At 37.1% G+C, this 139,314-nt stretch overlaps 10 protein-coding genes across 18 annotated transcripts; 4 read left to right on the top strand and 6 right to left on the bottom strand.

The window, feature by feature from the left end:
- Nucleotides 1-4,884: 4,884 nt before the first annotated feature.
- On the bottom strand, nucleotides 4,885-17,147 carry LOC140765092 (sirohydrochlorin ferrochelatase, chloroplastic). 3 transcript variants are annotated; one of them, XM_073104008.1, is made up of 6 exons: nucleotides 16,658-17,146; nucleotides 16,262-16,485; nucleotides 16,121-16,182; nucleotides 13,618-13,728; nucleotides 13,435-13,527; nucleotides 4,885-4,989 (listed from the first exon to the last, which is right to left on the bottom strand). In XM_073104008.1, the coding sequence occupies exons 1-6, from the start codon at nucleotides 16,693-16,695 to the stop codon at nucleotides 4,969-4,971; spliced, it is 549 nt and encodes a 182-aa protein (XP_072960109.1). In that variant the 5' UTR covers nucleotides 16,696-17,146; the 3' UTR covers nucleotides 4,885-4,968. The 3 variants fall into 3 exon arrangements, with proteins under 3 accessions (XP_072960109.1, XP_072960107.1, XP_072960108.1); XM_073104006.1 differs by lacking the exon at nucleotides 4,885-4,989 and adding an exon at nucleotides 11,092-11,689 and having other exon boundaries at nucleotides 16,658-17,145; XM_073104007.1 differs by lacking the exon at nucleotides 4,885-4,989 and adding an exon at nucleotides 11,696-12,510 and having other exon boundaries at nucleotides 16,658-17,147.
- On the top strand, nucleotides 9,364-10,898 carry LOC140765091 (protein ELC-like). Its single transcript, XM_073104005.1, has 2 exons — nucleotides 9,364-10,065; nucleotides 10,249-10,898. Exons 1-2 carry the CDS (start codon nucleotides 9,496-9,498, stop codon nucleotides 10,621-10,623), a joined length of 945 nt encoding a protein of 314 aa, XP_072960106.1. The 5' UTR covers nucleotides 9,364-9,495; the 3' UTR covers nucleotides 10,624-10,898.
- A 5,508-nt stretch (nucleotides 17,148-22,655) lies between the features above and the next one.
- LOC140765848 (ADP-ribosylation factor 3-like) lies at nucleotides 22,656-35,381 on the bottom strand. The gene is made up of 8 exons (XM_073105128.1): nucleotides 34,990-35,381; nucleotides 34,875-34,913; nucleotides 34,729-34,791; nucleotides 33,400-33,418; nucleotides 32,195-32,306; nucleotides 30,671-30,718; nucleotides 27,775-27,905; nucleotides 22,656-22,982 (listed from the first exon to the last, which is right to left on the bottom strand). Exons 1-8 carry the CDS (start codon nucleotides 35,090-35,092, stop codon nucleotides 22,949-22,951), a joined length of 549 nt encoding a protein of 182 aa, XP_072961229.1. The 5' UTR covers nucleotides 35,093-35,381; the 3' UTR covers nucleotides 22,656-22,948.
- An 8,899-nt stretch (nucleotides 35,382-44,280) lies between these two features.
- LOC140765737 (uncharacterized) lies at nucleotides 44,281-64,413 on the top strand. 4 transcript variants are annotated; one of them, XR_012105222.1, is made up of 8 exons: nucleotides 44,281-45,028; nucleotides 45,118-45,187; nucleotides 45,271-45,376; nucleotides 51,465-51,531; nucleotides 55,874-55,949; nucleotides 58,592-58,887; nucleotides 59,213-59,320; nucleotides 59,406-59,533. XR_012105222.1 is itself a non-coding variant. In XM_073104958.1 (8 exons), exons 1-7 carry the CDS (start codon nucleotides 44,801-44,803, stop codon nucleotides 59,487-59,489), a joined length of 927 nt encoding a protein of 308 aa, XP_072961059.1. In that variant the 5' UTR covers nucleotides 44,281-44,800; the 3' UTR covers nucleotides 59,490-59,533; nucleotides 64,206-64,413. The 4 variants fall into 4 exon arrangements, 3 of the variants coding, with proteins under 3 accessions (XP_072961059.1, XP_072961057.1, XP_072961060.1); XM_073104958.1 differs by lacking the exon at nucleotides 59,213-59,320 and adding an exon at nucleotides 64,206-64,413; XM_073104956.1 differs by lacking the exon at nucleotides 59,213-59,320 and adding an exon at nucleotides 64,189-64,413.
- A 10,603-nt stretch (nucleotides 64,414-75,016) lies between these two features.
- LOC140764554 (exportin-2) lies at nucleotides 75,017-78,087 on the bottom strand. Its single transcript, XM_073103164.1, has one exon. It carries the CDS (start codon nucleotides 77,928-77,930, stop codon nucleotides 75,018-75,020), a length of 2,913 nt encoding a protein of 970 aa, XP_072959265.1. The 5' UTR covers nucleotides 77,931-78,087; the 3' UTR covers nucleotide 75,017.
- A 5,572-nt stretch (nucleotides 78,088-83,659) lies between these two features.
- LOC140765028 (mitogen-activated protein kinase kinase kinase 20-like) lies at nucleotides 83,660-84,646 on the top strand. Its single transcript, XM_073103944.1, has one exon. The coding sequence runs from the start codon at nucleotides 83,660-83,662 to the stop codon at nucleotides 84,644-84,646; it is 987 nt and encodes a 328-aa protein (XP_072960045.1).
- Nucleotides 84,647-87,461: 2,815 nt separating this feature from the next.
- LOC140764567 (protein IQ-DOMAIN 21) lies at nucleotides 87,462-90,839 on the top strand. The gene is made up of 4 exons (XM_073103186.1): nucleotides 87,462-87,701; nucleotides 87,792-88,094; nucleotides 89,308-89,808; nucleotides 90,003-90,839. Exons 1-4 carry the CDS (start codon nucleotides 87,621-87,623, stop codon nucleotides 90,549-90,551), a joined length of 1,434 nt encoding a protein of 477 aa, XP_072959287.1. The 5' UTR covers nucleotides 87,462-87,620; the 3' UTR covers nucleotides 90,552-90,839.
- Nucleotides 90,840-93,316: 2,477 nt separating this feature from the next.
- LOC140765262 (glutamine--tRNA ligase) lies at nucleotides 93,317-104,451 on the bottom strand. Of its 2 annotated transcripts, XM_073104245.1 has the most exons (24): nucleotides 104,272-104,451; nucleotides 103,870-104,192; nucleotides 103,487-103,534; nucleotides 103,319-103,390; nucleotides 103,023-103,122; nucleotides 102,651-102,746; nucleotides 101,068-101,129; nucleotides 100,879-100,980; nucleotides 100,705-100,797; nucleotides 100,010-100,162; nucleotides 99,868-99,923; nucleotides 99,651-99,741; nucleotides 99,481-99,567; nucleotides 99,075-99,272; nucleotides 98,895-98,993; nucleotides 97,098-97,229; nucleotides 96,875-97,011; nucleotides 96,098-96,197; nucleotides 95,911-96,003; nucleotides 94,365-94,465; nucleotides 94,135-94,240; nucleotides 93,969-94,058; nucleotides 93,717-93,846; nucleotides 93,317-93,569 (listed from the first exon to the last, which is right to left on the bottom strand). In XM_073104245.1, the coding sequence occupies exons 2-24, from the start codon at nucleotides 103,999-104,001 to the stop codon at nucleotides 93,472-93,474; spliced, it is 2,376 nt and encodes a 791-aa protein (XP_072960346.1). In that variant the 5' UTR covers nucleotides 104,002-104,192; nucleotides 104,272-104,451; the 3' UTR covers nucleotides 93,317-93,471. The 2 variants fall into 2 exon arrangements, with proteins under 2 accessions (XP_072960346.1, XP_072960345.1); XM_073104244.1 differs by having other exon boundaries at nucleotides 103,870-104,451.
- A 6,206-nt stretch (nucleotides 104,452-110,657) lies between these two features.
- Nucleotides 110,658-121,406, bottom strand: LOC140766009 (uncharacterized). 3 transcript variants are annotated; one of them, XM_073105382.1, is made up of 10 exons: nucleotides 121,218-121,406; nucleotides 120,974-121,117; nucleotides 118,985-119,258; nucleotides 118,098-118,248; nucleotides 116,634-116,856; nucleotides 114,543-114,634; nucleotides 114,262-114,397; nucleotides 112,991-113,322; nucleotides 111,381-111,665; nucleotides 110,658-111,293 (listed from the first exon to the last, which is right to left on the bottom strand). In XM_073105382.1, exons 1-9 carry the CDS (start codon nucleotides 121,265-121,267, stop codon nucleotides 111,415-111,417), a joined length of 1,653 nt encoding a protein of 550 aa, XP_072961483.1. In that variant the 5' UTR covers nucleotides 121,268-121,406; the 3' UTR covers nucleotides 110,658-111,293; nucleotides 111,381-111,414. The 3 variants fall into 3 exon arrangements, with proteins under 3 accessions (XP_072961483.1, XP_072961484.1, XP_072961485.1); XM_073105383.1 differs by having other exon boundaries at nucleotides 118,985-119,255; nucleotides 121,218-121,405; XM_073105384.1 differs by lacking the exon at nucleotides 118,098-118,248 and having other exon boundaries at nucleotides 119,020-119,258.
- Nucleotides 121,407-133,780: 12,374 nt separating this feature from the next.
- On the bottom strand, nucleotides 133,781-136,245 carry LOC140765732 (bidirectional sugar transporter SWEET4-like). Its single transcript, XM_073104952.1, has 5 exons — nucleotides 136,128-136,245; nucleotides 135,837-135,873; nucleotides 135,364-135,742; nucleotides 135,024-135,143; nucleotides 133,781-134,224 (listed from the first exon to the last, which is right to left on the bottom strand). Exons 1-5 carry the CDS (start codon nucleotides 136,168-136,170, stop codon nucleotides 134,036-134,038), a joined length of 768 nt encoding a protein of 255 aa, XP_072961053.1. The 5' UTR covers nucleotides 136,171-136,245; the 3' UTR covers nucleotides 133,781-134,035.
- Between the last annotated feature and the right edge of the window lie 3,069 nt (nucleotides 136,246-139,314).

The raw sequence follows: 139,314 nt of genomic DNA, 5'->3' as shown, positions 1-139,314 counted from the left end.
AATATTATCTTTGTCCATGCTAAATCTCTATTAAATCAAGACAAATTTGCACAAACTATAGGCTTATGATACATATCTCTTACGTAGACAGAATCTCAATCATTAGAATTCATATGTTCACATAGTCTCAAATACTAGTTTTCATTATGTTTACACAGAAACATAAAGAATCATATTTCAACATACTCTCAAAGAGTCTTAGTCATGAATTATCAGTATATGCTCATAGAGTTATCCATCACATCGCAAACACATTCTCACCAATTATCTCATGCATTGAGGAGTGACATACATATAGTGGTAATATTGCACGTACATACCTACCGACACTGCCTATGATTGATTTTCTATAACTGTTAGATTAGGACCTAGTTGTGAACCCTTATCTCTATCTCTAATATCATCATCGCACACGGCAGAATAAATCAAAGCACGCATCTCATTAATGGACATCTTGACCTTGTGTCATGGGGTACTGTTAGAGACATATTCTTACCTCATAATCATATTTCTACTATCATCATAATTTAGTTTCTAACAAGATAGTGTAATCACCTAAACGTCACTTAGGCTAACAACTTCAAACGTATGACGCCAATAGTTTAAGTAATACACGATATATTCTATTCTTAACCCCAGACTGAGTGTGTGGAGAGCACTGCCTAGACAGGATTCGGTTAACAAATAATAGATGTAAATGGTGCAGTATTTGTTAACATGTAAGTTATGTCATAGTCGTCATGATTCTACATTTATCATTGATCGATATATAAGAGTGTTTCATACAAGGGATATATAGTAATTAATACTAACAAGAGATGAGATGCATGCACTAGAAGTATCATATTATAACATCATGAAAAATTATACTATCAAACAATTGCATTGTCCATAAACTCATATAGAATCTATTCGCTTGAAGGTATGCAAAATATTATAGCTCTTCTAAATTAGCCGGGCTCCTCCTGAATCCCGAGATCCTCCTTACACAGTATCATGCCTAATAATTCATGCAAGTAAAGCAATATGTAAGAATGACAAATTAATTAAACTAGTTGCCTTATTACATAATTTAGGTTTGGCTCTCTAAGTCCAAATAGATTGACTCGATCTCTACATTAAGTCTACCATGCTTACAAAATGAGTTATCAGGGATAGAATCTAAATCCCGCCCAGTCATATGAGTCAAAGACTTTCTAAAATTAAGTTCCGTATTGTCCTTAAATTTACACCATTTACATAATAGGAAATAATTCTTTGAAAGATGGTTGGGATAATTAATAAGACAAAGAATAAAGAATAAAGTTTATCGAGCCAAAACATAACCCACAGGCCTAGGCTGGGCTTTAGGCCTAGTTTAGCCCACTGTTAGTTGCCCAAGGGAGTGTTAGAACGTGCTCGAGCCCAATCTAGCAAAAGTGAGGGGGAGGGGGTTTGTGGGTTGTGGTCTAAACCCTCACCCTTCCTCATCATCTCCTTCAAAGGGAAGGAAATAGAGGAGGGAGGTTGTAGGGGCTGTTGCTGGCGACCACTATTGTCGACGATCAAGCCTCGAGGTCGGCAACTGACAATCATCACCCGAGAGTGTGTGGTTGGTCGAAAAGAGAGAGGAAGGGGAAAAGAATGGTTCGAGCTCGGCGGTGAAGGAAGGAAAGAAATCTCTCACAACCCCATATTAGGGGTGGCAATCGGGTAGGGTTAAGTAGGTTCGGGTCGGATTGAATTCGGGTCGGGTTAACTTTACCTAGACACAAACATGACCCAATTAATAAACGGGTTGCATTTGATAAACACGAACATGACACGCTAACATGACTCGCCTAACCCGTATACTTAAACAGGTTGTATAAACCCGACACGTTAACACAACCCGTCTAACCCATTTAATATAAATCCTATATAAAATTTAATATTTACTAATTTATCATGTTACTAATCTAACATAATAATATCACATCTTTAACATTACTTAAAGAATAATTAAGAAAAATAACTCATCATAGAATAGAAAGTGAAGTAACTTAACCTAATTTGCAGTATATACATTGTATGCCCAATAATTCTATTTCAAATTTTAGTCTGTAATAAGCAATAGAATCCATCAATTCTAATAAAAGAAAAGGAATAATGGATCAATTGTTCGCCTGCTCCTGCAAAGCTTGACAACAATGTTGTTTAGCCGCACGACGCACATGACGCGGCCTACGCCAGCGATTGACTCCTCCGAGAGATGCGATAGATGGCTTCCGGCTCGACGAACTCGCACCACTAGATCCGGACGAGGCCGAACTGCTACTTATCGACGAACACCAAGGTGTCGCCGTCCACCAGATCCATTAGCTCCGGATGTGTCGCCTCCATGGCGGAGTGGGTATCGTTGAGGATTGCCGACTTGTAGTCGAACCCGAGAGGTGGGGGTCGGATCAATGCCTTGGGGTTGCACCGCCAACAAGGAGCAAGTCGCCATGGGGATGGTGAGGAGAGCTAGGAAGGGAGGTGATCTTGGCCTCTTGGGTAAGGGGCGACGGCGTGAGGAGTGAGGGGTAAGTGGCGACGACGCAGTGTGATCGAGATTCGAGCATGGGTAAGGGGCGACAGCGTAGTGGTCTTGGCCTCTTTAGGGAGATGAGGAGGGAGGAGGGAAGGGGCGACACAAAGTGTGATTGGGCTGCGGACATGGGTAAGGGAAGGGAGTAAAGGAAGGAGCGACAATGCCGCTTTTGAGTTAGCCGATTAGGGACCTTAGGGTTAGAAAAACTTAGAAGTTAGAATATATATATATATATATATATATATATATATATATATATAGTGTGTGTGTGTGTGTGTGTGGTGGGTGGGTTGACCCATTCCAATCCGTTTACTTAAACGGGTTAAACGGGTCAAGTGGGTTAGAGGAATAAACCCAAACACGACCTGATTAATAATTGGGTTAGGCGGGTTGATCCATTTATTACCCGAATCCGATTAGACTAAACCCAAACTCGATTAACAACCGGGTTATCCTGTCAGGTTATCAAGTCGAGTCAATTTTTGCCACCCCTACCCAAAATGAAGAGTGCTAGAAAACCATACAACTACCTTCAAAAGAAAAGTGATAGGCATTCCCAAGTACAACTACCCATTGGAGAAGATGAAGTGGAGAAGGTAGGATTTCTACTACTGTAACGCCCCCGCCCGGCACGGGCACGTGCACGCACACACGCCCACACGGCACGCGCGGCGCACGCGACAGGTCGGGCGGGGCCCGTCACGCACGGATACACTCCTGTGCACATACGTTCATGACATCATCAAATAACACCTGCTAACATATCCATGATCACATAATCCATCACCAAATAAATCATACTCTTAACCAAATAAACCTGTTAACATATGAATATCAAAGTCCACAATAATATACACTAGACCGCTACATAATCTAGCAGGACCCATACAGGCCACAACAAACCATCAAGATACAACTAAAATAACTAATACAAGGGTACACTATGATTCGACATGTATTATACAAATCATTGTCTAATACAAAAGAGTACAAATATCAAATATTGGTACAACTCGATTTCTATATAAACTATCATCTATACTATCTCGTATCTATAGCTCACCTCATCATCGCTCTAAAATATCTTCTCAAGTCGCTATCACGTACCACATATCTGAGGGGGTTAGAAAAGAAATAAAGAGAGTCATGAGCAAAAGGCTCAGTGAATAGACCTTACCCCGAATCAGTGATGCCAACCAGAGAGTAAATCATGTACTGGATAATATAAATCAGAAAGAGTATCATATCATGAATGAATATATGAATGTATCCTCAATAATATATAAATGAAAAGTAGATAACACATCATAACTGATAAAAGTATATAATCCTCGACCATGAGTAAACAAATCTCCATGTCATCTATCATCATAACTCTCTCTCAAATATGACACATGATGTATACCGATCATGACTATGCTATGATATCAAATGCAACCATATATGATGCATATTGACCACTCGATAATCAGGTAACCGAATGATAATGAAATCATATGCATTTCTCAACATCACGATCATCACTGACATCTCGGTATAATATCATCATACTAGACCACTGTGCACAGTCAACACCCGGTACCCGGTCTCAACATCATGCCCGAAGGCTCAGAGCATACTCTGCCATCTGCAAGGAGTATCTCAAATATAACCATACCCTGCTATCCGCTAGGGTATCAACATCCATCCAGACCGGGCACCCTTCTAGCTGATAGAAATCTCGTGAGGATAACTCGCCACATATGCCCTGGCGAACGGCATGTGTCCGAATGTCTGCTGCGCACACAGACTAACGACCTCGGACGTAAGGCCAACAGGATCGCGACCATGTCGAGCGATCAATCATCCACCAAGCGCGTCCTAACCCTCGCGCCCACTCGGGTATCCTCACGCTTTCTATCAACTATCCTATCAATCACATTTCATGCTTTCCTTTTTAAATGACAAATCATATGCATATATCCAGTACAATAACAAGTCAATGCATAACCGGAATTTAGGTGGAATAGGAATCAAGAGCAAAATGATGTAATGCAAACTCCAACCATGTATCTAACACATGCATACTCATGCTAATCTATCACATCCATACTCATGATAGAAATCATCCCGACATAAAACCATAACAGCATAATCATCTCCAATCATCTCTATATATCACCAATGTACTCATATCTCAGATCAGTCTAATCAAGTGCATGATAAAATATGCTCGACTGAAATCATCTCTATATAAAGTCATATAATCATGCTGGAGGCCAAAACATGCATGTACATAATATACCATATATCCTAATTTGAGAAAGGGATCTAGGGGATAAGACTACTCACCGTCTGATCAGAAGATACAAACCACGCATCTCTCACGTCCGTCAGGTAACCGAGTGACACTCATCGCTAGCAAGGTCCACGGGGTCTCAAATAAGAGGGTTCGGGATCTGAAAATGTTTAAGTAACATAAAGTTAGTTGTTTATCCCATTATAATCCGTTCGAGTAAAATATGATGATTTATTAGATTTTAGAATTTCTACTTGTTTTTATGATTGGCTAGATTTTAATTATAAATAAAATATAGATAAAAATCTAATTATAATTAAATTATATCTTGATTAATTAGGGACTATGTAGTCATTATCTTATTTGCTACAAAATAATAATGTATAATAAATTAATAGAGTTACTTAAAAATGTATATCATAAGAATATTAGAATATAAATCTAATAATTATAATTTACAAATTTATCTATTAATCTAATATAGATATAAGTAAGTAAATAAATAAATATAAGTATTACCTATATTTATACCTAATTAATCATTAATTATAAAAATTATCATTAATAAAAATACATTGAAGGATATATAATATTATTAAAATAGTTAATGTCTAAATAATCTATTTGCATTAATTAAGAAGCAAAATACTTAAATAAATAACATAAATAAACTAATTAATTAATAAATTAATTACAACTGCCATCAGTGCTGGGCTCGGCCCAGCACTGTCTGCTACAGTGCTGGGCCGAGCCCAACACTGTGCAGAAAGAAAGAGAAGGAGCTGAGGAAGAAGGAGAAAAAGAAAGAAAGAAAGAAGGAAAGAAAGAAGAAGAAGAAGAAGAGGAAGAAGAAGAAGAAGAAGAAGAACAGAAGAGAAAGAGAAGAAAGGAGGTGAGGGAGGTGTGGACCCAGGCCGGCGGGGAGGGCACCGGCAGCTGGTGGCCAGCCAGCTGCCGGCCTCTCGCCGGCGGCTCGGCTGCGACGGGCCCGAGCCCAAGGTAAGAAAAAGAGAAAGAGAGAGAGATAGAGAGAGAGAGAGAAGAAGAGAGAAGAAGAGAGAGGAGGAGAAAGAGCTCACCGGCGCTCGTGGAGGTGGCGGCGGTGGCGATAGTCCGGCCTCGGCGAGAGAGAGAGAGAGAGAGAGGTTTAGAGAGAGACCAACCGGGAGAGAGAGAGAGAGATTTAAAGAGAGAGAGGGAAGGCGGTGAGGGGGGGGGGGCGGTTTGCGGCGGCGCCGGGGCCCGCCGCGGCCAGCTGGTCGCAGCCCATTGGCTGCGGCAGCGGCAGCGGGCACGTGGCGCCCCCACCACGCAAGCTGCATGCGCAGCTTGCATGGGCACGAGGCCGGCCACAGTGTGGCCGGTCGCGTCGTGCCCAGAAATTGTTTTTTTTTTTTTTTAGATTGGGTTGTTACAACTACTATTCCTTAGTAAAATGAAAATGAATTAAATAACATTAAAGATTGTTAGGAGTTAACCTAAGAGGTTTTTTGAGGGCTTGGATTAATCTAGTTCAGCTTCGGTGCTGGGGCTTTGTCAGTTCTGGTGTTGGTGGCACTAGAGAAGAAAGAGGGAGGGAGTGAAGGTGGAGTGGAGAGGGAGAGTGAACGGCTAATAAGAAATAATGATAGGGGAAACAGGGTTAGCTAGGGTAATGCATGTGCTCAGCATGTGCGGGATTTTTTTTTTTATCTAAGTGTTACACAAACACTCATGCACAATAAAAGAAAGAGGAGATAGAGCAAAGTTCTCAAAATAAGTCTCAACTTAGCCAACCACAGCTACACTACAGATAAAATAACATGAGTCTTGAAAGATTGAGCACCCGACGAGCGTAGAAAGGAATATATGCACATAATGATAGAGTCCATCGATTATACCAAAATCACCTAAAGGAATATATGCACATAATGATAGATTCGTAGTATGCAGCTTTGAGATATGCCACTTCAACACACTTAAGTGCAAAAGCAACGGTAACCATTTCTTTTTTATCTCACTTGAAACTAAAAGTTCTCATAGTAGAAAGTATCCCTCACACTTTCAATATATATAAAAATATATGGACATAACATATACATCTATCTTTACACCCCCAAAGTCAACTACTAATTTATATACACAAATAAACTCCGATGTAAAACAACCTAGGAGTCGGACCTAATGTGTATGAATCAAATGCACACACAAATAAATATGCAATAAAACTCTGATATGTAAAGAGAATAATATAATAGTATATGAAATATAAATTATAAGATGTATAGATAGAAGGAAAACAAAATTTAGCAATAAGAAAATAGATAGCAGTAGAGTAACAAACAGTATAACAAAGAAGTTAGAATAGTTATCCTAGTGTAAGCATTATCCGTTTCTGATTAATTTCTGAAGAAAATAGATAGCAGTAGAGTAACAAACAATATAACAAAAAAGTCAGAATAGTTATCCTAGTATAAGCATTATCCGTTTCTGATTAATTCCTTAAGATCTGTTTCAAAATCCACACATCTAACGCTTGTTATGTTCTAAGTATCTTGAGATTTATACCCAGTAGTATGATCTATATATCCGACTTGATGGTGCTATAGTGTTGAACATCAAAAAATAATGAAAAGTGAGAAGAATAGAAAAAAAAGAAAAAGAAAAAGAAAAGATAACCCAGATTCACTTGAGAGGGTTTGAAAATATTTAATTACCTCTGAAAAAAATCTATTGCAGTTAGAATGATAAAAAAAACTACCAAAATACGAAATACAAAGACATAATTAGACATTTTAATGTGAAAAAACCCCTTATCAACCAAGGTATAAAAATCATGGATCTTTTCTATAAAAATCAAATCAAGCACTACAAAATACTTACAAATCGATTGTTATTTCTTATAATCTTTTTGAGAGTGCTTTCTTTGACTCCATCTCAATGCACTACTTCCCATACTTAGTACTCAATCTTAGTGACATTTAAGGGTTATAGGCTTGCCGTTATAATCTTTGAGACAATATCTAATGAAATCTTTAAATATAGTAGAACTCCAACAAGATAAAACATAATCTCTCCAACTCCTCTTTTGAATAATCTCCAATGAGATTTTTTTGACCTCTAAGAGTGGTGCCTATTTTCTTAATACTTCCTCTTTTGTAGCCCCCAAAAAATAGGCTTCTCAAACTCTAATTTACAATAAAATAAAAAAGATTTCCAACATATTCGAACAAGTTCAAACAAGCCCACATTAAAAGTTACTTCGAGTAATTTGTGAAGCTCATGGGTAAATTTTGTTCAAACAACTTCAAATAACATCGAACAAACTATTCAACTTTATCTTCTAGAGCTCTTAGGTAAGTCTTACTCAAACAATTTTGAATAAACTTTAGACAATCGAAGTTTATTCGAACAACTTTAAAAAAATGACTCAACTTCTTCTCTTAAATACCTTTTGGAGCTCTTGGGCAAATTTCTTCAAACAAGCTTCGAATGAATTTCGAACAAGCTTCAAATGAACTTCAATTTTTGCCGCATCAATTATATTTATCTTTTAAAATTCATAGAATATTATGTCATAGTTGATACAGTAAAAATCTGATAAAATACACATGACTAATTTTGTTTAGTCACTAATTTGTTAATTACAAAACCTAATAGGTTTCACTCCTTATTTTCCCACACATTTTCTTTTGGATGGGCTTCGCCACGTAGGTCCCATTAACTCGCGTAAATAGCCAAAATTTTTATTGTCTCTTATTTATTTCAAAATTAATAATAATATTCTGTTACAATTAGGATTTTATTTCCTTAAAAAAAGAATTGAAATTCTATCGTGACTAGTTTACACTGTACACTTGAGTTATACGTTTTATTATAAATAATTCAAAATTAAACCTAATACGACTCTAATAGACTCAAACTAAACCTAAATCAAGCCTAAAGTAAAACAACTCGACCCAACAATGAAATGAAACTTAAAAATCAAATTCTGATCCGAGAAGGATTGAATGGATCAACATAAACTTAATAGTTACATCCCAGTCATTATAGGGTCTGTAGACATGAATAACCCTAAGCTCTACTATATTCTTATTTAATTATTTATCCATTTTTTTAAACTACATAGATATGTATATATAGATACGAAAAGGGTTGGAATTGAGGTTCAGATGTCGCCATCAAACCAATGTCAATTACTTGAAAGTTTTGTTGTCTAAATTATTCATTAAAAAAAAGAAAAAAAATTTTATATGCCATATGTTCATCCTTAAATATGCTAAAACGACTAATATACCCTTTTTCACGGTATGAAATTAGTACCGAAAAATTAGTATCGGATAAGTTTTATCGGTAAAACTAGCTGTTACGGCCGTCAGATCATACTTACAATTTATTCTCAGGCATTAAAGTATTATTTAACTTTTATTTAACTGTTATGCACCAAATTGACTCTGTCTTAAAAGCTAATGTTACTCCAGCAACACTGAAACCATGTGTGTCATAAATAAGCTACGAAGTATCTCGCATAAAATTTAATCTCCCGTTGACTTTGAAGAAACTAAACAATAGGCCGAAAGACTACGCTTTAAAACCAGTAGAAATCCTCTCCCCCTCCTCCTCCAAGAAACCTCCAAAAAAGAGAAGAAAAACTATATTCCAGAGTGAGAATAAGACGTATTGACCAATGGTGCCGTCGCCGGCCATGTCGGCGCTGGCGAACGATCTCGTGACCGGCAACCGCTTAAATCGCCCGTCTCCTCTCCCGTACGAAGAGGCCGCCCTTTGGGCGATCCACCGACACCTCCTCGCCCTCTCCGACGCCTTCCCCTCCTTCTCCGCCACCGCCTCCCTCTTCACCCACAACGACGGCAGCTCCGCCGTCCTCCTCCGCGTCGAGGGCTTCGTTCCGACCCCAAACGACCATTCCCGCCGCCTTCCTAAAATATCCATATGGCTCATCGAAGCCTACCCTTACCTCCCTCCCATCGTCTTCCTCTCGCCCCCCGGCTCGCTCCTCGCTTCCCGCCATCCCTACGTCGACCGTTCCGGCGTAGTCTCCGTTCCGTACCTTCGTTCTTGGCTCTTCCCCAACTCCAACCTCGTCGAGCTCGTGAGATCTCTCCCCGTTCTCTTCACTCTTCACCCTCCCTCCCACACCACTCCGAAGGATGATATCATCACCGAGATCGTCGCCGCCGTGCAACGACACCTCCGCCAAGGCGAGACGAACACCGAGAGCCTACTAACCTTACAGGTAGGATGAAAGTATATATCATGAATATAGTAAAATAGTAGCTACTTTAATATATGAATCTGAAATATTATTTTCACATATATAGAAAGAGACTATTTATGTCGTAAATTTGGATCCATATTTGTATTCAAAATAAAAATGGACACAAATATAGATTTTGTCAACGATTTCAACTACATGCAGGCGTTATTGAAGCAAAGAGAAGAGATTATAAATCTTGGAATGAGAGAGCTAGAGAAGGAGATGATGGAGTTGGAGCAAAAGCTACAGATGGTAAGGATGGATACCGACGTGGTTGAAACCTGGTTGTCCAGATCACAGAGAAGGTCGAGAGATGCGACGGCGCCGGACATCGGGGATGTGTTCGACGCCGGCGACACGATATCGAGGCAGGTGATGGAGAGCACGGCGGCGGACTTGGCGGTGGAGGACACGATCTACGCGTTGGATCGGTCGGTGAGGGAGGGGTGTGTGTCGTTGGGTGAGTACTTGAGGAGAGTGAGAGTTTTGTCTAGGGAGCAGTTCTTCTATCGAGTTACGTTGCAGAGATTACGGTGAAGATGTTCTCCCTCATTTGCTTAATTAGTAGTGGTGCCCCTTCTAGCTCTGGTTGTCAGATGTATAGTTGCCAATTATTCGAGAGTTAAAAAGTAACAATGCCAGATTAATACTATCGTTTTCTAGAAATGATATCAAGCTCTCTAAATTCAACATTTTATCAAGAAACATCAGACATTCTAGCGCACGTTGTGTAAGTATTCTTCAGTTTGAATCCAACACCTGTTTAACTGAGACACTGTTGATTTCCTACTTCAAGAACACAATTTTCTTCCACATGAGATTAATCTTCTGACAGAAGTTCTTAATTGTGTCAACTAAGTTTGGTGCATGCTTGATGATTTGATGAGCAGTTCGATTCAAAGGCACAACGCGTGACTGACTAAAGAAAGCAATTTCATGTCCTATACTCTTCATATTAATAGGATGACGTGAAAAAAAATTAACTGGTAAGCATATCATGGGCCTAGATAGTGGTAGAGGCCATTCACATTTGGCCAGTGCATCATGAGAAAACTATTTCAGTTCAAAATTGATGATTTATACAAAGAAAATAGCATGGCAAGGTTAAAAATCTCATTCATTTCCTCCAAACATGGGAGACCTCAATCACTTTCCAGCTAACCTCTTGGTTGGGAATCACATCAACCAAATTGTCCCTTCTCAAATCACTTGACTGATGACAGCAAGACGAATTAAGGTTTAACCTTGTAATGGATGCAACTGATATGGCACATTGCACACTATGCTGATATGGTACATTGCCCACTATCTCCTTGCATATCATTTGTTCCGTAATGTACCTGGATCATAATTTGACCCTCCAGTTACTTCAGCTTTTATCTTCTTCCAATTACTTTGCCCACTATCTCCTTGCATATCATTTGTCATGTAATGTACCTGGATCATAATTTGACCCTTCAGTTACTTCAGCTTTTATCTTCTTCCAATTACTTTCTGGTGATCAGTATAGGCGACATTTTCCCGTTCCAGCACATACACTACATTCATTAGCATCACCAGCTACATGGCTCAAACAATGTTTTATGCGATCATTCATCACATCCTGCATAACATCTTAAGTTTAAAACGAAGATCATGAAAACTCACTTGCTGAGGGAATGTTAATAAGTTCTTTTTCATGTTTCATGAGTTTATAGAAGGTCAACTGCCTAAGTACTTCCTTTGTTTCCAATATGGCATATCACATTACAGAATGGAATGATTTGGATATCACAAAGATAATCTGGGCTTAATCAGATGAAGTCAGTGACAATTCTCCCATCATTGAATGTGTCTTAAGCTAAAATGAGAAAAGCCAAGCTTTCAATTTCAGGAGTTATATGAATGGTTTGCTTATCAGATTGGCAGGAATCCTTCGTAAATCCAGCTGATTATGCGACCAAATAATGTATGATAGAACTCTTGTGCCACTGGAATTTCTTCTCTAAAAGTATAAAAGTTTTAGGCCTTTAGCTAATCCACAAGTAAAAATTCTTCCTATATGGTACCTACAAATGGTTCATTTAGAGGATTGGCAGGATCATGTGGTCTATAGGACATCTACCTGATTATGCCACCAACCATATATAATAAATCAAAATTTGGATATGGTTGATTTCTAAAATGGATCCTCATAATAATGGTTCCAAGGCCTTTTCTCTAGAAAAGAAGGGTTTCAAGCCTTCAATGTTGTGCCCCTATGTAACACCTTACATCTCCATGAATTCCACAAAGGTGACTACTGGGAAAACGTGGAATCCCTTCGATTATGCTGACGTCATAACCAACACTCCACTCTTTCCCTGTCATCACATTCTAGCTCTTAAGGTGTTATGTGGTGCACATAGGCAACAACCTGGAGTCATAGGGTAGCACCATTTTGGCCTGAGTGCAAGTAAAGAAATCAGTTCAGGGGAGGAAAAATTAGCTTAGCTACTTTTAATAACGAAAGAACTTTAGGAAAAATGGAGGACTACTGAGTCAGTAGACATGACAACTAGGAATGGAAAGAAATAATTTCTTTGTAGAAAACTAAATAGACATGAGCAAATTTTAGACAAAATGAAGAAATACTAGAGGCCAAGAACTGTTATGTCAGTGGCACGGGGCATGCGAATTACCAACCTTCGCTCAGCACGATACATATTGCTGGCATGTGTCATGCTGACTCAATGTGTCTCTGGCACACTGAATAGTTTTAATATGCCCAAAATATGATCTTTAAACTTTTTTAGACCTTAGGTTTTTAGTCCTAAACTAAACTCCTTCAATACTATATATTACTGTAACAAATGTAATTAGATTTTAATCTCATAATTTTCCCTAATTTTTCACGGACCTTCTAAGTTAGGGCAAATAACTTGGGAATAACTAAAATTTTCCTTTGATTTCTAAAATTTGAAGATAATTTATATAGATCAAGCACTAAAATACGACCAAGTAGTAAAAAGGATAAAAGAGACTCCCAATTAGATCTAGACATGCTCAATTTCTAATAGCACACACCAACATAGGTGGCTATTAGAAAGGATCAAGATACTCTCCTAAATCGGTGCCGATAATCCACTGGCACAATATGTTTCAACCTATGTCGACCAACATGGCAATCCATGCTAGCCCATGCTAGATACTATTATGGCGCATCAGAGAAAAAAAAGAGACAAACATCTCCTAACTCCAAACTACATGAATATTAAGTATTAGTGCAATTTCTGTAGTCACTGCTAGTAGATGGAAATACAAATTGGTGTGAGTTATGATCAATTATCTACTCCTAAGTCCTAACATATGTTGAAAATAGTTTCATACCACCATAAGCTCATGCAAGCCAAGAGGTGCTGTAATGATGTAGGATATGCCTGGATGCTCCCTGGATGCCTCAGCTACCAAAGCAGGGATGTCCTGAGAAACATACACCAAAGAATAAGTCTTCAGAGAAATTGTTCACTTATAAATGAAAATTGAGTCTTAAAAGGTTCGTCTTTGATGCACCTGCTGCCAATGTCGTCCAGGAAAGAGAAAAAATGGACTAACAATTACGCGGTTCGCTCCTTTTTGTACACATTGCCTGAATGCATCCCTAATTGATGGTGCAGCCAGTTCCTAGTTTTTGGTGGATATATAAGCACTCAGCAAATTCAAAGAAGAGATCTGAAACCAACTTAAATTAAATGATGAAGTATCTTGAAATGAGAGACCAGAAAGCTCATTTTCAGTAGGATGAATACATTGGACGTACAAGGACATCATAAAAAGCATGCTAGTTCCCTAATTCAATAGCAAAGAAATGTTCAACGAGAAAGAGAAAAGGCTATGAATACCTATACTGGGGTCTGCAGCAAAGATTAAGGCAGAAGATTAGCAACATAAGTAAGTTAGTTATAACACAATAACATTCCCTCAGTAAGCTTTCTACTTGAAGACAACTTAATATGTAAGGCAGTAGAAACAGTGGTTCCTGACAATTTACCAGTTGCTTCAGAGTTGTATTAGAAGGACAGCAGAAACTGGAGAAAAAGGAAAGCAGCAGAGGTAATTTACTTATTTTACAGAAACCAACTAATTCCCATCTGACAAATAATCACTTTAAAAAGATAATGACTTGTAGTACCCATACTGTGCATGCTTAAACTGGTCAGTTAATGTATAATATGTCAATTGTCTATATATACCAACAGAGGGGACTATCTTGAAACATCATCCTCTGTATTAACAGAGTACTTACCTATGACCCATATCAGCCCATTATAAAAATTTTGTGATAGCACTTGGTTAGCATGTAACTGTGTCACACTGCAGATTACGGTGAACTCGTATAGTTGCTTACTTAAATGGAGTTGTGATAAGTAAACCTTTGCACATATTGCGGCTTACCCAGTCCAAACAATGATTAACTTAAAAATGATATTTATAAGAGAATGCACACTGAAGTAGTCAACTTACCAAATTTTTTACCCATAATTTTTAAATCAGGAATTTTGAATCCAAGTTATTTGTTCGTCTTACACTCTATAAACATAGGTACATATCCTCCTCCAACAATTTAAGTGTGCCAGCACAAGGAGTATAGGTGGCTAATATATACAGTCCATTGTGCCCGGCATGATTTGGAACAAGCCACAACAGCATGATCTGGCCTGCTCTTATCATGCCAAAATGTGTTGGTCAAGGATACCAATATCAAGCATCACAAGGCATGTCACTTAATCTTATTGTGCTGATAGGAAATCAACATTGACAGAGCCTTGTAACAATGCATCCGCATACCTGCCAGCCCATGCTGGACTTGTTGCCCCTGTATTGAATATTCGACCTTGCATACACATACATGCCGTGCGTGCTGGACTTGCTACTCCAGAAATACATGCTTCGAATCATATGTATTCTCTCCTTGCCGACAAGTTGCGGGCACGGTGCATAAGACCAACAACTAGGTTCAAGCTTAGTACATAAAGACCGATGAGGCATGACATTACACAAGGACATTGGATAATTTCAGGTACCGTGAGAAACGAGTTCATGCATACTGTGCCTACATGCTGTAACCACACCATAAGCTAATAGATCTCAAACGGTGACAAAAAAAGGTCAACATAGAAAAGATATTCTCCAACACATATACATACTTTTTTTTAATTTTGAGGGCATTGAATCAAAATGAAAATTTAAGCCCCATAAATTTGCCACAGCTTGTGCCTAATGTTATTAGAGGTATCAACTGCAACCCATTGGTCAGCTTGAGTTTGAGCAATAAGAATCTGGCGTGATCATAGCGTAGCCCAAACAGGCCACATGAGAAGTTATAAAACCATGTTATTTTATCCTAGGGAACAAGCAGAGTGTAAGTGAGACTGTGATGTTGAGCCATAAATCTAGTTTCAAGGTGCAACAAATATTTCATGCTTGAATAGGTTAGGAGGAAATCAAGCTGAAGTTCCAATATACTCAAGCTTAAACATACTTTTTTCCTTGGCCATGTCACATGGGTCAATTTCTCAGTTCTGTGATAACTGATAAATACTTGACATCTCCAATTCTTTGTGACTTGAAGAAGTGCATCCAAGAGCGAGATGGTAGTTGTCATATACAGATGTGTGTGACAATAGAGAAAAACAGAACAGGGTAACTTCTACTATAATGAAAATAAAAAATTTCAGAAAAGAATATTCCAGTTGGTGGTTTTCTGTGTTTAGAGAAGAGATAAAAGAATCAAGATTATGCATGAACTGCAAGAAAGCAAAGAAAAATAACATATGAGTTGGATCACTCAACACCACACATGAACTGACAATCATAAGAGAGGAGGAAGCGTATGGGCTTAGAAATAAATTCGAGTTAGGAAGATGCATCACTTGCGGCACCCAATCAGACATGATATATGAGTAAATAGTAAAAGCTAAACTAATACCCAGCAGGGCAGTAAAGCTTTTCATGTCAGTAAAAACACTCATATTAGGGAAGTAACAATAAAAGTACTGAACAGTTAGTTAGTTACCATATGAGCAGGCTCAACTATCCGGTAACCAGTTCTGGATTTGAACATAGCAACATACTCATCTGCAATCATAAAGCAAAATAAGCCCATTAGCTTAATATTCATGAAATAAGCATAAAAATCCCAGAACACTTGGCTTACTCAGCATAAGATTGGATTCTTGACGACGAGATCCATGGTCCACAATGATCACACCATCTTTTTCGCCCACGGTATGTTCTGCCCTTTTGGACGATTCATGCCCAATACTTGAAGAAGAAGACTTCATAGAAAGATTTCCACTCACTGTCGTGATCCTTTGCAACCTGACAAACTTGGGGAAGGCAAAGTTGCGATGGTTCCTCACATAAACCCTACTTGAAGTGCTTTTATTAAAGAACAGAAAAAATCAAATAAAATCAGAATCAAGAAGTAAAGTAAAAATTCATTCTTAAAGAAATTAACACTGAAAACACAACTAGATCCTGCAGCTAGCGCTAGCCCAAGAATTGGAATGGGAAGCGATCACCTTATACTAAATTATGAGAAAGGATTTACCCTGTAGAAGCGTGTGAAGGAATTGTGGCGCAACGCATAGCTCTGCGATTGATTTTGAGAAGAGGATGGGGTTCGGTTTGAGGGGTTAAAATGATCGCGAATGGAACCAGGGTGGACCCGAATCGCGAATGGATGAGAAGATATGAGAGGTAGGCCGTAGGCGAGCCGAGCCTGGACTGAGCACGGCTCACTTACGCTTGTACCGAGCTTGAGCCCAGTCAATTCGTAAACAAGACGAGAAGAGAGGAGGAGAGGAAAAGAGGAAGGAGAGGAGAGAGAGTGGGAGGTGCGGCCCTAACCTAACCGAGAGCGAGAGAGAAGAGAGGGAGGGAAATAAAGGAGGAGTTACCGGGGAGAGGGAAGAGAGAGAGAGAGGAGAAGAAGGTGACGGTGGTTGGGGGCGCCGGGAGGAGGCCGGCGGTGTGATGGGTTTGGAATTTGGCGTGAGAGAGAAGGGAGAGGATGGGAGAGTCTTTGACCGAAATGGATATTTTCTAAACTTTATTTAACATTCTATCTCATCATATTTTCTAAACTTTATTTCACATTCATCTAATCACATTAGCAGTCAAAAACAATAAATAAATAAAATTAAAAGCCATTCTTCTTGTAAACGAAAAGTTTATATCTTAGATTAACACACTCATTGTAACACCCTAAAATTTAAAAAAAAAAGGGACCCGTGCACGCGCTCGGCGCGTGCTTGCATTCCAATCGCCCTGCCACCCCCCGTCCGGCCCGTCTTCCTCCCCTTCTTCTTCTTCTCTTGCGATGCACGCCACTTAGCCCTCCCCTATTTCTTCTCCACCCTGCTATCTCTCTCCCTCTCCTCTTTCAGAGCCGACAAAGCCAATCACACGACCCCCCCTCGGTAAGCCTCTAACTCACCGTTAATTTCAGTAATTAACCCCTCCCCTTCACTGTCGTCAGAGTCCTCAGCGGCCAACGACTCCGCGTCTAGTCGTCGGTCCGAGAGCTCTAGTGGAAGGGGGGCTCTCTAGTCGAGCTTTGGACCCTTAGTGTTGGGAGGAGGGATCTCCATGGCCACCGGCCATGGAGTGCGTCTCAAGCTACTCCCCCCTAGGCGAAGAGGACAGGCGACGACTCCACCGCGGCTCGGGTTATGCCCGTCAATCCAAGTGGGCTGCGATCAAACAACAGCCTACTAAACCAAAGATTTGGGTGGGCTGGAGATTGCAACCCACCAATCAAATATTTGTGGGTTGTGGTTGGACCCCAGCCCACCAAGGCCTCTCTTATCCTATTGGGTTGGACTTGAGCTAACCCAACACCCAGCCTAGGCCCATTTGGGGTCATTTGGACAGGCTCATTTCTCTATCCCACCTAATTAATTAGCCTAACCATGGAACTCACCCTAGGGACCCTTGACTCATATATATGCCTAAACCTAAATTTTCTAATAAGGTATTAATTCTATTAATTTGCTAACCTTACGTATTGCTTTACTTACATGAATTAATAATATCGAAACTGCGTGGGAGAACTAGAGTACTCTGGAGACCCAAGCGAGTAGAGTTTATACAAGTTTAGAATAATGAAGTTGCAGCTAGTATATCTTCCATGACACTATAGGAATGTTAGTATTAATACATGTATCTAGTGTACCATGATATATCTTGAAAAGCGCAGTTATTGATAATTTACTCATCATGATATTATGAGAATATTAATGTTAACACATGTATTAGTCTAACGATGATCTACATGTATCCTGTATGAAAAACCATTGCATAAATATCTGTTGTGAATATAGAATGTAATGACCATGATGACTATGACATAACTTATACACCCACAAACACTGCACCACTTCCACCTATCATTAGTAGTCAGGTTCTGACCAGGCAGTGCCCCTACTCGCTCAGCCCAGGGTTAATGGTAAAGTGTATTATATATGACTATATTATTAGCGATCTACACCTAAGGTTAAAAGCCTGTGTGGCATTCAGATAATTATACCACATAGTCAGAACTAGATTATGATGATAGTAAGAACATGATTGTGAGGCGGAGATATATCTCTAGCGCTACCCGACAACGCAAGGTTAGGACGTCCCTTGATGAGTTGAGGGCTCTTGACTCTCCCGTTGAGGGTGGTGGCGATGATTTAGATATAGTGAGATATGAGCCCACGACCGGGGTCCTTAGTCTGATAGTTACAAACAATCGGTCACACGCAGTGTCTCCATGTATGTTTGGGTGACATTACTACTAGATGTGTATATATCTCTATATACTATATATATCTTCTCAATGTATAAGATGATGAATGATTATCTAAGCATAACATGTAAATATTATGATTGAGATTTATATGAATAAAAGATTGTATCAAGCTTTATACCTATGTGGACTTATCCTGATATGATTAGGAGTTGGCATGTTCTAGGATAGTGACGTGTAGTCTTTATTGATTGCATTGATTTAGTAACTTATGGTAAGTCATTTAAATAAGCATATTTTATTACTAGCAACTGCACTTGTAATTTTATTGTTATAGATTGTATGGATTCTACTCACTGGACTGTGTGGATACGGGTAGCGAGAAGTAGCTGCCTTTATTTCAGTTATGACTATTTCTATTAATTGTATTGAACCCCTGGCAAGCTAATTTCATCATTTCTCTAGAAGAAAAAATAGTTGTAAGCAATCAAATAAATAGTTGATAAGTTTTATCTATTTCAAACTTAAAAGGCTGAAAGAATAAGCATTTTGTGTGTTTGCCAAGTCTTTCTCCCTTCAAATTCTCCCTTCAAATTCATTAATAGGAAAATAGACTCTTAATTTTTTAAGCAATTAAATAAATTGCTGATAAGTTCAATGTCTTCTTCTTTTATATTTCGTTATTTCCTTTACATTCAATGAGGATATACTCAAACCATATAAAGATTTGTTAAAAGTCTTGAAATGCTTACAGAAAATGTAATACCAGTCTGAATGTCAATTACTCAGTATCTTTGAAATTGAAAAGGAAGACAAATGAAGATAAGCAAGAACAGAGGAAGGTAGAGAGTAACTTCTCAGATTGGTGACTTCCACTAGTAGTAATTCTTCAGCAATGAACATATGGTGACAAATACACACAACTTGGAGAGGAATTCTTAGTTTAATTACCTCTATCATGATATAAGATTATGACAACAAGTCCACTGTGAAGTAGTTTGTGAAAGCAAAGCTCATCATTTGCTCTTAATTAGTCAAGCAAACACCCTCTTCAGCATCCATCTTTATATTGGAACTAATTAATAATTTAATATCACCAAGCCTGAATAGTAGAGCTAATGGAGCACAATATTCAGGTGAGGAGAAAAGAGCAAACATTCCAGAAGCTAATAGAGAAGAATATATCATCAGTTTATCAATAAAATCAGAGACTTTTTCAGCCATAGAAATAAGAAGAAATGATAAGATTGATCAATGACCAAGATCACCAGCCTAGCAATTGCTATAAGCTCTCCTGCACAGCTATTTCAGAAGCAAACAAGAAAAGATATTGTTTTGAACATTAGATGGACAAAATCAATATTAGTGGGGTAAAGGAGATAGAAATATTTGTGCAAACAACAAGTGTTTAAGGAGGAGGATAGGACCAGCATGGCATGTTGGCATATGATTAATACAATCTCCCCTTAGGCTAAGGTTCGATCTCTTCCAATTTCTGATCTGGACTAGATCTGGCATGGAACTTTGAAAATAGATATCGAAATATGTCGCCGTCGGATCGACGTAAAATTTTGATATGTTGCGTCCAGAAAAGATCTTTCCAACAAATCTAGTTTTAGACGAATCGGATATGGGGATCTCAAGATATCGTCCGATTAGTGAATAAAAATCAGGGTAGTCTGTTTTGGATCCATTGATGGAGGCATGTGATCCTAGGTGATGGTGTTTGAAGGTGAACCGGCGTTAATGGGGTGACACCAGTGAAAAGTGGTGGTGGAAAGGTTATGGTTGATGGAAGAGTTAGGGCAAGTGTTGGATAAATCGGAAGGAGGGGGAGAAGAGGGCCACCCCTAAGGGACTAAGGTGATTGGCCGGTCAAGGGAGGTTAGAAGCGGCGTCGCCGTTGAGAGAACGGGAACAAAGAAGACGAAGGAGGCAAGGCAAAACTCAATTCTCAATAATCAATAATAATCTCTGGTTGTCATCCACATCCTTTAGAGGCTAACCAACAACTCAAAATTAACCCTAAACAATACAATTTTCGCCGACTGCGTTCAAACGCGCCCGATCGCGTTCGAACGCACCGAGTTCGCTAATCTCTGGATTTGCGAACGCAATGCAAATGTTCAAACGCGCGATCGAACGCGCTTGTTTTTCATTTCTCTGGATTTGCGAACGCGATGTAAGTGTTCACAGTGCGTTCGAACGCACAATGTACACTCTTCACCCACGTTCACAATCCCGTTCGAACTCACTCCACCCCCGTTCGAACGCGACTTACAGAAAACTTATTTTCATGGAAATTAAACATTAAAACATGAAACAAAAATACTCCTAAAGTGACTCTATGCTTGAGACGACATCGGTGAAGTCCGTATCAATGATAGAAAGTTAGAATCAAGATTTAGCACTAGCTACCTGCAGAATGGCATATAAACAATTGAACTCAACCAAATCACATATAAACACCAAACAACATACATCAAAATATGTCCAAACTAAAACCACTAAAAGAACATTAAAACATGTACTCACTAAATATGTATTTACATCATATCATCACAAGTTTATGGGTCATTTTCACAAAAAAGCAAGTTATATATCTAACAGCCCAGTACATAAAATCGGATGTATACCGATTTTTTTCTTTCTTTCTATGCAATCTAGGATCATGAGAATTAGATGCCTCCTGTACAAATTTTGAACTAGACGGCTCTAGATGGAGATCCCATACCGACGCTATTTCACTACATATATGTTATAGAATATTAGCAAGTATATTATAGCATTATAATATTTAATATAGATCTAACATTCAAAATGTGGCACAAAACATTATTATAAACAGTATATTAATAAATCCATCATAAAAAAATATTTGGGCAAAAAAGTGTGAGAAGGGCAAATTGATCTTTGTTTCAAAAATGGGATGACTCAAGGACACAATATTATATGATAAGTTGAACTTTTCTCTTTGAAAGATTAAACCTCCAACATCTCCAGTCTGATCTCAATTTTGAGACAGGCTGACCATGTGGCTGTTCAACAACAACAACGAGATCTCATTTCTTATTTAAAGGGATGTTCCACTTGGCGTTTCACTTCTGCTGGTAACTTCACTGTCAAATCTTGTTACAACCTGATCGCCTACAAGGGACAGAGATAGCTAGAGACCTCTCTCATTTGGAAGATTACTGTTCCAACAAAGATTTAAGTAGTTTCTACAAATCGTCTACTGAGAGACAGACTACACACAAGAGTGAACCTGATCAACAAAAGGTTTCAGGGCCCAACAACCTGCACCCTTTGTGGAGATGGGTTGGAAACTGTGAACTACTTCATTCACTGCCCTTCATCAAATCTATCATCTGTTCGATCTTCCCTAAACTTGGGATCCTTTCTCGGGCTCTTGGCTAAGCTCATGGAGGGATTTTTTGGAGTAGCTGGATAGCTTCCGAAATCCCCTTTCTAATATAATGTAATCATGCTTATTACATCATATTAGAAACTCATGGCTAAGCTCATGGGTTCCTACCCTTTTTTCCCTCCAAAAATATTAGCAATGAAGGCTTACTACCACTCATATTGGGTCTACTATTCCTGGCACTATATAAAAGCCAAAATAAAAGTGCACTTGGGTGCTTTTTATTCGTTCCAAATTTTACAATCCTAGTTTATTAAACATCTTAATGGCAACTCAAATTGAAATCCGATCAAATTCTGCCTGTCACTTATAGTGAAAAAAAGAGAAACAAAATGAGGTAAAGCATAGGGAATCAATAAAAATGATTACACAAAGGAGACCAAACAGAGATGGTGTAAAAGTAAATCCTCATATCAAGTTGTATAGTAATTTTGCTCATCCTGTCTTGCAAAATGTCCCTGACATGAATTGAGCCTAAACAAATGCGGCATTCTGATATGTTAACCATGACTTTACAGGACTCGAGAACTTCATGTCCGAAAATTACGGGAATCATATTTTACCATCAACTCATGAAAAGATTAAAAAAAAATGGTCCATTTGTATCTTTACCAAAACTATCGTAGATTAAACCTCATCTCTTAATCTGACTGATGCAATTCTGCCTGCTCTCGCTTCACAAATTAGCCTCCTCCAGATTTGAGTGTGTTACTGAGCCTGCATCAGAGAGATCAACTTCTTACATCATTGAGAATTTTCATCTTATTTTACTGTGATACTTGGGTTAATAAAGCATAGGTCTAAAGAGATTCGTGTAGAGCATGATATCATGGGTAAGTTCAACAGCTTAGCTCTCAAATGAAATCCCATGCCATATCTGCCTTGTAGTAAATTTATTGGATAACGTGGAAAAATCACTATGGAATATTGTGCTTCTACAACTTATAGCTCAAGAAATATGATTAAAAATTCATTACCACAAATTGTAAGAACAGGAAATTTAACTAAAAAACAGTTCTGTTGCTGCACCCACTCACTCTGACGTTTTCTACATTTATGAAGCAATGACACAATGCAATAATGATGCTATTTAAAAATATTGCTCTAGTTTACTCAGCAGAAATTTCAGAATAGTTTCTGGGTTCACTTGTGAGAAAGAGAGATACTCTCAAACGTAATATGCTTCAGGACAAACCATATGAGTATTCCTTGTCATAATGTATAGTTTCTACAAGGGAAGCTAATATATCACCTTATGATGTGGCGTAGGGACGAGGAAATATGTCAATACGAAAAAAGATAAGGAGGTATCAATGAGGAAAAAGATAAGGAGGTATCAATGTGGAAAAAGATAAAGAGGTTCCTAAATCCACCCCCCAATAGGACTTCTATTAATCTCTTTATCTGCCTCCAAGTGCATTTTCATATTAGCATAGCTAGGTAGATAGAAAATAACCAATCAGGCAATGGAGGAAAGAAAATCAAACCCACATAAATTTTTGGGGGATAAAGAAATCGTAAAATCCACCACAAAAGAGAGAAGAAGAGAGTAGAAGAAGAGAGATAGGGAAAAGAGATAAATGTAGAATCCTCAACAAAAATATTATTTCTCAAATTTCCATCTTTTTTCTTCTTCTTTTTTCGGAATTTCCATCACCTCTATATATAGAGATAAAGAGATTATATCAAATCACAAATTGATCTTATTCAGATCTTTTCTAATACAATATAATAATATATAACTAAACTACGACTCTTTAACTCGAACTAATAATCAATCTCCTAGCTTTTTAGGAGTTTTAACCAAACTAAACACTTTTAATTTTTTAGATAAAAATACATCCAAAAATAAATAAATAAATAAATAACTAATTCCCATCACCTTATCCTTGAACCATGACAAGAGGAATTTACTAGGGTTGAAGGTAAGTCTTATCCCTTCTATCCAAGAGGTTATGAGTTCAAGTCATTGAAGAAATTTTTTCAAAACTAAGATAAGGTTGCACACATATCCTTCTCAAAAACCCTGCAGGTGGGATCCTCGTGCACTAGGACACCCATCCTTGAACTATGTCAAGGAAATCACTCAGGACCTAGCAATTCAAAGGCGACATGTTCCTCGATCCTACAGATAGTTCCGTGCGACAAACGACGATGGGAGGGGAGGACATCCATCTAAGACGTGTCTCATAGAAGTCGGCCTACCTGGGGGCGAGATTATAACCCCTCCCCTTCTAGCCCTAAAGAGGGCAGGTCAACTCGGAAATCTTAGGCCTCCATGGTGTTCGGATTGTCAAGGGTGGGACACATTTTCAGAAAAATCCCGGAGGAAATCTTAAGAGAAGCTTAAAGATCAAACTAAAGATTGTGCTATGCTTGATCCAAAGGTGTTTGACAAATGCAAAGCCAAATGAAAGCTCTTTCTCTCTCTCTTCAAAAGGTTCCTTGGAAAGGCCGTGGTCCTGGACAAGCAGAAAGCCATTCTAGCCAAGTTATGAAATGATACCTATGAGTTCTCCGTCTCTGACATGGACGAGAGATTTTATATCTTTCGGATTGAGAAGAAAAAGGACCTTTTGTGTGTGCTTACAAATGTGCCATGGACAATAAATAGAAGTGTGATCAACCTCATTAAAAAGCAAAATAACTTTAGACTGTCGTTAGACTACGGCCTTTATTTGGAATCAACTACCCAACCCCCCCAAGGAATATTGGGAACTTGAACTGCTTGTCCCAATAGCAGCCTACTTCGGAAAGCCATTAAGGGTTGATGAGACAACTCTGGACCACTCCAGAAGTTGTTTTGCTAGTGTGAATCGAAGTAGATTTGAGGAAGCCCCTTAAATAGGTAATTCAAGTGAGGGTAGAACCAAGGTTCTATGTATCAGTTCTGGAAGCAGGATTGGCTGCTTGAGAAAATGATACATATGGTCATATTAGCTTGTATCGTCCGTCTACTTCCAACAATTCGAATCAGAATCGGCTGAATCAGTTGAATCAACAAATCCCTTATTGAAATCAACCGATACTTCAATCCATGAGTAAGACCTCAATCCAAGAAACTACACCAAAAGGTGCAATATGAGTCCCTTGCCTTTTACTACATCTACGACCACCAAGGCCACAAGGTAGATACTTGTACCCTAAATGAGAGGAAGCATTCTACGCAAGCAGTGAGAAGGAAGGTACTCGTAATTATAAGATGTCTAATGGAACCAAACCATTAAAATAGAGACCCTGGTTTCGATCTTTAGGCCATGGACCACGGTCCAATGCCACGGAAGGCAAGCTAGAAGAGATTCAATTTGCGGATAGCGCACAGTTGAGGACATAGCAACAACAACAAGATGATGGGAAGATCCAAATTTGCCAATGCTTCTCGTAATCGGGGTGGGCCAAACCCGGTTTGAACCAAACTCGATCTAGGTTTGATGAAAGCTCCTCCAAACAGAAGGAGAGGAGCCCCTAATGCTAATGTGGTCAAGTCTAGAGGTGGACCCAAAGGGCTTCTGACAAACCTAGTTAGGGCACCAATGGATCAGGGCAAGGAAAATGTCGCCTCCACGTGATAATGTTGCCGGTGGGCATGTGAAGGAGGGAAATAAAAGTAAAACTAAAAATCTTGTGGGTCGTAAGGGGAAGGCCGTTCACCTCCCAAAAAATCGCCCATTTTATCCTCTAAAGATTTGAAAGTCAGAGGGGTGGTTTTGAAGGACAACATGGAGAAGGCCACAGGAGAATGTAGCCATAAAGAAGGCATCACCATGCCTAAAGAGGTGAAAACTTCTAATAGGGCTACGCCCAAGGTTGACATGATTAGGGATAAGCCTCATCATGGACTGGGATGTGAAGAGACTGAAACGACTTGCCTCAACAGGGTCTCAGTTCAACTTGGTTATGACTCATCAAAACCCACACGCTCATCTTTTGTCAAAACGACGAAGCCTAAAAAAATTCCCCTTCGGCCCTCTACCCTAAATGGGTCTTTGAGGATGGCTTGGCTAGGGTGTCCTCAATCCATATGTCCAAAAAGGAACCCATACCCTCTCTTTTCCATGTGGTGGCCATGGAGAGTGTGTGCAAGGTCCCTCTGATAGAAGCCTGGGACATGAGGATGGAACCACAGCTATCGATAGTACGACCTTGCGAATCTATGATTACAATGAAGCAAGTGCTAAGAAGTTATAGATAACTACGGACGACACCGATAGTGACAAGTACGGGTGAAGAAGGATTAGATTAACTCCGATCCAACTCACTATCTGATACGTTCCTGGCCAGATTCGAAAAAGAAATTCCTACCCAACCTGGATATGGATTCAAATATAGGTAAGATATTTGGGCAAAAAAACTAGGATAAGAATTCATATACTTGTAGATCTTTTACACAAACCTGAATACGAATACAGAAACAGGTCGAATATAATTTTTTGGATATGGATATGGATATGAATATCTGATATCTATTTACTGCATATATTTTTAATAATTTTCTGTTTTTAGTTTGCTTATTTAGATGGTAAATACTTACGTTGTCATATATGATGTGTTCTATATTGTTTATAGATATTAATTTTGCTAATTTTATATGTATTTGGCAAGCAAGAGATTTTTTTTTTTAAAACTTAGACAATTCTTTTTAACTAGCATGCACATTTGAATTTGATTCCATTTCCCACATATTTTGCCTACAAAATTGCCCAACCAATAGGGCTACAAATTTCTCTAGATTTTATGGTAGGAGTTCTTGGTCAGTTTGAGGGAGCCTGTTCAACCTAAACTGCATAATCTCCTTGCTGGTGATTCTTCTAGTATTTTCAAGCCTAGGAATGTAAAAGATGATTTCACTTTTTAATTCAAATAAACAAAATAGGAGATTGCTCACTGTATGACTTAAGCCTATTTTCAGACTCTGTCATTTGAATTGTGTTTAAGAGTTTCCTTAAACCAGGTAAATGTTCCACTAATCTAGTTTTGTAAAGTTTATACTAAAGCCATATTAGTGTCATCCCTAAACCTGGCACCAAGTTAAACCAGTTTCACAGTAAAGTCACATTACAATTTTGTATTTAATAAGATATCACTTCAATCAACTATCATTCTCTTCTCTCTCTTTCCTCACAAGCCTTTTAATAAAATTATTTAGGTGTACTTTATCCACCCACTAAACGGTATTTTGTTTAACTGACACAAAATATCTCCTAAACTCACTTTTTGTTCTAGTTTAAGGATCACTTTTATACATCAAATCAAAAGTACTGATGCTACCACTGACCCGGATCACAACAAAAAAATCAATTTCCCTAAATCCATTTAAGGTACTACATTCAAAGTTAAGAAATGAGAGTAGACTAACCAGGTTTTGAAGCTAACCTATATTCAATACCACCTTAATATTTTCATAGAAGTTGCAAAGTGGAGCCAAAAATAAACCATATTGCTGTTCTAAGAATCTCTGACATTTCCCTTAATTTAACTAGGTACAAACTGAAATTACTTGAACACGTACCAATCCAAGCCTTCAAAAAGCCCCTCTCCTTTTATAGCTGAAGTTTTAAAAATGGCCCACTGACGATTTTTGATCTTGTGAAGTTCTAACGATTCTGTTATGGCAGCATCATCAATCGCACCTGGAAGGTCCTGCACAACAAAGCACAACCACAGTCCAAGATAAAAGTTTAGCTCAAAGTGGTTGATACAGGTCATTGGTACATAAGATAAGAAAGGGTACTTGATAAAGAACTTCAAAATAAGAGAATCACATTACATAGTAACAAATTATGATTGAAGAGATTATCAAAGGCCTGCAATGGCAAAGATAGCTGGAAATGCAAGCAACAGAAGAAAAATGTACCGTTGACCAAATTAACAACTGAAGTTTGCAGAAAAGTGAATGCACTGAAATCAACATGTAGAGAAAGACTGTGTTTCAAGTATCCATGTACAGGTCGCACTTTGGAGGATGTTAGTGTTCTAAGGGAAATGGAATAACCAGTATGCATTCAACCAAAGTTGGAGAATACAAAGTGGCTTTTATGCAGAGCATGAAAGCAGTCTGCAGTTAGATGTTATTCACAATAATGATGGCCCTCTCTTCAAAGTATGCTTAGCTCTTCCCCACTTCAATGGGTACTTCTCATCTTCCTTTCAGATTAACAAGTGACCTTAGCTAGTAATGCATTCGCCCCTCTGCTCTAACAAAAAATCAACTGTACAAAATCCTTAAGCTAGCAAAATTTGGATTTACATATTTCCAAGGAGTAAACTGGATTTAGGACCTGCAACATATCAAGCTTACAGATGTCATTAAAAAGAATTCTGTCAAAGTATTATGATGAGTAGTGACAAAAAAGGATGGCGTAAAAGCAAGCGCATGTACTTTCTATATAAGGATTTTTCCTTTGTGAACTCTGCTTATAAATTTATTGGAATTTATGTCTTGTCTTTCCAATATTTTAAATTCCATCCTTACATTTTTTTTTTCAAAGAAAGAAAAAACACTGAATTCTACTCAGTTTTTTTTTTTCTGGATATTTAATGATAAATCTAAGGGTAGCTTAGGGTTTTTTTCAGAGCTTTAATGGAAGATGCAGAGATCAAATTAATAATAGTGAAAAGACGGTATGAATCAAATTAAACACATATGCAGGTTGAAGTGCAAAATGAGAAATGCCTTCTAACTTAAATGACAAATATAGACTAGTTTCATTGCTCTCCACTGCCAAACACAAGACTTGTTTATATGAATATTGTTAGCATTTCATTTAATTTAACCTGTTTTAATCAATTGGTGTATTGGTAATAAATTAACCTGTTTTAATCAATTGGTGTACTGGTAATAAATTTAACTTGTTTTAATCAATTGTTGTATTGGTAATATTAGTACTATATATATATCTTGTCACTTTTGCTCAATGATGGCTATGCCGGCAGCGTATCGACACATGGCAACTAGTGTGCCGCACGGCACCCCTCATAGTAGCTTCGCCGCTCTCGTCAGATTCGCAACTTAAGTTTTTATTTAACTCGATCCGATACGATCCATCTCACCATTTCTTCCTCCTCGGTCTAGGGCCCCCAACACGAGCGACACACGTGAATAAGCACAAGGTCGGCGGCGGCGGTGGCGAACCCATTCTCTCTTACTTTTTCTTTCCCTCTCTTGCGACACGTGCCATCCCATGTCACTGGTAGTTAGCACAATCAGTGCTTGTGGCATGGCCATCTTTGCTTTTGCTAACAATGATGAAGATGCTCCTTATATATTTTAACAACAAAAGCAAAGTAAACTATTAAGTATGCATGTAGTCAATCATACAGTAGCATCTCATATAAAATTACTAGACATGATCAATATAAAATTTCCATCAGCAAAGAGCGACCAACTGAGCAGGGTTGTATCATTTAAAATTTCTTCCTCTAGGTTACCAGCATCAGCGATAATTTCTTGATAAAAATTATGTCCTTATCTCAGCACTACTGCTGCTTTGCAATCTCCTATCAAAGATTAATTAGAGTAAAGTTGCCACTGTTATATATGTTACAACATCACCCTCCTTGCAGCACCGATCACAATTGTTCCAATTCCCTATCACAAATTTAAGATTCTTCAAAAAAATTAAGTAGAAACTAGAAATGACATCATTGTATTAAGCAATTAATTATGATGCACAAGTCCTTAGATGCTCCTTCCTTTCTAGACCTTCATAGGATGTGTGCCATTCTCTCATTGCCCGTTCATTCCTAAGTGAGTACTAACTATAAGCATAATTTTTCTCCTAAGTTTTGCCTAAATTATTTGGTTTTCCCACTAGAGTCATATATACTGATGATAATCAGATAAGCACGTATTTGCTTCTTAAAACTTGCTTGAATCCCATCATAAAATAGTGTGTTTCAATTTTACTTGTATTTCCAGCAGAAAAGCAGTTTGCATACCCAACTTCATATTCAACTAATCCCAACAAAAGCATACAACAAATAGCAATGAGATTCTTTATCTAATCACTTAAGATACGCTTAGTCACAGGAGTTGATATACCTACTACAGTTATATATCTCATATTTCCCTTCCACTAAGCTATTTGGGTATCCACCCTAATTTCTTGCATCTAAAGCAAGTCAAGGCCTTCCTCTAGCTTGAGTACGCTAGCCACCTTACTATTTCAACAGCTAAATCATCCAACAAAAGTTTAAACTGGTACATTAACACAACCAATAATTTCTGCTATGAACTAATGACTGCAACTCTTTTTGCCGAACTTTGGTGAACATGAACCAGCTTATTATGCTATCAATAATAATATGTCTTTCAACAATATGTTTACCTGAAATATCAAAATGTTTGTGAGTTTGGCAGTAAGAAAAGTTTAAAATGAGAGAAATATTAAGAGTTATCATTTTACCTGCTTATTTGCGTACACAAGGACAACTGCACCTTTTAACTCATCCTCCTGTCAGGTGAAAGGTGCACAAGCAAATTAATTTCAGCACTAAACATTTGGAAGACAAAAAAAAAAAAAAAAAAAAAAACAGGTGATAATAATCGAACAATTAATTCTTCTCAAAAAGATGGCTGAACCAATAACACATATAATGGTCTGAAAATCACTTCACTGGCCCGTCCAAACAACCAACCACACAATTACAGACTTACATGATCCAAAATCTTGAGTGCTAAACTATTAAAAAAAATGGCAAATAAGAGAGACTTGTAAGACAAAAATAATGAGTTGAAATTATTGAAGTTTTCAATATCAGAAAAGGGGGAAAGGAAAGATCAAGAAAATATACAGCAGGCCTTCTACTTGTAGCAAAAATGAAAGGTACTTGGAAATTGAACAACTTTTCTATTACATATTACTTGACACTAATAGAAAGGTTCTTCAAATTTCACAAATTGAATAATTGGATCATGTCGAACAGTTACCTGAAATTTGAGGGAGAGTGATGTTAGACAAAACAAATAGAGAAAGAGAGAGAATATTGGACCAAAAATGAGAGATAATAGAGGGAAGAAGCCTTCGAGTCACTCCAAATCCTCTGAGCTCACTCTGGAGTCCGGGAGAGAAAAGGGCCTCAAGCAAACTGATAAGGGTGGAGCATCACTAGTTGATAGCTCCTGTATGCTAGTAGCTACATTATTCTCCCTTCTTAAGGACACCCTTACATCAATGGAGGAGGAGATAAATATATGGAAGAAAAAAAAATTATAAGGAAGAAAGTAAATTTTCACAATGATGTCTTCATTTTTCTGCTTCTGCATGGATCTTCATGTCGAAGTACTTTATCAAGCTCCCTTGATCTGTTCCACAATCTTTCGGCATTTCCTTCCATATCCTCATTCTTTTTCTCTTTCCATCTTATAGAGTATCATCTAAGATATATTCAGCTACTGAATTACACACTCGATCAGTTCTTATTTTCTTCTTTTGACAGATCTTGATTGGAAACTTCCTTTCGTTGCCTTTGAGCATATCATGTTTTCAGCTCAGGAACGTAATCCCAGATACAGGGTTTACTTCTTGCTACATATACATATCCAGAATTACGTATATGCCTGTATGGTATTGGTGAGGTGGAGGAAATCAATGATTTTAAATTTCCTAGATTGGCAAGTGTTACCATATGGAATGTTCTCAAATGATCTGCTAAAATTTATCAAATAACAGTTCGATTTTATCTTGTTTGACTCCACATTCTAATTCCCCATTCTAGACAGAGTCAGTATTTATGTTGTTGGTCATAAGGTACAACATAATAATGCAACATACTGCCAACAATTTTGCCTGGCAAGCACTAGCAATCAAGTGGTATCTCCAATTCTCCACTAATACTAAAAAGAACCTTACGTGACGGAGCTAAGTAGCTAACAAATTATAAGCAGTTAAGCACTATTATGCTGTTATTATACTTTATTGCCTATGTACCTCTAAAAGAGCATGAAACTCCTCCTTTGCAGTAACCAACCTATCAGTGTCACTTGAATCAACAACATAGATAATGGCTTGGGTGTTAGGAAAGTAGCATCTCCAATATGGCCTGCGCAAGTACATTAACAAGAACGATGTTCATGGGATTAAGAATCAGCAATAGTACCAACAAAACCCAACTTATGAATGCTATGATGTACAAAAAGACGACAGGAAAGAAACAAAATATTAAGCCATAAGAGTTTACGATAAAACATTAATAAAGCTTCAGCTTTATAAAGCAAGTTATGTGCTTGTATATCAGATCAAACAAGATTACATCTGGAAAATAATACTAGGTTACATATCATAATGCATGGGTTACGACCCAATGATTCAGCACATTTCTTACTTTCTTCTTGGACTATCAATATATTAATCAAGGATTGTTGTGCCAATAGGAACATGAGTACCATGGATAAATGTGCCCGGTTATTACCAGCGTTAGCACGGGTTCCTTTGGAATTTATTCCATACTAAAATCCTCCAGATAAAAGTTTCCAACAATACTCGGTGAAAATATGCAACTGGCCAATGGTTGTCACAAAATATTACAGTCCAAACAGGCTTCCATACCACACTATTAGGAGCACACAGGGATGATGCATAGGTGAAACTTTGAAAGCAATATTACAATCTAAAATTCTAAATTACCTTCATATCTCAGAATATGCCAACTTTGCACAAGTGATTTCAAAGTGCTAATCTTTACACGGCATGAGGAAGAAGGATGTTTGTGCCAATAAATCCTCAGGAACTTCAAAGTTCTTTCTTTCTTGTACAAAGTAAAAATGATTGAGCAACATTGCTAGAAGAATAATATCAATCACAAAATGCTCATGCCATTTTTTAGCAAGAAGTGTGTTATGGTTAGAGCTAAAGATGGCATATGTCCCCCTACTTTGAGATACATGAGTTCAGGCTTGGAGGATATCTTTTGGCTGTATCAGTGAATATATTATATATGTCATGCTAATCATGTTTTTCAGCTTTTACATAAGAAAGGAGAAAATATCATCCAATTTGCAAGCAAAGGAGATCATCTAGTAGGAAATTTACTTGCAACACAAAGCAACATTCGTTTATCTCTTTTTCTGCTAAGGGTGAAGAGAATGGCAACAAGCATGATGCATTTTACCACTATATTGGTATAAAGGAGGTACCTGATACTTGTTTGCCCACCTGTTTCACAAAATAAAAAGTTCATTAAACATATAAGTATAAAAACTAGAGTAGTGCTTTAGAAAAGCTTAAGAAACAAAATAATTAGCAGAAAATAGTACATTGATTATTATTATTATTAATTTAGTTCATCTCTAACAAATGCACTCCAAATGAGTCTTTTGACAATGGAGAAGGGGACAGCACATCGGCACACCTCCTCATATTGGTAAGGTCTTACAATCCTATTCTCATTGAACAAATGTAGGACTAATTAAAAAAAAAAATTAAGCTTCCCCATCATGTGAAATCTTTAAAAAAAATGAAGGGAGAAAATAGATGGAGATTTTGTTTCCTCTTTTGCCATATCATTAGTCAATCTTAGGTTTGAGTATCTTAGTATTTATATTAGAAAATCCAGTATCCAGCCTATCTTTCTTCATAAGAAGTCATACTCGTAATTTGCAAAATCCTCTACCTTCTTCAGTATCCAACTGTCACAAACTACAAATCAATCAACTGAGACAACTCTACAGATTTTATGTGAAGCCAGTTGGAAGAAAAGTGAAAAGGAAAATATCTAGAGGTACTGCACTTGATCTCTGTTCTGTTTAGAGTATGTTTCATTGATAGGAAGTGGAAGAAAAAAAATGCTTTTCAGTGAAAGTTTCTAGAGAAGTCGCATTCTAGAAAAAATTATGACTTCCTAGTGTTTGGCAATGTTTGGTGGGAAATAATTATGGATTATGTTCACATACAATATCCAGGAAGTGCCACTCTTTTTAGGAGAGAGTCAATTGAGCCAAAAACAGGAAAGTTTGATGGTTTTGAGGAGGTGCAGAAATTAACTTTTCCAATCCAATTTCTCAATCCAAACAATAAGAAGTAGAACAGTTTAAGAAAGTTGTCACTTTCCTCTGTTGCTTCCTATCAACCAAACACACCATTAGAGATGGCACATAATTGCCTCTTAAGGGACGACACTTCTGAAATCACTAATCAAGAAGCCACATATTATTTATTAACAGCTCAAAAAGTTCAATGTCCTTGACAAGCAACCATAAGAAGAACGAGAAATTTTTATATCATCACTTGTTTCTTAGAATTGCGCCAACTTCTTCATTAGATAACACATAAAATAGTTGCTAACAGCCAGCAGTCCTACAACAATAAAGCTAGAAGTACGAATGTATAGCTTAGCAAGCAATTGCTCAGGAGATTTAAGTCATCTACCCAAATAAAGCTACTCATTTGAAAACCAAACTCACTTCTCCAACAAAATAATGCGACAAAGAAGGTAACTTATATGTAGAAAAAGCATATCAACATACCCAGATCCCAAACTTGGAACTTTATATTGTTGTACTGCACTGTTTCCACATTAAACCCGATCGCTGGAAGTAACCAACAAGATGTAAGAAGCAGCAATCGACAGAAAATAATACAAAATGATTGAGAAAATGGATAAGATACCCACTTGGGATTGTGGACACCACTTCCCCCATCTGAAGCCGATCTGAACACACGAAACAAGATTAACACCGACAGATCCAAAACGACCAAAAGGCAAAAGCATAGGGTAAAGGAGATACACAGGATTGTAGTTTTCCCAGCATTGTCGAGGCCGAGAACAAGGATTCGGGCCTCGCGATTCCCGAAGAGCGACGAGAGCATCCGTGTGAACAGGATGCCCATGGTTCCGCTGCACCAAGATCAGATCCAACCGCTCAAATTATCCTCGAACAAGCCCAGATCCGAGGCCGGTAAAGCCTAATATTGTAGATTGTTAAGGGATTGTTCGAGATCTAAGAGAGAGATATAGATATTCCACTTCTTGCTGGTGGAGAGTTTCTGATGGAAGAAACAATAGGAGACAAGTAATTCCAGTTCGTAATTTATTCAAACGCTTTGCCTACAAAAGAAATATATACGAAGATTTTGCATTGCTTTCCGACCCCCTTCTTTATCTTTCCCTTCCTATAATCCTATCTAAACCGCCTGAGTACCTATTTAACCCAAGTTTAAAGTGAGGGTTTTACCTTAAAAACCCGAGATTTAGTGTCCACTTCCTCCAGTTTTATATTTCAATTACAAATTCTTTCTATTTCACTGGCTTTTAACCAATTCACTACTTATCTTTTACATTTAATATAACACAGTGAGATAATATATTATATTCTCAATTCATACACAAAATATAGATTATTTTAAATTAAAACTTTTCCATATTAGATGAAACTATATTTTGAGTTTTTCCTCCTTGTTCCCTATCTCCTCCTTATCATTTAAAAAAAAATTGCAGGGCAATTTTTGAAGTCTTTATTCTATCTCCCTACACGATAGCATTCGGATCTTTCCGATATAAACTCTAATCAATATTATTTTATATGCATTGAAAAGTTTATTTAATTATCTATAACTTCATCTCTTATGATTATTTTTCAAATTCAACGGGTTCAGAGGTTTAAAATTTATATTTGCTATTTTAAATAATAAAATTATCATTTATTCACTCTTTTTATCGTATCTTTTTCATATTAACTACCAAATTTCGTAAAGTTGGTAATTATTCACTTACTCCTCAAAATCATGAGGTCACAAGGTCTACTTTAAATCCAAACAATTATTATAAAAAAAATTATTTAATAGTTTGGTGGCTCACGTCAATTGATGGCTCAGTAGTATGATGACTTGGATAAGCAACACGGTGGCTTAGAATGATACCTCAATATTGGATAAAATTTAATGAGGTATAAGTATCTCTATATCTATATAAGCTTGACTCTTTATCTAGCTTATATATTTTTAATTAATAAAAAAAAATAAAAGAACATCTCTATTAGTTTTCGCATAATTTTCATGAAAGACATATTTTTGTAAGTTAAATGAATTTTATGTTTTCCTTGTAATTCAATCTATTTGCTTTTCTCATAATTTTGCCCATCTGCTACTAAAGTGATATTATACGAATAAAGAGAAATGTTACTATTTTATCTTCTTCTGTTTCATGTTCTATCTTGCTTCATTTTCTTCCATATCTTTCTCCTTCTAGATTATTTATTATTTCCATCATTTCTTCTTCATCTTATTATGTCATCTTTTATTATAATTATAAGAATGAAATAATCATCTAATTATAATATGGGGATTCTTTTTTAGCTTAATAGTGGTATTTTGTTAGACAATAAAATATAACTTTTCCATTACGAGCACAATCAAAATATATATATAAACAATGTACTTATTAGATTTAAAATCCAAGTTCTTCCGACTAATACAAATCTCTTAAATTGGCTATGAAATTAATTTGAAGAATTTATTTCATTCTGATGACCATGATATATTTCGATATTATCTATAATAGTGATATTTTGATAATGTATAATCTCTTACTATTATTCTACTAAGTTATATAATGGGATGAAGAAAAAGAAATGTGTACTAAAATAAGCCATTTAGTTTATTGAAAAATGCTCAAATCGATCGCCATGGAATGGTAGTGCGTCGATCGCCCCACTATCATAGAAGGCGCCCATTACTTGTTGATAAACTATCAGGGCAATCTTTGTGGGCTCAACAATTTGTTTGGCGGACCAAATGTCTTACTATAGCATTGGGGTGAGTTAACCCACCTTAGCATCTCCACTGAGAAGTAGAGAGTAGAGAGACCACCTGCTTATCGTCGTCGTTCACTTGAAAAGTAGAAAGTGGTGAGACTTATAATAGTGGAGAGGCATCTCCATTTATTCTTTTTATCATTCTTTCTCTTCAATCTATTCCTCATTTTCTCTCTTTCTTTTAGTTGTAAACTTATTTTTAATTCTTTTTTCTCTAGGTTGAGAACTCATTTCTCATTTTCTCTTTTTACGTCGGAAACGTTATATACTTTTTAAAAAAAATATTATTATTTCACAAGCATTAGAATAGGTGCATATTCTCTCACTAGTTATCATGCTCCATATATACACATAGACAATATATATAGTTAATTTGTGATTTTTTTATGATTGTAAATTACTATTAAAACTTTTATATATACTATATTAATATATATTGTATAGCATATATAATTATTTTTTTAATGTTTATATGTTAAAGGTAGATCGCTTTTCACTTAAGCACTAGATAGTAAGGCGACCACTCGCTATTTGTGACCATTTCTCAATGCACTTAAGCTATTAAATTAAATATATGGACATTAGTTAAATTATAATATATTACATATATTAACTATGTAATACGTTCCAATTGACATATAAATATTAGTTCAATTATAATATATTAAGTAATTATATTACGTATATTAACTGCATCATATGTTGTAATTGCACATATGAACATTAGTTTCATGACAATGTATTATATTAAATTACATATTACATTTATTAACAACATAATATTTTCAAATTAGATACGGTCATTAGTTCAATTATAACATATTATATAATTACTTACGTATTACATATATTAACTGCATAATATATTTTAATTAAACTTATGTTATTTTGCTCATATCATATTATTGTAATACATTAACTTATTTTGTAGTTTTTTCATTAATTTTATGTGATCCTAAATATATAGTTAGATAGTTTCTTGTGTCAAATATCGTTTAAAGAAATTATAAAAATTAAAAAAAAATCTAAACTTAAGGGCAACAATACTGTGTAGGCACATGGATATCTCACTTAAGATAACTACAAGTTCACTTGTCAATATTGAAGATAAAATTTCTATCGAATGAGTTGATCTAGAATTCAAAAATAGATGACCAAATAATATTGACAAATTGAGTTTTATCATATGAAATGTGAAAAGAGTAATGTAGTTTTTAACAAGTATTTTTTTTATTATAGTATTAAGTTATCTTTAGTCTTGTCATATTTATCAAATATTATATAAACATAGTCTTATACTCCTGAATAACAATATTTATGAAAACATTCTTAATCCGCTATGTGCCCTTCACATGAGGTCGTGAGGCCTGCATGTAGACTGGAAAAGCTAGAATCATACACGTCATCACTATATAAAATTAAAATAACTGACACAATATAAAATTCTACAAACTACAACAAATTTATTGATAATATAAAAGTAGATAAAGTTCTTGAATACCAGAGTAATATTGAAATTAAGTTACAAAAATAAAAAAATATGCCCTTATGATGCTATTACAAAATAAGTAATGAAAGATCTATGGTATCCCATTAAGTAAACTACTACAGAAGTCTTAGTCAAGGTTACAATCAATTTTCATTATATATCAAAATATGGATGGCGTTAATACTAAAAAAAATAGTATTATCTTTAGAATAATAATATGTAAAAAATTTATAACATAATAAAGCGTATGCATTTACACCCTATATAATAAGTACATAAATAGCAAATAAAATATTATGTCAAACAATCTCAAATTCATTTTTATATTATAACTGTATTTATGCTAAAAATCAACCCAACAAATAGCATATGAATGATATATTTGTCTTCAATATCTTTATGTACAATATAAGATGAGTATCAAGCTGTATTAACTAGCAATATTCAATTTTTATGCATGCTAATTTTTATTATATTTATAAGTCCATCTAACTTACTTGAAACTACGATTATCATTTGACGCTCGTACTACGCCTGACACTCGCCACCAAACTTGTTTGACATAAACGTCCATAAAAGGAGAGTAAATTATAGTAATGGAATTATCTACTAGCCAGTTAATAAATAGTTTTGATCATTGTCCATTTCTATAGACTAAGGACTTTAGTCGTCAGCTCATAGCTTACTATCATCATCGCCACCATAGGATCATCCACATAATGAAAATCACAAGCCATCGCTTAAGGATATTCTCATCCTATATCATCAGGTACTACTAAGTCTACACATCTGACCCTTAAATCTACAACTTAAATACTTGAAAGGATTTGACCCTCGTCAATTGATAATATAATCGTCTGTTTATGATCGGTAAATGACATATGTGATTGTTTGTGATCTATGTATTGAGACCTTAAAAATGGTTTATTATATATAATATTATAATGTAATTCTCTCATCATTTATTTGGCAAAGTAGGTGTCATATATTATCGAGACAATTTTTGTGAACTAAAATATTATTAGCTTATCATTCACTAAACAATGTTATCTTTTAATGGAAAAAAATAGTCATCATCGCTCATATGGCATATCAATATCCTATCTTTATTATTCATGATAATATCGAATTAGGATGAATAAATTCTTTCTCTAAAAAATTTAAACATGTATTTGAACTATAAGGATAAATTTTGTTTCTAGTATTCTACAAATGAACTACACAAATATTTTACACATTTGATAATTTTCTTTTGTTGATGGGTCCGTTTCTCGAGTCTATTGTATTGTAAGTTTGGAAATGAATTGATGAACTTTTTGTGCTTCCAATAATTCCTTTTTTCGCTAGGTTCTTTCTTTGAAACTAGGTTGAAATAAATTGAATCACACCTATTTTGTATAGTTTGTATCTGGTTCATAACTTTGTATTTATGATATTCGAATGTTGTTAGCTTTTGTTAGTATTGAAAAAATGGTGGGTGATAGGAGCAATAAAAGTCAAGATAGTGCACATATATTAGATTTGTATCTGGTTCTTAACTTTATCTTTTTGAGACTCGAATATTATTAGCTTTTGTTAGTATCAAAAAAAATGATGGGTAATAGGAGCAATGAGAGTCAAGATAGTACACATATATTAGCTGCTTGCTAATATTGTAAGCATAATATCAACGGTGCATTAGTAAATATAATAACAACAACATCATTATAAAAAGTTATATATTATCATTGCAAAATATACTATCATAAGATACACAATCATCATGACTAATAAAAATAATATAAAATATCATGGATGCAAGATCTACTAAGACCTATATATGACCAATTAGATATTTTATTATATATAATCCATCATACACACAAACATTAATTAATAATAATAAAAGATAGTCTACTTGCTTGAAATTGCTAGTTACCCCCGATGAATATGGTGCTCCCCGCTAACCATGGCCAACCCGAGGTCATCACAATTTGATCGAAGATCTGCACAAATGTCTATTATTGATATTATGATGAGGCTATACAAAATTAGATTAAAGTAAAATTGAGAAAGATAATCTAGCCATCGGGCCTCCTAAATAGGTTTACAATTGATCCATAACTCAGCCAACTCAACCTGGGCAAAATTTGCCAATAGTAAGCTCAGTCTAGTCCTACTATAAAGCGGGCTCGACCTAGCCCAGTTGGCTTATGGTAGAAATGGACCCAACGACCAAAGCCAATCAGTCTAGGCTAGTACAACCCTAGTATTCTCTAAAAGGACCAAAGATATGTCAAAGAAGGAAGATGAACTCAGCCTTGGGTTCTCTGGTCTACTCAATCAAATTGTGACGACCTCGGGTTGACCATGGTTAGCCATCGGGCCTCCTAAATAGGTTTACAATTGATCCATAACTAAGCCAACTCAACCTGGGCAAAATTTGCCAATAGTAAGCTCGGTCTAGTCCTACTATAAAGCGGGCTCGACCTAGCCCAGTTGGCTTATGGTAGAAATGGACCCAACGACCAAAGCCAATCAGTCTAGGCTAGTACAACCCTAGTATTATCTAAAAGGACCAAAGATATGTCAAAGAAGGAAGATGAACTCAGCCTTGGGTTCTCTGGTCTACTCAATTAAATTGGTTTTTGGCATGTTAGAGCTTCAAGGTGTATTTAGATAGTAGTGAAAAATGAGTTAGGGTAGTCAAGTTCGGGTCGGATTGGATCAGGGTAATGTAAACACGTCATGTTAATAAATGAGTTATACTTTCTAAATATGAATATGACCTACTTATTATACTAGTTACAAAAACAGGTTGGTGACACAAATTATTTATATTTATATACATTATGTGATTATAAATGAGGTATTATTGTGTTATAAACAAACTTTTTTCTTATTATAAATGTGTTAACCAAATGATAGACTGATTATTTGAGTTATAATTTGGTTGTTATAATCTGATTATCATGTCATAAGTGAATTATTGTGTCATAATAATATTAGAGGGTCAATCATAAATGTGTTAAATGAGTTGAGGTAATAAATATGAGTATGACTCAATTATTAATCAGTTAAACACAAACATATTTAAAAGTTGGGTTAACTTTTGTCACTCCTATGAGTGTGAATCTAGAATTGATACTCAAATAGAGGATGGGTCAGGTTCTTAGTAAATGTTAACAATAAAAGGAAAAAAAAATTAGACTAAACGAGTTGGAGCGTGTTTGTCAAGTGCAACTAAAGCTTTGGGCTAATTTAAGCTTTTAAGAGTGGTGCATATCTAAAGATTAATATAGAAGTGGGTGGACTAGGGTTTATATAGGGTTTGAATTGAGGAAAGAACCCAAACTCACGAAAAGTCCTAAATTGTGTTAACACTAGTAGGCTGGATTAGACCTAATAGGGTTTAGAGTGTATCCTTCGGGTGTGAGAACACCTCCATCATGACTTGAATATTGTGGCAAAGTCTGCCAATGTGAATTGGCTGAAGCTTTAACGCGTCTTAGCCCAAACAGGGTACACGTGTAGACCTAGGAATGGGCCCACTAGAGTGGGTGATGACTCTATAAGTGTTGGACTAGGGTTTGACTCAAATCTAAGCTTAGGCAAGCCCCAAAAGTAAGGAGAGTTTTGGTTAGGCTTTTGAGTGCACTCAAGCTGGGTCAATTTGGGTGATGTCCTCCCGTGAGCGCACTCAAGTTGGGCCAATTTGATATTTTTATCATCTAAAAACTTAGATTTTTACAAATCTAGCATATGTAGGTTTGGCACAACTTTTTAAAACTTCATTATAGTAATAAAAAATAAATTTTAATCAATATTTAAGCATTTTATAAAGCAAAAATAAATTTAGAAAATACCTATACCAAAAAAACACATATGTTAATAATTAAGTTAGTAAAATTATTACTATATGGATATTTGCATGTATTTATCACACTTCCCAATCATGATAGCTTGATCAGCTTACCAAGTTAAGCGATGAGTTGAGTTGTTTAAAGTAGTAAGGACCTTAGTAAGAGTTAGACCAAAGCTCGACTTGGGCTAAATTTGGGCAATACCTAGATGTGAGAAGACTCCGAATTTGTTGATAAGCACGCTCGAGCTGTGACTCAACAACTAGTGCTTAGCTGTGTTCCGAACTATAAGGTACATGTACTAATAGGGCAAGTGGTTGATTAGGATGTAAATGATGACCCAATAGGCTGGTACGTACGCTTAAGTTGAGTTTCATTTGTTGAACTAGGGGAACATCTAATATTTTCAAGATCTTGTTTGAAATGAGGAATAACCAACCAAAATTGGGATGACTCTAAAAAGTGTCAGGCTAAAGTTTAGCCCCATGTATGAGCTTAGACAATGTCCGAATATAAGAAACAACCTAGTTGGTTGGTAAGTGTACACATAGTCTTGATTTAACCAGTTGGACTTGTGTCTAAGACTTGTAAGAGCTCGTATGAGGTAAGAAATTTTTTGACCTGAATGAGAAAGGCCCTAGGAAGGATCGGACAAAGTCTTTGTCAAGACATGGGCTTAGGCAAAGTTCAAATGAGAAGAACAACTCGACTTGGTTGGCGCAGGTCTAAAGTGGTCTCGACTTGTGTTTGACAGAGTGGCTGACCAAGATACATTAGGTGCTCTTGGGCGATAGTTAGCACGAGGTTGAAAATCAAAGTTGGAGGTTAACAATAGGGTCATTGGTGAAGGTGATACTTCTCTGGGTGGGATGGCCATGTCTTCAAGCCTATATGATTGTGGAGGATGTTAGATAAGGTTATGCATTTGTATAGCTGCAATAGTCGTATTTAAAATTTTTCGCAAACTAAGGAGATATGAGGTCATTTTAGAAACCTTGAATAATTAAAAAATATCTAAATTCTAGAAAAGTGTAGATGAGTAAATAAAGTAGATAAGTAAAACGGGAAGATTTAGATAATAACATACTGATAGTACTTTTGGTTGGAGAAAAATAATAGAACTTTTAAATAGTTAACTCCTAAGTAACTTGCTACTTTTTTCCATCATATTAACAATATATTTTTATATCCTGATAAGAATTGGAGGTGTGGAGAATCAGAAAAAGACTAGGATTTATATTTATGGTCGAAAGGAATTTCTCATTACTCTGGATTGAATATAGTTTTTTGTTAAATTAGGAAATATTTTCTTACTTTTTATAGTCTTGTCATATATTATTTACTTTTAATTCTATGTGGGTAGTGATCATGAGATGATACTATCCTCACTTTTTTTAGTAAATATGTATAAGTGTGCAAGTGATTAGTTATGTCCTTTTTAATATATTGGTATTTGTGTCCATAAACGTAGTTAGCATTTTGAATTTATTTTATAATAGAATTGAGTCATTTATATGGGCTTTCTTTAAGAAAAAATATATGTCATAGATATTACTGTGAAGCCAGAAGATGCTATCAAATTATTGAGTGATTCGTTCGATTCTTGACATTTAAAATGTTACACATACAAATTTATGTAAAGTATAGATTGGAATAGCGGGGTAAATTTTAACCCGACAGGAATCCGAAGTATTTAAATAAGTTTGAGTAAAGTTAATTGAGTTTATGTTATATATGAGTCAACTCATTTAATCTGTTTATTATACGGACTAAGTTGCTGCTTAACTCGTACGACTCAGGCTAACTCATTTATTATACGTGTCGAGTCGAGTTGAGTCGAGTGGACAAGGTTAGATCTGACCCGTCGAACAACCCGTTAAGTGTGGGTATAAATATAAAATCTAAATCGCAGACCGTAATTCCTAATACTCGCTGCTCTTCATATCCCTAAATCCCGCGGCCACCTAAACCCTTCGCTCACCCTCTTCGTCGTCTCACCGGTAGCTCTCCTTGGATACCACCGTTTCCCTCCCCGTTCCTTCCCTTCCGCCTCCCACCACGGTCTCTCCTCTTCGTCCGCGACCGCTTTACTCACCTCCAAATCGGTTTGAGGTCGATCTATCTCATCGTCGCCGCCACCTTCGCCTCCTCGACTCCTCCCGCCGTCGTGGTTTCCGTCCTCCCCATCGCCTCCTAAGCTTAGGGTCGCACCTTCTTCGACGAGAGTCGCTGCTGTGCTTGCTTGAGAGTCGTCCCCCGCTGTTCACCGTCGTGCCGCCGCAGCAGTAGATAGCTGCCTCGCAACATTTCTGCATTGGTTGGTAAAGGAGTTAAACGTGTAGATTGAAAACGGATTACGAGATTGGTAAAATTTACAAGGGCCCAAGTGTCGCGCGTACCGTCCTCTGAAAAGAGAAGACGCTGCTAATAGAGTCGTAGAGGCGAAGCAGCAAAAATGGCGGCAAGCGAGAGCAGCAGCGGTAAGGGGGAAAGTGTAGGGTTAGCCGGAGACATGGAGGTCGAAGCTTACCGCCGCCTCTTCCCTCTACCCTTCTACACGCGCCATATCCTCGAATCCGTCCGCCCCGACGCCCGCCCCCTCAACTGCGCGCGCGACACCACCCTCACCCTCGGCCCCGTCTCTTCCGCTGACGGTTCCGCTTTGGTCAAGATCGGCGAAACCGTGAGTCATCTCTTCCTCTCATCTCTATATTTTCTTCTTCTTTTCGTTGTGCGCATCAATTGCTTGACGGAATGCTCATGTAATCGCAGATCATGCTGGCCTCAATCAAACTTGAGGTCATGACCCCACCAGTGGAATCGCCGGATGAAGGATCCGTCGGTTTGTTCTTGGTTTTTTATCTCTCTTCTTTTGTTGATTGTTTCTTGCTACTTGGGTGGAAACTTGTTTTGACACTGTTGCAGCTGTTGAGTTCCACATGCCGCCAATTTGTTCGCCGGCCGTCAGGCCAGGGAGGCCAGCTGAGGTGGCGCCTGTTATTTCTAAACAGTTGTCGGATGTTATCATGAGGTGTGCTATCTTCTTTTCTTCTATGCTTAAATTGCTGCATGGTTTGGACTGCCAGACATCTATGGGTGAGAGGATTTTGATTTGATATATATATGTTTTGAATGTCTCTATTATCGAGCCGAGTGAACCAATGGCCAATAGATAACTGCAGCAAAGTGATTAGTCTGTTTTCTGGGAGCTTTGAGGGAAAATTATCCTTTTTGGCTAAATTATAGGCCACATGCATTTACTCAGACAATTGTTTGCGAAGATTTTCTGAAACCAGACCACTATCGTTCTACTTGCTGGAACATATTTCTAAAATCTACTTTATGCTACAAAAAAGAGGCTTGGATATTCTATCATTAAATTAACTCCCTTCCCCATTGTTGGTTATTTAATATGCTGCCGGCACTTCATGTATTAGCGGCATTGAATAAAGTGCAAGTATAGGTTTCTGGCTTGCCAAGTATAAGACTAGAATGTGGAGTCAATTCTAGAGAGTGTGATTGTAAGAATGTAGTGGACATTAGAGGTCTCGTTGCAATGGAGGTGGAGGCAAGGAACTGACCAAATAATTGCACTAGTCATAACTTCTGATCACTGTACTTGCTACAACGTAGGAAACACAAATACTTCTATATTCTTGCCGTATCCATATGACCATATCAGATATGATACTTGTCGGATACTTCCTTAAAGTAACCTAATTCTAAAAAATAAAATTAATATTGTAGATGCTTCTTGGATATTTCTTAGATACTTCTTAGATACTTCTTATATACTTTTTAAATTTCTATCAATAGAAGGTGACTACACCTTTCATTTCTTATTGGATTTAAAAGGCTTTTTTTGTTAAAAGAGTAAGCTTGCTTGTTCATTTTATGATCTATAATAGGAAATCATGTTACAATGGTAGTTTCTTTTGATTTATAGATTGAATTGCTTGTTTATCTTACATCTTAGTTAATAATGTATTACGTAATACTAATTCTTTATTACAATAAATTGAAGATCTCTTTATATAAACTATCACACACAAAAATAATAGAAAATTCCTCAATTAAGAAAATGAAAGTACAAAAGTTCATATATATATATATCCTAGGCATATTGTATCCTTATTTTTTTAATAATTGTTATTTCAGCACACCGTATTGTATCATATTCCATATCCTTATCCATGCTTCATAGACGACAACCCTTTATTGTCTAACAAGTACTGCATAGGACAACATATGAGAACTTTTATAAATATAATATATTGAAGCTAACAATTGCTAAGAAAATATAAAAATAATTGTTGTTGTGAGATAGAGCATTACTGAACCAAGATTCTAAAAATCGGTATCAGGATCGGGATCGACCATCTAGAAAAACGAAACATATCGGCCGTATCGACTACTCGTATCGGATCAGACTATTTTTTAATCATATAAATTCTAAATATTTTCTAAAAATATGGGAAATTTTCTTAAAAATTTAAGAAAATGATAAGAAAATAATATTTATTTAAATATGAAGTCTAAAAATAAAAAATTACATTAACTTATTTAAAATTTTGATAAATACCTAGTTGGCTTCCCTTTATCTTTTTTTTCCTCCCTTTCTCTATTACTGCCAAGGCAAACTTTTTTTTTTCTGATTTTCTTTCTTTTTTTCTCTATACCTTCTCTTTCTCTTATTGCAACAAGGCAAATTTTATTTTTTAATTTCTTCTCTCTCCCTTCTCTTTCTCTCTTTTTCTCTCAATCTCTCCCTCCCTCTCTCTTACTGTTGCAAGGTAATATTTTTTTTTCATTTCTTCTCTCTTCTTTCTCTTTCCCTCTCAATCTCTTTCTCTTTTCTCTGACTCCTGACATTCTCTCTTGTCTCTATCTCACTCTCTGTAATTGCAGTAACAAAGATTAAAGGAGAGAGACAGATAAAGAAAGATATTGAAAAAAAGAAAGAGAGGAAGAAGAGAAAGAGAGACGCTAGAGGGAGAGAGTAGAGAGAAATGAGAGAGATGGGGCCTCGGTGAAAAAAGAAATGAAAAAAAATTAAAGAGAGGAGAGATGGAGTGAGAGAAGAGATAGGGAGAGCTCGTATTGGGAGATAGCGCATATATAGTGGTTGATGTTAGGGGTGTCAAAATAAACGAGCGGCTCATGCTCGGTTTAGTTGAAGCTTGGGCTCGGCTTGGTTTAGCTTGAGCTAAGTCGAGCTTGAGCCTTCTTTTAAGGCTCGGTTTGAATTTTGAGCCGAGCCTGAGCTGGAACTAGCTCGCTCAGGCTCGGATCGATAGGGTTAGCTTAAATATAATATTATTATATATACATTAATATATATTATATATAAATATATTTATAACCATTAGATCTTTGTTGCAATGGCTACTGTTATCCTATCTTTGTTTAACCCAAACTCTAAATCTGATAAAAAACTCCCAACAAACCCAACTCCCAATCTCCTCATTTCCTCCTCCATTGATTGGCTCATCCGGCCTCTTCCGGTGGCCTCCTCCTCCATTGGTGTCGGCCTCATCTTCCTCCTCCATCGGCGTCGGCCTCATCTTCCTCCTCCGTTGCCTCTTTGTCCTCGTCCTCGTCTTCTTTCACCTCCTCATCCTCCATCGACAAGCTGCCGCCGCCTTCTGCTCTTCGTCAGCCTCCTCCTCCGGCCTCGGCAAGCCGTCGCCTTCTCCTCCATCTGTCTCTTCCTAGGGGTGGCAATCGGGTCGGGTTAAGCGGGTTCGGGTCGGGTCAACATCTCCCTAACACGAACACGACCCGATTATTAAACGGGTTGTATTTAGTAAACACGAACACGACCCGTTTATTAAACGGGTAACACGACGACAACCCGTGTAACCCGTTTATTAAATGGGTCGGGTTAAAACAGCACAACCCGTGTAACCCGTTTAAAAAATGGGTCGTATTAACACGACCCGAATAATACAATAATATTTAATTATTTACTATTTAACCCCATATAAAAATTAATATTTACTAATTTACACTATATAAATAATACATTATACAATAATATCTTTTCAACTCAAAATTTATACAACATAAAAATAATAATTATAAGTATTAAGCCATTAACCCTGCATTCAAACAGAATTTATTATACAATTGACTGGGCTAACACAAATAGAATCTTTTATACAATAAACTCTCAGTTATACAAGCCATTAACCCACAAATCCTAACACAAATCCTTAATTACAACTATAAGTCGGTAACAAATCCAACTCCTCAATGATAGAGATCGGAGACTGACGGCGATGGCGTGGTAGATCGATCGACCGACAGCGACGACGATGGGGCGGACAGGCAGGCGTGCAAGAAGGATGGCGATCCGTCGGAGATCTAAGGAGAGAAGGGTGGCGGTGGAGGCGAGGCCTCGAGAGGGAGGATCAGAGAAGATCGAGCCTTAGGATTTCCGTCGGAAGTCTGAGGAGAGGCAAGGCTGCAAGAGAGTGGGAGGCCCGTCGGAGATGAGGAGAGAAGGCTGCGGTGGCGACGAGAGCTTGCCATTGGCGGCGGTGGAGGTGAGAGGGAGGAGGGGAAGAGATGATGAGATTTCGAAGAAGAAGGGATCTAATGGAAGAAGACCATTAAGCTAATCTAATGGAAGCAAGAGCTTACCGTTGTCTCCACTCTCCACCACCGCCGCGGCCATCATTGCCCTCTCGGTCGGTGCACCATTAAGCCGATCTAATGGAAGAAGACGACGAGGAGACGGCTGCGAGCATGGGTAAGGGCCAAGGGGCGACGACTGCGAGCATGGGTAAGCGCCAAGGGGCGACGGTTACGGGCATGGGTAAGGGCCAAGGGGCGATGGTTGCGGGCATGGGTAAAGGCCGAGGTGCGACGGCTGCGGGATCGGGATTTGGCCGATTTGGGGACTCACTCAACTGGTGTTGAGTATTAGGGTTAGGGTTAAAAACTTATATATATATATATATATATGGCGGGTTTGCGGGTCGACCCGACCCGACCCGACCCGTTTACTTAAACAGGTTAAACGGGTCAAGCGGGTCAGTGGTATAAACCCGAACACGACCCGATTAAAAATCGGGTTAGGCGGGTTGACCCGTTTATGACCCGAACCCGATTAGACTAAACCCAAACCCAATTAACAGTCGGGTTGTCGTGTCGGGTTATCGGGTCGGGTCAATTTTTGCCACCCCTATCTCTTCCTCCTCCTTCGGCAAGCCACTGCTTCGGTGTCTTCTCCTCTTCCTCCACCTCCTCATCCAGCCTCCTTGTCTTCCATCGACAAGTCGCCACCGCTTTCTCCTCTCCGTCGGCCTCCTTATCCTCCTTCGGCCTCGGCAAGCCGTCGTCTTGCTGTCTCCTTTGCCTCCTTCTCTAATCAAGCTCGGGCTTGACTTGGGCTCGGGTCGGGCTTGGCCTGGCTCAGCTTGAGCTCGGCTTGAGTTGAGTTGAGCCGAAACATCTTTAGAGGGTTTAAAATTAATTTTGAGTTGAGACTGAGCTAGAGCCGGCTCGCTCAAGCTCGGCTCGTTTACACCCCTAGTTAAGAAGATCTTCTAAAATTGTTCTTCAATGAGATAAAGTTGAATCATTTCCTGCCCATGAGGCTACTGATTGGGGAACTAGAATAATGGTCTCCTTTTGAGGAATTACTTATGGATTGCAATGTAAGTTTAAGTATATGGAAGAAAAGATAGTCAGATGGTTGCTGTTTACTTGATCTATTATCACTTATCAAATGGCAGGTAGGATATGTATATTTGATATATTAGACATAATTATTTTTAAATTTTTATATATGAAAATGCTAGATTGCCTTGGGATCCACCTTGTTGCATCCACCTGGGTGCCTACATACCACCTAGGTGCTATACGGTAGGGTGGCCGCCTGACCGCGCCACCTTTCAAAACATTGTGCAATTTACTTGCGCTGTTTGATCATTGACATGATGGTTTAAATAATTTAAATTGCTCAACAAATTTACAATAACTTTATTTGTTTACATTCATACGTCTTGGTGGATATCAGCTTGTTTCTCTTGCCTAATCAGTTTAAATATGCATCTGAGTTTTGTGTTCTACTTTCTTTTATGTAGGGCTGTTAGGCTTGACTCGGGCTCGGGCTTGACTCGGGCTCGGCTTGGCTGAAGCTCGAGTCCGTCTCGGCTCGGTCAGAGCTGAGTTGAGCTCGAGCTGTTGTAGTAGGCTCAAAATTAATATCGAGCCGAGCTTGAGCTAAAGCTGGCTCGCTCAGGCTCGACTCGATAGGCTCAATAACCTGACTAGCTATAACTAAGGACACGTGGCATAAAAAAATACTGCCACATGTCCCTCACTAACCCACCCTCACCCTCACCCATAACCTATCCATCACCCTCACCCACCCTCACCTACCCCACCCTTACCCATCACGTCACTCTCCCCCATCACGTCACTTTCTCTATCCTCACCCATCACATCACTCTCCCCATCCTCACCCATCAGGCCATCACTTTCAAGTCCCTCACCCACCCCATCCTTACCTTCACCCTTACCTTTACCCTCACCCTCATCCACCTGATCACCACTCATAGCCTCACCCCACGCACCGCCACCTCCTCCCTCTCTGCCGGCCTCCATCGATAAGCCGCCACCATGGCGCCACGTCATTCTCTTCCTCTGTCGGCCTCCTCCTCGTCCACTCCATCGGCTTCCTCTTCCTTCATTCACCATCTCCTTGTCGTCGCCTCCTCCTCTATCTGTCTCCGACTCCTTCGACAAGCCGCTGTCCACGCTGCCACCGCCTCATCCTCTAATCAAGCCCGAGCTCGAGTTGAGCCTAACCGAGCCTGAGCTGAATTATGAGGCTCGAAAGTAATTATGAGGCTCGAAAGTAATTTCGAGCCGCGCCTAAGTTAGAGCCCGGCTCACTCAGGCTCAGGCTCAGGCTCGGCTCGTTTACACCCGTACTTTTATGTATTCTTGTGTATGGCATAAGGAACATATTTTATTTTTATTTTAGCATGTCATTTCATTTCCGAGAAGTATTTTAAGCTAGTTTTGCTGTTTAGATTACTGCAATTTATCTTATTACCAATTATAGCCACATGCATTTAGTACTCATTTTATCCATTTAATATTAGGTCGGGGATGATAAATTTGAAGGAGCTCTGCTTAATAAATGGAAAAGCTTCATGGATGGCTTACTTGGTATGGTTTCTCTCCTTCCAAATTAAATATCACCTTTATGTTTATGTATAAAAGTAAGTGATAACTCATAACATTCTCTCAAAAAATAAAATAAGAACATCAAATTGTCAATCACATCTTTTGATATTGTTACACTATACCATCATCGTAATTACGGATGTCTTTTTCAAGCATTATAGGGTTGGGTTTACAGTGGAGTTGAAAATAATTAGAATTGATTATAGGTCTTCAATCAGCCCTCTAACCGTACCAAAAATTTAGCAAAGAAAAATTAGGTAGGAAGGGGTTTTTCATGAAAAAATAATATCAATTTATACGCTAGTAAGATACCCTTTTGGTAGTAGTCACACCTCATGACTGATCCTCCAATTCCAAATCTCTCCGCGGAGTATTGATGCAGTATGAGGCATCCGTTTGAATGAGTGGAAATTCATGGGCTGCATCGCTTACGTCCTTCATACATGTTTTGAATGATCTCCAAAAAACAAGTCGATGAAAATCTGTTTGAACGGCTCCTAACACCATTCAAGTTGCTATCTTGTTTTCGTAGTTACAAGTTGAATCCATTTGTACACCTCCTAGGAATTTGAATGCCCACCGCAGTCCATGTCCAAGACAGATTTATTTTTCAGAGTCCAACTCAGATTTATTTTCAGAGTTTGTTTAGAATAGGAATTTTACCTTTAAAAGTTTGTTTTGGATTAAAAGTTTGATAGCATGCTAGAGAGAGCCTATAAATATGTGTTAGATTCTCGTGTTAGGAATAATTCTATTATTAATTTATTATTCAGTGAAGTTCTTTTTCATATATTTTGTGAGATTTGAGGTGATATGCTTTGCTTTGGAGTAATTTTAAGTGTGAACCAAGTCCTTAGACCGGTGAGATGCCGTCCATTTATCTGTCTTATATTGCTCTTGAACAAGATCATTTGATGATCCCTTACTGTCTATGTCAAATATACTTGAAGGAGAAGAAAGACATTGAAGAACCAGATTAGTTGTTGAACCTGCTAGAAGTTTGGCACTTGGTTCAACCAGTGGTTAACCAGATCACCAGATTTGACCACTGGCTTTTTAACAAATATTTAAAATATTTGAGTAATATATAGATAGTTCTAAATAATTCTAAAAATGAAAAAGTATCTATACAAGCAATATAATCTTATGTCTTCTATTACTCAGCCATTTTTAACTAATCTTTATGTTTAACTACATCAAATCTTATAAATTTATGGTTTTGCATATCAAAGCTAACAACATATCAATCAATTCCTGAATAATAACGCAAGATGTTATTAACTAAACATAGTCAACAAATAGATCAGTTTTAATTTATTAGCAAGAAAGTTGAGAAACATGAACTAAATAGTTCTATAGAAGTCAATCCATTTGATAAACTAACATTCACAACTATATCAAAGACTACAACTTCTAACATGACTATTAACTTATTGATTGCTCCTATTCCATGCAGTCCAATCAATGCAAAATATTAGGCCATTGCCCATCTCATCATTAAATTTATTCCCAAAAGCTTCTAAAACGTTTTTATTCCCCACTCTAATTCTACTTTATTATCTTTCTGATCTATTTGGTCAAGGTAAAATTCACTATGTTGATTGCAATGGCCTTCGTCTCCATCATCATCTAATCAAATCATCCATATTTAAGATATTTTCTGCATTAAATTCAATATTAGTGATTAGATAATGATATATTTAAAATGAGAAACTATTAATAATTTAATACCATCAATCTTTACCTTGATTAATGGGATCATTGTAAATAGCTAGTTCTTGATGAAAGGTCTCTAACTTATCAGTAGTTAATATTGGAGGTTCATCTTCTAATGCCCATGTTCCATTAAAGCCAAAATCCTCATTATCAGTAAGATCAAAATTTCAACCCTTAAATGAAAACCTCCATAAGAAGTACACAAAATATCTGATTGATCCATAAAATTAAGAAAGTTATAATATGTTCAAGTCATACCTTTGTTGTAATCTTACATTGTAATGAACGTAAACCAAATATTTGAGTCTTTGATGCTCCAACCTATTCCTTTTCTTAGAGTGAATGTGTTCATATACTCCAGTTCCTTTCACAACCTGAAGCACTTCATGTTTAACGTAGTACACGAATTACCCACTTTTGTAAATTTGGTGCAGTGCTTCTTAATTTAACCACCATTCATCTACAATAAAGAAAAAAGGCAGCACAATATTGTAATATATATTGTAAATTTGTAATATATAAGTAAAAAAAGAAACTAGTTATAGTAAAATATTTCTGAAATTTTCTAGGAAGCATTTGATCACGATCGCCTTTTCTAGATGCTCATTTAAAGTCTCCTGCATTTGTAAGTAATTTGATATCACTTTTCAACTTATTTCTTAACATTGGATTTCTATGAGCATATCTTTCAATAACATTTAGTAATCCTGATGAAATATGTGTATGTTTTTTCTATATCCAACATGTTAAATTGGTGAGTAGGATTAAACCAATATCAGCAACATGGAAATTTTTATGTAGTTTTTTCCCAACTAGTGTTGAGGATTCTATTGTAGAGCTTTCTGTTCTTCCTCAAGAGCCTCCTTCACATTTCCTCTCTAGCAACATGTATAGCCTACTAGCCCTATGTAAATAGCCCTTCGAGTGTCTATCGTCAGATCAACGATGCGAAGTACACAAACAAGTGGTTCAGTAGCTCAAACTACAGAAGCTCATTCTTTCCAAAATTTGGTATCTTATACATTTTGGTATAATACATTTTCAACAAACTTCTTTCCTTTACTATCTTTGGCAGATGAACAGGTGCCCCTCTTGATGTTACCAGAGCCCATAAGGCATTCTTCTGTACTAAAATACTTTGCAATGCGATAAAGTTTGTAGCAAATCGTGTTGTAGTTGGACGCAGTATATCTCTTACTCCAGTATGGTTTCTCATCAAATACAATGGATAACAATGGTCATAGACACATTTGGTGATCTTTGATGTACGAGTTACTACTCCATGAATCTTATCCAGTTCTCCAATATCATGTAGTATTAAATTCAAACAGTAAGCTGCCCAAGGAGACTATTAAAGCATTGGAAACTCTTGTTCTAGCATTCTTCCAGCAGCAACGTAATTTGCAGCATTGTCTGTCATCATATGGACCACATTCTCTGAACTGACATACAAACACAACTTCTTGGAATAATTTATGCAACATCTCTGCAGTTTTTGAAGCATCAGAAGCATCAACATATTTTAAGAATACAGTAACTCTTTGGCAATACACTAAAAAGTTGATAAGAGTTCTTTGACACTGGTCTGTCCATCCATCTTCCAATATAGTACACCAGATCCTTTCCATGTACTTCAAAAGCTTTCGATTTATTTTTGAACTTCTTCGACGTTTTTACCAAGTAAGTATCCACGACAATATGAAAACCAGGATCTTTGTAACTAGCACAAATAATTTCAGTTGCATCCATCATAGGTTGATAGTATATGGTATAGATTTATCAGTTATCAATTTTGCTATGGCAAGATACCTATTCTTTAACATTTTTATCTTGTAGAACACTTCTAATAGAAGGTTGAGCTCAAGGAGTAGTTCTAAGGTTGACATAATTGCTATTACCCATCACTTCCACTTTAGTCCCTGATTAAATTCCTTTCCCTTCAGCAAATTTGACAACAAAAGCAACACCTTTCCTTTTGACACTTCAAGAATGAGGCATAGATGGGATATCTTAAACATCAGTATCTTGATGTGGGTACATTTGCTCCTCTTAGTTCCTATGTTGTGACCGACTGACCCATATGAATTTTCTTCCTCGTACCATTCTTGGGATTTTCTCTTCTTTTTAGCTTGATTTTCTAAAATCCTGTTGCATCTGATAATGAACTTAACTTCTGCTGGAACCTTCTTACATTGCTCTACCAACACCTCTTACCCTGGCTTAATATCGTTTGAATCGGTTGATCCCAGATAATATGAACATATTAGCTTCCTTGCCTTCCCAGATGAGTGAATGGTCTGATTACAATGGACCCCTGCTGGATCAGTTTTTACTCTATTTCTTGGAGGTGATGAAGGTGTAGAATCATTTTCTAATGGATTGGCTGAGTAAGACATTCAAATATTGTAATTGTTTCATACTTTCATGTTAAAATTAGTGATGCATCCAAAGTTGAATCAACAAAAACAAAATAATGATAAATAATACCAGAGGTAGTGGTTATGATCAAGTGTTTATTATTACATTCATTTAATAACGATTTAATATTTTGCAATTCTTTTTGTTAGAAGTAAATTTAGTTGCTGTTGCAACCTTTTGTGATTTGCAGGATGTGTACTGCCTGAATGCTGATGGTTCGCTTTATGATGCTGCGCTCTTTTCAGCAGTAGCTGCATTCACACACTGTATGTTGATTATAAATTTATTGCAGTTTGATAGACTTATGCCACTAGAAAAGTAGGATACAATGGCAAGACTTGGATCATATCTAAGGCAATTTGATGTCATTGTGACTTGTAAATAATCGTCATGTCATCCATGTGGAAGTATTCATAGAACATGAATGTAGACTTGATGCAATCTCCTCATCTCTATATGTGGAGGTGATGGGAATTCTGAAAAAAAAGGATGAAAATTTGAGAAATAATATTTTTTTTGAGGATTTTACATTTATCCGTCTTCCCCTTCTCCCTTTCTTCTACTTCCTTTTATCCTTTTTTTTTGTAATGGATTTCACACTTCCTTTGTTCCCACAATTTATGTGGGTTTGATTTTCTTTCCCTCATGGCTTGGCGGGTTATTTTCGACCTTTCCTATCTATCTAACTGTGCTAGTATGAAAATTGTACTTGAAGGCAAATAAAGAGATTCACGGAGGCTTTATCTTTTCTCCTATGGGGGTGAATCTAGATATCTCCTTATCTTTATTCGTATCGGCTTCTTTCCTCGTCCCTTGGCCACATCAGATCTAATCCAACATCCACCATGTCTCCGTCAATTTTTAGGCATTGGCTTTTGTCTTTAACCATACTGATGAACAAGATTCTTTAATCATAATGTGCTAATCTAAATATTCCATTTGAGATAGCCTAAAGTTGGTTCATTTATTTATTCGAGAAACATTTTTCTGATTGTGATGTTTCAGTTTTGAGACTTTCGTCTGTTTAATTTGGAGTGAACTTTTCTTATTGTCCTCATATTTTAGTTAATCCAACTGCATTGCTAAGTCGCATGCGTTTAGATTGTGATGCGAAATGATGTGATTGACGTAGTGTAGAGAAGGAGGTGGATGAAAGATGCAACAAGAAAGAAAGAGGCATGGGGTTTTGATCTCCATCTTTAGACAATAGTTTCACACCAATTTCACAAAGTAGACAGAAACTCAAAATTCTTTATTAATTCCAAAAGAGAACACAATAGGTCTATATATAGATTTTACAATGACAATAAGTGAAAAACACCCTAAAAAAATATAAAATGCAATCCTAAACACCACATAATAAAAGATGATATGAAATCTAACTCAAAATCAAATCCCTATATAAGGGATCAACAACTCTCGATGCCTCTTGTGCTGGTACACATTCCAACATGTTCAATTAATGATATCCGCATCATTCTCCCCGGGTGGGAGGAAACTCGACTTTGTCAAATGTGCCCCTCTGTTGCTCTCATACTACTCTAGAATATAAATCACGGCGATCAAGCCACGTATCATTCTCGCCGAGGAGAATTGATTGGACATATTGGCATATGCACCAACGCAAGAGACACCGAGAGTTGATGATTCCTTCTATATGGATTTGGTTTTAGGTTAGATTCTAAGTCGTTTTTTATTATGTGGTGTTTAGAGTTGTTTGTGTTTTACATTTGTTTAGGGTGTTTTTAGCTTATCCTTCTATATACTACGTCACTATATACTATGTCACATTTTGCATCAGATTGTATATAATCTTTTGCCTATTATGCTCTCTTGTATCATGTTGCAAGTTGCAACATATTGTCTGCATTACATTTGATTTGTCCACCACAAAAACTACCTTTTATTGATGAAACAATCAAATCCTAGATTCTTGTGAAGAAGTAAATTCTCAACCTTAGGTTTTTGTTATGTTTGTTAGCTACTTTGTTTATAATCTTCTTTATAAATTGCAAATTACATTTGCTTTCATATCTTTCAGACTCGTAAGTTGGATACAAGGATTTAACATGTTGTGTCGATCGTCACGTCTCCATGCTTGTTCGTGTCATCTGATAAGGGTACAATATTTAGTGCCACCCATTATGTGCTACCCAAAACCCATTAAATTTAGTCAAAGAGACCCAAAATGATAGATCTACCATTCATAAGAGTCAACACTGTATAGATCTAGGATATTGGTATTAGATTTATGAAGATACTCTTCAAATGCAGAAATGGGAATATTTGATTTTGACCAATATATGAATTAAAGTCTACATTAGAGTCTTTTATCTCTAGATAATGCTATAAATGACATTTTATTAATTTATTAAAAATATAGCAATTGTCAAGTAAAACTATGATTCAACACATAGTATAATTGAACACATTCATTAATTAAGAATAATTCAATAATTAAAAAAAACCCAATATTATCAAATAATTTCTATTAAGCTGAAATTTTAGCTCAAAATTGTAAAATTTGACTTGAAATTAACTCATATGGAGCTAATCTAAGTATCTAATATGTTCTTATACTAATTTTGATTCTATTTGAATGAATTTGGCATATTCTTAGAGGCATGCCAGTGTTACCTGTGCGCCGATAGGGTATTAGGATGGCAATCCTTCGTCAAATATGTTGCTATTACCATTAAATCTTCTTGGATATTAGTCATTGGTGCTTTCTACTCTGTCATAGCTTGCATTCCCATCAGATGACCCCACCAGTATATATATATGTATAAACTTTTGAGATCCATATTCTCTTTAATAAGTTCTAATGCTGTATTTCTCAGAGGAATCCAGTGATATGTTAATTTTTTTCATGTATAAACCGTTAACAAGTTTTCCACTTATTTGACAGTGCAAATTCCACTAGTTTCTGTCAATGATGATGGAAGAGTAGTAACAGTTCCAGGAGAGCTGGAAGGCAAAACTAAATTTGAGTTGGTCAATAAAGAAAAGAGGAAGCTTTCCTTGAGCAACATCCCATTTTCCGTAACATGCATACTTCATGACAAGTACATCTTGGTGGATCCTACAGCAGAAGAAGAATCGATAATGGAAACCTTTGTTACTGTGGCGCTGGATACATTGGGCAATCTGTTGTCCATATACAAACCAGGAGGTGCCGCTCCTGTACACGCATCAACTATTAAGGTCTGCCACCATTGTCCTCTTAGCATAGTCACTCATATCTGGGTGCATGATAGAGTTAGTTCAGCTTTGATCCTCATTTTACTCCTGTCAACTAAGAAATAAATAAAATATATGTCATCAGTGAAATTTGAAAAAGACTGTTGGATTAGATATTGGAGATTATGTCCTGATAATCAGTTGATAATAGTGAATGTGATCTTAATCATAGGACAACATTATGAGTCGAATCAAATGATTAATCAAATATGGATCAGTCTTCCTTGCAAAGGCTTTCTGTAGTTACTCTTTAACATTGTAAAGACTAAATGAATCTTCTTATTTGTAGTTAATTTGTTCTCTCTCCTTGTTCACATTGTGAATTGTGGAAGTGTTAATGGAAAGAAAAACTGAATCCTAAGATGCTTGGATCCCATCCAGTACGCACATGTATCAGGTCATCAATAGTTTTGGTAACATATTATGCAATTAAAATGGTCTACTATAATGAAATATATGAAGGCTAATAACTTCCATTTCAGGAGTGCATTGTCCTTGCAAGAAGTAGAATGCAGCAACTAATGCATATCTTGAAGGAATCCATTTCAGCGATGGAGGCTGACTAAACTCCAGAGTAACCAACTGTTTGATGTTTATCAAACTATGTGAGGTATATACTGGCGAAACTTCTTATTCTCTTACGTTTTTTAGGGAAAATTTCATTTCATGCCATGTATTAATGACTTATTCTTGCCGGCCTTATCTTTTATTATTTCTAGATTAAGCCATGCATTTCCCAAATTTATTAAAATAAAAGTATAAAACCTTGTTATTAGTTTAGTTAATGGCTTGATATGAACCAATTTAGGGTCGATCCGAATCACGAGTAGTTTTGCACAGTCCGAGGAGAATATTCTCCTGATGCCGGAACACTAAGAAACCGGTTGGAATAGCTTCGTGACTTTTCGATATACATTTTTGGTATTAAGACCCTTCTTAGATTTAGATAAGATTTGGGTCTAATCTGAATGAAAGCCAATGGAAAAGTTGGTGGCGAGTATGGTGGTGATTGCGGTTTAAAGGATAGCAAGGGAGGATCGGCGTGTAGATGGTGATGGAAATAACGTGGAGGGTGGATGATGGTGGTGATGAATAGGTAGATCGATACTTTAGAAAGAAAGAGGAGGGAGAAGTAGGTTGGCCCTACAAGACTAAAAGGATCGGCGAATGAGGTGGCGGGAGAAGCTTCGGCCTTAGGTGTAGGATGTCGGCTTGGCTTGAGAGAATGTGAGGAAGGCTAGGGAGGTCGAAATTGAGAGATAGAGGTAATGCAATATTCGTTGATTCCTTCATTAATGAAAACTAGGGTTGCACTTTACATATATATATAGAGGTTAATCCTAAACTGAATAATAAATAAATTAATAAATTTAACTAAATCAATCTCTTTATCTTCCTTGGATTAATTCTCTGTTTTGCTGCAAATAGAATCCGAATTTGAAGAAACTTTGAATATAAAAGTTTTACATCATAACGTCATCGATCTTATTCAACTAGTTTCATAATATTTGAAAGTTAGATGATTATCTTCTAAATATTTTTTCGAAACTGCGTAGAATTGGATTTAAATAATTAAACAAATTCTAACCTACTAAGATTTTGACTAAAATCATATAATAAAATAAGATAAATAGACTCGATCCATTAAATTCAATATCTCCATGATATGATTCCTCCAACATTCGAGTTGAGTCCAAGAGTACAAGACTTGTGGAGGAGACTACGGGTTGGCCAAGTGTAGCCCAAATGTGGCCCACTGGTTGGTGTTTGACCAATTAGTCTAGAGTTAAGACTAAACCCACCCACAATACGATGTGGACTCGAGTCTAGTCTAGGCTTCATGCGCGGGTTGAGCGGTTTGGGATGCACCATGACCGATGGTTGGGCCCTTTGTCGGTCCAAGTGTTAAGGTTGATGGTATGGTCACCTCTGGTCTAGGTTGATCAAATGGGGCTTATCATAGTAGAATTCGGCCCACTCGTCTGGATTAGCTAGTTAGACCTCGTTGGGGTTAACTTGATAAACGGGCTCACCCACCACTGGGGCGTGGACCACCTCAGGCTCTAGTCTCTAGTCCATGGATGTGGTAGTAATGGCTCACACCATGGTGGTGCCTCAAACTCGTGGGAGATCTGTCGGTGTTGGTAGATTGACAGCTTCCAGTGTCTAGCAATTGAATCTCTCATGTAGTTGGTCTTGCTTCACGCACATCCTCCATAGTAATGCATTATTATTTGCTGCACTTGCAGTGAGGGCCCTCATGAGGGTAAGGAGTTCAACATTGATGGCAGACAGTGCCTCTGTTGGTGGCGATGCCTCCTTGCGGTTAGGGGTGTCTGTGGGTGGTGTAGCCATAGTTGTTTTCATCTCTCCTCCATGCTGCCGTGGAGTAGATAGTTGCCATGTGGAAGTGCGTCGAGAATCTCTTGCTTTGATGCACAATCCAATGTGGACTCGGGTTTGGCCTAGGCCACGCATGTGGGTTGCCTGGTTGGGGCTTTGGCACATCGAGGGTCAAAAAAGGTGGCTGGTCAATCAAATAGGGGCAGACCTTAGTAGGTAACCACGACCATAAGATTGAGTTGTCGAGTAGATCGTTGAGATCTTCCTAATCACCGAGATCCTCAACCTGTGGCTCCGGTGACGATCTAAAACTTGGCTCATCCATTGGGTCCAACTCGTCATCGGAGTCGAACTCGGACGGGAGGACACAATTGATGTCATTGGTTGAGGAGGATCTGCTTAAGTGCCTCCATGCTTAGCAATAATTTGTTGTTGGTACGCCTTTGCTTAAGTGCTTCCATGCTTAGCAATAATTTGTTGATGGTATGCCTCCATCTGCTCCAAAATCCATTCCATGGAAATGGAAGTTGGATTCGCCTCTGTAGGCACTATAAGTGGCCACGAGCTGCTCGGTGATGGATCGGTGGCACTGTGGTTGTCATGTCTTGTTGTCGGGATGTAGATGATCACTTGTAGGCCATTATTTAGCTAAGGACCAATCTGCTCTGATACCAAATTGATACAAATCGAGTTGGGGTTAATCCGAATCACGAGCAGTTCTATACAGTTTGGGGAGAATATTTACCAAATATTCTTCTAATGCTGGAAAATTGCGAAACTGGTTGGAATTGACTTTCCGATCTACATCTTTGGTATTCAGATCCTTTTCAAATTCAGATGAGATCTTGGTCTATATTGGATGGAAAGCCACAATGGAGTTTAGTGGCAAGTGTGGTGGTGGTTATGGTTTAGAGGGTGGCAAGGGAGGATCGGCTTGTAGATAGTGATGGAGATGGTCTGGAGGGTGGATGATGATGGCGAGGAATAGGTAGATTGATACTTTAGAAGGGAAGAGGAGGGAGAAGTAGATTGGCCCTACAGGATTAAGAGGATTGGCGAACGTGGTGGGAGAAGCTTCAGCCTTTGGTGTAGGGTGTTGACTTGGCTTGAGAGCACGTGAGGGAGCTAGGGAAGACGAGATTGAGAGATAGAGGGAAAGCAATATTCTTTGATTCTTTTATTTTGTTAAAATTTAGCTAAAACAGTCTTCCTTATCCTTTTTAGATTAGTTCTTTGTTCTTCCGCAAATAGAGTTCGAATATGAAGAAACTTTGAACACGAAAATTCTAAATCATGATGTCGTTGATTTAATCTAACATAATATTTGGACATTAGATGAATATTCTATGAATGTTTTCTCAAAACTGTGCAGAATTAGATTTAGCTAATTAAACTAGTTCTAACCTAATAGGATTCTGACTAACTCATATAAGCAGATAAGATAAATAGACTTGATCCCTCAAGCCTAATATCATCGTGATATGATCCGATCTGACCTGGTTTACATCATAACTTTAATCATAGCTTATGGTGACAACCTACCTCAAATGTCCTCCCTTAGTTAGATTAGAATCAAACATGTATATTCTAACTTAAATCAAATGCGTTCCATCTTAAAGAAGCATTCCATTAATCATTTTAGGGAAAAGAGGAGAGGATGCAGCAGTTAAATTTGATTGAAAAAGATGGAATTGAGGATTACAGCTATTAACAATCCATATAAACAAAATATTCTCTTTCTTATACTTTCATTAAGCTTCTTCTTAGGGTTTGCATATTCCAATATATATAGTTAGAATTTAGAATAGTGGAAAAGCATAGTTCAAAAATGAAAGAGGTCAATAAACAAGTCAATAAAGCAGGTTGCAACATGAAAATTTTTGTTGTACAGGTAAGCCTGCAAAACTCACCTTCCCCTTGGTTCATTGGTGGGATTCATGTGCATTGCAATGCTGTTTTTCTTCCTCTTGCTTGGCTGCCTATTCGTCATATATAATTTTAGAAAAATAATCTGATACAATTTCATATATGTGGTATATTTGAAACTCAGCAGTAGGCAACAATATCCTGAAATATTGGAAAACTTCGGGATGACATGGGGACATGGCACCCTGAGTCAACATATGTGGAGTGTTAACCTATCCACATGTCCTTCATGTCATCTCTCACTTTTCTTTTTTCTGTGATTGCAGTCTAGAGACTGACACTCAATATCAAACTAAACTAATTCATAGAGAAGAAACGACAACCTTTGGATGATAATGGTGATTAACTGCCAGTGGTTGAAGCCTTGGTAACACTAACAATCCTCTGATCTCGACATAGACATTGGCTCCAGCCTCATGATGGAGTAGCAACATCTTGGAACTTTAGGGAAACCACCACTATTATAGGAGAAATCTGCCACCTGTGACATTTGTATTTGTATATTAATGCTCTTAGACCTTCTACTGACATGATTAGTGTTTTGATGGAAACAAGTCATCAGATGGAAGACCGGTGCTAATGTATGCTCTTTGCCCTTATTTCTAATGTTGAAGAAAATATCAACACTTACTACCATTAAAGTGCTTGGCTGGTAGGTTGTTTATGTTCTTACGTTCTTATTTCCAAATAAAATGGCTGCTATTGGTATGTGTGCTTCAGAAACTGACCAGCAGGCTTAAGATAAAATAATTTACTGGACTTCCTTTTGAGTTTACTTTCTTGCCTTCATGGGTAGCTCTTTTTATTTATTTCGTTACTACAGACAATCTACTTTTCTATTGACTTAAATTTCCAGAGGAAAATCAGGAGAAAATTCCTTCCACATGCCCTTTTTATTTATCAAAGGACCTGCATGCTTTCTAGTTACTTTAATTATTCACCGACGAGCAGCTTTCATCTGAAATGAGGTTTATTTTGCTACTGTGTTGTATTCAGTTACAATACCTTTTCAGGTACTAGTTCCCTCGTGTGATGTTGCTGTGAAGTCCAATGCCAAAATTTTGGGTCAATTTGATAGATAGTGTTGCCGGGAACTGAGGATCTTCTGCTGGTTGAAATTTCAGGAAAATAGCAGTTTAGTGCATTGATAATAGGTCTGAGTGTTCTATTTGCTTGTGTACTTATTCTGGTCTTATTATTAGATTTACTGTGTTACATGAACTTGACTCGCAACAGAACAAATGCCTCTATACATACTTGCCATTTTTTTCCACCAATTTTTGTCTCAAACCATACTCTTAAGAGGAGATCTAATCGCATGAAGCTCCAAACTCTGCAGAGTTTGGTAAGGGAGAATATATGCAGCTTTATCTTCATTTCTAAAGACGTGTTTCAAAATATTTGAAACCACGACGTCTGACTGCATGAGACTCATCTTTTGAGTCTACTGAGTTTGGGAGATAAAATACACGCAGATCTACCTTCACTTCAGACATGTTTTCAAGGCTATTCGTAATCTTTTGGTTACAAACAATAGCATCATACTGTCTGTCTGTTGTCTGTCTATATGACTACATATATTGCTAATTTAGTTGGGCATCTAGACTGTATGCTGTACCACCAAGATTAAGCCTCTTGATCACCTCAACGGCCTTCCTTTTGCCCAATATACTTACATCCTTACATATATTTAGCATGCACTGTCTCCTTGCTGCTTTATCATGGCCAATATATTTCAGTCTGGAGTGCCATTGAATTGATCCATGTATTTATTAGACAGCCATACAGAGGGTATTGCTGAATTCTTGCGAACTCTTCCTAATGTGTGTGGGCTCTTGATTTTAAGAGATTTGGAATCTGCCAATAGAGAAAGCATGACATCTGAATCCACAGTTCTTGTAAACAACAGTGACTCCATAAAAGTCTCATTATTGACAAATTTTTATACGAAACGAAGGCGTCAATATGCTTTGAACATTTGAGGAAATCATCGTAAGGATCAGCTTACGGTTTGTTATGTCCCTCATCTCTACATTCTGCATAGGCATGGTCTGCCTCCTCATCAGATGACAAATGCTTAGGTTTGAACTTTGAACATTCGAAAATTTTTCACCATGTCTAAAAGCTATGAGCTGGACGCTTAGCAAATCATATGTACATTTGACCAGCCCCCAGACACCATTTGAGAGCAATCTAGGAAGATATAATACTAAAAGAAAAAAAAAAAAAAGTGCAACCACTGTATCTCGATAATTAAGTCCATCATTGGGTCGAATTTTTCCCATAGACATTGGATTTAATTAATATTCAATAAGATTATCAACAAATTAACATAATTAGGATTTATTATGGTATATTTCTTAAAAGAGTGAACCTAATTGTCTGGACAGCCAAAGAGAAGATAAATACAAACAGATGCCAATCAAACTTGTAGCATGGCCAAGGACTCAGTCTAAGAAAAGATAAATACAAACGGATGCGAACCAAATCGTTCCACGACCATAGGCCAGTCCTGAAGCGCCCGAAAGCCAACTCCATTCAAAATGGCTAAAACTTGGATGTGATACTATCATTACACAAATAGCATCGAATGTTACAACACCCACCTGATCAATAGGACTCACTCGAGCCAGTTCAAACTGGGTTCTTTTTCAACTACATCTCCTGCATATCAATAACAATTGGCTGAAAGGAAAGGTTCCCAGGAAATAACTGCAAGATGTTAATCACAAACCAAGCTAAGGCAACTTTGCTGCGCTTTCAACCAAACAAAAGTGTAGGTCTATATAACTCATCTTTACTCACTTCTTACTATCGCTTTCCTATTCCAAATGGCAAAATGTGGGGAAAGATTCAAGAGTTAAACACAAGGACAACAGACATGGAACTTAATAAACAACAGAAATCAATAAAAACACAACAGAAGGACGCACCACCGGCAAAAACCAAACGCAAAGAGTTTCTCCAGCAGACCAGACAATGCCTCCACAACCTCCTCATAAGTAGACTTCACGGACAAAAACGTGAAGATATCCTCCAAATTACTTGGTGAATCAACAAGGGACAATTGGATTCCACTTGCCATTTGTATGACTTATCTTTGATAAAAATTATATCGGAAGAGTAAAACAGCAACTTTCAACTCCCTGTTTTCTGGAGAAAAACAGAAGATCACAGAATGAAAATCCTCACCAAGTAGTTAATATTTTTCACAGATGCATACGCTGCATGTGGATGGAAAGAGTGAGCTTAACATGCTTCATTTATGTTTGTGAAGCTTATGCATCATCATACGAAAAATTGGTAAAAACAAAAGGAACAATGATTTATTCTACAACTTTTTCTATGGCTGGCTCATACGGTGTCACAGCAATAAAAAGAACCAAATGTAGGTAGCAAAACAGTAGACGAAGAATCTAAAGCACTCAGGTAAACAAGAATCATCTAGCTTATACATATGGAGCTGTGCTAGAAAGAAAGGCAGATATAACAGTATATCTTTATTCAACATCAGTTCACATGTATCCAAAGACATCACAGTTTCTGATTACGAGGCAACCAGTCTGCAGGTCTTGCAATAAAGTAGGATTAATTAAGACAAACATTCCTTTTCAACTCCGATCGCTAAAAGCAAGTAGATAGACACCCATTTTCAATAATTCTTAATTGGAGCATTACCTGGTAGGTCATTTTATCTTTCCAAGTACTTAACTCTCCATTTTTTCAAATTTGCATGATATATCAGGCCAAGGTAAAAGTGAGTGAAAACCCAGGAAAATTTAGCAATTTACATGATAAATCAGCCAGCATTACCTGTTGGCTGATTGGAGAAAGTTCAAACTAGATGTAGGAGGCATTTGCTTTTGTACTTCTTCTGCTGCTAACAGCAGCACATGCCTTAAAGAAGTCTGATCTGTGTGCTATTGGCAAAGAGAAAAAAAAGAACTAAATAAACAAGGCTCTGATGATGCAAGGATTGTGGACAAGATGGACACTTTTCTTACCCTTATATACATGCTAAGTATGTGACTTGATCCTCTCCCACCAAGATGCATGAGACGAGTAATAACTGCTATGCCATCATTGGCAAAATAAGAAACACAGCATCCAAAATGCAAGATACTGTCTTATTTGGTCAGACTGAATTTAAAAACAAAAAAAAACTTCTAGACTAGACAATCTTGTGAAGATCAATTATGCTTCTCATGGGTGACCCTTACAGAATTTTATGTACCAAAACTGAGAGGACTGCATTTGGCTAAAACAAGAGAATACCAAATCACTAGTGTAGAAAGAAGTCTGGCAGTTTGGTGGTTAAATTGTGAAGGAGTGAATCTTAGAAAGGGAGGTCACCAGGATTGATCCGAAACAATCAACTAACAGAACCAGATCAGGATTATCGTAGCCATGTGATTTTTATATGTATGAATCGGGTTGAATAAGCTAATATAAACTATACAAGAGTATTAAGAGATCATAATCCAAATGTAGACATATTAGATGAAGTGATCACAACCATTGGATTCATCTTCAACTAAAAAAATCAATGAAATGAAATTAGCAGTGTAGAAATTTGGTCTCAACTTTGGTCTTTTGATTGTCAATGCATCCATACAGCATATGCACAGGACAGAGGGAAAGAGAATCAATGTAAGTTGCACCTTAGTTTGCAAAATATTTTTGTGAATGAAAAAGTTCTTTATCTAATCTGCTACCTTGTAAAACATGAAATATTGTATAAATAGTTCAGCTTTCCAAAATCAAGTGGTATATGTATTTTGGTGCAAATTATCAAGCTTCTAACTGTAAATGGGGTGAGGCTAGTACATCTACCCTTCTCAAACCTCACATTGACGGCAGCCTTGTGCACTAGGGTATTCATTTTCCAATATAATGTTATGTACAAATAACATAGAGATAGAGAAATAGAGAGGAGAGGGGGAGGGTATTGATAGATGTATGTAGATTTTAGTGTGGTCCCTCAACAACAAACAACAAACAACAACCCTGTCTTTAGTTACAAGATCCAACTATTTGACATTGACATCTAACGTTGTCGGATCAACATTCAAATAAAGCATTTAGAATTATTAAAACTCTAAGATACACTATTTCTTGCAAACTAGATTCTAATTAAGATTTGAAGACAAAATTCTTATATATTGTGTAAATATAATAGGTAGTTTTTCATTTGAGTAGTTTTACTATCTTATAGCCATTATGAGTAACTCAAGGATCCTTTAAAATTAAGAAAACGGTAGTAAATCTCAAAAAGAAAAAAGAATATGGATTAGCAAAGATCCAAAATCGGTAAGACTCAAACTAGCTACCTAAGTGGCGTCCATAAAATAGACATTTAAAGCATCAAGGTCGCCACATGTATCTACATTCTCTACTATGTTTCTTACATTAAAATCTCTTAATGAAGAATACTGAATACTAATATACATGTCTATACGATGTCAGGTTATAGCAAAAAAATCACTCTCAAATGTGCCGAATACATTCTGTTTCTCCCAATTTATCTCCTAAACTAAATCTACAAAGTCGTATTTTTGGCACATCATTATGTAACCACTATTGAAAATTCTAGAAAGCCATAAACTTTTTGCCACGATCTTTTACTCTCTAGAACCTACAATAGTTGGAGCCTTGTGCACTAGGACACACTCTTCTTTAACAAACATATGACAATCACTGCAGCAATTCTAGGAGTTCATCCCACTAATAAGTTACCATGGTTTGTTCATGAACCCTAATGTCAATTAAGTTTCACTTGATCGAAATAAATGGATCACAGGCAAGATGTTGTAACCTTAGTAGAGTCTAGTGTGACACCACATCATGTCACCATTGTGCCAAGTGGTGGCATACAAACCTCTGTCCGACCATGACATGACACTTATCTTTCAGCCCAAGCACTAGTATTAAGCAGTTCATTGATTGTCCTTGGTATTAGGAATTCAATAAAGAGAGGGTACAAACAAACATTCTTAGTCCTATATACATCCTTTATATCTAGGAGTCAAAATGGATCCAATTAACTCAAACCCGACATGCTTCTACATCCGGATTGGTCCGGATACAAGTGCAATTTTGTTACACGTTCCGGATATGGATAACAATTTTTGAAAATGTCTGGATCTAGATCCAGATGCAGTTATACATAAAGTTGTCGTCTTCGGATTTGGATATCGAATATCTATTTACCCACAGGATTTAAATAACTAACAAACCCTAACCTAACACTTCCTCCTATTATGCACATCCACCAGCCAACAAACCCACATTTCCATCTCTCCTCTTCACTGGCAGCCCTCTTCATCTACCACCCCATCCGTGCTCTAGCTCTCAGATCCATCTGTGATCGATATCAAGGGCCCGCCCACCAAGGAGATCGTTGTCTCGAAGCCCTTGATCCAAATCAACAACCACACTAGCTCAAGCACCATCCTATTATTGTGAGCCAAGTGAGGTGGTGAAATTGGAAACTTAGTTATATATTTGTTGATTCATTTCATCTGAAAGGATGCAACCTGTTTGTAGAATTGCTACAATGAATTTCTATATAAACAGCTGACTTAAAGTCTAGACATGGTTAATACATTTATTGACAAATGATGATGTCGTATCTACAATTTGCCATTGGATAAAAGTTATCAAATGATGATATCGTATCTACAATTTGGCATTAGATAAAAGTTATCATTATCTCTTGATCATGACTTCTTTTGAATTGGTTTACTTTATCCTAAGATATGCATTCTTGCTTGAGATTTTAAAATCATGTCTACCTGTTAATATACAATCAGAATAAAGACATCCTAGATATTCTTGTTTTGCATCCAAGATGAGATTATTTTTTTTTTTCTTGGATCGTCTTCAAACTAGTGCCGATGTAGTTTGACAAAATTTGAACTATTTAATGTAATGTTCCATTTCTTCACTTAAGCTGATGCAGGACAACTTTTCGATTGTAGATTTGAGAAGAACAAGTAGAAAAAAAAGAAGACTAAACCCAGGGAATCAACCAACCAGGGTGTCGGAATCCACCAACAAACACTCAATATGTGAAAACTCTCAAAATATTCATTAACCTATAAAAAATGATTACAAACCTTTATATAGGCAAAATAAAGCAAAAGACAAAAAGACGGAATTAGCCCAATAAGGTTAGTCAAAACCCTCATTAAGCGAAAGAGCCATGAGTGCAATCCTCTTGTGCCTATGAGAGTAAACGTGACGAGAAAACGATGAACCCCTCCTTATGCAGTAGATGTTATTTAATCATCTAAAATAACATCTATCTTTCCTTGTAGTGTGAATGGACAAAGAGAAGTGGTGGATGGCATATCAGGTATATCTAGAATAGTAGTGGATGTAGTATATGGTTCAGTAGGGATGTTCATAGGCGGTTAGAAAACCACTAATTTTGAATATTAAAAGTACAATTAATGCTAAAATCAGAGAGGATATTAATGACATACGTATTAATCCCTACACGTTTCAGAACTTGGAAATGTCCTGCACTACAAGCATGCAACTTCCGAACAACTCCTGAAGAGAACGTTCGAGTCTGACACAAATCATAACATAATCTCTTATATTAAACTCCTAGACACGCTTATGCAAATCAACATACTCTTCTCAATTTGTTTAGTGATCTCCAAATGCAAAGAATAAATATGATGTGTAAATGCTTTAGCAGACTTAGAGACTCTAGCATGAGATGACATGTGTAACAGATCTAAAAGTTTGTGTGCCTTAAAATCATAACCAACTTCAAATAGACTCATGCTTATAGACCTATTGATAGAGTTATTATATGCAAACTGGGCTACAAGAAGAATGGCATTTCAGTTTCTATGATGATTACCCGCAAGACATCACAAAAAAAATTTAAGACTATAATTGACGACCTCAGTTTGACCGTCGATTTAAGGATGATATGCTGTAGATAACTTCAACTTTGTGGAGTGGAATTACATGAGGAATAAAAAGTAGAGCAAAGTGTGCTTTCGGTGAAGATTAGCCTTTTGCATAACCACCCGTAATAAACCCCCTTAACTACTTACAGTAATACCAGCATGAATCCTTGTTCTTCTAAGGTGCATTGGTCCTCATGTTGAGAAAAGAAAGTAGATCAAACAGTAATTACTGTAAGATCTAAGAGTTTAGCTCTGACAAAGCATTATCGTAGGAAATAATTCTTAGTAGTACGTAGGTGAGGAGCAATGCAATATTGTAATTGTTATTGGTGTAATATTTGCCATGTTGTGATATATGGTGATGATAGGTTGTGATTTGTGCTACAGTTCCAATTTGATTCATACCCTAATATGGAATATAAAAGTGCATTACGATGAAAAAAAGGCACAATTTGCAATATGTTATTGTAGTGTATTAAACTATCTAAGCAATGTCTTAAGCCTCTATTCACTTGTAGGATAAGAATTGGCTTTTTCTATAATAAACCTCCTTATATTGGTATAATAATTAAAATTTAAATAATCACTTAGACTTATATTAGTATAATAATTCCTATTCCTCTCTCCTCACTTTATACTACCAAATAAAAAATTAAAAAATTATATATTTGCTCTTGAGATGATGACACTCAAATCAACTGTCATTTCACTATTATGCTTTTTCTCTCAAATGTCACATCACATGTGCTATCCTCTCTCTCAAAGGTCACGTCAATTTTGCTATCCTCTCTCAAAAGCTTGCACTACAGCAAAAAAGCCCGCACTACTAATACAAATCTGCATTGCATGGCATGGCAAAAAGTCTATGCTACTTATATAAGTCTGCATTGCATGGCATAACAAAAAACTCGCACTATATGGCATAAAAGCCCGCACTACATGACAAAAAAAGACACATTACCTATATACCTCCGCACTGCACGATATAAAACTCGTAGCACTGCCTACATAAGTCTGCAGTGCATGGCATGGTGAAAAGCCTGCATTGCATGACAAAAGCCCACATTGTCTACATAAGTCTGCACTACAAGGCATGGCAAAAAACCTGAACTACATGGCAAAAAATATCTGCACTGCATGGCACAAAACCCACACTTTTCTCATATAAGATACACATGTAAAGATTAATTAAAATATTATTTATGTATTAGTACTTATTTCTATCCACTAAGGGGTATTTGGTCATTTAATATGAAGTATCACTAATTCTCAATACAATTCTATAATTCTTCGTTATTTTAATATCAATTTTATGTCATATCAAATATAATTATTATTCATTATGCTAGCATACAATTAAACATTAGAATATCTTATATCAGAATTAGCTTTTTTTTCTAGTATAAAAAATTAGAATAGTTCTTCTACAGTTTCCCTTATTCCACAAGTGAACGAGGCCTAATTGATTCGATTTGCAATATTATCACTATCTCATCGTGTATCATAATAGTGAACCTATTTGATGAGTAACATTTACAAAATGATTGGATGAGCATTGTCACTTTTTCTAGGATAGAATCCGAACAATGCTTTAGTTAGTCCTTTTCTAACATGTGCAAGTTTATTTATATTTGTGTTAAGAAAAGGTGAGTTCCTTATCTCTTTAAGCATTCTACCATTTTATTAAAAGATCTTGTTAGTATTCATATTTGTTTATGATCCAACCCATATCAGTATCCGATTAATGATCCGATCCGTATTTGATTTATATTCGTACCCATTGGTTAGGATATAGTCTTAAATTAATCTGTGCAATATTTGTACCTAACACAACAATATGGATTTATATTCGTACCCATTGGAGGATATAGTCTTAAATTTATAATCACCCCTATTTATACCTGTCTAGAGATAAAGCACTTGGTGGCGTGGATCAAATCATGGAAACAACCTTCCTAATAACAAGGGCAGAAAAACACCCATCTTGCCATAGGCATATGAAAAAAATTAGGTAACATAATAAGCCAAGAAATCCTTTCCTACTAAATAAATTTGTAGTACCTTAAGTTAAGGATGAACAAATTTATGGACAAGCACAACTCATTTAAAGGAGCAAGCTAGCATAAAACAAAATGAAATATTTATAAAAAAGCATGTCAACTTGCATTTTAAATTTGCATTATCATAAAATAGAACAGTAAAGAAATTAAGCATTCGATATCCATCTAAACAAGAATGTTGAATTATCATCTCAGTTATCCAAATATACAAGAATATGCTTCTAAATCTTCACTTTTCGCAGCTCAAGCTATCAAGCCAAAGAGAAGTCGTAACATTGTTTATAGCACCATTTTGTTATATATCCAGACTACACACAAAATTGTCAAGCTTCTAGGAGTATAATATCCCACTTTCGACATCCCAAATCTAGAATGAGAAATTGCAACCATGTATGTGTATACATAACAGCCCAATGAGGAATGGCTGGAAAAGATGTCGATTCAAGTGAGCTTCTTGGTTACTATTATTCTTAATATCTAGTAACAGAGGCAAGAATGATCTTTAGATATAAAATACGCAATAAGTTTTATATCAATTAATTAAATGCAAGATCCCAGAAATATAAAATCCAAAAGTAACAGTATGAAACAAGCTTTGGAAAATGAGTCAATAGAAGTAGGGCTGTATGAAACAAGCTTTGTCGTCCATCAACTTCAAACAATTAATCTGGCATACACTAAGATTTTTATGAAGTAGATACAAGTAGGGCTGTCAAAATAATCAAGCCAAATCGAGCTCGGCTAGATAAGGCACAATTAAGCTCGGCTCAAAAATGAGTTGAGCCGAGCTTAATCTTCAAAATAGGCTTGAAAATAATTTCGAGCCAAGCTTAATCATGAGCTGGCTTGATCAAATAAGAAATAATTATAATATATATATATATATATATATATATATAATATGAGTAATATATTTTATACTATATTATAATTTTATTTTATTTTAAAATTTATGTAAGTGGATTATTATGTACTCCGACCTTGTAGAGTTTAGTTCTAAATTTTAATCCTATCATATCTTTTCTAGATACGTGGATATTTCCATTAGTTTATATTTTTGAATTAGGCCTTATTTTAAGTTTGATTCAAGCTTAAATCAAACTTAATTTAATTCAAACTTGATTAAGCTCAAATTTTAGCTTGAATTAATTAAGGCTTGAAATTGCTGATTGATCAGCATGTTTAAGCTTGAGCTCATTGGCTCGAATTAAAATGATTTCAATTCAAACTTGACCACAAATCTAAGCCCAAAATTATTTCAATTCGAGCTTGATTAAAGCTAGAATAACCTCTAATCAAGCTCAACTATATTACACCCCCCAGATACAGGCCTAAACATGAAAGAATAAGTTGGTTACAATTGCATGAGGCTGAGAACAAGTGATGGCATTCTTCTTAATTCCTCTAAAACTAGCACCCAATGTGTATCTATTTCCATAAAATTTAATATTTGGTATACAATGCCATTGCATAATTTACATATAAATATATAGTACAACAAGTAACTGATAAGTTTAGTACCCCCTCCCCCCACCCCCAAAAAAAAGAAAGAATTGTACACAACCTGAAAATCTAAATATCATGATTAACAATGCAAGTAATAACTGATAAATCCCCCCCTCCCCAAAGAAATAATTGTACACAACCTGAAAATCTAAATATCATGATTAACAATGCAAGTAACTGATAATTTTTTTTCTTCTAAAACAACGATGCAATAACCAATAGTCTATGAACCCGTGCATTGTAAAATTCAAGGAGAAAAAGAGAATCAATATGACAAGCTTAATAACTCAACAGCATTGTGAAGAAAAAAGAACTATGAGAAATGCTTACCCTAGACTATCACACTGTTGTAAGTTGCACAAAGCTGAAGAAGTATAGCCTTGCTAGATGGATCTAAATTTTTCTCAATAACAGCACCAAATCTTCCTGGAGATTGCACAGAAAGTCCAGCCAAAGATGTAACCAGGTACTGTTTTGGATCCCTTATCTCCTTGAGAGGATCTTCCTCCCTCTTACCAGCATAGTGAAGGCGTGCAAAGGAAACAGAATAACCCACAGTTTCATGAATATCTGGGGCATCATCTTCCAGTTCCACTCCATTCTGCTCTGATTTGGTCAGCAAAGTGATGATACTGTCAAGCATTTTACCCCAAAGCTCAGCTGCTGAAACATCCAACAGGCCTGGAGCCTCACAAATCAATCTAGTTGAAGCAACCACAGTCAGCTTCACTTCAATCGCTCCTGATATCAGCCTTAGATTTGGAATCCAGAACTGTTGAAGAATTGCCGTAAATATGTTAGGCTGAACCACATTAATGGAGTCAACTAGAATGCCAGGCCCATGCTTGACCAAAACTAATGACATGAATATGACCAGTGAATTTACAAACTTTACAGTACGACGGTTCTGCAGTCGAGTGAACAAAGCAGCCCATATGTCCTTGAGGTGAGGTGCAATCATATCATAGGAAAGGTTCTCTACCACAGTGTTGAGCACAAAGAAACCTAATTCTTCTGTGCTTGGTGCAGAGACTAGCCGGCTGAATATACCAAGGACCTGAAGTAGCCTTTCCTCACGGTTCATCTCACTTGGAACCTTTTGCAAGTATGCCTGCAGCAAACGGACCAATGCAGGAGCACTTGCTGACCTCTTCCATGACTCTGGCGAAAGAAGCACTTGGAAAAGCTGCATGTAGTTATCTGAGAGAGGTGGTCTGGTCAATTCAATGAGCTGAGCAAATATCTGGAAGGCATATGACCAGAACTCCGCTATGTCATCAACCAAGATCTTCTGAAGCACTGGGAACAGGCTTGATTCAAACATGTTGAGCAATGTTGGTTCCTTCTCGCCAGAACGTCCTATCACCGCAGCAATTGCCTCAAACAGGTAGTGATTGAAGGTGGGGTTCTTCGGGTTCTTGCACACCTCCACAAGCACCGAAGCCAAGCTAGCAACACAGCCAGCAGCAACCTCACCTCCAATATTAGCAACCCCAAGTACCCGCATCATGGACTTCATGATATAAGGGTTCTCCTGCGAATCCGGGAACTGCATTGCATGGAATAGACCAGTAATAATCTGTGGCACAAAAGGGTTGATATCCGAAGCAGTATAGCGAGGAACAGCAGTGACAGAATTTGGTGCTTTATCCCTCACCAACAACAGTTTCTCTATACAGTTTGCAGCATAGGAGTGGACGACATTCGATTCCGATACCAGGAACCGCAACACAGTTGGCAGCAGCGCCAATGCAGTGTTCTTAGGTATCTGTTCCCGAAAAACTGTGAAGAACTTGAGGGCTCCGGCCTTCAGCATTGGATTTATGTTAGTATCCTGCCCCTGCAGCTCTGGCATGATCACAGACGTGAAGAAGCTCTCCACATCAACAAGCGGTGTCGTCACTGCCCCTCCAGGCTTGGGGGCGAGAGCGACCACAAGGTAGATGGCCGCGTCCTTCTCCTTCCAGTTTTCACTAGGGTTCGCAGCAAAAGAAGCAAGCATCTGCTGTATCTGCCCCGAAACAAGCGCTGTCACCTGCTCTCTGTAATGAGAGGCGATGCCCTTAAGGAGCTCACACGCGATCCGCCTCCGGGTATCCACGTCGCTGCCCTCGATGTCACGCCGGATGTACTCCACATAATTCATCTCGAAGAGCTCTTCGTCCTCATCCCGCAGTCGAATGTTGGGGAACACGATGCTTGTGCAGATCTGCCCAAGCACCTCGGCGCTCCCAAACAATGCGTGGTGAACGCTGGTGCTCACGGTCGTCAAGAACCTGATCGCCGTAACTGTAAGCTGATCCCTCGACGGCGAGGCTACCGTCGCCGGAGAATTACTGGTCAGCAAACCCCAGACGGCGGATGCGAAGCCCTCGAGATAGTCCCTGAACTCCTCCTCGTTCTTCTCCATGTAAAGCTGGAGATTTTCACAGACAGCGGCACGGAGGGCGTCGACGGTGCCTTCTGCCTCCACGACGGCAGCGTAAGAGGTGACCAGATAAGTGCGGAACTCCGACATCCACTCGCGCATGTGGTCCTCGAAGAACTCGGGCAGCTCGATGGAGTTGAGGGAGTGGAAGATCTCGCAGCAGAGGCGCTGAGACTCGAAGAGCGGGCGGAGGGTGTCAGGGGAGGAGATGGAGGCGGCGACGCGGCGGGAGGTGGAGAGGAAGGCATCCAGGAGGGGGGCCGCGAAGAGGTCGAGGGAGTACTTGAGGTCGAGGCGGACGGCTTGAGAATCGAAGGAGTGGCGAAACTTGAGAAAGAGGGAGTTGGCGGCGGAGAGGACGGCGTTGGCACGGGAGTAGTCGGGGACAGCGAGGGAGGCGGCAAGGGCGGCGACGAGGTCGGGGAGGAGGGAGGGCCAAGAAGCGGGGAAATCGTGGGAGGAGGCGAGAGAAAGGGATTCAGAGAGGAGGGGCTGGAGTTTGGGAGGGGAATCCAGGAGAAGGGGGAGGAGGAGAGATTTGATGGCGTCCTTGTCGGAGGAGGGGAGGGGTTGGTCGGAATCCGGGGACCAGCGAGAGCGGAGGAGGTTTTTGAAGTGGACGGCGGCTGCGAGGCGGACCTGGGGGTCGGCGGAAGGGAGGGAGAGGAGGCGGAGGAGGGCAAGGGGGAAGGAGGGGAGGGAGGACGCGGCGGAGGAGAGAGAGGACTCTGCGGCCCGGCGGAGGGAAGAGTCTGGGGAGAGGGATTGGAGGAAGAAGTGGGAGAGCGCGTCTAGGGTCTCGGCGGGTACGTCCATTTCCACGGCAAGGGAGACGGTGGAGAGAGAGAGATGAAAAGAGATCGCAGGGTAGGGTTTTTCAAATTAGACGAGAGAGAGAGAGAGAGAGAGAGAGAGAGAGAGATGGGGGAAAGAGCGGGTTTCGGGGTTTTGGAGCAGACCCGGATCGCTCGGAGTCGGAGTGTAAAAATTAGAAGTGAATCATTTAAATAAGCTCAAGCTGGGCCTTTTAAGAGAATGTTTGAAAGCCAAGAGGACTTTATTGAACACACCCCTACATTTTGAGGTTATTATTATTAGCTCCCTCCCTGCCCTGCAGTATGAATATTTATTAATTCATTATTTAAGAAAATATTTAAAAATATCCCTCATCTGTACGAGACATCTTTATCAGATTATGAGGCTTCGAAACCACTCTCCAAAACACAACCTGTAAATTAAAGGCTAGTTTTTTTTTTGTTTTACTTTTATCTTAATCGTAAATAAATATTCAGGGGGTATTAAAATTATTTTACATCTATAATTAATTCAATTTATTTATATAGTAAATTTATGTTAAAAAGAAGTGTTCCGAAGCATTTAAAGTAAACTGCAGATGAAACGAAATGTACAAAATATATGATATTTTAATAAAATTTTCAAAGGTAATCATAGGTCGGAGTGAATATGGTTGGATTTATTTCAATCAGATTTGATTTATAATCGTAGTTTTGTCGGATATAGGTTAAAATTTATCTGTCCGCTTTGATATTCGAATTTAGATTTATATAAATAATATCCAAATTAATATTCATTTATCTATATTATTTCAAATATTATAAAAATAGTAAAATAAAATATTGTATTTTAATATGAATCTCTAATCTACTATATATATATATATATGTTATTGATTTGATATGAACTTAGTCAGATCGTATCTATTTACGGCACATTGGGCTCGCTTGGGTCGAAACGAATTATTTAGTTTACTCATTTATATTTTTTTTAGCACTGCTATTTTAATTAAGTCATAAACTCAAGTATTCCTAACTCACTACGTGTCTATCAAGTTTACCCATGTATAGGTCGAGAGGACTAAATACGAATAGTCATCACTAGATAAGACTAAAATAGTGGAAATAATAAACAGCTCACGAACTATAATAGGTTTATAAATAATACACAAATAGATAGAGTATTTTAATATAAAATACATGCTAAAAAATAAGATACCATAAGGTAGAAAGAACTTGCCTCTTACAATATTGTTACAATAATTAAAAAAAAAGGCTTAAGATCCTACTAGGTGAATTGCTATAAAAGCTCCTATTACGAAAGCATTTAATCTACAATATATTTCAAATATGAATAAGCTTAATGTTTAGCAAGTGGTACTATCACTAGCTAGGATATAATGCATATAAGTACACCAATACGATAAATGCATGAATATATAAATGAGTAATCACCATTATAACAATAAGACATGCACACAAAAATATTGGTTAGCATGGTTTGATTCTGACGCATATCAATTATTTTCACCCCAACCACTACTCATAACACTTTGCAATAGGTCATTCAATCATCACCTGTATTCACCCGACATAAATGGCCTAAGAAAGGGTAGATTCTAAAGATAGAATTTTCTACCCATCACCTGGTGAATAGTTGATTGATCATTTACCACTATAGACTAATAACCTTACTCGTTGGCTTATTTCTCTATCTCTGTTATCATTCCTACCATAGAATTATCACATAAAGTGAAAATCATGAGCCACCACTTAAGGACGCTCTCACCTTACATCTCGAGTACCACTAGGTCCACACCAACTTATCCTTCGCCCCTCAACTAAAATATCAAAAAAGATTTGACTCTCTTTAAACAATGACATAATTGACCGTCTAAGATCAACGAATTGCGTGCTTGATTGAGATCCTCAAACTGAGATCTCAAGTATAAGCCCTATTATGTAGTATTGTAATATAATTTCCCTACCCCTTATATTGGCTAGGGAGATGTCGAGGACTTTTCATGTGAGTTGCCTCAAATCATATCATGTCAATCGCGAAGACCCTTCTTGTAATGTGTTGAACTAGCTAGACCCCACTACGACGTCCCTTGATAGGCAGGTTGACACCATCCTAGTAGACAGAGTGCAGACTTTGCCCAATGGAGCCAAAGAGAACAAATACTTGGTCAAATGGAAGAATCTTCCAATGTTTGAAGCCAGTTGGGAACTTGAAGAAGCTCTATAGCATGAAGAAGATAAAGTTCAAGCATGCTAGAAGAAGAACTTAGTGAGCACGTCAAGATGATTTCAAGCGTCAATTGGTAGCAGCTGAAGAAGACCTCAATAAGGACGTCAAGATTCAAAGCGGGGGAGTCTGTTAGAACCATTTTGTTTGCAATGTCAATCCTATTGTATTTACTACTTTTGAGTCTGTAAATAGGTTGACAATCCCATGAGTTTTGCTTATTTTTTACTCTCTTTTGTTTCCTTCAAGACCTCCTTGTGAAATCACCGTGGAATCGTAACATTAATGTTGTCATAACACTAGTTTTGGGTTTGCTAACGTAGAGGTCACACTTGGAGATGATCATTGGGCCCGACCTGCCCAAACTTGCCTGTTCGACCCGAGCCTAAGATGGTATTAGAAAGTATGAGCTAAGCCTTTGCTCGCCTAGCCTGGCTCGAAAGCCTGACCTATTATGCCCATCCATGGTCTGGCCCATTATGCATGCCTATTTTCATGATTTCTAGTCCTACATTAGATATTCAGTAAACTAGGTATCAATGTATAAGTATGTTTCTATGAAAGATAACTAAAATCTTATCATAGGGACTAATTATACTTGACCTAGTAAGATATAATATTTTTTAAATTCAGCCCATTATGTTAGGCCCATTAGCCCGACCTAAGCGTAATATCTAATGGGCTAATGGGTAGTAACATGCTATAGTATTTTAGCCTGCCTCAGCCCAAGTGATTGATGAGTCAGGCCATAAACAAACATTTAAGCCCAGTCGGCCCAAAAAGCCTAGCCTGCCCATTGATCACCTCTAGTAATGCATATGTACTAATGAAATATTATTATGTAAGCATAGCAGTAACATGTTAATCAACAAGTAAAATGGAAACATCCTCATACATCATAGAGTAACATTTCTTATCATATTTTATTCGTACATGAGCAAACTAATAGAGTTACACAAAAATTATGGCAAATACAATTTAAAGCAATATGTCATATGTGCTATATATAAGCAAATGCTACCATGTCATATATGAAGTATTCTAAAGTACAACCTAACCAATCATATAAGTTAATAAAAGCAAAAGAAGATAATATACTTGCCTAGAAATAAGAGTGTCAAAGTAAATGAGTGGCTTGGACTAGGTTAGACTTGAGCTAAGTCGAGCCTAAGTTTTGTCTTTTAGCTCGATTTGAATTTCTAGCTTGAGACAGAGCTAACTAGATTGGCTCGAGTCAAAATATTTATTAGTATTATATATATATATATATATATATGTATAATAGTTCTTGGCTCATTTTATGGCTTGGCAGCTTGGGCTTGGCCTAGCTCAGCTTGAATGATAGGCTTGGTTTAGCCAGTTTTGAAAATAGCCTAGTTTTAGTCTTGGACTCAGCTTGAGTTTGATTTGACTCAATTTGAGTTTGGCTTGATAGTAGGATCAGTTCATACTTGGACTTGGGCTTAGTCTAGCCTGAATCCTAAGCTAGGCTCTAAATTTATTTCGAGCTGAGCGTGAAATGGAGCCAGCTCGTTCAAGCTCAACTCGTTTACACTCCTACTTAATAACACAATTTTTCTAGTGATAAGAAGGCCTGCACTTAATTTGTTTTGCTCTGAGGTTTATGCTGGTCCCAAGGAGATCGATGATAAAAAGCTGAGTTAATACCAACTTCGTAATATATAATAAATAAATAGGATAGTCAACACACCCCTTGATGGGCTTAGGTTAAGACCCAAGTCAAAATAGGGGTTAGGGCTGAGCCGATACCGCAACTTGCTGGGCTTGGACCATCCAAATGGTTGTGAAGTAATTTTATTTGTCATGTGCAAAGCATGTAAAACTTAATTCAAGTTCTATATGTAGAAGTGCAAGTTGAACAGTAATCTAAATCATTACTTCCAAATTTCAAATAACCGTTGGATCTTTTAAACTAGTCAAAACCTGAATGTGGAGTGGAGCACATTTGATGCATCCAAGACTAGAATTATTTGAGCCAAAGAACACTAATCTTATCACATTTATCTTGCTTTGAAGCATAATTATAATTGGTAGCTGTGTATGAAATCATAGTAACATGTGACCACTAAATTAAGATCTTATAAAAAATTTCCAATTAATATGTAGTGATTCATTTCTTAGGGCTTCTCTTGTTGGCCCATGCAAGTATCAATTTTCATACTAACTTTTAATATAAGATTTTTTTATTTATTAACCTTTTGAGTCCTTATTTTTTTCTGTACTTGAATATATACTTATCAAAATATTGTTTTCTTTTTCTTTTTCTTTTTCTTTTTCTTTTTTGTATAGATATATAATCTATATGAATGATTCCACAAAGTTTAACTAATCTTTCACTACCGAATCATTTAACAATAAAGAGACAGAGACTATCTTTGATCTTTTTTTACATTTTTTCACACACACATATGAGTCCGCACGTATATACACACATAAATGCTAATATATATTTTTTATCATTTTTATTTTTACATTGTCTAGATTTTTAATGCTAATTAATTTGCTAAACTTTTTCTTTAGGTTTTTATTTTTATTATTATATTTTTGCGTCTATTATCATTACACTTCCATCATCTAGATCTAATTATCTCCACAGGTTTCACCACCAACCTACCCACCACCATCACCACAAATAAACCATCTTAGCGCGGTACACAACATATTGTGATTTCTTGAAAAAATTATTCTAGGATAAGGAATCCAATGTTCGGAATCAATATAACCTAGAAAAGCATACTATAGACACACCAATAACTATTCTAGTTTAAATTAAAGAATTTTCACATAATTGCTAGTAAAAACTTTAAAACATCATCATTTTCAATTATCAAAATTACTATGAAATCATTGTGCTATTTCAAAAATGCCATCCATTTAGTTATTTCTACCGTAGGAGTCCTACCTAATCATGATTAAAACCCGCCTTAATTTTTAAAAAATAAAATTCTGTATCATAAATTATTAAAAATAGTTTAAAAGTTATCCAATATTACACCTAATACCATAATAAAATAAAATATTATATAACCAATCTAGACTTAAAATTATCGATATATATGTTACAATCTAAACTTAAAAATATTAATCTTAATAATAATAATAATCTGTTAGGAATATTATGTCAAAAATTTACGTTAAGGATAACTATGAAAGATTCAAAAAAAAAATTTAGTGACAATTATGATATTTAAATAATATAGGGATAGTGCCACCCGTAATTATATCAAACTCCTAAACCAAATTGATATACATGTACAGATTATTATTATTATTATTATTATTAAGATTAATATTTTTAATCCGAATCGAATCCTATATGCGAATCCGAATCCGAATCGAGTCCTATATGTCTCTATCCTATATGCGAACGGATATGAATTATATAATCCGAATCGAATCCGATTAAGATAGATTCGGGTTTTTAAAAGTAATACATCTTAATCTATATGAGCTAGATAAGAAGGACTTATTGGTAGTTAGCAATGGATTCAACGAAGTGGAAGATAGCTACGATGCTGGGGAGCGGAAGCACTGCAACCGTCACCTTGGCCATGTTCGTCGGCGACGACGACTCGATCCCCGTCAAGTTGATGGCCATGAAGTCATCGACATCTTCTGATTCATCCTCCGTGCTGAAGCGAGAGAAGCAAATTTTGGAAGATCTCGACGGCTGCTCTCAAATCGTCCACTGCTTCGGCGACTATCACGCCGTCGACGAATTCGGCGAGGAGGTCTACAGCATCTTTCTCGATTACGCTCCTTCTGGCAGTCTCTACGACTGCATGATGTCCCCTAAGGCCGGCGCCGGGTCGTACGCCTTCTCGGAGAGCCAAGTGAGACGCTTCACCCTATCCTTACTCAAGGGTTTGGCGCATATACACCGCAAGGGCTACGTGCACTGCGACATCAAGCCGCAGAACGTCTTGGTGTGGAGCTCCGACGAGGTGAAGATAACCGACTTCGGGCTGGCGAAGAGGTCCGGGGAGAGGTCGCATGGCAGCTTGATCAGAGGCAGCCCGCTCTACGTGGCGCCCGAGGGCGTGAAGCGCAACGAGTACGAGAAGCCAGCGGATATTTGGTCGCTCGGGTGCACCGTCGTCGAGATGCTGACCGGGGAACCGGCGCGGAAGCTGCCCGGCAGCGTGGAGTTGCCCGCGATGTTGTTTTGGATCGCGCAAGGGAATCGGTCGGTGGAGATACCGGAGGCTGCGTCGGAGGCCGCGAAGGATTTCTTGAGGAGGTGTCTGGAGAACGAGCCGGAGAAGCGATGGACGGCTGAGATGCTGTTGGAGCATCCGTACGTCTCGGCTGATGGTTTTGGGGCGATGGAGGAGTCTGCATTGTTGATGCAATGCGCATGCTTCCATGAGGATTCCGACGATGGTATGGATGGGAGTCATGATGAGTTCAGCGCGGCAACTCCGCTGCATAGCCTTGGTTTTAATTCTATAAATTGCCATATTTTGTAGATATATATATATAGAAGTTGGTGGGCTTTTATTATATATGTACATAGTTACTCAAGATTTTCTATGAACACACACACTCTCTTTTGTTGGTCACGAATTAATTAATTCACCTTTACTTAGACTCGATCTATATATATATATATATAGTCTGCCAATTATATATCCTGGAAAAGTATAGTTTGTTAAAATCTTTTTTTTTTTTTGATTAAAGGAGCTGAAAAACTCAGCTAATGGTTATATCACGGGGCCAAACATTCCCCAACCTATCCAACTCTAGAATTTTTGCTAATTCAGAAGGTGGGCTATTTGACCCAACCCACTGGTTCCCCATAGTCGACCTCCTACCTACATTGGCTAGTTAATCAGCTGTCCTGTTACTCTCCCAATAAATATACGTAAACAAACCTTACGAAAATCAGACAACATTGATACACACCTTTGGGATATCCCTCTCAGCCTCTAAGACTTTGATTAGGTTTAGAGCGTCTGATTCTACTATCACATGTTCCCATCTTCCATGGGTTACTTCCAACCCCAATAATAAAGCCGACATCTCACACAGTAGCTCACAGAGTTCCCCCTTGTCGGGTCCGCTACTGCATGGAGGAGTCTGCCCTCGCAATCTCTGACGATGTTTGTTAAAATCTTTAGAAGCGGCGGAAGCATTGCTGCGTCTATTGAAGACGTAAGCTTGAGCTGCTTTATTTTGTTGTTTTACTATAGCTTTTTGAGTCATTAAGCCAATTCTAATCCATGGGGTTTGTTGTTACATTGTATTAATTCATTAACTATTATTTAGCTTAATCCTGTACATCCCAAAAGGTCTTTAATTCTATCTGGTTTTGATGTCACTCATATTGGTAGACTTTAATATATAAAACATCAGGTCAGCTATAAATCTTACGACCTTCAAGGAAGGAACTGCAACCTTGATTGCAGGAATTTGCTACAGCCAAGACACTTGGCGAAGACTGAGTTGCTGCCCTAAGAATACTAGTTAATCATGTCTCACTAATACCGGTATAAACATAATAGATATGATTTGATCTTAATTATAGGAGATATTAATGAATACTAGGAGATAGAGTTCAACTTTAAAGTTTGGTTGTTATCTATATAGGAGATAGAGTTCAAGTTTAAATGTGGTCTTTATCTCTTTAATTTAAATTCAATTCTCCATTATCATCAAATTTTAGTTTAAATCAATCTTAAACTAATAAAATATATATAAGTAATTAAAAATAATCCATCAAGTTCACTACAAAAAGACATAAATATATTTATTATCATATATATATATATATACATTAATCTTAGTTAAGGGTATATATATGTCTTTTGCCTAATAAATTACTAAGATAATATAATTGTCAAAAATAACGTAAAAAATATACACATAACATGCAGAAAAAAAACTTGTTAAATATATTTTTAGAAGGATATATAGACAAATATCAAATTTAGAAGGGTATATATACAAATATGTAAATAAGATAGAAGGACATACATGGACCCAAAAAAAAAAATTAGTTTCTAAACTGAAATTATAATTTAGAAATAAATAATCACCTAAAATTAAGTGTTTTTATTACGCTTTTAATTATATATTAACTGTTAAATATTTTTTTAATCTTAAAAAGGTAGATAAATATGAAGGATAAGGAAGAATAATTCGTTAGAAAAGCATTTGTACTTTTCTTTCTCTTGGATCGTCCTCTTTATTTTTTTCCTCTAATCCATCCTTCCCAGTATTTGATGTCAGAAATTAAAGCTTCTTGTCATCTGTTTTACTTAGTTTAGATGTGATCTGCAAGAAATACTAATTAATTATTTGGATAATTTTACCCTAACAGTAATTAAAGGGAATAGAGATTATTTTATTACATTTGAAAATAAAAAAGTTAATCTAGTCTTCCTTCAATCATTTATACCATAATGTAAGAGATGTTTTTAAGGGTATTATAGTTATTTTGTACTTATGATTATCTGAACTCATATATATAATAAATAATGGTTAACAAAACTAGTAGATATTTTAAATGATAAATATTTATATAATAAAATGTGAATAATAATAATAATAGTAAGTTTTTTTTTTATCTCTCGCTCCGGTGGTTATGCAGTCTGATTTGTATGTAGTAGAATGTTCGTCTAAGTTGTATATTATACGAAAATAAGAGTTAAAAAGATTAGTGTTAATTACCATATTTTAAAGAATATAGTAACAATTCAGTGGCTATTATGTAGAAAACCCCCCACTTAATTAATTATATGATGTAGAGAGAATCAACTACCTATCATCATCTCACTCCTTGTCCATTAGTGATTTCATGAGTCCCAAATCTATCACCTTTCCTTGGATGCAAAGCTTTAAAGATGATCATAGGATCCCTTCAACAAGGCAAATATGCCAACAAATGACACTCTCTACCACTCTTATCACAACTAAATTGTCCTGTAAATATTGGACTGGTGTCCTAACACCAGAAGCCAAAGAGAATCAACCATCACTTTCTAGTCCAAAAGGGCTGGTTATAAATAATGTTTAAAATAATTAATCCCACTTCAATTGAAGTAATTGGAGCAAATGTAGCTCAAATCAAATCTCAACAGATGTCTTAGTAGCAAATCAATTAGACAACAAAGAAAACTTCCATCCCAATCAATATTAGATATAACATTAGCATCAGATAATCCCCTCATTTCCTCTTTCCAACCAACTAATCTTAGACAACTCAGCTAACCCCCCGCCTCTTCCTCACCAAACTCTACTCTCTGTTTTTAATATAATCTTTGGAACCTTAACAAATATTTTCTCCTCTTCATTTATTCTTTTGTTGCCTTCCCTCCCCGCCAAGTGCAGCTAACCATCTCGTGACAAAATTTAATACCATCGGCGCCTTCACGGCAATCCCTATTTTTAGCTACACTTCTTCTTCTTCTTCTTCTCTCTCTCTCATTCTCTCTCTAGGAAATGGGGAAGAAGACGGGAGGTTGGCTATCGAGCGTAAAGAAGGTGTTCAAGGCCGCCTCCAAGGAACACAGCAAAACTTCGGTGAGCATCTCGTCGATCGATTGATTGGGTTAATTTTGATCGGCATGATGATTTAGGGTGGGGGGTTTTGGTTTTGTTTTGTTATTTTAGGTGGAGAGGGTGGAGGAGGAGAATGAGGAGGCGGCGGAGATAGTATCGGTGGAGCATTTTCCAGCGGAGACGTCGCCGGAGGCGACGAACGACGGCGGGGAGGTGGTGGGGGAGGAGGAGGAGGAGGAGGAGGAGGAGAGGGAGCACGAGATGGCGGTGGCGGCGGCGACGGCAGCCGCGGCGGAGGCTGCTGTGGCGGCGGCAGAAGCGGCGGCGAAGGTGGTGAGGATGGCGGCGTACGGGAGGGCTGCGAGGGAGGAGAGGGCGGCGGTGCGCATCCAGGCGTATTATAGAGGTTATCTGGTGAGTGTTGCTAGCGTAAGCTTATGCAGCTAAAACTGGGGATTATCTCTGGAAGACAATAATTAGTAAGATTAAGGTAATAAGTGCTATTTAAATAACTTAATTAATACTTAATTGCAATTGGGTGAGGTCGTAACACATCTAACTAGTATATTATTTGAATCATAAAAGGGTTAAAAAGACTGGTACGACCTGATCTGTTTAAGATCAACGACCAAATTAATCTAATTATTGGCCTAAATCTATAAAATTAATAATAATAATAATACACCATCACATTTTATTATTGGTGCATGTTGTTTAAATTAGATAGATCAGAGAGAAAATTATATGCTCTTATTGTTATGAGTAGTGTAGTGACACCAAGTCATAATTCAAGGGAGTGATAGGCACCTTGGAAGAGAAGTAGCAAACATAATTATGCTCAAACAATGCTCTGGCTGTCAGATGTTCAAGTATCATCATTTCTAATATAGAAACAATGCATCATTTATATGTATAAGCTGCTAGAGGTACAAACTATGTCACTGCTTGATAGAGGTAAGCTCTTTAATTAATTAATTAATTAATTAATTAAAGCAGCAGGTGATTTGTTGGTGTATAATTTTATAGCTCTATTGTCATGGCAACTTCTATGCCTTCTATTGTTTATTTATTCTTTTTAATATTTCATTAGTTACCATTTTCTCATTGATCATGATGGGAGGTGTCTAATTTGCTTTAAAACTTAAATATAAAATTATGTGAGTTAATTTCAAATTAATAACTAAGATAATGAATTCTAAATACAAATTGCTAACTTGGTACTTATCTATTGATTCAATTAACGATTTGTATTCAAAAGTCCCTGAATCGTAAATCAATATTTTACTCAGTAATTTTTTTTTTTAAACTCATTTAATCTCGAACTTTATAATGCCTGGGCCATCTGAACCCTATTAATAGCTACTGGCCCACTCCCACATTAAATTGACATGATTTTGGCTACCAACTGCTAATAACACCTGGTAGGTTTGGTGTCTTTGTCGCATTAGATCCCAATAACTAGTCCTAATTAGCTCATCGATCATCTGACGATTATGTCGGAAATCAGATACAGTCAGCAGAATCAGTTCGCCCCAAATCCCAATCCGCAATTGACGATAGGAATACAAAAATAAATAAATGAATAAAAATGGAAGTGAAGTGTACTTGATGATGTAGTAATGTGCAGGCACGAAGGGCTCTCCGGGCGCTACGAGGGCTGGTGCGGCTCCAAGCGCTGGTGCGAGGCCACCATGTCCGGAAACAAGCCCACATGACGATGCGATGCATGCAGTCTCTCGTCCGCGTCCAGGCCAGAGTCCGCGCCCGACGCCTCTACCTCGCCGACAACCTCCTCTGCTCCCGTAATGTCCCTCCTACTACTAAGAAGGTCCGCCCACCATTTACTGTTGGTGATCATGACTTCCCCTTCTCCACCGTCAAGAGAAGAGGTGTAAACCAAGCAGAGGGCCAGCACAAGTATTACATGGATCACTTCGACATGGAGGAGGAGGAAGAGGAGGAGGAGGAGGAGGAGGAAGGAAGAAGAAGAAGAAGAAGAAGAAGAAGAAGAAGAAGAAGAAGAAGAAGAAGAAGAAGGCATGGGGTTTGGAGATTGGGACATGAGGAACCAGAGCTTGGAGGCCATCAAGGCTACGTCGCAGCGGAAGCGCGACGCCATCCTCCGGCGTGAGAGAGCTCTTGCTTATGCTTATACTAGTCAGGTATGAATAGGGATTTTTTCTTTTAGCGTTTACACCCCTGTAATTAATATTCCTTTGATTGCATGAATACCATTATGAATTTGATATTTGTACTATTGATTTATGTATCTTAAGGTTGTTTATAATAACAGCCAAGGTCCTCTCTGTTTGACTGATGCAGCAGCAATGGCAGCCTGAACGTGAGAAGCCACAGTGGGGCTGGAACTGGCTCGATCGCTGGATGGCCACACAGCAATGGCACGACCCTCACCATCATCCGACTGCCGCCGCCGCGGCAGGCCCGATAAGCTCCTACCCCGCGGCCACCAACACCGACGACTTATCCGAGAAGACCGTCGAGATGGACACCGGCCGCCGAAGCCCTATCGATCCCCTATTCCAATACCATGCAAGAAACGACCAGCGTACCCGGCCCCCGCCTCCTGCCATCCCCAGCTACATGGCGGCGACCCAGTCAGCTCGCGCCAAGGCCAGGACAAGTTTAAATTCGCACAGGAGGTCGGCAGGGACCGGCGGCAGGGACTCTTCGAGCTCCGGGGGGGCGACTTCGGGAACGAGGCGGAGCCCGAGCCATGTCGCGACGGGGCTTCACGTGCATGAGCGGCAGCGCGCTGGGTATAGCCCGGACTCGAGCTGCGGCGGCTGCGAGGACCGGACGCGGCCTCTTGGAGCCGGACGTGGCAGGAGGACCACGTCAGCTTATGTTTGATGAAGATGGGACTACACATATATAGATGGAACTATCTATATATCTCTTCTTATTGTTTCGCTATATATATATATATACTCCTCCTCCTCCTCGTCGTTGTTATATTTATTGACGTTTTTTTAATACATATATAGTACTGGTTGCTAAATGTATGGGTAGTGCTGCAAGCGAATTGTACAAAGAACAAAGTGGCGAGCTGTTCGACTAAATAAACTGGAAGGTGTTTCGCTCTTTGGCAGAGTGTTTGTCTTCGGGCCAAGACCTTGTCAGATCCTAATTTGAAGGTAACTTCAAATCCTTGTTGTAATCATTGAACCATGTCAATTTTAAAATGGGTCATGATATTAACACAGTCTAAACTCACTATTCTATGGCTCAGTAGAAATTGTTAACCCACTCTGGTTCTCACCAGAGTTGCATTTAATTATAATTGAACTACCTGCTGAGAAATCTACCTCTTCACTGCCAGTTAGATCTATCCAACTCCGTTAAATGGCTGTCTAACCTAATTAACGCTCTTAAGAAGAAAATATGTTTGGGTTTCTGATGCCATCCATATTGGGTGACTTTTTATCCTCTCTTCTTTCCTTTTCTTTTCTTTTGAAATTCATAGCAAAAATTCCTAAAAGAGAGGGATTAAATATATATATAAAACGCTAAGTAAAGCATTCACGCTTAGAAGCAATGCGTATGCGCCAGGCAAACAAAATCATGACATAACCATGTTTCTGGACTACAAAGGCATTTCTTTGCAATTATGACCTCCTCGAGACATCCTCACCTAATTGGGTGTTTTTTGCAATTAAAAGATGATCACAGCGTTAAGCTGTGAGTTTTAAAAAAGTACTTGCCTTTAGTGATAAGAACTTGCCTAATAACTCTTGATAGGACTTAGGAGGCGTTCTTTTCAATTACTTTCTATATCTCGGATAACATGTTATACCTATACGTTAGAACATCTCTAGAATAAGGGTGAAATATGCATAATTATTCTAATTTATAATATTAGAAGAAGAGAGCTAATACTAGTATATTCATTCTAATATTTAGTTCAATCGTGAAAAAACTAAAACTTATGTGAATCCTTGGATATACTATGATACCTATTTAAAAACGTAACAAACATCTTAGGAGATAGTGATATATCATATATTATCGATAATAAAATATGAAAAATAAAACGTGAAAAAGACAATCGCAAACACAGAAGTTCTTACTGTGAAAAAAAATCCTAAACAGGGTAAAAGATCATAAATTCGAACTTGAATTAAAACTAATCACTAAAATCTGTAGCAGTTAATAAAAAGCTTACAAATCACTCGCTAATTCTTATGACTTAATCTGTACCAAGCTTGCTCGCTAGATTCTACGACACACTGCTTCCTGTGATAGGTTTCCAAACTTTAGTGATCTTTGAGGTTAATCCTTCCGTCTTAGTGACTTCTAGGACATAGTTCTTCTAAATCTGATATTATATTCCAAGAATCCTTTTCCTGGAATTACTTAGTAGCACGTCACAATACTACATTCTAAGAATCCTTTTCCTGGAATTATACTCTTGAAAATTTGAGTTCAAATTCTCACTTTTATCGGTGTTCATTTATATTAATCAATGATGGCCATGCCGACAACGTACCGACACGTGGCATGAGGGAGTGCGCACAACGCCCCTCATAGCAATGCTTCACTTAAGACTCTTCATCGTCGTCGTTCGTTGCTCACCGTTGCCCGTTGTGCTTGAGATCGCCAATTGTGACACGGATGCCCTTGCTGGCTTGAGGAGGAAGATGACTTAAGTGGGTTGGGTCATTAGGTCGATTTCGAATAAAAACTTTCGATCCAGGTCGATTTCGAATAAAAACTTAAGTTACAATGATGATTAACAACGGCAACGATGATGCCACCAACGAAGCACTACTAGTCTTTCTCATCTTTTTCTCTCTTGCGGCACAACTAGCAAGTGTTGCGGCATGTGCCGTGCCTTGTTGTGTCAACCATCGATTGGCATGGGTCGTGCCATGCCGCTGCCATCCATGATTCTTCTAAATATAATCTATAATATATCCATAAATCAGGATATCAATATCTTCTAAAATACATATCAAACTGTTCTCGTGAAATGACTGAGTAGCCCGCCGGAGAACAGTAAAAAAGCTCAAGACAATGGTAAAACTATATATGAAGTGCTTAAAGGTTCAGTAAACCGCTAATTATATCAGCATTTTATTTGATCAGTTAAACTACTCGTCTCAGTGAATTTGAAGGGAGTTGGTTGCATTATAAAGGTAGACACTGATCAAATCAACAGTTTATTTGAGTAAACCACTATCATTTCTGAATAAAATAGATCAACAATTTATTTGAGTAAACCACTAATCGTTTCTGAATAAAATGTTTACACATTAGCAATTTATGCTGCACATAAAACGCTAAATAAACTCAGCATTTTACCCTGAACATAAAAACCAATCTCTTCAACATTTTCATCTAATGGTTAACGCTAAGCTAATAAAAGTAGACTTGTATGTACACTTCGAGGATGGTCCATTCCGGTAAATTAAGTTTGGAGAGCTAATTTGGTCAAAAACACAATACTTCACATTAAATGCAATGATTTATGGGTGTGATCTGCTTGGGGAACTCTTTCTCAAAAATCTAGTTGAAGAAATGGGAGGAAATCAAACATTAACCATGTCTACACTCTAGTATAGAGTTTCCTCCACCAAATCAGCAGATTAGACACTCAAATACCGGTGGAAAAAGCGGCATGTAGATATAAAATAGATTTCAGCCTTCAACACATATATTGATAAACATGAAACAACAAAACTAATAATAGTAACAATTATCAGATCTCCTAGTATCGCTTTTTGTTTACAAAGTCGTATGTAAGAATAACATAATAATTGAATTGATGCACCTATTTGTTTCCACCCTTAGAATAGGAGTCCCGGAGAGTGACAGTTCTGTTGAAGACAAGCTTCTCAGAAGTGGAGTCAGTATCCACAGCGAAGTATCCTGAAGTATAGATGAGGACCATTAGTAAGTACTACAGATTCCAATAGAAAGTCAAGAAATTCTATAATCTTGCCTTTAAAGATCTATTGTATAGAACAAAATAAGATAGAAATAAAACAAGTGAGCGGGACAAAAATAAGAGATTACCGAGCCTTTCGAATTGAAATTTGTCGCCTAACACGGCACTACCAAGTGATGGTACGGCATATGCTTCAGGTATCACCTCCTTGGAATTTGGATTCAGATCTGATAGCCAATCCTCCAGCTCAGCAGGATTCTGATAACCAATATGACAAATTGCCATCAAATATATGTTGGCAAAGGATTCCAAACCAGCCATCCCTCCCCAGACACGTAAAAAGAACAAAAGAGGAAGGAATCATTAACCACTGTACTAACCTCTGAAAGGAACAATCTCTCAAATAACCTCACTTCCACCTTGAGAGGATCTACTCCAGGAGAAGGTTGAGCAACCCAATGAAGAACACCCTACATAAGTAATCATAGAATTTGTATGTTAGCCATATACATTTAGCTGCAAACCATATATAATAGTGAAGAATACCTTCGGTTTCGTTTTCTTTGAAGGATCATACTCAACCCGGATTTCAGTAATATCATCTGAATTGTCACCATATATAACATCTGTGCATCTTATTGGAAAGGCATATCTACGGAATCAAAATAAAAGTTATTTGCAGATTCAGAAGAAAAGACAAACTACAAATTTTCATATATATATATTTCACCAACTACTAGGGCAAGTTATCAAAGAAATTATTACAAATTACTTGCCTGAGTAGGACAGCTTTACCAGGAGCGAGTCCATAGTAATCTTTTGAATCTTTTAGGCGAAAATCCGAACGTTCAATGTAAACAACACTGGTGAAAGGAACCTATAGGAAGAAATTTATGATACTGGTGAAGATTTACTTACAATAACACAATCTAAAATGAAATACTCTCTAGTATCTAATTATCTAATCAGATAAAAAAAAGAGTTAATTAAGGTCCTTGGTATCCATAATAAGATTGAGTTTATTTTGTTCCTTCTCCAGCAAAAGGATTACCTAGATGAGAAGAAACCTTGCTCTCTAGACAACAGATTTTATCACTATTAAAGCTCAAGGGCTAAGAAAAAACTCAAGGATTTTGCCATACTGCCTATGCCAGATTACTTCCAATTTGGATATGAGCCTGTAGAGGAAGGGGTTAGACATTACCCTAGTCTCAACTCTCAAACCATATTAGTCCCTGCTGCACTAAATGGGTCAGGTGCTAATGGTCCATGTGGCGTGTGGGTACTGCAAGGCACCCCTTACCTTAAAAGAGAGGGCCCTAATGGCAGGAGGTTTTTGAGACAAGAAACAAATCCATGGTCAAAAAGGAGGAATTGAGGAAAAAGCTAAGAGACTAAGTGATTTCGGCTGGAGATGCGAGAGCAGCACCCCCTAGGTTTATTCTCTCTCTCAAATTATGAATAGGTGAAAGATTATAAATGCTAGTACAAAATAAATTTTTTTCTTTATATTTTGCAATCTTTCTAAGCAACAATGGCCGTGCCAGTGGCGTACCAGCACGCGGCATGTAAGTTGCCGCACGGCACCCCTCCTAGCAACAATCCACTCTTCATCAAGCTTTCTGTTGCCATTGACCTTGTCATTGCCGTCGTTTGTGTTGTTGGAGCTCGTCAATGAAGGTGCAGCTCGACCGATGCGAATGCCTTAGCTCAAGGAGGAAGAAGACCTTAGATAGGTCGGGGCGGGTGAATAAAAACTTAAGTTTGGGATATACTACCCAAGCAGAAGAGGATTGATTAGCCATCGGTAAGAAAACAATTCGCCACATATGGGAGTCAAGCTACATGCTTTGAGTGTTTAGATAGATCTACGAATGCCACGACTCAATCTATAGATAGAAAGCCCTAAGATGGGAAGCTACCACGTTAGGTTTGAAGAGAGATGGGACTTGTTATAGTTTGAGGGGAGCATATGTTAGCTAGGGCATCCATGTCAGTCGAGCGGCACCTTCATCAACGAGCTCTAGCAACATAAACAACGGTGACGACGAGGTCAAAGAGTGAAAGTGAGTATCCTATTTTTCTTTCCCTCTCTAGCAGCATTATAACAAGTGTCACAACATGTGCCGTCCCAGTCGGTGGTCAGCATGGTCTGTGCCTATGGCACGACCATCATTGTTTCTAAGTAGAAGAGGTTCTAAAGTACTAAGCATATTTCTCAAGCTATCCGTATGAAGCTTTGTGGTCCAATATTTGTTAGAAATTAGAAATGTAGATAATTCAATATTTCCCACATGAAAATCAAGAGTAACACAGGCTGACCTTGTAGAAGGAAGAAGCACCGTCTGGAGCATCTGGCCACAATTTAGCATCAAGATCTAAAACGGATCGATTATCCAGATTTGTAATAACAACCTGAAAAATAAAGACAAAATGAAACGATTGATGAGATAAGCACAAACATTTTGATAGTGCAGAGAAAAATCGGACGTACATTTATTTAGCATACCTTCAGAGGATGCAAAACAACCATAGTCCGAGGTGCTGCTCTATTAAGCTCTTCTCTGATATGATATTCAAGACGATCAACCCGTATCATACTATTATCACTGTATAGCAAGATTCCGTGAGTAACTTACAGTAGGAACTTAATAGTAATGCAGCTCATAAGTTACTACAACAAGGATGAAGTATAACATCAACATGATAACTTAATGCTATAGTTGTAAAGAAAAGAAGAACATAATTCAGCACAAATCCGTCTATTTTACTGAGTAGCAAGTAAATTCATTTGAGAAAAAAAATAATCAGCAAAATGGGAATTGTATGTCCAAAAGTGTGACCAGTGAGGCCACCTCGGCAAAAGTAGATATTCAGATAAATCCATTTGATCAAAGTGGTCTGCCCATGATCAGAAGTTATAAGACATCCAGACATAAACACATCATATGCATATTAAATTGCTATCATCTAAGCCTTTGGCATATAATATGAGGTCAGAGCAGCACAACTCGTATATGTGGCTCCAAAAATAGGTTGATAAGACATTTAGGACTGGCTGTCGTCTTACAGAACAACCCTCTATGAAATGGTGCCAAATTTTTGTCCAAAGAAAAATCAGACGATCGAAGAGCTTTACATTAATATTCTAGGAGGCCAATTGGCAGGTGACGGAATTAATCTTCTCTTCACTTGCCACTTGTGGTGTTTAGATCATGCAACTAAGGAGCAAATATGCACAATGAAAAACCATAAGAATATACAATAAGGCAAATGCATTTCAAACCTTCTTGTAATTCCAATTCCTCGAATAAAAGAATTAATTGCAGTTGAAGAGACTCCACGACGTCGTAATCCAGCTAGTGTCAGTAAACGAGGATCATCCCATCCATCGACCCACTTCTCTGTCACAAGGCGGTTCAACTGCAGTGCCATAATAACATAAGAATATTAAAAATCAATCATGCACTAACTTGTATATCTGGATACAGGATCTGTAAGGTAAATACCTTTCGTTTAGACATCACAGTGTTTGATATGTTTAATCGCGAATATTCCCAAACATATGGTTGGTAAAGGCCCAATGCAACTAGTAACCAATAGTATGAAGGACGACGTATCTCAAACTCAAGTGTGCATAGCTTCAAAACAAAGTAACAAAAATATTAGAATGCAAACATATAACGCTAGAAGACTTGAGGAATCATTTTGCATACCCACATAACTCATCTAAAGGAGTTATTAGGGTTACTTCAATAAAATAATCAAATATGCTACTCAAGAATGTGGGTAAAATAAAAATATAGGGTTAATATTTATACAAGGAAAAAAACAATGTATCAGCAAGCAACCAGGACCATCTTCCATATGCATAGGATATTAAGAAGGAAAAACACCATAAATTACAGGTAAAATAGAAGAGAGATGGACTTTATAATTTAGATATTGAACATGGAGTGGATTTTTTAAGGACAAAAAGTAGATTAGCACATACAGAGAGCAACATAAATTAAAGGTTATGTGCCATTATATTGCATTAGCTGTGCAAGTGGGAAATGATCCATTCCAAAAGCTAACCAATTTCTGTTTAAAAAGGTAATTCTTCTATCCATAAAGAACTGAGATATGCCCAAATGGTGAGTGGAGAAGTTCGACTCTGATAAAAAAAATACCTTGTTAAGAAGACAAACAACTTGAGATCAAAACCTGAATCATTTTCTTTTTTGCAAGATAAACCTTGTTTATAATCTAGAATGGTGCACTAGTAATCCTGATCTCCTAATCGAAGTGTCAAAATACTATGTTCTACATTCTTATCCTCAATGGGGAGCGAGCACATCTCCTACCCATCCACAAAGAGAGAAGTGAATCAGTGATATAGGGAGGAACTGTCATAAGACAAGTGTACAGCCTCCAATTTTTAAGCCTTGTAAAAGGTAGATGCAAAGTTCCAAGATTCTATTTCAATTGTGATTCTGAGAGAAGGAAATGGTTTGGATTATGTCGTCTTGGTGATTTCAGCTCTGGTTTCAAATTTTCAATTTCAATCTTTTACAGGAAAGGAAAACGAAATTATGACAATTTATACCACTTATTAGCACAACTAATACCAATAAGATCAAATGAAAATTTTAAGTATATCGAGCAAGTACCACAGGTAGATGCCACTAATGTTTGGCAAGTCTAACAACCATTGTTGATGGAGATCATGCTAAGCCATACAAAGGGAACAAAGAAATCAGAGGGTCAACAAATTAATTGCATCTTGGGTTGCCAAGGTTCATTTCCCACTCAACTTTTACTGTTTGGGAAGAAAATCTGCAATCTATTGATATCTCCCATTTAGTTTGTTTTTGTTAAAGTTAGGTTGGATTTAGGGAGGAAAAACCATGAAATACAACCTAAGAATTTGAGGAAAAAAACAGACCTGAAATTACAGATTTAGACATTTTTAGCAGTTTCTTTTGAAACTGGAGTGAACCTGGCAAAACCACCAAAACCATCAAAACCGGTCTGAAACTGGCAATCTTACCAGTTTTGGGATAGGTTTCAGGATCGGTTATGGTTGAAACTCGAAACCAATCCATTTCAGTCAAGACAGATTAGTTTCTGCTGAAACTTCAAACTATGGGTAGTTGATGATAACCATCCCTTACATTACAGATCAATCCACAAAAGAAAAAAAATTAAAATAGAGAGCTGTAAGAGTCAAATTCATAACTCCAAAACAATTAGTCAAGATAGCATGCTGCAGGCTATTTATGCAAAAACCTTGATTATGAAAAGATGGATAAAGATCTGCTTACTGAGTGCGTAATGTTCTCAATAGAATCCACTATACAGTGAGCATAGTCATAACTTGGATATATACACCACTTGTCACCAGCATGTGGATGGGAGGTAAACTGTACAACACATACCAAGGACCAAAATGAGAAAGCCTATATGACCTATACAAAAGAAAACATTACAAGGTAAGCAATTACCTTTATACGATAAGCTATCAGATCGTACATATTTTTATTATCACTTTGCATATCTTGTTTCAATCTAAGAGTTGCCTTCCCTTCATCAATCATGCCTCGTCTCATATCATCAAACAACTTCAGTGATTCAGCAATTGGCCTATCCCTCCATGGACTATTCATCTTTTTCTCTCTATACTCCTTAACTTCTTCTGGAGTCTGAAAAGAAAGATAATTAAAAAAGAACACCCGTCCTAAATACATTGATGCCAATGTGCAATACAGGTACTTATTTTTTCATATAAAAAGTTACCATAGGAAAATGCAAAGATGCTTATTTGAAAAGGACATGTACTTTGTAATCACATTTTTTTTTAATTCATAAAAACATTAGTGGTCCTTGACAAAAAAGATATGAATAACAAACCTGGTGATCGACATAGGCTAGACCTTTTTGTATCAGCTCGACAGCTAGATTGTATAAATCTTGGAAATAGTCGCTGGTGTAGGTAATCTATTAATGCGAAATAGTTGTCATTTAGTACAATATACATATTAATGAAGTTTCAAAAGTTAAAACCTAATGAAGTGTAAGACCTTGAATGGCTTCCATCCCATCCATTGGACAATTTCTTCGATATGATCTATGTATTCTCTTTTTTCAGCCTCAGGGTTAGTATCATCAAACCTAACAGCAAAAAGAAAGCGAATTACTGTGTCTGGAAGTTAGCAGGTGATAAAAATTACTAGAGAACAGAGGTCAACTTCCAACTTAAAAGTTTCCAGCAAAAAGAAGGAAAAATATCACTGTTACCTTAGATAACACAGACCATTTCTCTCTTTAGCTAGACCAAAATCTATAAACATAGCCTGTTTCAGTTCCATGAGATGGAAGCATTAAATAATGTGAAAATAAGAAATGAAATAAAATTCATCCTGCATCAGATTATGTCCACCTTAGCATGACCAATGTGTAGATATCCATTGGGCTCAGGAGGGAAGCGAGTAAGTACTTTTCCTCCGGTTGCATTAAGATGCTTCTCTAGGATCTCCTTTGAATTGTGAGCTCTCCAAATTGTTCCATTACTGAAGAATATCTCTGTGTGAACCTGAGAAATCAAGAACCCCATGCATGTAATAAATAACTTGCACTGACTAATCAAATAACAAAACACCAACTTCTCAAGATAGATCATCTCAAAATACATCAAATAGTTAGATTTAGAGAAACTGATTATGTTTAAATTGGACAAAAACAACTCTTCATTGCCTATTTGAACTTTTAAAAATTAAAACAAAAGATCATGTCTGAGAAACCTAGATTCATGGACAGGAACACCTTGGTTAATCATATTATAAAAAAAAATGCAATTATTCCTTTTTGTGGTTGGCAAAATTTTAATAAAAGATAACATAAAATATGTCATGACCCAGAAAGAAAAAGTAGATTTTACTTCACATATGTACCAAATACAGATGAAATAGAGAATGCTTGCAGATTGTAATCAAATTCCTGACATGATAAGCAGAAGACTTAAACAACAGAAACATCAGGTGATAATGTGTAAGTAGTTGCAGAAGATTTTAACAACAGAAACATCGGGTATACTATCAAGTAATAACCTGCAAAAAAGACTGATCTTAGAGTTACCTTGGAGTTCTCCTCCGGCTGTGGGAATATAGAATATGGATTAACTTCCTCCTCAGAGGGCAAGGGAGAAGTAACTATGGCACTTGTTTGAACCTAACAATGAACGACAATCATAATAAATAACACCAAGATAAAATAAACTAATTTTTTCTGAAGGATTTTAGGGCAATCTACCTCAACTTTTGCGGGTTTCTCTTTCTTCTTTTTCAAAGGTTTCACATTATCAGCTTCTGTCCTTTCACCCAATATCCCATAAAGTTTGCCATCAATCATTTCCTGTCAGAGAAAAGATAAACATGTAATCCAAAAACCATTTACATTCGATAAGGTGATGCTGATGGTCTGTTTGATATCACTCTATACCTTCACGATTTTGGCATCAGCCCATGGTTGTTTCTTCCTGACCTGTCCACATAAGTTGCCAACTGGAGCAGAATGACAAAAAATGACAAGCAACTTTAAGAAACCTACTACGAGAATAAGATGCCGTAGATTGCAAAAAGAACACTGGAAACTGGATATAAATCTGTGCCATGTATATTATCATACATTCTCATCACAACCAATTGATTAATTACAAATAATAATTGATATCATGTGTCCTTATCTCCTCGATGACTCAATCAAATAAATTAGAAACTAAAAATTACATGAAAGATAGCAAGCATTCATTGGTAAGTAAATAACTAAATGAAGTGATCAAACTCATCTGTGATGAAACTGAAAGGCGTTAGTCCTAAATTCAAAGATAAGGTGCATCAACATGAGCTCCTCATCTTCAATATGGAAAACACTGTCACTGTTGACTTTGTTTTACTGATTAGTAGAACAAGACCTAAAGAAAAATCAATCTCATTCAAAATATAGCGTGATGGATCAACCATTTTGTTTTGTCAAATAAGTAGATCAGTCAGTATCTTAATTCATAGCTAGAATCAATCTCATATATGTTATCACAAAGCCCCATAATATGACACGAACCAAAAATCATAACTAACATGCCAATCAGTTAGCATCCAGAGTCCTGATCAATCAGAGCATATTTGATTTCCTATCCAAAAATAGTTGATCTCTTAGCAGTTGCTAGAATATTCTTAAAAGCATTGCATATATACTCAGTTCTTCCCGTATCACGAGTAGTGTGCTATAAACTTGCACCACACCACCACATGAGTCTCTCTAAAATAAATAAGAGATTACATGTAGATCATCCCATCCCAAAGGTTGTTAGACTCTAGATAAGGATAGGAAGCAGAATTCTTATGAAGCATAACTAAACCTAAAGCAGTAGTTCACACATATAATAAAGAAACAGACAAACAGGGTAATACTTATTGAAAGAAGTAATGATTTCACCAATAGTTTCTGTCAGACAACCCTAATACTTACCCTATACTATTTGATTGGGATTTTGGAGGCAACACCTAACCATAGTCAAGACTAATTTACAACAAAGAACAAGAAGGACAACTAATGGGAGAGTGTGCCAAGTGGAAGAGCCAAAAGAAAATAACCCAACATGAGAAGTTGATAACAACTGAGAAGTGAATGAAATGACAAATGCCCATGAGGAGGTGGGTCAAGGATCAAGGAACTTTCTTAATTTACCAGGTAAGTAGTTTTGGGGTTCAATTAAACATAGTTGTTTTGTATGGATTAGGAGGATATGAACTCATTCCCAGACATTCCAGGACAATCAAATATTATCTGAATAACTCATTTAGCCCTTTTTCCAGAAGTTGATTGGTCTAAAGTCAGCTATGCTTGAACATTTAGCATAGCATACAATGAGTAAAGGAAACTTAATCCTGTAACATGAATTGGTAAATGCAACTGACTACGTGAACTAAACCAGAGAAGATATTGACAAATTGGTAATAAGTTAACAGTGAATCTACATCACAAAAGTTGATAATGAAGGAAGTGAGGAAGAAATGAAAATTCACCATTTATATGGTAACGCTGCTCCAATATGGCCTCCATATTTTCTTCTAAGACTACCGAAACTATTGACTGAATTTCTCCAGTAGAAACATTCACGCCTGCATGTAATAAACAAAATTACTTGCTAATGAACTTTGGCATTTGAGCAAAAAATTAAACTAGTTGTGCATAATCGATAACAATGATGATAAGCAATTATTGATCTCTTGCGTAATCAATCATCAGACTTTTGCATTAAGTACTTAAATAGTTATACAAGTGTGAGATTACAAAGGCTTCTTAGTTCTGCTTCTAGGATTACCAAAGCAATGGATGTTTACATCCTTGAAAAATAAAGAAGTTACAGTCATAAAAGCTGTTTGTAATAGGCCTACCTACACCACAAGATTCATCAAATTTATCCAACTGGAAAGATTCGGGACCAACATTAGAAAGAAATGCCAGAGCAGCATCTAACTGTGCTTGGTTCTTGATCTGCAAAACAAGTGCAAGATGACAAACAGCCGCAGTTAGTTCATAACATCCAGAAAGAATTACAGTTTCTGGACAGCATAACGCAATATTAATATCTGCAATGCAGTTGAACTGAGTAATGACCGAGAATTATAGAGTTCAACTAGTAACATCAATCTATGGATGGTCATCCAGAAAGCTAATGCAATAAGATTACCTTTGATGAGACTATATATCCAATTAAAACAGGACGATGGATGAGCGCATTTGTTGGGTATTTCGTTGCTACCTATCTCACGGATAGAAAAGATACAGCTTTAGGAACCAAGAAATGAATTTTCACTCATTTAGTAGTGCAGTTGTGACAGTAATTAACAGATGATACCATGTAAAGAAGGTTACCAATGGCCTTGTCGCATCCATCTATGCCAGCCTGACAAAAGAAAAACAAAAGTAACCATATAACTAGGCCCAAACAAAACATAATCCTCACAAACATATTCCTGATTAGAACCAACAAATCATGTAAAGTATCAGAAACATTTTTTTTTTAATCTGAGAGATATATATTCAAGAAATTTAGATTCGAAGCATCAATCACCGGGAAAGGAACGAGAACCTTGCTGAAACAACATTAAGGATGTCAGATATATGCAAACAACTCTATGCCTGAAAGAAATTAGCAATCCGAAACCAAAACCTTGAACTCGGAGCACTTCAAAACAGGATCAGGAAGAGTAATTCAAGCAAAAAACGGGTAAAGGATACCTCCTTGATGACGGCTGTGAGATTCGCCGTGACCTTCTGGTTGACGAGGGCGTTCTCCGCCGTGCGCTTATCCAACCCTATCGAGAGGAACAACTCCAACGGCGGCGTCTCTCCGCCGTCCACCACTGCCATATCCGCCGCAGCCGTTACTTTCTCCTCTATCCAAATGCGAATGACGAGCGAGGGCTGGGATGATAGCAATAGGCGGCTTATCGGAAGCTCACAGATCTCACGGGGCTGTCCACCTGCAAGGGGCTTATCGAAGATCGTGCGGTTCTCGACGGAAGAGCACAGAGAGGTGATGCCTTCACCGGTCTTCTTCTCTGTTTAATTGCCAGAAAAACGTCAGTTATGCTTGTAGATCGATCGAATTCCAAAATGAACGGGCTCGCTGCTCGTTGCCTCTTGCAAGGGAGAGGAAGCTACTGCAAATTTGCTCCGCAAATCCTTGCCATCATCTGGATGGCATCATACTGTAAGCCGACCGACGGATATAACTCTCTCTTGCCTTCCTAATCTCTCGTCTCCGAACCCATAAACCCTAGCAGAGCGACGTGGAGCCCACGCAAATTGGACGGCCCGATTACTCGTCTTTTGAGAGTCTAATAAGATAGAAAATTTTGGAGGGTGATGTGGGGTTTGACCGGGGGAAGGCCCGGAGGGGACGTGGTCAGCAAGCCAAGATGCAAACTTGGGAATGGGATCTTATTAGGATCGAGAATCTGAAGAAAGTCAATGGGAAAGTGATGGTTAAATTGATTACATGGTTATTAGTTAGATTTCAATCACATCTGGTTAATAGATTGATAGCAAATGTTAGCCCTCCTTACTTCTCCTGGTTAACTAGCCAAATATTAGACACTACTGCTTTTGATTAACATCTAATTCTGTGATCTATATCGGAATAAACTGTATGATGTTCATCATACGCATGGAATATTTTATAGAATATTCCTCCTTTTAATATGCCTATGTCTTCCATTATCTATGTATTGTTGTGATCAAGCTTTGATTAATTAGATGCTTAGGAGGTGACAGTGGATTATCGATCATAGAATATATTAAGAATATCATTATTTTTTGCCTTGATGTTTGAAAGCAAATCTCATTTACAAATATTTAGACGAAGGTTAATTGATGCCTCATGCCCATCGATTAGTCAGTAGAACTCGTGATCTATCTAACTGTACCTTTTGGTTCTACAATTTGATCTATTGAAGGTTGAAATATTCTATAGAGAGAGTTTTGTGATGGCCACCTAGCTTCTCTTTTAAACCAAAAAATAAAAGAAGAAGAAGAAGAAGAAGAAGAATTAGATGCCTATTAATAGCAGTATTCATGTTGCAATGACATATAATTATCAAAAACTTGTGAAAAGGAGTGTGGTGCTTTGAGAAACCTATAAGTAGAGGGAAAGGAGGAGTTAGAAAAAAAAAATAACAACCTTGTGTTAGGTTTATCGGCTCGTCTTCGGACTTAATATAATTTGAATGCTTCACATCAATTCGGACTTAATATAATTTGAATGCTTCACATCAAGTGTCATATTCCAACATTTGAATGGTCGATAGATTGGCATCGTTCGAAGGCATTCATCTATATTTTACTTTCAGATAATTTTACACGAGCCAATGTTTAAAGTTTGTCTAGAGGAGTTTGAGTGGAGCAGCATTCGGGATCATTATTCTATGGGCAATCAAATGGGTTTGAAGCTCATAAGATTCTTATATTCTGTAAAAGAATAGAAAAGTGAAAAAATGGATCGATACTATTCATTGATACATCATCATATACATATATATGATAGTTATCTCAATAACCTTTAACAACTTCCTAAACAACCTCCTATAGTGTAGCCAAACTAAATCTAGCTAAAATTATTGCAACAATACAAACTTGATTAACAAACTTTTAATACTCCCCCTCAAGTTGGAGAGTGAATATCCTGCACTCCCAACTTGTGAACCATGGGTAGAAATTTTTTTTCCCAAATGTTTAGTTGATGAATCTGCTAATTAATATGTTGACCTAACATGTCTAGTCATTATTGAACTATCCTGAATTTTTTTTATGGCAAATGAAATGACAATCCATTTCTATATGTATGGTACGCTCATGGAATACTAGATTAGCAGCAATGTGTAGAGCCACTTTGTTCTCACAGTATGAAATAGCTAGTTTAGGATGAAGGAGACCTAAGTCTTTCAATAAACAGTAGAGTCATGTCAGCTCACAGCAAGCACCCGTCATGGTTCGATACAGTGCTTCAGCTAAAGATAGAGAAAGTGTCTTTTGCCTCTTTGATCTCCACAATATCAAAGAGAGGCCAAAGAAGACATAATATCCGATGGTAGAGCGTCTAGTAAGTGGGCATTAATCTGAATAACAATAAGTACGTAATTTCAAGTCATTGTTAGAAGAGAAGAATAGTTCTTAATATGATGCACATTTAAGATATTTGACCACTTGAAGAGCTGTCTCCATATGTTGCTTTCTTGGTTGGTGCATGAATCTACTTAGCACATGGACTACATAGATGATGTTTGGCTTTGAGATAGTTAAATATATCAAACAACCTACTAGTCTCCTAAAGCTACTTGGGTTGTTAAGCAATTCTCTTTTGTTTGAGGGTTTTAGGCATTTTTCATTGGAGTGTCGATTGGAGCAGCACCTAATAGCCATGTATCTTCGATGATTTCCAACGCATATTTGTGCTATGATATAAAAATTCTAATTTTGGAGGCAAAAATTTTTATTCCAAGAAAATACTTCATCTGACCAAGATCCTTAAGATTAAGTCTATTGTGAAGAAAATCTTTGATGGTAGTGATACTAGTCAAGTCATTTTTAGTAATTAAAATGTCGTTGACATAAATTAAAAGTGTTGTAAAATACTTGCCTTGCCTTTTAGTGAAGAGAGAGTAATCCACTTTAGATTGTATGAAGCCGGCTGAATAAATAATAGTGGAGAATTTAGAAAACCATTGTATTGAAGTTTGCTTAAGGCCGTAGAGTGGTTTGTGTATCTAACATACAAGGTCCTCCCCCTATTGCTGAAGCTCTGGCGACGGAGATATAAAAATCTTTTCACTCAAATCACCATAGAGAAAAGCATTATTTACATTAAGCTGGTGAAGAGTCTAGCCCTTGGCAGTAGCTATAGCAAGAAGATATTGAACAATAATAATCTTCGCAATAGGTGAGAAGGTGTCATGATAATCAATCCCCTCCAATTGTGTGAAGCCTTTAGCAACCAATTGCGCCTTATATCTCTGCATAGATCCATCTGAATTGTATTTAATTTTATACCTATTGACAACCAATCAGTTTCTTACCTGTCGAAAGAGGAATGACAATCTAAGTAATGTTTGCCTCTAGAGCAGCCAACTTAGACTCCATTGTAGCACACTATTCTGGATGAAGGATGACTTCAAAGTAGGATCAGTGTTCACAAAGATGATCAATGTGGGCAGTAAAAAAATACTCCTCGAGTTTGTAACGATGGTAATTAAGAAATAAAATTGGACAATGGGTACCTCATGCCTTTCGGTGGATTTGGAGAAGAGGGAGATGATAGTTTGGATGAAGATGGCGGGATGGTTGAGCGCTTATAGTCGAGCAGAGCTATTTGGCGACTTGAGTGATGAAGAGGCTGAGGAGGTGGTGTAGAAGGCTCGGCTAAAGTAGTAGAGGGTGATGACAGGGTGGAATTTGTAGTGGAGCTCAACAAGGATGTCGGTAGACCGTCGGTAGTGCCTAGAGAATTCCAAAAGTATCTAGCTTTGAGAATGAGGGCCCAAGGGCTGGTGAGGTTGCTGAGTAGTCTCTAGGTCAGGCTTTTGTTGATTAGCTCATGTGAGTGGACTCCCAATCCTCTAGAGTTAAGCAACTAACATATCAGATCCCAACTTATGAAATAGATATGAGAGTTGCTCGGTTGAAAGGCTCACCAGAAGTCTCGCATTAAGCTTTTGATTTTACTGAGGAGAGACTTGAGAAAGATAGTGGTACTTATGAAGAATAACAGTATTGAGCTAAAGACCAATTTGATCAAAATTAGTTGACCTGCATGAGACAATAACTTTGCCTTAAGCTCGATTAATTTATTTTGAATTTTGTCTACAACAAACCTAAAAGCTTCTGATTTGGATTTTGGATTAGTAGATGAACTTAGGTACTTATCTCCAACGTCTAATCCTTTTACTTGAACATTAGAGAATATTAGTGAGCGTTGCACTTGGTTAGAGAATTTTTTTGAATACAATTGCTGAGTTTTTCATGTTTATGGCTTGTCTAGAAACCCTGTAGTATGCACCAATAATATTCTTCACGTTGGAGGCATTTTTGATTGATGCTTTGCTAAAACGGAGGAGGTCGTCAACAAACATCAAGTGTGTGACACTGGAATCTCCCCTAGCTAGTCTGATCCCTTAGATGTTATCAAGTTTGACTTCATTCTTTAGCAAAAGAGATAACATATTTAATCTCAAGATAAATAAATACGAAGAAAGAGAACATCCTAACCGTAGACCTCTATTTGGGATGGTCCTCCCATTAGTTTCTCCATTGATCATCACAACCAAGGAGGAGGAAGTGAGGCAACTCATGAAGCGGTTTGAGAATATATATCAGGTTTTAAATAGTCATGCAAAAAACCCCCCTACTCCATTCTGTCAAATGCTTTTGAAAGATTAACGAAGAAAGCAGCTTTCGACGTTGCGTTTTGAATTCTTGATATAGAAAAGGTTTCAATCATTGTGCTATAACACGATTATCAGCAATTTGTCTGCTCAGTATAAATGCATTCTACTGTTTGGCCATCGAACTATCAAGAAAAGGCCTCAATCTTTGGGCTAAAATTGGGTAAATTATGTTACATTGGTCTGTATAATCCTTGGTGATGGAAGGATCGTCCCTTTTCAGAATGGGAACAATATTGAATCTATTAAGACTGGGATCCATTCTACCACTAAGAAAGAAATTCCTACCCCCCTTACAAGTTCCTTAATTCATAATCGACTAAAAGATTTATAGAATCGAGCGTTGAAGGGGTGCTTTATTCAAACCCAGAATCTTGACGATAGTTTTTATAATGTGGATTTAAGTCGAGCAGATCAAGCCGAGCTCGGTTTTGGGTACGAGAGGAATTCGAGCCAGTTGCTGGAGTCGGCTTGCTCGAACCCATTTCGAATCCGCGTCGGAAACGTGTTACCTTGCCGGAAAAGGGTAGACCTGATGGGTTTAGGAGTCGGAGAAGTTACTCCGTCCGGCATTCTCCCCTTGTTATATATCAAGGCTAATGGTTCCCGGCCCTCTTCTTCTCCGTCCACTTCTTCCATTTTTTTCTCCCTCTCCTTCTCCGCTTCATCGTCTGAACCATCCTCTAAGATCAAGATCGATGTCGGAAGAGAGCTCTCGTTCGGAGTTCCACCTCCAAGACGACAACGCCGCCGTGGTTACAAGAAACCCGCAAGAGGCGGAGAATTCGGCGAGCGCCGTGGTTCAGGTGGTCGCCGAGAAGGTTCCGAGGATGATCATCCGATTTGGTAGCCGGATTGTGAGGATCTTCCCGGGCACCGAGGTCGGAGAACCATCGTCTTCCAAGGCCAATGCCGTCGACGAGGAGCCGCCGAGGAAGAGGATGAAGCTGCCGCCAAAGCCAAAACCTCGTCGAGTCCTTTCTCCTTTTCATTACGACGAGGGTTTGGCGACGCTACGCCGCCTTGGCATCGAGGACCCGACGTGGATTCTCGGGAAATCCCTCTCCGAAAGCGATGTCTCCGGCGGGCAGAGCCGTCTTCTTCTACCGGGTATGAGGGTCATGCAGACGCCCCTCCTGGAGATGATGAGTCCGAGAGAGATGGAGCTGACAAATGACAAGATGAAGGGGCTTCCGGTGACGGTTCTTGATGAATCTGGTCGAGAATTCGAGATGGTGTTCAAGTACCTCAACTGCAACGGCAGCTACCGGCTCATCGGCCAATGGGGCATTTTCGTCGGACGGAATCGCATGAGAGCCGGTGACGAGATCCAGATGTGGGCCTTCCGGCGTCGACGGAGCAATGACGAGGAGGTTGCTGGGCTCGGACTGGCTCTTCTCAGGAGTCTAACGGTAGACGAGTGGGATGCAGCGGAGGGTTTGCTGCTGCTCGAGACTTCAGCCAAAATTTGATCGACCCACCTTTTTGTTCCATTCATTCATTCATTCATTCAAATTCTACTCTATCGGGTTCGGATCGTTGTCTGTTGTTATGTTGCTATTTAGCTTAATTCTGTACATCCGTTAATTCTATCTGGTTCAAATGTCACTCTATTTTTTGTTATTATATCAAGTGTCACTCATATTAGTGGACTATATAAAATAAAGATTTTCAGGGGCAATTATGTAAAAAAGAATATTTTATTTTATTTTTCAATTCTCTCTTAATTTTTCATTCTTTCATAACCCATCAGATCGGTGTAGGTTTTCTCTCCTCTGGGTACATGCATTTTTACACGGTAGCAATTGTGTGTGGGTATGATAAGTAGAACTTTGACTAAATATTTGAAGTGTTCAATGCTGCAGAATGGTGGCAGCACTGTCCATATAATAAGTCAACGAAAGGATAAATGGTGCAGAAATATGCAATTAGATTCAGCAAAAGCTGGTAGTGAAAGTGAGATACTCTCTGTTTAAAAGCTTATGAGCAAATATAAACAAGTACATCTGTTGCTCAGAGCATACACATTAACATAAATCTTTCTATCGTCTCAGCATTAAAAGAAGTCCATGATTACTCACAAAAGGATCCAAAGAAGTATCAAGCGTGATTAACATTGGGGGGATCTAAAATATTTTCTACGTAACAGAAGCTAGCATCTAACAAATAACGAATATAACGTTTACACACTCAATAGTGTCAAGACTGCAGTTTGTCTCTTATGGGGTCATCCATAAGGAATAAACATTGATGCTTAATACAAGCATAGACATGGAGAATGGGTGGGGAACAAACCTAAATTATTTAACTTGCAACTTTGGCCATAAAAAACCAGATATACGACATATTTTTGTTGATCCAGGGTGTCCTCTTGTCCGCCAGTAGTTGTAATAACTATACCGATCTGAAAGTACCAGATTTCCAAAGCCAAAACAAATCCATATCCCGAACAACGAAGGAACCCAGACCACTCACTCAGCTCATCCATTGATACCAAGATATACACGTCAAATAGTGGAGCTTCATGCCGGACTGTTGTAGTTAGCTTCACCAGATAGTAGGCTCAGTTGCATTACAGAGATTGCAATGGTTCCACCATATCCACGTCAAACAAATTCTTGAAAAGCCCATTCCGTTCGGGCTCTGGACAAGGTTGTGGCAACTGCTGACTAATCCGACAAACACAATCAATCAGCAGTACTGCATTACCATGATAGGATATAGCTGCAGTATGGTTGACAAATTAACAAATATCAGGATGTAAATGAAAAAGAAAAGGAAAAACAGAAATCCAGGATAATGAAGACATACTTATCAGAATGCTCTTCTGCAACATTGTAGTATTTCAAACAGGAATCTTCTGCTTGAATTTGGTTCTAAGAATAGACAATCTCCTCTGAAGAGGTAATTTCTCATCCTTCATCCCCATTTTATCCAAATAGAAAACAATCTTCTTTAATGTGATCATTACTTCTTCACTCTCATAACCCATCTCTTTCTCTTGAATGCTCAGAATCCTTTTCAGTTTATCCAATATATCTCTATCATCCTTTTCTAATCTTGCTTGAATAGACACTAGGCAGTCAAGGGCTTCACCTGCAGAGGATGAAATGCATATATCAGTTACTACCATAAGCTATTGTTATCTTCCACAATAATTAAGCTAATAACTGGAAATTTTCAGTTGAGAATGGGTAGTAATTGTTCTACTTTGAAAACACAGTTGAGTAACAAGAAAACACAATTGAATATCTACTTTGAGATTATCAACTGCTGTCTAGCATTGTTGGTTCCAGAGTGCAGCTTTTCCGTATATGTTTCTGCAATTAATTTCCAAGTTCTTAGGTTTGGCCTATGTGGCATACTTTCGTCGTTCTAAGATTTCCTAGAGATGACCCTTCACAAGTAATTGTCAAACTAAAGAAAGAAACTAATCACTCTCAAAGCGCATGACAAAATTCGAGGATAAATCAATGTATGACTGTTTCACACAAATCTAACCAGAAAAAAAAAGTAACTAAAAGTATACCAAATAAATGACTATATGTGAGATTCAAATCTTTCTCATGATGCTAATAGGAGATTCCATGTACAGAAAAAACCACATTTATTATATTGACTTGGCACAATTAAAGTATGTGATACCATCATCTTTGCCCTTTGATGTTTTAGGCACATAATTGATAGCACAATTTTTGGTGATAAAAGTAGATGTTACACTTCCTTTCTTTTAGAAATACTCATTCAGTGGGAAACTTATAAATAAGACCATGGTGATTATTACTGTTTGCACCCTGCCTTTCGAAACTTCACAGACCGATCCTGCCTTTTGTTTAATTGCCCAAAAACATCCTGCATTAATCTTTACCTGACATCCACTAACTTAATGGCATAGAAAAAAGTATATTCTATTTTCATTAAACAATTTACCATTAAATTTCAAAAGCACCATCCTGTCCCTACTTATAGCTCACTTTTGATGGAGTAGGTATGTGTGGCTCATACATTAATAACTTAAGGGTATTCCAGACAAGTGACATGTGTATTACTTTAAACCATGCCTGTGTAGTAACTCTTAGTTTGACAGGCTAATGGGAGGGTGCTTTTTGGTCAACAAACACAAATCCCAGGGGCGGACAGTGAAGGTCCAAAGAGAAGTGTGTAAACAATAATAATGTACCGTGTTATTTACAACTTTCTAGGAAAAAAATCTATGTGAACTGAAAAACTTATTAGAATATTGGTAAGCTATCCTGTGGTTTTGCTATTACCAGAGTCCAGGGTAAAATGAAATCATATATCATGAGAGGATGTGAATTTTGAAGTCGGAATCGAACATTTGTTTCAGTCAATCGGCAGTCTGGAATATACAAAAGTTCAAACTATATTTAGATATAACTTCTCATATATAATAAGCTCACCTACTGGAAGAGATTCCATTCCAAATGCATCCTCACGTATTCTTAGGGCTTCTAGTGCATGAACCTCAGCTTCTTCATTCTGTTTTAGATGATACAGTGTAACAGCAAGATGTAATAAAGGAACAGTTAGCGCTTGATCATTTGGGCCAAGTGCCCTTGACATTATATGCAAACATGTCCTTAATAATCGTTCTGCCTCTACAAAATTTTTTGAACGAGAATGTGAGGTGGCAAGATTCAGAAGGTGAGTCACTGAATTAGGATGTTCAATTCCTTTGTATTTCTCAGTAATCAGTAAACATTCCTGAAGTAGCTCTCTACCCTCCTGTTCTCTGTCAGGACAAAAAGGCATGTACCAAGAATACTTAGATAACTCATAATCAATCTGTCAAGAAATCATTAGGAGAAAACCAGTGTAAACAAGCTTGCAAAATATCCCTAGCACATTAAAATGTGTTTTTCTGATGTTCAACTTCAAAGAATAGTGCTGAAGTACATGTTACATCTATGAATTTAAAGGAAAGGAGAGAAACCAAATAAGATTCTAATCTTGAATTTACTTCAATTAGAAAAATGAAGCTCTGAGGCTAGAACTTTCAATAGCTTCAACATTCTCCTATAAAGCAACATTTGTGCCAAGCATGGGGTAAATGTTGATTACAACGAAGAATGCTGAGCTAGTCATTAGAGGACAGGGACTTAGTTATCAGATTATAAATCTTTGCATGCTACACTTTTGTGTACGTCAAATAATATAGTCAACAATCACCCATGCCTCTTTGTGCTAGCAACAGATATCTAATTTGCAGGTAATGAGTCCATGATCCATACACCAAAAATCAGGCTTGAACCATACTTGTTGGACCATGACCAGGGAGATCTACTTGATGATAACAATAGATATCTCCACATTGAGAATAACAAATGAACAACCTCCATGTTGAGGAAAACGAATGACCCATCCTTAAAATTAGAAGGATTGATGCTTAGTATGATAATCCTTTCATATGATTAGTACACCTTATTTTATGAAATTTTTTCTATTTTGTTTTAACAGAGCATAGAGTCTACAAATGAGTCCTAACTCCTAACTCATGAGCTCCAATCAATTTGGACTACAGAGACAAGATGTACACAACTTTACTCCCATTACTAGAGAGGCAATTTCCAGGACTCAACTTGGCCCACTGAGGCACTGAGTACACTGGAAAGCCTTATTGAGGGGCCTATCTACTATGTAGTTCACCAAACATAAAATGGCAAAATGTTACCTGCCAGTGACATGCAGTAATTCTGCCAAATCAGTCTTCATCTTTTCAAGAACATCATCATCTGAAGCCATGTATTCTGTATCCTTAATAACCTGGAGACCTCTATTATACATATGAATAGCTTCCTCCACATTTCCTGTAAAACCAATACAAGCTGAGGGAAACAATATTGTGCAGCTGACAAACAATGGTTCGTCAAATCTCCCATGCAGATTATTGGAGATTATTGGCAGTAAAAGAATGTCTAAAAGTCATCTGTCATGGTTGAAGGTATTATTTACCTGTTGCACAAAGAGCATGTGCAAAGGAACACATAGCCATTCCAGTCCTTCCATCATTCTCTCCATATGCTTCTTTATATATCTCCAAAATTCTTCAAAATAGAGGAAACAAAAAGAGAAATATTGTTAAAGCTGAGGAAAAATGCAATATGTAGAACAGAACTAAGAAACAAAATACAATAGCTGTTATAGCATTTAGATCTTAAAATTTGGACAAATGAAGATCAACTACAGATTAAGGTGCCACCAGTTGGAGAGTGTAACTGGCCTATCGGCAGCATACATGTTGAAGACTTATGATCTGTATCATGCTGATATATGGCAAGTACGGAAGGAAGGTGACAATGACGTGAAAAGAAATAATTTTTCATAAAGAGAACAAGCACGAGTGAATCAAAAGGAAGCACAAATATCTTTATTCATCAACGAAAGCTATTGCAATTCTGAAAATAAAATGAGAAAGATTGTTTCAATGAAACTTCGAGGATTAATCTGTAGACCAAGATAGACTATAATTTGAGTCTAGGGTTAAATCTAGTGTTCGAGTTTTCGGCCTTCCGAACATAGAAGCAAGAATCAAAGAACAGAAGAAAAAGATCAAAGGACAACATTTCATGCTTATCTCTCACCTGTTCGGATAGGAATGGAGGATCCCATGCCAGACGTACATGACATGAGGCCTTAGCTTAGCACTACACGTAATCAGCATGTGCTGTGCCCAGCCAGTGTGTCAACATTTGCTAGCATGATGTATAGCCTCAATATGTCAAGAAACAATCTTTAAACGTTTTTAGGGCCTTAATATATGTTAGGGGCTAAATTGAAGCATTTCAATACTAGATTTTGATGTAAAACATGCAATGTGTCGTAGAAAGTGGTAGTTTTACTTGAATCAAACACCAAAAATTATAATTTCATGGTTTCCCCTAATCTTTTCAAATTCTTCAAAGTGGGACACATAACTTGGGGAAAACCAAAAAATCCATTGATTTCTGAAATTTGAAGTATAATTTATATAGGTTAGTTACCAATAAAAGTGATCTAATTGGCCTGTTTAACTAATCTTTATGAAAAAAAATTCTTGGTAAATCATTTCTAAAAGATCATGTGATGACAGAGTAAACAGGATATATGAAATACAGAACAGAAAAGATTACACAAATCAAAGTTGTCAAGCAATAGCCAATGCTAAGATTAGTAGACTACAGATGACAAAAGTTCCCTCTTTCTCATAATGAGATGATCATTAAGTTCAGCTCCATAACAACCAGAGGACTATCAAGTATCAAGCTTCCTGGCTTCTTGCAGCATACCTCTCTTGATGGCCATATAACTATAGAAAAAATATACTTCTTCCTTCTTCCTTCATCTGCTTTTACTTTTTCCTAAATTATTAAGCAGCAGTTTACTTTTACATGAAAAATGGCATTCTTTCAAGCAGCTCATATTCTACTCCTATACAGAATTTTCTAGACTTGAGCTGGTTTAGACATCAGACTATTGATTAATGAAATGAGAGTTGCAGATGAAATGAGAACTTGAAACTTAAGGCACAATATGTGGAAACTGCTGCAAATGGATGATGATGGGGAATTAAAGAAAATGAAATGTTGCCAGTTCTCCATTTAAGCAATGGCAATGAGCAATAATCTGGTACTTGCGTGGCTTCACTAACTAACAACATAATTTAGCTATCAGTAAGTAAAGATTAGTCATAGTTACTATAACCAGTGTATTTTGGTCTATCTCTATTATGCGCCCTTCGCCCACGTAGGCAGGAGCCTTGTGCACTAAGATGAACTTTAGTATGGTGAGAACTTATCAGAGAATACTTATGTGTGCAAGTAGTCAAATGAAACATGCCTTGAAACTCTTGCCAGCATTAGACATGTGACTAGTCACACAGAACAGCAAGAAAGAATTATGAGTAATACAAAATGCTGTCAATAGAAGAATGTCAAGGACATACAACAGAGTGATTATTCATTAGTTTATTAATATGAAAACAAGAAAACACATTACATTTTGGGAAAGAAATCAATTATTTTAGTTATGGTTGTCAATGATGGAACATGCCAAATATTGTCATACCTGCTGAAGCAAGTCTCAGCCTCTGCTGCTTTTCCTACATTTATCAATAAATTGCCAAGGCCAAACAATGGTACAACAAGTTCTTTACTTTCTTTTCCACTTGTCTTTTCCAAAATACCAACAGCCCGGTGATAGATGACTATTGCTTTCGTAGACCTTCCAATTGATGTAAACACCTTTGCCATGCCCATAAGTGGTGGTATAAGCAAAGGATTATCATTTCCTACAAGAAGTACATTATTCAACACTCCTTGCAATTTGAAAACCTTGTAAGTAAGAAAGGTAATTAGTGGCAGAACAGGAAGCTACATAATCTATGCTGCAGAGTTTATAGGTCACAGGTTGAAACTTGAGTAATTAGCATCCATTTTAAAGATATATCATATATGTAAGCACTCTTAAACAAAACTATACAATGATTGTGGCTATGGTCGCAATGCGGTGCTGACTGCTGACGACATATGGCAACACTTGGTTAGCTGTAATACATGTAAACACTTTAAAGTTTAAAGTTTAAACTATGTGCCAATATTGTTTCATAGGAGTTATACTACTTCTGATAACTGATATTATGCTTAAAAGATGCGTCGAGTGCTTCTCTCAACAAGTGGACTTTAGATGCTACAAGGATCCAGTGAGTAGATCATTTTAAATCTCACTAACTGAGGTCTTAAACATGTGTTATTCCAACTTCAATCATCAAGTACCTCCCAAAATGCTACAACAAAAACATAGGAAGCCCTTTAGGCTTCATTCATATCACCCATGCTCGTCTTTTGGTAATCTATTTATCATCATTCTTTTCTTCTAATCATTAATAAAACTTCACATGTAAAAAGCATTATCACTGTGTGACTCTTCTTGCCACATATACACATCAATGATGAAATTTGAATCACTCTGTTATATCAGCTCCTTTCTCCTCTGATTTTGGCTCCTCCCTATAAGTCTTCATTAATTGTTACTGTAGCCTCTTGCAGTACTCTAGTGTTAAAGAACCAAAGATCAGATGACAGAAAAATTCTCACATATCACAGTAAAAAATAGGATACTAGACATCACGATACTATTCCATAGCCACTGACTTGAAACATAAACACACATAGCTCATTGTTCATCTACAATTATGGATTCAAGTATTGGCCGATTCCGATCCGTATCGCCGATATGGATCCGCCGATATAGATGATTTAGTTGATCCCCACTCCGAAGTGTCCGAAACAGAAGGCCGATTCAGCCGATACGGCCAATAAGTATCGTTTTTTCAACCACCCGATCCTGATTCCGAAACCAATACTTAGATCCTTGTCTACAATCACCTTATCTCAAGATCAACTTTATTTCAAAACTAACAATTGGAACATTTGAGTATCTTGCTTCCAGAATATGTTAAATAAAAAGCCATTGAGTTTAAATTTCCTCTTTAAGGATTTAAAGAAGAATTTACCAACTGCAAGTGCTTACCAAATTTCCTCTCTAAAATTTTCAGGCTTCTCTCATATGCAAGAATAGCATCCTCAAACTTGCTTAAAGCAGTGAACATACTTCCCATATGTACCAGTATTGAATCCACTAGTGGGACGTCATCATGCAGAGGCCCCATGATTCCAGCCAACTGATAGTGACAAATGACATACAATTTTATTAGTGAAGGATGAAGAACTAAGAGGTTTCCAAGTGAGATATATAAGAAATATCAGTGACATATGAAAGAATAAGAATGATTTAAGTGGCATAGTTCATGCCTCATTCGAATGTCGCAACCCATTTCTCCAGGGAGATCTTGTCTCTTAATGCCATAACTTTTAACATGAAACGGTCAGGACGCATTAATTCTAAACTTCTAGTGTTCCCCATCTTTCAAAAAGAATTGCCATCATATATGATCTCGTGATGATCAACATGAGATATGAAGCAGCATCTCAAAAATCAGAATTAAACATTTAGATAGTATATATGATCGAAAGAATCATTAAGTTGGTCCTGTCTTCTTGACAATTCCAAGAAAATCTATAAAGCATCAGCAAGAACTGATGTGATTAGTTTCTAATATGCAACAAGTGAAAGAGGAAGACCAAAAGGGGCTTAAAGAATGGAGAAAAAAAATTATATGGTATTATGATGCCCTTCAAGTAGACTTAGGGGGGCAGGATGACAGAGTTAGATAGGTAAAAATATGATTCACATAGTTGTATAGGTAATGTCATATCAATGCCCTTATGCAAAGAAAAATTAAATGTAGATTATAAAAGAATCATGAAATGTCTCTTAAGGACTAAATGTAGGTTTCTCACAGCCTGTGACCTTACAAGTTTGTCATTGTAAAAGCAGTCCAATGTAGAAAAGATTACCATATCTAAAAGATGCTCAACAAACTCAAAGTCACCTATGCCCATGTATCCCAATGCTATGATGTCCATTACAGCAGCTTGCTCTATGCCTTTGACACCATCCTCTATTTGTTCCTTTACTGATTCATAATTTGCCTGAAGCAGGTCTTTGGCATCATCTTTATTTCCCATCTCAAGCTTGGTTTTGATTTCAATAAAGAAATCTTGAAGTTGTCTCTCCAAATCATCCATACCATCCGTTCCAATATATGCCTTATCAAGCATATTTGATCTGCTAACAATTAATTGGCAAAGCACCAATTAGTCTACAGAAAAAGTAGATTGTCCACTACTATTGCAGCATTTCTATTTGTCTTATCATATCACATTTAAAAGGAAAATTAAATGAATTAACTATAAGCTATTTGTTACATCAATGAACAAAAGCATAGACCTAATCAAATAACATCTAGTGCATGGGTAAGGTTGCTTACAAAAACCTTCCTCGATGCTGTATGCTGGGAGTCTCATTGACTGAGATGCTTCTTTTGTTTGATACATCAAGCATGTTGTTAGCACAACTTTGCAGTGGTCAAGTTTCATTATAAATCAAACAAATTTCAATCTGGATAGATCTAGATTGGATTCCAACTAATGAACTCAATATAGAGATTTGGCAAAAAGCCCATAGGCTTAATACTTGCCTATGTACGACTGTCAATGCACCTGAAGCTGGGTTTATGCTGACCTTGGTGTAACACAAACCTGAAGCAGATGCAAGAGCAGGCTTAGGAATAGCCCGACCCTTCTCTCACCCTAATGCAAGCCTGACTGGTCCTCGTACACGTCTAGTTTTGCCCATTTCAACAAAAAATCCCACTCTGAGAGTTAAAAACTACTCATTTAGGAAAATATAAGTGTAAATCAATGTGAATATCTGTTTTGACCCAGAAATCACTAATTTTTAAGGTTATTTGGTCTTATCTTTCATCCATAAACCTCATAATCTCTTTCTCCTGACATCTTCCTTTTAACTGATGCAAATTAGGAAAAGTTAAAGTATACTTTCATATGAGAGAAGAAATAATTGGTCTCATGGGTTACTTCTTTTCTTGCTTGTTTGAGTCAATGTCAATTGTATTTTTGTAATTTTGGGACTAGACTTAATTTAGAGTCTTTGGGTAAATCCATAAGTGGTTGGATATGTCTATATTTTATATGATATCTGTACCTCTAACATCTTCTTTGGCTTATTCAAAGTTGAGATTAAAGTACAGTAAGGAGTTCTCATCCACCACCCTAACAAAAACAGGGTGAAGGTTTCTCATAACAGTGAAATGATCCAGAAAAAAGAAACAAAAAAGAAAAAGCAAATGACTATTTTTTCTTCATCTTTGTATGAGGCATAGACAAGCATTAAGACAAAATTTTCTACTGCATAAGAGTAGGCTAATGAAGGACTCAAGTGCCTTTGAGGTACTGGCAGAATAAACCATTTTCCCGCAAACATACTCTTAGAATACAGTGCCACCACCATCTATCAAAGTTGAAGATGGAAAGCTTTGTCACTGAATGGCTGAAGAAGGGAGGTCTATTTAAGTTTTAAACCATAGAAAGAGAAGAGTAGCGTATCTTTAAAGAAAGGTTTTGTCAAGTAAACGCGATCCACTGACCAAATTAATGTGCTTTAACTTAAATACAGATTCTTTCCTAGACTGTGGAGCTCTATCAAGGTTTGAAGCAACTAGCGTTTTCAGCATCCTAATTAGCATGTTACAGTTTTTAACTAGGCCTAATCGGCATTCAATGGAAACTAACGCAAAATGGCAGTTCCAAAATCCAATGGAAAACCACTTTTATGTTGGCCTATCCTAAACTAACAGTTGGGCAAAACCAAGTAGCGGACCAGCTGATAAAGCTGGAACAAGTTCAACTACCATATTTATACTATGGTGATGACCATAGCAAGAACACAATTCAGCTCAAGAAGTAGAATTTGGTAACACTTACCCCTGTAAATCCTCCTCTGTAGGAGGAACCAACTCTTCCCTGACATACCGCAGCTTCAACAAACCACCTCTTGGCAGACCCAACACTCCGAACCTTACAAAGATCTTAAATTTGCAGTTTGGGCGTTGGTGAGGAATCGCAAAACTGGCATATAGCGGAAATACATATGAGAAACATTGGCTGCTTCCTCTCAGGCATTTAAACGAACATATCGAGTGTGGAGAGAGTTCAGAAGTTTTGCTACCTTCGACGCGACAGGGGAAGGGCGAGAGAGTGGAGCAGAGACGCGGTCATGGCGGCAGCTCTTCGCGTGCTTTCCTCCGATTGACACCACGACGGGGACGAAGCTTCGTCGTGCTTTTACCTCTTCAGAGCCTTGGATTACGCTCAAGAAGGTTTTCCAAGGCAGATACTAAAACTAAAATCTCTTTTGCCCAGTATGGCAAATAGTATATATTTTGCCCAGCCCATCAAGAAACCTACCGCATAAAATCCTAGAGCTCAATTGAGGCCCAATCAAAGCCTTGTAGTCAGGGCTACAATAACCTACCATATGAAAATCCTTCAATCATAACTGGATTAATTACGTTTATACTCAATCATAATTGGAATAATTACGTTTACACTCCTTAATTGTACTGGGCTTTATGTGGACCTCATAAACTGTTTTCAGATTATAATATCCTTCTTAAATTTTGGGGCAAAATTAAACGACTAATGATGACAAAAAAATGTCTATTTGGCAATTATACTCGTAATAACTAAATGAGCTCATCAATTTAGAGAGAAAAATAAAATAAAATTAGTAAATTATCTAAATAATCTCAAACCGCTCATCTTCTCCACTAAACCCATGCCGATTTCCTCATTAAAGTACTCCGACGGAGGTGGCGATCTAGTTGCTATCAACTCGGTAGTCTTGCGGAGGTTCTCCAAGCCAGCTTGGTTCCTCACTGACACACATGCGTGCCTTGCTTTCAGATCAAGCATCTTCACAAGCCACAAGACAGCAAGCTTGGTTCATTGGAAGGTAAACCCAAGGAGATCGAAAGGGATGGCCATGAGCCGAGGTGGAAAGCATCGCGATGGACGTTAATGGGGATCTTACAGGAGAACTCAGTGGATCAAAAGAAGAGGATGAAGCAATTGATTAAGAAGTTGGCAAAGAAGCCAAATCTAGATGACTCGGCCAGCTCAGCCTACTTCGCAGCAGCATCGTCTTGGAATTCATGCTCGTTAGCATGCCTGTTCGACCTCCTCCACTCCAATCCCAACCCCTTCGGGTGTCCTTGACATGTTCACCTTGCCCTCTAGATGACGAAAGCCCTCTTCGTCCTTCACTCCATTCATCCCTCAGTCATACATGGCGACATCAAGTCCACCGATGTCCTCCTCGACCACCACTTCCACACCTGCCTCAATGACTTTGGCCTTGCCATTCAAGTTGCCAATACTAGCCCCTCAACTTCCCTCATTAGAACCCTCGGTGAGGGCGAGATTAGCTATGGCCATGGACGGTGAAGGTGAGAGCAGCCAAGGCCGAGGTGGTGATGGTGAACGGGAGGTTGGAGGGAAGATTGAAGATAATAATGAAAATTAAATTATATTTCTTTTTATCCTATTTTAATTAAAGGGTCAAAATAAAGCTGCATTTAAATCTCTATTGATTTGATTGAAATGTACAACAAGAATATCTAGGTCATTTCAAGATTAATTACGTGACCGCCACGTAAGCCCATTTGCCAAATTTTCCTCACATATACTAATAGAAAGGTAACATTAAAATTTTCTAAAAATTTAAGATGGACATTGTAACCTAAAAAAAAGTGTAGAGGTTTCCTATAAAAATCGGGTATAGTTTAGAGGTGTAGACATAATTAACCCATCATAATTTTGATTTTCAAATAATATGATATACTTCTTTTACATTGGTAAAATATGTTTATAAGAATATCTATCTAAATCAAGAATCATTTTTTTAAAGCAAATAACAACTCAAAACTAATTATTAGGTGGATGCTATGATTATCCAAGGAGAAGTAAAGCGTTCAGACTTAGTGCCTACCCTCTACCAAATGTATCCATTTTTTGTTTCTTTTTAAATTTATTTTTATTGAATAAGATCATCATCATATATGTCCAGATTACAAAGATCTATTCATATCACTCTTCTTCTCACTTTCTAAAGTCTTTTCCTCTTTTCCCAGAGAGCTTTCTATCCTGCTTTTTGCTATCCTCAAACCTCTTAGCTATTTCCGCTCTTCTCTTCCTATTTTCTCCTCCTTAGGTTCTTATATTGTTCCCTCAGCTTCCCCTCCCTTCTCTTGTCTGGTTTTCCCTCTTGACATCCTTAATGCATGGTCTTTGAAGAAGACCTACTTTGAAAGTTTTTAGAGCTTCTCAATGGCAACTCTATGGGCAAGGCTATTCCCCTCCCGGGAAAAAAACCTAGTTCTCACTCAAAACCCCAAGCTATGTTTAGTTGGAAAATTCATTTTTGACAAACCACTCAATGTGGTGGGGTTAATAGTTGTTCTCACCAAAGCTTGGCTTGAAGGTTTTATAGAATTTATTAAAACTGATTAGAATGTATTACTTATTTGCTTTAGCTCTAAGGAGGACAAATAAAACATTTGGTATGAAACACCATAGATTTTCAATAGGGACATTTTTGCCCTAGCTTCGTTGTACCCAGATACTTCGATAGTCGAGTAGAACTTGACCTCTAGGTGTAATTTCATGGCCTACCTCTAGAATATTTGATGGAGACCATTGGGCAAAAATTTGCGGCGAGGATTAGTTTGGATTGTTAATATTGGTGCCTTTAAAACTTTCAAGTGGACTAAATTCATCTGTGTTGGAGTTACCATCAAAGCCCTTGGTTAGTGCCCTCACTGTCACTCTCTTGAACCTTTCTTTTGTGCTTTCTATAGATAGATAGACTATGACTACAGTGAAAAATTACCCCCTCATCTTCACGCCACCTCTTAGGCCTCCTCAAGCCAAGATTCTCAAACCTCGACATCTCTATTGTGGCTTCAAACTCTTCACTAAATAATGGTGAATATAGTCGGTTTGCCTTAGTGCTGCCTTCCTCGCAAGGCAGACCTCCTCCGCTACTAGGTGAGGAGCGCCAAATGGGTGATAAGGTACAAGTTTGAGAGGCAATGGGTAAGGATGGTATTGATGTGTTGAAGCCTAGCATGGTCTTGACTCCAACATTAAATGAACCTTATAGGTATAGTTTAGTTGTTGACTCATTAAGCTCTCACATATTAGAGAACATGTCAAACACTTCCCATCTAACCTTGTCACCCTCCTTTTCCATGAGTCTCGTTAATATCTTAATGATGGAAATCATCTCTCTCAACAACACTTCTAAGAGAGTGACTAATCTAATAGATGTTTGCCCTATAGCTCATCCCAAAATGCTAGTCTAACATACCATGCAAAATCTCTCTCCCCCTTCACATCAACCCTAGAGGTGAGAAAAGGAAAGGAGAGTAGTTGATCTCTCCTAGACCATAGAGTCTCCTTTGTGTGCAAAGAAACTTGTAAATGTTCTTAATAACTTGGAGCATTTGGTTGACATGGCAAGGCCTAAAATATTAAATAGCCAAATATAAAGATTTTAGCTTAGAACCATCGAGGTTTTGGAGGAACCATGATAGTCTAAAATATAAAAAAAATTCACCATGCCATTCACGCCAATTTGCTTTCCTATCCGAGATGAAGTGTGGGTCTAATTGGGCCTACGTAATCGTCAGCAACCTTCCCCTCTACCATAGCATCATCTTCCCCTCAATGAACTATGTTGAGGACCTCTGGTCCTCTTGGATGATAGCATCAAACTCATCTTTGAGGCTTCTCAAAATCTAATTGTCCTTGTGATCCGTAGCTCTTTTCTAAATCTTGACTAGCACTTGGTGATCCTATCATGCACAGACTTCTTTTTGGGCTAAAGATAGTTCTTATGCGAATGACCTCGTCCTTCCATTTTGCTATCTTGGTGACTTCATTTGTGTAGTGTTGTCCTTGGAAAAGGTCGGTGGTCTACTTCCCTTATGCTAAGCACCTGGCTACTTTCAACTCTTAGATTAGCAGCTTGAGTTTTATAGACTTTAGATTTGTTGTCCCAGCTTGCATCTGTATTTATTGCCACTGCCTTTCTCCCTAATCTGGAAGAAACTTAACTAAGGGCTTGCCAACTCTTCTTGGTGTGTGTTTCCTCCACACTCACATCCTCCATCTCCCAACTGTCTCTAATGATCATAATGCCCTCCTCAACACCCTCCTAGTCGAACAAAGTGGCCATAGAAGGTTTAAAGCAAAAAATTGGTGGGATTTGTTGCTTTATTCGTCCTTTTTTGTAGATCTGCTTGGTAGAGTATTTATAGCAGTAGTAAGATTTTCTTCTCTTGCCATTATTCTTTCTTTAACAAACTTAAATGCTAGGCTAGAGAAAATGCAGGTGGCCTACATGCTAACTTGAGACGTATCGAGGAGATAATCCTTGAGCACTAATCAAGAAAGAATATATTAGAAGCCGACCAAGTGCAAGAATCAATACTTTGAAGCACTATGATAATCTTCTTAGGAAAGAAGAATTATATTGGTGCCTAGTGAGCTAAGGTCAGGTGGCTTAGGTGGGATGACTAGAATAGCATATTCTTTTACATCTTTACCATCACTCATAAAAGGAACAATTGTATTAATAATCTGAAACTTAGCACACGTGAATAGACTCAAGACTATGTTCTCTCCATCCCTCCCTAAACAGTTTGGTGATGCTTTGAGTAACCTGCTACTTATCCCTATAAGGAGGAGATTTGTCATGTGCTTATGGGTTGGGGACTTGGTAGGGTGCTTGGTTCGGATACCCTAAATGCTTGACTTCTCCAATCCCTACGGCAACCTACCATAAAAATGTCATTTTTAATATAGTGACCAACTTCTTCACAGTAGAATACATGATCCTCTCTCTCAACTCATCCACTATTGTTTCCTATCCCCAAGAAAGAAACTCTTGCTATGGTTATGGATTTCAGGACTATTAGCCTCTGCAACATAGTCTACAAGGTCATTTTGAAGATACTAACCTCTTAGATTATGCCTCACCTTGACAATTTGGTTTCTCTTATCCATAACATATTTGTGTTTGTACGATAGATTATTCAAGCCCAAGAGACCATCAAGTACATGATAAATTGTGTTTTGATGTTTTTCTTTATCTTTATGTTTTCCTAGCCATTTTATTAGGCTCATTCTCAGTTGTTTCTCTTTGGTTAGGCTCTCACTCAAAATGAATGACTAGATAAATGGTTTTTTCTCCCTATCGAGAGGCTTCCGACAAGAGTGCTGTAACGATCACCTTCCTAAACTCATGATTAGAAAGTTAGAATTATCGTAGATCTATAAAGTTAAGATATAACTCTAGATCAAACGGTAAGATGGTATAGTACTTTTGGGATTGATATAGATTCGGGATGGAGAAGGAATTTATTGGGATGGATCGTGGAAAGGGGAGGCTGGAGAGGCATGACGGTGATCGGCCTAGGGTTGTGGTAAGATGGAGAAGATGACAATGGTGGAAGTCAAAGTAGTCGGTAGGAAAGGGATAGAGAAGAAGTATGGTCGTTTCATAGGATTAAGGGGGTTTGGCTAGACGAAGAGGAAGGCAACAATGAATATTTTAGATGGTGGCTAGGGTTTCAAATCTTGGAGACAATTGAATGAGAAGGAAGGAGACAATTTTGCAAATTAACTTTAATAATTCAATATGATTATTCAGTTGCACATCACATCTATTTATAAGTGGCTCCCTAACACGACTAGACTTGGCAATAGGATTGAATATGCTTGAATCTTATTGCCTAATATAAGCAAAAATACTTAATTAAAATAGCGAAACTAGGGTTCCTTGTCATCGGTTGTTCGAATGCCTAATTTATTTTCTAGCTCTCGAGTAAATGCCAAACGGCCTTACAACCGTTCGAACCCCTAATTAATCTTCTACTCTCAGATAAATGTATTTGAATGGCTTTGATGGCGTTTGATGCCCTATCTCGAGACTTGCTCTTTTGACTAATTGAAACTTTTATTTCTTCTACAAACAACAAGTGGCCATAAGCCCACATCTATTTATAATGGGTTTTGATTTGCTTTCTTATGTACTCAATAGGAACATCTCGCGAGGTTGATTTGCCTTAGGATAGCTAGAAAAGCTAAGTCGATTAGCCAATTTATGTTCGCCGATGATCTTCTACTATTAGGCAAGTCCACTACTCAGAAGCCATTAATCTTTGTAACTCCATTGATCAACACTATAATATCCGGCTAGGAAATAAACTATGAAAATTCCTCTCCCCTACTCTCCAGTTGTGTGGATGGTGTCTGTAGAAGTTAACTCCTTTTCATCCTCAAGGTGAAATTTATAATGGATGACGAGAAGCACCTTGGAAGCGAAACTAGCATATCTACTTGGAATGATCCCTGTGTAGGCTACATCAATCTCTTAGATGTATTTCTCTCTTAGTATGTCAGTGTGGTGGCAAACCTTATTAATTAATTTGGTGCTTCTTAGAATAGTAGCTTTATAGATGATATCTTTACTCTAGAGATGGCCTATGTTATCAAAAAAAGAAAAATATTCTTGAGAGGCATCTTTGAACAAAAGTAACCATCTTCTATAGACTCCCTCGACCTTGACTAACTTCTCTTCTAAATCCGCTTATCCATTACTTGTCGGACTTCCTCCTCTAACCCTACCGTTAGGCATACATGAAAGCTTGTTTAGGGCTATAAACTTGCCATTTCAAAAATTAGTCTTCATTTGGCTTTGTTTGGTTGGAGCCACTCCTGTCAAAACTAAGTTCTATTGCTAGATGATACCCAATATTGATGTCACCCACCCCCTTCTCAATGCAAGTGTAGAAATCATTGAAGACCTCCTTCATAAATAGCACTTTGCTCAAGCTATTTGGTTCGCCCACCAGCTCTAACATGCAAATCACCAACACATCTCCTCCTTCTCAAATTGGGTTATGGATTTTAATGAGGAATTTTTCAATGACCAACAACCTATGCTTTTTATACCATGTGGGCCATTTGGAAGACATGTAATGACTTTACTTCAAGGGCTTTCCTATTTCCCCATGTGCCACTCTCTTGGTCATATACACAAGTAGGATAGGTATAGGCGTCACTTTATGGTTTGTCAACCCCACTTAGCTTCACAATAAGGATGACAAAAATCCTCCTAGCTATAACTCAACCTAGATATTGATGACCACCCTCCATCTATTGGGTAGATGCTATGTGGCAAGGGGGTTGCCAAAGGGGCATCGACAACTACATCACTGATAAGCTATCTAATACCACTATTAAGAAATCCATTTTCTTGGATACCTTTATAATATCAACTTTGCATGACAATTGTCTTTTGCATTCATGAATAGTGTTTAGTGACCGTGCCATAATAATTTACGTAGTCAACGACCCAAGCACAACTATCAACTAGAAAGTGAATTTCATTATCCAAGACAGATAGGGGTGAAAACGGGTCGGATTAACTCCGACCCGACCCACTATCCGATCCGACTCGGATCGGATTCAGATAAAAAATTTCTATTCGACTCGGATTCGGATTCGGATACGGATAGAATTTTTAAAAAAAATTCGGATACGGGTCGGATAAATTTTTCGGATTCGGATACGGATATCGGATATCCGTTTACCCGCATATTTTTTTAAATGATTTACAGTTTTTAGTTTGCTTATTTAAATAGTAAGTATTAATATTATTAATAATAATACTTATATATTATTTATAGAGATTAATTTCTCTAATTTTATATATTTGACATTAAAAAAATATTTGTTGTAAAACTCTTAATAATTTTGTGTTAATTATATTTAAATAAAATATTATAATTATTTTAAATTTAATCAATATCCGTTTAAGATCCGATCCTTTATCCGAAAATTATCCATATCCGTTTAGTTAGGATATGGTTTTAAATTTTGCTATCCGTCCAATATCCGTATTCGAATACGTATCCGAACTAAAAATACGAATCTGGATATGGGTTGAGCACTATCCGATTCGTATTCGATCCGTTTTCACCCCTAAAGACAGATACATCTTTATCTTCAACCGACTTAGATTAGGCTTGTTATAATACTATGAACAAATCAAATTCCAAACAAACACCCAAGATTTACACTCAATGCATAATAATTGGAAGAGAATAGCAATAGAAAAACATAACACAAGATTTATATGATTCACCCAAATCCAAGCTACATCCGTAGTTTACTAGCAAGCATATCCGCTATCAATGAAAGAAAGTTTACAAAGAGGGTACTGGAGTTACCTCCTTGAAGATTACAAGAATAAGAAGAAATTCCTCACCAAATAAGACAATTGCACCATTTCTTTAATAACCAAGCAAGATGATCATGCTCAAGACATTGAGCACTAATAATTTCTTTTTAACCGAAGGAAAATTAAACTCAATCTCTCTTGTACTCTTTCTTTCTCTCTTGTTAAAACCTAATCCCTAGAAAAGGAAATCCTCTCATAGTAGACAGCACAAAAGGAATATGTTAGAAATTCCTATTACACTCTTTAGAGAAATATCTAAGAACTCTTAAAGGATATTGAATAAGTATGCCCCTTACATGAGTTTTACATGACTCAACACAATCTCCACCTTGATTAAAAACACATGCTTGCCTTTCTATTATTTAACTCAATTTTTCTTGAGGCTTAGAGAAATGAGGCTTCTTACTCCAACTTCTCTATTTGCATCAGCTTCGTAAACATATTCGTCAAATTATCTACGGTCATTACTTTCACCAACCAAACTCTTCCATATTCTACAACTTGATGAATATAATGATATTGCATTAATATGTACTTTTCCTCTTGTGATGAATGTGATTTTTAGCTAAATGCAATACACCCATATTGTCACACAATATCTTTGTAGGCTTACATACAACACCAATCTCACTTATTAAGCTTTGAAGCCATGTTGTTTCTTTTGCTGCTTCTGTAGTCGCCATGTACTCCACTTCTGTGATATACAATACTAAGATACTTTGCAATCTTGATATCCAACTCACCAATCCATTTTCAAATCAAAATACAAAATAGTTGACATCCCTTTTATCAAGATTACCTACAAAGTTAACATTAACAAAATCATGCATAGAAGATAAACAGTTGCTATATATAATAGCATTATCATTAGTGCCTTTTAAATACCAAAGCACTCATTATGTAGCCTCCTAATGTGTCTTTCTAAGATTTTCTATAAATCTACTCAACACACCTACCGCATATCCAATATCTAGTTTTGTGCATATCATTACAAATATTAGACTTCCAATTGCCCTTGTATAAGACATTTTAGCCACAATTTGCTTATCTTCTTTACTCTTTGGACATTGTTTTGATGAAAATTTGGAATGAGGTTGCAAAGTAGTTTTTACCGGTTTAGCTTTGCTCATGCCAAAATTTTCTAACACCCTTTAAGAAAGTGACAACACACTAATTTCCCAATCTCTCTTGAGATTTCAATCCCTATGATTTGTCTTGCCAACCCGAGGTTTGCATCTCAAACCTCTTGCTCAAACTTGACTTGAGCTTATCAATTTTAGTTTTGCCCTTACATGCTAAAAACATATCATCATACAAAATAAAAAATAAGTAAAAACTATCATCAAAGAACTTGATAGATGCAATGATCATACATATTCCTTATGTAACCAAGATTCATCTTAAACTTGTTTGAGTCTATATAGTGATCTCTTCAACTTGCAAACTAATTCTTCCTTACTTTTTTTTAATGAAACCTTACAGTTTTGCATGTATAATTCCTCTTTAAGCCCCATATGTAAAAAGGTTATTTTTATGTTCATTTATTCTAATTCTAGGTCATCCATAGTAACCAATGAGAGAACCAAACAAATAGAAACCAACTTGACCATCGATGTAAAAATCTTATCAAATCAAAATCTTATTTTGAGAAAATTCCTTTGCTACCAATCTTGCTTTAAATCTTTCAAACTTTTCATATGACCTTTTCTTTCTCTTGAACACCCACTTGCAATCAATTGTTTTTCTACCTTTCGGTAACTCAACCAAATTTCAAGTCTTGTTACTATGAAGTGCTAACATTTTTTCCTCCATAGCTCTTCTCCAATTACTAGAATCATCTCTCTTTGTGGCTTCAATATATGACATTGGATCTTTTTCTCCAACAATTAAAGCATGCAACGTAATAGGATCTATGTAGACTTGATGCACTTGATGCCACTTAAAGCATGAGATTCTCCGAAAGAACGTCGTATGTATTGGTTAGGTCCGTCATTCTCATCATTATTTACTTGATCAGTTTTATTTTCTTCGTCATGCTCACTAATATCTATGGGAGTATGATCAAAAGGCAATTTACGAGGCAATTTCTTGGTGAGATTCAAAACCTTGAGATATATTTTCTTCTTAATCATTATTTTTCTTTCTAATATGTTTTGTTAGCACAAAAGACTCAACAAAATGTACATCTCAACCTATGATTATCTTTTTTGTAACTGGATCCCATAAGGTATGATATTTTACACTTTTGCTATAGCCCACAAAGATACACCTCTTTATCCTTAGATCCAACTTATTCTTTTGATGACCTGGAACATGTGCATATGCATCATAACCCCAAATCTTCAAATGTGAATAATAACTTGGACTTTCGTACCAAACCTCATTTGGAATATTCATCTCTAATGCAATTGAAGGAGAATGGTTAATGAGATAACAAGCCATTGATACCGGTTTCACCCATAGCTCTTGCTCTAGGTTGACATTGCTTAGAATACATTGAACACGCTCCATAGGAGTGTAGTTCATTATCTTGACCATGCTATTTTGTTGAGGTGTGTAGGCAATTGATATAATGCAAGTCTTGTAATTCCCTCTTTATGTAAAATTTCTCAAATTCCACTTATGTAAGTTCTCCACTATTATTCGCTTGAAGAACCTTAATATGTTGACCTATAGATTTCTTTACTATCATAAGAAGCTACCAGAGAAAGACCCCACACATCCGAGTGAATATAATATGAGCTCTGATACCACTTCATGAAGAAAGAAAGAGACATCTTTTATCTTCAACCTACTTAGATTAGACTTGTTACAATATCAAAGCAAACCAATTTCAAAGAAACACCCAAGATTTACGCTCAATGCATAATTTAGAGAAGCATGATACCATCGTAACACAAGATTTTTATAGTTCACCCAAATCTCTTTATGTAAAATTTCTCAAATTCCACTTATGTAAGTTCTCCACCATTATTCACTTGAAGAACCTTAATATGTCGACCCATAGACTTCTTTACTATCATAAGAAGCTACCAAAGGAAGACCCCACACATCCGAGTGAATATAATATGAGCTCTGATACCACTTCATGAAGAAAAAAGAGATATCTTTATCTTCAACCTATTTAGATTAGACTTGTTACAATTTCAAAGAAACACCTAAGATTTACGCTCAATGCATAATTTAGAGAAGCATGATACCATCGTAACACAAGATTTTTGTAGTTCACCCAAATCTGGGCTACATCCACAGTCTATCTATAAAGATATCCATCAATGAAAAAGAGTTTGCAAAGATGATATTTAGGGTTACCTTCTTGGAGATTACAAGAATAAGAAGAGATTTCTCACCAAATGACACAATGCCATCATGTCTTCAACAGCATGATCTCAGCATACATGCCATCACTTGTGGGTCTGGTGCACTATCTTGGTTTCATAATATTTGATTTGCGATCTCTTGATCAATTGAACTCTTATCTATGGACTTCCATAAAAAATAAAAAAATAAATAAATAAAAGCATCACCTTGTATGTGTAATATATATTCACACCCTCATAGCTAGCTCATAAATAGAATAATAGAGACATTTCTCACATCTCAAGATAAATGCCGTACTGCATTGTTTCTTCATGTGTATGTTAACATTGTATACTCAAGTAATACATTATTTTATATGCATACAGGTGAACAATAAAGAGAAACATATTTGTTAGTTTCAATATTCCATGCCCATATTGCGTTACAATGGTTGCATATATATCTTAGTACTTCTTTCATATTATTATTCTTGCCTCTTACTATAAAAGATGGATATTCTTAAAGGGATCTTCCTTGATTATGTTTTCCTTCTTATGAGATATTAAAAAAAAAATCATCAGCTACAGAATCTAGTCCAGTCGGTTACCCAACAAACAATGTCACTTGTCCCCCTGACATTGCTACTATTAGAGAGATCTCAAAGTCTGCCTATAATTCATAATTAATTAACCATGGTGCTGCTTCTTGAAGATCTAGTTCTAATGTATATACACTACTACTTCCCTCATGGAGAGGAGGGATTCGTTTAATTAATTATATATTGGGTGTCGGTTCTCACTGCAATTCCTCCATTTTTTCCTGCCTCTATCTATTCCTCCTCTAAAGGAATATAAGAATTATTGGCGAAAAGGTAATATCAACTCAAAAATTGAAAGATCTATTGACTTTTTATTAACACTCATTTTGTGAGTAATATGGAAGGAAAGAAATAATAAACAGCTTGGTTGGGAGGCCATAATTGGGAGATCTGCAATACTCAAAAGTCCAAATGTGACGTCTCTTCTCGGTTGTCTCTTTCTAATTCTTAATCTTTATTAATATTAGTCCTCATATTCTCTCTTTTCATATATATAGAAAGAAGTAGACAATGGTCATGCAAACTAATGGATTCTAGTACCATTCTTTATAACAGCTAGATAGTTTGACATTGGAGTTACATGAAATATATAAGCCCAGTTGAAAACAAAAGGACTCTCAATCATTACAAGACTAACAGAACTAAAAGTTTCACATCAGAATAGGACTTAACAATTTAGCATCAACAAGAATATATAATCTAGAGAAGACTAAAGCACACAATTTATCCCTTGGGGGATCAGTGATTGATATGTATCCTTTGCTACATCTCTGGGATCTCAGGCTTGCATGTGGTCATTGGGAGGTACACTGCCCACTTTGATCCTATCTCCCATGACTACCACCTCACTCATCCCCAACTCTCCTTTCCTTTGCCTTGCTTCTATTTGCTTCTGAGTAGATTTGTAGTACATGGCATAGAGAACCAGTTGCCCCACAGAAAACATCACTCCTAGACCATTAGGAATCTGCCACAGTGCTCATAATTAGATCAAGTACGTATGTTGTTGGAGTGACATTAAGAATTCTTTAGAAGATAAATCACGGGTCGAATAAGTAATAATAGATCCATACCCTAAATTTCGAGACTAATTTAAAAGCTTAAGCTGATAGAGATGATAGTATAAATGTAAACTAGCTGTGGTTAGTTTGTTTGGCTTGAAATTGGGAATATCTAACTTGGCGCGAGCTCAAGCTCAAGACGAACCGACTGATGCAGCCTCAAGGTTAGCTTGAGCTGACTCAATTTTAAAAAAAAATTATAATATTTATTCATAGGTACAATAATTATTATTTCTAAGATGTGGGTAAATATGAAGACTATTCTTATCTCTTAGTTTCCCCACATGGAAACCAAGGATTCAAACCATATCATATTATTTAAGACTAAAGCATGTAATCAACTATGCTACGACTCATTATTATATATTTTAAAATATATATTAAGCTACTTCGAACAGAGCTCGAGTGAGCTGCCCTAGATGACAACAATTCTTGCTTATTCTATTTTAAGAATAGAACGAGTGCAATTCTTATCTTGGCTGGGCCAAATTTTTAGTGATAGGTTTACTTGATGCATGCTTCAAATTCAATTAATTAATTGGACCCATTGGAGACCAGGCAAGAACCAAACTTAAAACAGCGACAAAAAACATTCAAAGCTATTGACTGACTACTTGTAGCAGAAGAATGTTGCCATATGTCTGTGAGTCTTTGTAGAGAGAGAGAGAGAGAGAGAGATTTATTTTGGTGCAAGAAATAACTTACAGTGATATAAGGATCAAAGCGGATGAGAGCGTAGGCTGTCCAGCAAACGCCATTAAAGAAGGAGGCAAGAGAGAGGAAGAGAGGCATATACTCCACACTCTTTGTTTGTATCACCATTTTCTACAAGAAAATAAATCAACAAAACTATCATAAACTTAATCTTATTGGCACCCAAACCACATGCGATACACCTGAATCAATCCCAAAAATCTCGTAGAACCTCACATAAAATGTGTGACTGACCTTCTCGTTCCTTTTTAATTTTTATATAATCACTATATCGCATGATAGCTATGGTTATATATGATCATGCACGTACATGATGGAGATCGATACATACCATGACGGACAACGGGGCGACGTACATCAACGTCCCGAAGAAGACGCAGAGGACGCCGACGACCATGGAGCGGCGCTCGTGGGTGTGAGCAAGCAGGAGGACGAGCAGCGCGACGACGCCGACGAAGGCGACTTCCAGGAGGAGTGCAATGAGGACCTGGAACCTCTTCCTGCCCTGGGAGTAGACGAGGAAGAGGAGCACATAGGAGAGCTCTATGGCCATGCCTGACCCGTTGATGGTTATCACCAGCATGCTATGTGGATGCACCACAGGGAGTCCGTAGACCACCCACATCATGCAGTTGAGGAGGGTGCAAAGGTATGGGACTGGTGAGAATTGTTCTACTGATCGCTTCTTCCATATCTTTATGAATGTTGGCCTAAAAATTGGAAGCACCAAGAGAAATCCAAATGAGATAGTTGAGTTTTGTAACAAAAGATTGAAACTAGATCTATGTGGATATTTATACTTACACTGGTGATAAGAACAATCCTAGTGCAATTGCATTGCCTGCAAAAGGATTTACCAAAAGAGGTTTGTGAATTCCAAATAATATATAAGAATAGACAGTGCTGTGCTTATTGCGTTGTATCTTGGAAAGAAAAATAATTATCAAGGCCAACCTTACTACAGTTGAAACTGAAAGAGAACAAATTAAGAAAAGAAGGTTCAAAAGGAAAAGTAAAAAAAGAAAAAAGAAAAAAAGTCACACCCATTAAACCTAACACACATGAAAACAAGATATATTAGCCATATATGACTACCTAAGATCCCAACTGCAGTTCGAATGGCATCAGCAGAAACCATTACTAGCTACCTAAAAGCTGAGAGTACTCAGAACTCAGAAGCACAGGAGTAGAGAATAAAGTTATGTGTCAAGAAAAGAGCAAAGGGGGTGTTAAATAGAGGATATGAACTTAAGGCATTGCTCTCTCTCTCTCTCCTTAAATGACTTGGTATGACATGTAATGGGGGAAACTGGATAGAATGCAACACATGGATGGTATGTGAGTTAAGAAAGGGGGAGGGGTGTGTGATAAGGAAAATTGGCACTATATTCAAAGTTATTCAAAACCCTAGCTAGTGCCCACCCTTGCTTTCCATGCTCATGTTTCAAACAGTGTTTAGGCTCACCACCACTAGGTGTTAAACCTTCCAGCCAAGTGCAGTAAGACTTGCCAAAACCTAGAACCTAACATTTATTGTACATGCCAACTGCCAAGAGCTCGTAGCTGAGCTACCTAACACTCGCACTTCAAGACTAACTCGCAGTGCCAGTGTGCATTACAAAGCTTATCCAATTACATGTAGGCCTTGTTTAGTTTGCACCTCCAGACTCATTAGTTAATCTTATTTTTTTCAGATAATAAATTCGATTAGACATAAAAAAAATAAATAGAATCAGTTTATTGATCCCTAAACTTATTCTGGGGGAGTCCCTAAACTCAAAACAAAGGCTAAGAAAATTAAAAAAAAAATGATTGACTAAATGGCTGAGGCAGTACTTTTGGAAGTACTCCACCATCTTTGTTTCATCCTCATCTGGAATTTAATGTGAACACCATGTGTCATGCGTTCGGAAGTAATTTTACATGTGTAGTTATCCTACATATCCAGCAACATAGGCATAGAGACATGACATTTTCTGTAGAACTATGTGTTTGTCAACACTGACAAGATTCTGATGATGAGGTGTAATAACCCAAATAGGGGGCATTGTCTCGAGGACAAGATTTTAATTCAAGGAAGACAATTGGAACTCTAGACTAATCACACAAGATTAATTAGGAAAGGTACTAGTGATTAGGATTACTTCACCAAGGATAATTTCAAAGATGTATAACTGAAGATGAATTTTTTTTGTAACCAGTCATAGAAATTAAGTAGGTTAGAAAAATTTAACATAGAAAATCCAAGTATTAGTTAACCAATTTTTGACATAAAATCAAACTTCCTTGTAAACTTCTATTCGTATCACTTTACTCTTTATAAGTTAGATTATGTGAATCTATTTACCTTTTATTCAAACTTAACAGGGGAAGTATAAAAACAAATTAATTTTTTTGGGGATAATTCTACTTAGATCTCTGGATATTACTATGTTGCTATATGCACTTCTTAAACTTTTTTTTTTCTGTATATACCTGTTGACTCGATTCATTTTTTGTTTTAGAGGTTCATATATATAGTATCTTTTTTCTTAGTTCGTATATATAAATATTTTTCTTATTTAAGAAATGTAAGTAAAAAAGTTCAAGGAGTGCATGTCTAAAATTGTGATAGTTCAAAATCTAAATAAAATTATACCAAAAAATTTCCCACCATAAAGAAATATGAAAATATCATAATTGCCATTTTTCTTCCATTAATTTCACTCATTCATATCCTATTCTTCAATTTAAAATAAAATATACTTTTAACCTCTTCTATCTTCTCCTATTAAAGATTATAAGCCTCGAAGTCTTAGTAATTATCTAATTATCACAATATTTCTCCATTTAAATATATGGTCGGCAAAAGATTCATATTTGTTCAAACAATGAGATTAATAATATCATATAGATATTATTATAGTAATTTATACTTTCTTTATATATTTTTTATTTCGATAATTTTCTCTTCCTCTATTTCTATCCTTTTAAGTTTGGATAAAAAAATTAACGGTTTTAGATTAGTCTAAACAACAAAACACAAAGGTGATATAAAAAAAGTTTGATTTTTAGTTGTAATATATCAGAGGGGTAATCTAAAATCTACCCTTCACTATTCTACCTTAATGTTGAAATCCTAGCCTTTTCTCTTGGAACAGATAAACTTGCAGAAGTGGTAACTAGTGGTGATTGGCAAGCGATTGGTGACAAATGTGGTTGGCCTTGCAAAAGCTATATTCATCTTCACAATGACGTCCACTTGAAGAATAAGTTCTTTATTTTTGTGTTAAGTGAAGAATAAGTTCTTTTGTAGGCACTGTAAACAACCAAGAGGAGAAAGGCAAAGAAAACTAAACCATGGATAACTCTGGGAAATGGCTACATGGATGAACTATTCTCACCGTCTCCTCCCCCCCCCCCCCCATTAATTTGCAGTATGCTTTCCTTTCCTTGTACATCTCTTTCCTTTATTAAAGTAGTTATTAAAGTGAGAGGTCAGTTGGAGCTTTAACAAGAAGAACCGTATTCCAGGTTTAATCATTAGTGCATCAGAATAACTCCTTCCGAATTTTACTTGCAATGAATATGATCTTATTCTTTCTTGGCAGAGAAAAGAAAGCAAAGCATTTAAAATGGGCAAATGATGTAATACTAACTGCTATCGGTTATTATGACCTGAAGTACTAATCACCCTTTTAGTTTGTAAGGGTAAATTGGTCTTTTTAACACACTTTTTTTTTATGAAAAATAATTAAATAATAAATTATTTTTCATCAATTTTTTATTTATGCCCTGTATTTTTTTGTAAATATTTGTTTAAGCATACGGCTTAATTTGCACATACATATTTTAGGTAAAAAATATAACACCCTATATTTTGACTATTGTTTATAATAAAACTTGTATTATTATTTACGAATAGGGTTCTCTATTTACTAAAAAAATATTAAGTCATAATTCTACCGTTTGTGCACATTCGATGATGCATTCAAATTCATCCTCATGCAAGTCGGCTCGAGCAGATTCTAGGCCTCGAGGGGTATGGCTTGCTTCCTTTTTTTTATAGCCAATAAAGGGGTATATTTGTAGATAATAAAATAGAGGGATTTATTTTAACTAGAGTCAAAATGTTGGATATTATTCATAGATTTAAATGTTCACATAAAATTTTTTACTAAATAAGTCCTATACTAATCTTCCAATCCTATAAGTGCCTGCACAGACTATTGCAATCAAAATAGATGGATAAAATAAATAAATAAATCTTAATCTATTCCCAACAAAACAAAATTGAATCAGA

This window comes from Typha angustifolia, chromosome 8, assembly GCF_048772165.1.
Source record: "Typha angustifolia cultivar Huaian chromosome 8, ASM4877216v1, whole genome shotgun sequence".
NCBI classification, from domain to species: domain Eukaryota; kingdom Viridiplantae; phylum Streptophyta; class Magnoliopsida; order Poales; family Typhaceae; genus Typha; species Typha angustifolia.
This window is presented reverse-complemented; position numbering and strand designations above follow the sequence as displayed.

Bases quoted from the DNA above. Each gene is read 5' to 3' on its own strand.
- LOC140765262 (XM_073104244.1), bottom strand. From the start codon at position 104,001: ATGGCAGTGGTGGACGGCGGAGAGACGCCGCCGTTGGAGTTGTTCCTC. The intron at 101,130-102,650 runs GTGAATTTTCAT...ATTCTGCTCCAG, and splicing joins GCAGCGTTACCATATAAATG to TTGGCAACTTATGTGGACAG. The intron at 93,847-93,968 runs GTTAGTACAGTG...ATTGGTTATCAG, and splicing joins AGAGATTGTTCCTTTCAGAG to AATCCTGCTGAGCTGGAGGA.
- LOC140764554 (XM_073103164.1), bottom strand. From the start codon at position 77,930: ATGGACGTACCCGCCGAGACCCTAGACGCGCTCTCCCACTTCTTCCTC.
- LOC140765848 (XM_073105128.1), bottom strand. From the start codon at position 35,092: ATGGGCATCCTGTTCACACGGATGCTCTCGTCGCTCTTCGGGAATCGC. The intron at 27,906-30,670 runs GTAAAATGATAA...TTTGTTGTGCAG, and splicing joins TTGTGTACGCAAATAAGCAG to GACCTTCCAGGTGCGATTGA. The intron at 22,983-27,774 runs GTACGTGTTCAA...TCTCTGATGCAG, and splicing joins CTTTTTGAAGGCTTGGATTG to GCTCAGTAACACACTCAAAT.
- LOC140765028 (XM_073103944.1), top strand. From the start codon at position 83,660: ATGGATTCAACGAAGTGGAAGATAGCTACGATGCTGGGGAGCGGAAGC.
- LOC140765737 (XM_073104958.1), top strand. From the start codon at position 44,801: ATGGCGGCAAGCGAGAGCAGCAGCGGTAAGGGGGAAAGTGTAGGGTTA. The intron at 51,532-55,873 runs GTATGGTTTCTC...TGTGATTTGCAG, and splicing joins CTTCATGGATGGCTTACTTG to GATGTGTACTGCCTGAATGC. The intron at 55,950-58,591 runs GTATGTTGATTA...CTTATTTGACAG, and splicing joins AGTAGCTGCATTCACACACT to TGCAAATTCCACTAGTTTCT.
- LOC140765092 (XM_073104006.1), bottom strand. From the start codon at position 16,695: ATGCGTTGCGCCACAATTCCTTCACACGCTTCTACAGG. The intron at 16,183-16,261 runs GTAAGCCAAGTG...TTATGATTGCAG, and splicing joins AGAATCCAATCTTATGCTGA to ATGAGTATGTTGCTATGTTC. The intron at 13,729-16,120 runs GTAACTAACTAA...ACCAAAAACTAG, and splicing joins TAGTTGAGCCTGCTCATATG to GAACTGGCTGCACCATCAAT.
- LOC140764567 (XM_073103186.1), top strand. From the start codon at position 87,621: ATGGGGAAGAAGACGGGAGGTTGGCTATCGAGCGTAAAGAAGGTGTTC. The intron at 87,702-87,791 runs GTGAGCATCTCG...TTGTTATTTTAG, and splicing joins AGGAACACAGCAAAACTTCG to GTGGAGAGGGTGGAGGAGGA. The intron at 88,095-89,307 runs GTGAGTGTTGCT...AGTAATGTGCAG, and splicing joins CGTATTATAGAGGTTATCTG to GCACGAAGGGCTCTCCGGGC.
- LOC140765091 (XM_073104005.1), top strand. From the start codon at position 9,496: ATGGTGCCGTCGCCGGCCATGTCGGCGCTGGCGAACGATCTCGTGACC. The intron at 10,066-10,248 runs GTAGGATGAAAG...AACTACATGCAG, and splicing joins AGAGCCTACTAACCTTACAG to GCGTTATTGAAGCAAAGAGA.
- LOC140766009 (XM_073105382.1), bottom strand. From the start codon at position 121,267: ATGACCGCGTCTCTGCTCCACTCTCTCGCCCTTCCCCTGTCGCGTCGA. The intron at 119,259-120,973 runs GTAAGTGTTACC...ATTAATTGTTAG, and splicing joins ACAGAGGAGGATTTACAGGG to CAGATCAAATATGCTTGATA. The intron at 116,857-118,097 runs GTAAGCACTTGC...TACTTCTTGTAG, and splicing joins AATTTTAGAGAGGAAATTTG to GAAATGATAATCCTTTGCTT.
- LOC140765732 (XM_073104952.1), bottom strand. From the start codon at position 136,170: ATGGTTTCTGCTGATGCCATTCGAACTGCAGTTGGGATCTTAG. The intron at 135,874-136,127 runs GTAGTCATATAT...ATCCTTTTGCAG, and splicing joins AACTGCAGTTGGGATCTTAG to GCAATGCAATTGCACTAGGA. The intron at 135,144-135,363 runs GTATGTATCGAT...ATTTTCTTGTAG, and splicing joins TCGCCCCGTTGTCCGTCATG to AAAATGGTGATACAAACAAA.